The sequence below is a fragment of the Trematomus bernacchii genome, unplaced genomic scaffold (genome assembly GCF_902827165.1).
Source record: "Trematomus bernacchii unplaced genomic scaffold, fTreBer1.1, whole genome shotgun sequence".
NCBI classification, from domain to species: Eukaryota; Metazoa; Chordata; class Actinopteri; order Perciformes; family Nototheniidae; genus Trematomus; species Trematomus bernacchii.
The window spans coordinates 133,048-277,226 of record NW_022987562.1 but is presented as its reverse complement, the minus strand read 5'-3'; the positions used below and the strand labels follow the sequence as shown (position 1 = coordinate 277,226).

General features: G+C 40.0%; 6 protein-coding genes across 11 annotated transcripts in view; 3 read left to right on the top strand and 3 right to left on the bottom strand.

The window, feature by feature from the left end:
- The window catches only part of wdr13 (WD repeat domain 13), a 25,204-nt gene extending 3,418 nt beyond the window's left edge, over positions 1-21,786 (top strand). The window contains exons 4-10 of the mRNA XM_034124123.1: positions 439-548; positions 2,209-2,339; positions 3,952-4,259; positions 9,786-9,966; positions 11,212-11,353; positions 13,733-13,851; positions 20,432-21,786. Of these exons, the coding sequence (XP_033980014.1) occupies positions 439-548; positions 2,209-2,339; positions 3,952-4,259; positions 9,786-9,966; positions 11,212-11,353; positions 13,733-13,851; positions 20,432-20,616 (1,176 nt within the window). The 3' untranslated portion in view covers positions 20,617-21,786. The remainder of the gene's footprint in view (positions 1-438; positions 549-2,208; positions 2,340-3,951; positions 4,260-9,785; positions 9,967-11,211; positions 11,354-13,732; positions 13,852-20,431) is intronic.
- Positions 21,787-27,099: 5,313 nt separating this feature from the next.
- LOC117477451 (probable G-protein coupled receptor 173) lies at positions 27,100-31,179 on the bottom strand. Its single transcript, XM_034124122.1, is given in 3 exon segments — positions 27,100-28,278; positions 28,280-29,266; positions 30,407-31,179. Coding segments are annotated over 2 exon segments (1,200 nt in total). The 5' UTR covers positions 29,108-29,266; positions 30,407-31,179; the 3' UTR covers positions 27,100-27,906.
- A 4,437-nt stretch (positions 31,180-35,616) lies between these two features.
- On the bottom strand, positions 35,617-51,641 carry si:ch211-167b20.8 (protein phosphatase 1 regulatory subunit 3A). 4 transcript variants are annotated; one of them, XM_034124120.1, is made up of 5 exons: positions 50,496-51,641; positions 42,207-42,253; positions 41,471-41,556; positions 39,971-39,997; positions 37,548-37,716 (listed from the first exon to the last, which is right to left on the bottom strand). In XM_034124120.1, the coding sequence occupies exons 1-4, from the start codon at positions 51,341-51,343 to the stop codon at positions 39,971-39,973; spliced, it is 1,008 nt and encodes a 335-aa protein (XP_033980011.1). In that variant the 5' UTR covers positions 51,344-51,641; the 3' UTR covers positions 37,548-37,716. The 4 variants fall into 4 exon arrangements, with proteins under 4 accessions (XP_033980009.1, XP_033980010.1, XP_033980011.1 ...); XM_034124121.1 differs by having other exon boundaries at positions 41,471-41,553; XM_034124118.1 differs by lacking the exon at positions 39,971-39,997 and having other exon boundaries at positions 35,617-37,716.
- A 1,065-nt stretch (positions 51,642-52,706) lies between these two features.
- On the top strand, positions 52,707-68,999 carry tspy (testis specific protein Y-linked). The gene is made up of 8 exons (XM_034124141.1): positions 52,707-54,098; positions 56,817-56,894; positions 56,991-57,102; positions 62,304-62,458; positions 64,360-64,436; positions 65,691-65,902; positions 66,524-66,571; positions 67,775-68,999. The coding sequence occupies exons 1-8, from the start codon at positions 53,142-53,144 to the stop codon at positions 67,813-67,815; spliced, it is 1,680 nt and encodes a 559-aa protein (XP_033980032.1). The 5' UTR covers positions 52,707-53,141; the 3' UTR covers positions 67,816-68,999.
- A 15,046-nt stretch (positions 69,000-84,045) lies between these two features.
- On the top strand, positions 84,046-123,255 carry LOC117477462 (semaphorin-3F-like). Its single transcript, XM_034124137.1, has 18 exons — positions 84,046-84,444; positions 87,815-87,945; positions 104,456-104,616; positions 105,040-105,102; positions 105,208-105,327; positions 105,488-105,581; positions 106,316-106,435; positions 107,396-107,541; positions 108,905-109,019; positions 109,112-109,181; positions 113,677-113,821; positions 114,258-114,480; positions 116,090-116,178; positions 116,525-116,566; positions 119,081-119,238; positions 119,910-119,977; positions 120,461-120,588; positions 121,463-123,255. Exons 2-18 carry the CDS (start codon positions 87,840-87,842, stop codon positions 121,841-121,843), a joined length of 2,229 nt encoding a protein of 742 aa, XP_033980028.1. The 5' UTR covers positions 84,046-84,444; positions 87,815-87,839; the 3' UTR covers positions 121,844-123,255.
- A 197-nt stretch (positions 123,256-123,452) lies between these two features.
- On the bottom strand, positions 123,453-125,829 carry LOC117477463. 3 transcript variants are annotated; one of them, XM_034124138.1, is made up of 3 exons: positions 125,323-125,829; positions 124,890-125,219; positions 123,453-124,082 (listed from the first exon to the last, which is right to left on the bottom strand). In XM_034124138.1, the coding sequence occupies exons 1-3, from the start codon at positions 125,770-125,772 to the stop codon at positions 123,936-123,938; spliced, it is 927 nt and encodes a 308-aa protein (XP_033980029.1). In that variant the 5' UTR covers positions 125,773-125,829; the 3' UTR covers positions 123,453-123,935. The 3 variants fall into 3 exon arrangements, with proteins under 3 accessions (XP_033980029.1, XP_033980031.1, XP_033980030.1); XM_034124140.1 differs by having other exon boundaries at positions 123,453-124,067; positions 124,905-125,219; positions 125,323-125,828; XM_034124139.1 differs by having other exon boundaries at positions 124,905-125,219; positions 125,323-125,826.
- Positions 125,830-144,179: the final 18,350 nt, after the last annotated feature.

The window sequence follows — 144,179 nt, the reverse complement described above, 5'->3', positions numbered from 1 at the left end:
TTTTACTCAACCTAATCTCTAGTCTACTTGTTTTTTAAATCATGGTCTCATCTAGAGTATAATAGACAATAAGGTGCCTAAGGGAGTATAGAACATTTTGAAGCACTTTAAGTAAAGAAATATTGTGCCGCAAGTCAACATGTGAATCTGTATTTTGTTGCAAACCAAGGTGTGTTTGTTAGTGATTCGTAGGGTGTTTGTAAAACATGTTTTTGCAGGGAATAAGCTTACTTTTTAGTTTTCATAAATCAGCAGTAAGCAACACTTTTGTTGCTGTTCACATTGAAGCTGAGCAGCTTAGTTCAAATGGCTGGAATTGCCCTTTATTTAAAAAAAAGCATGATATTTAATTTAATGCACATTTTCAGAATTATTGTGTTTTCTTTGTGGTGTTTACTTTCACTGACTCCTACGAGGTTCTCCCTCCTCCTCCTGCAGGACTTTGAGGAGGACCCCCGCTCTCAAGGAGCCCGAGGCCACCGCCGGTCCGTCAGCAGAGGATCCTACCAGATACAGGCCCAGATGAACAGAGTCGTGTACGACGAGAGGTAAACGCAGAGTTCCTCCGCCTGCATTCAGCTTCTGTCTCTCATCGCCTTGTTTTGTGATCACATTTTTATTACATACACAACATGTACAACCAAAAGCACAACCTGTTTTCTTTATTTTTTAGATAAAATTACTTGAAGTACATAAGAAAAAGAAACGGCAATTACTTACAAAATGCAGAATACATATGTAAGCTAAAAATAATAACAATAATACAGACAAACAGAAATAAAATAGAAACAAACCCAACCCTCCCTCCCAGACACACACACACACACACACACACACACACACACACACACACACACACACACACACACACACACTCACACTCACACTCACACTCACACACAGGGTGTTCGCTGTTGGGTGCCAGCACTCCATCAGCGCTATCAGACAGGAGTGTATACCAATATCAATCAATCAATCAACAACTTTATTAATCCCGCAAGGGGCAATTGGTTATGAGCAGCAGCTTATGTCATGTACACAGGCAGGAACATACAAGAAGAAAACACACACAGATACACCCGGGAGCACAGATGTGGATAATTCCAATTTACACTATAAATAGTTCATAGCATCACAATAATAAATAAATAAATAATCAAGTTAAAAGCCTTTCAAGAATTAAAAAGTTTGAGTGCAGAAGGGATGAATGATTTTGAAAAGCGATTAGTCCTTTGATTTGAGAGCATATCTACGCCCTGATGGCAACAGACGAAATTCATGTGAAAGTACATGACCTGGAGAGTTCAGAATGCTCTCTGTTGGTTAGGAGTGTATACCATCACTAACAAGCTTCTGTCTCATGTCCTTTAGCATTTTACTGTCAGAATCAGAATACCTTTATTCGTCCCACAGAGGGAAAATGTACATTTGTTACAGCAGAAAAAGAGCCAAAGACTGCTTCATGTTACATGCAAATAAAAAACTATTAAAGATACAAAAATTACACAATTTACAAAATACACATCCTGTAACAGTTCTGAGAGATATAGCAGCCAGGTCTATATTGCACTATTATTATCGGCATATATATATATTGCACATAATAGCATAGTTATAGCACAGTCTGTGTTGCTGTGTGTGTGTGTGTGTGTGTGTGTGTGTGTGTGTGTGTACCAGGGGCCGTGGTGGTTATATGGTCTTTATCTTATTTGTCCTGTGAGCCGTTGTGTTTATTTGGATTTGCTGGCTGTAATTATGGTTTGGTTGCACTTAGTAATCATCAAAATCTCTTATATATATTTTTTAAGCTGAGCCATGTCTTGAGTACTAAACCTTAGTAACACAAACACTTGTGAAGTGAATTTCTAAGGAAGTGAAGTAGTCAGATTTAAGTATCTACTGTCGAGAGCCAAGTGATGCTTTTCACAATCGACTCAAATTCTCTAATCAAGCACAGAGCATTGTCAGCTAGATTTTATTCTATTCTTTTATTAAACGGTGATTATTTAAGATAAGATAAGATAAGAGGTACTTTAATGATCCCAAATTGGGAAATGTTTGCATTGCAGCATAAAAAACAACAAAACAAAACATTGCACATAATTAGAAATTAAAGAGTAGAAATAAACAATACCTGAATTTAAACATCTCAAAAAAACAATACTAGAATTTAAACATTTCAATTTAACTTCATTTTATTCCCTGCAGGCCTCCGGGCAGCTTGGTGCCGACCTCGGTGGCGGAGGCCAGCCGGGCGATGGCCGGAGACACGACTCTGAGTGAAAACTACGCCTTCGCTGGCATGCACCACATCTTCGACCAACATGTAGACTCTGCTGGTAAGTTGAACTTTATTTTTGTACATTAAAAGTGAGGTTTTATTTAACAAAAATAATGGTTTCATTCCCCCGTCAGAAACAGCTGTCAAACAGCAAGGAAAACCGGTGACAATAATCTACTAAGTAATCCTTTCTGTTACTCCAAACTGCATTTACTGTACCTCATACAACCCCAAATTATAACATCTCTTTGAAGTAGTCCTATAGTATTAATTTTCAAGTGTATACTTGTATTTTCTATATGTACAGCACTTTGGCTCGACCAAAAATCGTTTAAAAATGTGCTATATAAATAAAACTTGATTTGATTTGATTTTGATTTGTATTTTGGGTCACTTTAAGAACATGTTGATTGCTCTATGGACTGCAACGACACTTGCTATATATCTGTATAAATGTGACAAATCACTTTTACAAAAGTCTGAGGAGAATTACCTCATACACCCCTCCCAGGGGGTCCACGGGGTCTTAAAAAGTATTACAAGTTGATAAATCAATTTAGCAAAAATGAAGGCTATTAAAAAGTATTAAGCGGCATTTTCCAAGGTATTACATTTTGTAGCTTGTTTTCAATAAGTATATAAATTGTCCAAAGAGGTTGTATTCTACAGTCTGCCTGAATGTAATCATTGCGTAGGTGTGTAGTGTGATTCTGTGTAATTTATTTATGGCATCCCGTTGGATTTGACGTCATCTGAACAGGACATCGCACGCTCACTGCTTGATAGCGCGCAAAGCTCCGTTTACGCCGGTTGTTAAACAACATCGTTATGGGGAAATGCAAGTCTGCGTCCAAATGGTTGGAAGATAAGGAGGAAGGACAATCAGTACTGTATATAGTAAATGTGAGGTAAAGTGTGTCGTCAAGGTAACCGGTTAAAACTCAAAGTGGCGATGAGGTCTTAAAATGTATGGAAAGGGTCTTAAAAAAGGTCTTAAAAGGTATTATATTTGACTTCAGGATTCCTGCATATACCCTGCCTCCTTAAAACCCAAACTATGCATTTAATTTCCTCCTTCAGAGGGTTAGGGTTTCTTTTTAGATTATAATTTTCCAAAGGGGGGTTCGTTTAGCATGAAACACTTGAAGTAACTAAAGGATAAGTTAAACAAGAAAGTAGAAAGAAAGGGAGGTGATAGAAAACTATTTCTGCTAAAAAGTGAGCGATGATTGAGAGTCAGAGCTAAACATTTCAGATGTGTGTATCTCACACTGCACTGTGACTTTAATTCATGTACCTTTGTTATTCATGTTTTATTATCTTTGCTTTTAGATGAGTGTTTTTACATTTCTTAATGCTCATAATATCTCAAATGTTTGTAAAGCACTTTGAATTGCCTTGTGTTGAAAGGTGCTGTATAAATATACTTGCCTTGCCTTTATTTCCCTCTTCCTCTCTTTCAATACAATACAAAGGAGCTTCGACCACTTAAAAAGCATAGCATCGCCAAAGCGTGGCGCACAATGCGTTACAACAAAATGTCAACGATATATGTGGCACAACAGCAAACACCAAACATACAGGCCAACAACATCGTGCAAATTAGTGTGCGTGTTTGTGTGCGTGTGTGTTTGTGTATTGTCACTCACTTCTCTTTCTTCTTCCCCCAGTTCCCCGGCTGCAGTTTGCTAACGACGATAAGCACCTGCTGGCCTGCTGCTCTCTGGACGGGACGCTTTCCATCATGACGCTGTCCCCGTCCCCCCCCAGCGTGAAGGTGACCCTGAAAGGTCACGCGGGTCCCGTCACGGACTTCGCCTGGTCCCTGAGCAACGACATCATCGTGTCCACGTCTCTGGACGGGACGCTGCGGATCTGGAACACGGGAGACGGGCGCTGCATCCGAGAGGTCCGAGACCCCGAGTCCAGCGAGCTGCTCTGCTGCACCTTCCAGCCCATGAACAACAACCTGACCGTGGTGAGTTAGTTATTCATCTGTTATCAATGTGTGTATGTGAAAGAGGAACAGTGCACGTTAAGCATCATCCAATCCAATCCAACTTTATTTATAGAACACATTTAAAAAGTGTTGACCAAAGTGCTGTACATCAATACATATATAAAAAATCAGCATAAATACATTTAGACAAAACCGATAGGACAAAAAGAAACTAATGTAAAAGCACGAGACAATAAAACCATCCTTATAGCCACAGACTGAAAACCCTCATACATGATGTAAAAACTAGGGCTGTCAGTCGATTAAAATAGTTAATCGCAAATTAATCGCACATTTTGTATCTGTTCTAAATGTACTTTAGAGGAATATTTTTCAAGTTTGTAATACTCTTATCAATATATGAGTGGACAAATATGTTTGTTTATTATCATTTGAACAATGACAAATATTCTCCTGAATATTCTCAACACAACAGCCTGGAATCTCTCTCTCTCTCTCTCTCATCTCTCTCTCTCTCTCTCTCTCTCTCTCTCTCTCTCTCTCTCTCTCTCTCTCTCTCTCTCTTCTCTCTTTCTCTCTTTCTCTCTTTCTCTCTCTTTCCTCTCTTTCTCTCTTTCTCTCTCTTTCTCTCTCTTTCTCTCTCTTTCTCTCTTCACTCTCTCCCAACCCTGTGCACTTCTCTGCACTGAGCCAGTTGCTCAAACAGACAAGCCTGTTTACAGTTGTCGGCGAAATGCCGCTCCTCTGTCTTCATAACAGTCAAAGCATGAGGCTGAAGTTCCCACCTAGGGTCAAAAGAATGCGCTGTGATGTGCAGTCGACACGTTGGATGCGATCCGAATGATCTAACGCAGCCCCTCGTCCTCCACAATGTTAAGCTGTAGCCCCCCCATTTAGCTATCGCTGTTGAAAGCTTGCTGCTCGTAGACACCGTGTCCAGGCGTCTCCCCGACAAAGCGTGGTCTGCCTCAAGCGAGCGGCAGGAGCGGGGCTGAGCATCAGCTGGGTGCTTGGCTTGCTGTTTAAAACACCTTTTTTTAGTATCCATATCTCTCGTTAGAATCTCCCACCATCCAACTAACAACAACAACAACAACGTCAAGCCTTTGGGCTCTGAAACTACGGGGCGGGCCGAGGACAAATACACATGCGTTAATCGCACGTTAAAATAATTAGTGGCGTTACATTTTTTATTTATTTAACGCCGTTAACTTGACAGCCCTAGTAAAAACATTTTAAAACACAACTAAATAGATGACCCCAATTTAGAAAACACAGACTGATACGTCTTGTTAGGGAATCATTTGCCCTAGTGTCTCCGCTATCTCCCTTAAGGAGGGGCTGCCCTAGCAAGTTGTTGTTGTTACCAGTTTGTGACCGGGCAACTCTCTGTCAGAGATAGTTATTGTTGTGGGACACCTGGAACACATCCTTCTCGGGGTCTAGATGTCTTGTGAATTCTCCGGCCGAAGCTCCAAATAAACCGTCAGTGTTTGCCATCAAAGCTCCAGCTCTCCTCGTGTCTCTCTGAGTCCTGACTCCTATTGCAAAACAATATTTGCACCGGGGCCAATCACAACCTTGTTACGCCACTGCGTACGGGGGTTTTTCTCTGAAAATATAGTATGAGGGCGCTCACGTCAATTACGGCCCGTCTTAAAGCCGCTGAGTCATATTTTGCACCTCAAACCACAAATAAATCCAGAGTTACGGTTTCTTTACTTCCTCTACAGAAAAAAGGACAGTAAAAGAAACGACAAACCGACCGGACATCGACCCCATATTTATTCTGAGCTCCGTAAAAACAAAGCTGTCTCTGCTGTCTGACGCTCTGTTTATCATCATATTCTTTGAGTAATTATACTGTTTTTGACGAACAGAAATATTGTTTTCTGGCATCACTTGCTGAGACCCTGTTACTTGGTTTGAACAAAACCCTGACGTATATTCACTACACAGTAATGCATGCAGAGGTAAAGCTTTTCACGTCGCTCCCCCGACAGCTGAATGCATGCAATATGTACGCAGACATCGATTCAGATTTACAATAGAATGTCATCTTTTGTTAGCGAAAACAAAAGTGCTAAATGTCGAGGATAATGAAGTTGCTTTTCCAATGACGAACACTTAAACTGATGAGCAGGATGTGAAGTGAAAGCCGTGCACAGCAGTGTCCGTTTACGGCTCATTAAACGGAACATGAGGGAGATGGATTTGAGTTTTTAACCGACACAACAAGCAGTAATATTCTATAGGAAGAAATGTGGGTTCCTGATTTGTTCAGATTTAACAGTTTTATCTGCCTGAACAGAAGGTGCCACTTCAATCAGGAGAGACGGTTTGGATGTAAGGATACATATTTATTGCCAGGAATACACAAATGAACGTAATGGAGTTTTGGCGATTAGGCCCCGTTGTGCAGGAGTATCGTTCGGGAGGGGAGAACCGATCCGATGAAACCCCCCCCGGGGTCTAGACCCTGGTGGTGGTGAATGGATAGTTGGGGTCAGTCTGAAGGGGAGGGGCTTAGCTTGACCCTGGTGGTGGTGAATAGATAGTTGGGGTCAGTCTGAAGGGGAGGGGCTTAGCTTGACCCTGGTGGTGGTGAATAGATAGTTGGGGTCAGTCTGAAGGGGAGTGGCTTAGCTTGACCCTGGTGGTGGTGAATGGATAGTTGGGGTCAGTCTGAAGGGGAGTGGCTTAGCTTGACCCTGGTGGTGGTGAATGGATAGTTGGGGTCAGTCTGAAGGGGAGGGGCTTAGCTTGACCCTGGTGGTGGTGAATGGATAGTTGGGGTCGGTCTGAAGGGGAGGGGCTTAGCTTGACCCTGGTGGTGGTGAATGGATAGTTGGGGTCGGTCTGAAGGGGAGGGGGCTTAGCTTGACCCTGGTGGTGGTGAATGGATAGTTGGGGTCGGTCTGAAGGGGAGGGGCTTAGCTTGACCCTGGTGGTGGTGAATGGATAGTTGGGGTCGGTCTGAAGGGGAGGGGCTTAGCTTGACTCTGGTGGTGGTGAATGGATAGTTGGGGTCGGTCTGAAGGGGAGGGGCTTAGCTTGACCCTGGTGGTGGTGAATGGATAGTTGGGGTCGGTCTGAAGGGGAGGGGCTTAGCTTGACTCTGGTGGTGGTGAATGGATAGTTGGGGTCGGTCTGAAGAGGAGGGGCTTAGCTTGACCCTTGTGGTGGTGAATGGGTAGTTGGGTCGGTCTGAAGGGGAGTGGCTTAGCTTGACTCTGGTGGTGGTGAATGGATAGTTGGGGTCGGTCTGAAGGGGAGTGGCTTAGCTTGACCCTGGTGGTGGTGAATGGATAGTTGGGGTCGGTCTGAAGGGGAGGGGCTTAGCTTGACCCTGGTGGTGGTGAATGGATAGTTGGGGTCGGTCTGAAGGGGAGGGGCTTAGCTTGACCCTGGTGGTGGTGAATGGATAGTTGGGGTCGGTCTGAAGGGGAGTGGCTTAGCTTGACCCTGGTGGTGGTGAATGGATAGTTGGGGTCGGTCTGAAGGGGAGGGGCTTAGCTTGACCCTGGTGGTGGTGAATGGATAGTTGGGGTCGGTCTGAAGGGGAGTGGCTTAGCTTGACCCTGGTGGTGGTGGTGAATGGATAGTTGGGGTTGGTCTGAAGGGGAGTGGCTTAGCTTGACCCTGGTGGTGGTGAATGGATAGTTGGGTCGGTCTGAAGGGGAGTGGCTTAGCTTGACTCTGGTGGTGGTGAATGGATAGTTGGGGTCGGTCTGAAGGGGAGTGGCTTAGCTTGACCCTGGTGGTGGTGAATGGATAGTTGGGGTCGGTCTGAAGGGGAGGGGCTTAGCTTGACCCTGGTGGTGGTGAATGGATAGTTGGGGTCGGTCTGAAGGGGAGGGGCTTAGCTTGACCCTGGTGGTGGTGAATGGATAGTTGGGGTCGGTCTGAAGGGGAGTGGCTTAGCTTGACCCTGGTGGTGGTGAATGGATAGTTGGGGTCGGTCTGAAGGGGAGGGGCTTAGCTTGACCCTGGTGGTGGTGAATGGATAGTTGGGGTCGGTCTGAAGGGGAGTGGCTTAGCTTGACCCTGGTGGTGGTGAATGGATAGTTGGGGTTGGTCTGAAGGGGAGTGGCTTAGCTTGACCCTGGTGGTGGTGAATGGATAGTTGGGGTTGGTCTGAAGGGGAGTGGCTTAGCTTGACCCTGGTGGCGGTGAATGGATAGTTGGGGTCGGTCTGAAGGGGAGGGGCTTAGCTTGACCCTGGATTCAAAGGAACAGGAGGTGAAAAGGGGTGGAGGAGGGTTGCGTCGAGTCACCTGAAATGACAGCTGTCAGAGGGAAGAGCAGATTTAAAAGGGTTAGCAGAGCGCTATGATAGGCTTGTGAGAATAGAGCGAAGTGATTGGTTAAGCTGGGGAGTGACGCCCCTGATCACTTATTGAGAGGAGAGAGAGTAGTAACATGGACATACTAAATGAATGAGTGGGGACGGTCTTCCTGGTTGAACTTGCGCTGAGCTTCATTTGATGCTTTCTGTTGGATTTCACAGAGTTAGACATAGGAGTGAACAAATTGAGACAGATATCTGTATAACTGTGATTAATGCAAACTTCTAAATCATCCAGAAATTCTCCTTTTTTAAATTATTCACAGTTTAATAAAAAATCCATATAAAAAATATATTATAAATATGGTAAATTGTATACATTATAATATATTTGGTGTGTTACAAATACTTTTATCCTGTTGTAATTGATCTTACATTTGTTGTGTGACGCGTTGCAGAGCTTCATATTTTTGTATTCTATTGATGTGAAAATTGACCGCCATTTTAATTAAACACCAACATAGCTTGATGATGTCTTTTATCAATAGTTTTCCAGCTCAATAATAAACACAGATGATGATTGACAACACATTTTCTTTATTTACCTAATTTAATATTAATACAGACTATTGATACAGGCAAGGTACCAGACATTGAATTAGTTAAAAAGCTTAAAAGCTTAGTTTATAAGGAAAATAACCCTCCTATCCGTCATCCAATTTCAAGGTTTGTTCACAGACCTAAAATATTTCCGCATTGTAAATACACAATAACATTTGAGATATAATACACTAATCTCCAGATATTATGGAGAGACAGAGATTTGTTCTGAAGCCTGCAGAATACGATTTGTATAATACTAAATACACAATACTAAAAAAAATACTTCTAGTACGTCGACACGTATTTAGCATTTTACAAAGATTGCATCTCTCTCAGATTAACCATAATGCATTGTAATCAATAACTGTCTCATTAGAATAGAATAGAATCCTTTATTGTTTACAGGTACAATGAGATGAGTAGAGATACTTCTTTTTATGAAGGTGCCATCAAAAATACCGACAACAAGCTAATTATTGTTCAGCCCTAAGAGTTAGAGCTCAAATAAATATTTACCATTTACCAAAAATCCCTTGCTCTCTCGAGTCTCAGTGCATCCTCACAATCAGTGTTTCCCCGTCAGTTCATCAGTGTATATATATATATATATTCTAATGAGTGCTGAACGTCCTCCTGCTGGCTCTGTGTTGCAGGTGGGGAACAGCAAGCATCACCTGCAGGTGGTGAACATCTCCACGGGGAAGAAGGTGAAGGGGGGGTGCAGCAAGCTGACGGGCCGCGTGCTCTCGCTCTCCTTCGACGCTCCGGGGAGGATCCTGTGGGCGGGAGACGACCGCGGGAGCATCTTCTCCTTCCTCTTCGACATGGCCACAGGTACGTAAGTAACACCTGGCTGCTCCTCAATCAGGGATGCAGAAGTCATCTAAAATGGTATTGTATCAAAAAAGCCCTCAAAACTCACCTTTTCACGCCTTCAATTCCTAATCCTCTAACCCCTCCCCCCTCTTCCACCTAGCTGAGCGCTTTGAGCACCAGGAAAAGCGCTATATAAATAACATGTAGTATTATTATTATTATTATTATTATTATTATTATTATTATTATCTCCAGTAAGCGCAATAAAGTGAAAACATGTACAAACAGTATTCTACAGACTTACCAATAAAACCTACAGTTCCTCTAAAAAAATCACCCCATGATAATTGATACCTTTTTTTCAATGATAGTTTAAATAAATAAAAAAGAGAAATCCTTTAATATCGTCAATCAAATCACGATTGCAGTATTAGTAAATAGCACTTATTCATTGTTTTCCTAATTCAGGGAGATCTAGTCAGTAAGATGGGAAATATTATCTCTTACATTTGGTTGCAAGTGTTTTTAATGTCATATAACTGAGCTTATGAAACGGACAAGCAGTTGTCCGTTTTATAAGCGGACAACTGCTTGCTTCGCTTCGGGCCGAACCACGCCCCTTAGCTGTGATATAATAAGCATATACCACGGCCTGTCGTGAGCTATGCTTAATCATTCAATGGCGCAAATGTTTGTTTTACTTGGGAATTAGTACTAGACAATATAAAATGTATTACATGTATCTAATGTACAGATCATAATTAGCATTTGTTGCTAACTGCAGCATTTTGACATTTTTGATGTTATACTGATGTGCGTTAACTTGCAATGTATCTTCAAATAGACTACTTTAAAATAAATAAATAATGAAAACGAAAGGGTCTTCATGGTTGCACCAGTTATTTTCAGAATTCGTGCAGCCCTTGCCATCGAGATATTATTTAATGAGTCTTAATTTGAGTTGCAAGTGTTTTTAATGTCTTATAACGGAGTACAATTCCCTTGCGATTAGTACGAGACGATAAATAATGTCTATAATATTACGGTTGTAAAATAGCGTCTTTTGATCTGATAATGATCTTCATTAACGTGTACCAGTACCAGTTTGTATCAGACATAATAATCGCAATCAGTTATTTTTTGCCAATTCCCCCTAGCCTGAATCCCTCATTCTGATCAGTGTTTGAGTCCTACATGTCGGAGGTTGAGAGGATGGATGTGTCACTGCCGGTCTCTGCTGTTTCCCCCCCCCCCCTCCTACAGGGAAGCTGACCAAAGCCAAGCGTCTGGTGGTGAGCGAGGGCAGCTCCATCTGCAGCATCTCTGCTCGATCCTGGATCAGCCGCGAGGCCAGAGACCCCTCGCTGCTCATCAACGCCTGCGTCAACAAGCTGCTGCTCTACAGGTCAGTGGGGGGGGGGGGGGGGGGAGCTGGTCATTAACTGTTCTGTCTATGCTAGGGCTTCAAATAATAATTTTGATTTCTAAGCGCTTTTTCAGGTGCTTTACAGTGGGGAATAACAACTAAAAACAAATAACAAGTCATTTCATAGCAAATCATTTGAAGATTATATTCTAGGCTAACCGACTAATCGTTTTTGTCAGAAAATAGTCAAACAAATCCATATCTGTTCCTCAAATCAGTCCAAAACCCAGAGATATTCCCTCTAATGTGATTTAAAACAGAGAAAATAATGGGTTTTTTTTAAAGGCATTTTTGAGGCAGTCCTGCTTGGCTACATAATGGAGCTAATGCTAACAGAGGTTGAGTTACATTATGAGACGTTCAAGCTCTACTCAGTAAAAATGTGCATTGGGTGAATGTCAATTATTCCATTAAATGTAATCATGTTAAATGTAGATTTATGTGAGATACTAAAATAAATAATGTTGTTTCAAGGAGATGTTTTCACAGCAATATAAAAAAGAAACTAAAGAGGACATTTTATTGTTTTTATTTATTTGTACTTTTTTTTTTTCTAACTTCACATGTTTTTTATAAATATCCTATTTTTTTTTTTTGTACTGCACATTCCTACTTTAACTTCTTCTGTCTGTATAAATATTTTTATTATATTTTATTTTGAAACACAATGTCCAGTTTGCCCTGAATAAATACATTGTTCTGATTCTAAATTACGACATGTTTTAAGGGGTTTGTTTACTTTTCTAACAAAAAACGGTATGCAAAATGTTAATAAAGGAGTGTATGTTAAAGTACATGGTATTTATTGTATTGTAATTTTCACCCTAATATAAAAATTGTTTAAAAACGTGTACAATTTCATTGTTATTAGTGTCTACGACTAAATATCTGGTATTGTGACGTCCCTACCTGATAATATAAAGCCCTCTTCATCGGTGCATCTTCACTCCGAAGGTATATTTAATAGGGCTGGGAATCACCAGGCTCCCCACGATACGATACTATCGCGATACTTAAGCCACGATACGATAGTACTGCGATGCTACGATATGCTAAGTATTGCGATACGATATATTGTGATATTGCAAATCACATGGCTCATGTCCGTCTTCCCTTCCTGGTTAAAAAATGTATTTGCAATATGAATAGTTTCTGTAAATAACCCAATTTGTGTTCTTTGAACCTGAAAAGGAGATGGCATTGTTTTTGTTACTTTCATTGTAATTGTATACATGTCTTAACGTAACTTCCTGTTTTATATAGACACGCTTTTATTTTGAAGGCGACTTTGCGCTATTAGGAAGTTACTGTTCCCAAAGCAAAAACTTGACGGAGAAAAAGAACGGAGATAAAGTACAACATTTAAATACGGCGATATCAAAAGATAAAGTTTACATTTAAGTGTTAGCAAGAGGCACAAGGTTAGTGTTAGCTGTAAACATGTGCTTTGTGTCTCAATTTGTTTATATAATGTATTATAACTTTGCTAACTATTTGAAGTTCACTTGTCTAATGGTATTCTAAAGTAATGCTCATATGGCAACACAGTCTCACGGCATTTCGTGTTATAGTCACGAATTTAATCTATTGATTCGTCTTCACCAACACGATTTCGCCATTTCTTTTCGTGTCACACAGAACGATTTTAAAAGCAATGTATTTATATTGGTAGTATGTTTCGTGCCTGCACCAAATAATAACAAATTAGAAGGAAAAACAGATTTAAAAAAATACAGATTTCAGTATTCTGAGGCTCTGAGCCACATTTATTTTCCTCGCGGACGGCAAAAAAACTCCGACATTATACAATTTAAAATAAAAGGGTTAGGCTTAGGGTAAGATATTGAGTAAGAACATGTTTTTATGAACCACACAGCTTCTGGTCTTCCAAGACTCGACCGGACAAAAAGACGTGTTGCAGGCACGAAACATACTACCAATAGAAATACATTGCATTTAAAATCGTTCTGTGTGACACGAAAAAAATGCGAAAATCGTGTTGGTGAACACGAATCAATAGATACAATTAATTTCGTGACTAATAACACGAAATGCCGTGAGACTGGGTTGCATATGGATGTAGCTTAAATGTATTTGTTGTTTTGTGTCTTTGTGTAGCTCTTACGTTGGTTTTTGGAGTTTTCAATACATTAGAAATCATAAGTCAAGCGTACGACCGTCTTTCGGAGGGATATGCTACAGTTTATATATTCAAATATCGATACTTGGTGTCCGTGTATCGATACAATATCGCCACGCAAAGTATCGCGATACTATGCTGTATCGATTATTTCCCCCGCCCCTAATATTTAATAATTTCCTTGATTTCTGATCAGTTTTTCCTCTTCGTGTCCGCAGGGTTGTGGATAACGACGGCACTCTGCAGCTGAAGAGGAGCTTCCCGATCCAGCACGGCTCGCAGCACGTCCACAGCATCTTCTGCCCCCTCATGTCCTTCAGACAGGGGGCCTGCGTGGGTAAGAAGACCCTCTGAGCTCCAGATGTGATATAAGTATAAGACATTTAGCTTGTTATACGCTGCAGGAGGAGAAGATGGGCAAAAAACAAAACCCTTAATACCATCATTTAAGATAAGTTAAGAGATACTTTATTGATCCCAAATTAGGAAATGTTTGCGTTGCAGCAGCATGAAACACAACAAAACAAAACAAGGCATTGCAAATAGGTAGAAATTAAAGAGTAGAAATAAACAATACTAGAATTTAAACATCTTAAAATAGAATTAAACAAACATTTAAGCAATTAAGTAACCTGAGTTAAGCTTATGTGTGTTTTTAAGTGATTTTACGACCTTTTTTGGCGGTTTTAAGTGTTTATCTACATATTAGATGAGAGTAACACGTGCGTCACTTCCGGGCAAAAAGTACGGCTCCGCCCACTTTTGGGGAAAAACAAAGCTGTCATTTGAATGGCGGTCAATACAAATTCTGAAGTTTTTGCCAATCCGATCAGACATTTAAGAAAACCGTGGATTTTTGGATCTTCAAAGAGCCCAATGGCCAGACAGGCAAACAATTACATTCAATCATTGGAAATCGACGATCGGGCTCGATATATGGTTAAATATAGCAGTAGGCGATCGATGTCCATAGATGACAGTAACAGCTACGTCACTTTACGGCCCCGCCCACTTTTGGGGGAAACAACGCTGTCATTTGAATGGCGATCGAGCCTGAAGCCACAGAGCTCTTCTGTTACTGTCCTTTTTTCTTAGAGGAAGTACAGAAACACTGAACTCTGGATTTGTTTTCATGTCTGAGGTGCAATAAACAACACAGCAGCTGGTTGGCATGATAAAACTATTATTTTCCGCCTCGCTCATGAGAGTAACAGCTGGCGAAATTACTGCCTCGCCTACTGATTTTAATGTAACCAGTAGCCCGATCGTCGATTTCAAATGATTTCATGTAATTGTTTGCCTGTCTGGCCATCGTAATCGGGCTCTTTGAAGATCCAAAAATCCACGGTTTTCAAACATGTCTGATCGGATTGGCAAAGACTTCAGAATTTGTATTGACCGCCATTCAAATGAGAGCGTTGTTTTCCCCCAAAAGTGGGCGGGGCAGTAATTTTCGCCCGGAAGTGACGTAGGTGTTACTCTCATCTATAGTCTAGTTGCCAGCAGTGTAAACCCGGGAATGTTGAGTAATAATAAAAATACATACGATTTTTATAGCGCTTTTCCTAATGCTCGAAGACGCTTTACATAGAATCGGAACAGAACAACATAAAAAAAAGTCCTAATTTAAAGGTGGGGTAGGTAAGTTTGAGAAACCGGCTCGAGATACACTTGTTGTTATATTCCATGGAATGCTCTTAACATCCCGATAGCAATGAATATCTGAAGTGCTTTGATAAAAAATCCATAAAAAAATGTCATCTGTGGAAGCCGTAGTACTGTAAAAAGCACGACCAATCATTTTAGCCGGCCCAGCTAAAATAACTGGATGGCCTACCTGCCTGTCAGCCTTCCATCTGTGCACAAACTTATCTCGTGCCCTCATTGGTCATGTGCGCGTTCGTGTGTGTTGGAGGAGGGGCTCTGTATGGAAGTGGCAGATTTTTTCCGGCTGTGTATTTTCTAATTCTAGCGCACTCGAGCTGGTTTCTCCAAAATTACCTACCCCACCTTTAAGTGCGAAAGTAAAAAGTGTGGGTGGGTTGATGATAAGAAATTAAAAGCTAGAGTGAGGACCCCAAAGTTTTATGTTAGAAATATATAGTAGGGTCCCCAGCACATAGAAACTGCCGGATGCTAACTTGCATATGTTGGGCAATTAGCACAATTAGCATAAATTGCATCAGTTAGCATATATGCTGCCAATAGCTAAAAAATGGCTCGGGTGATTTGGAGAATCTTAGAGTGGTTTTTGACATACAATATATTGAGGATGTTGAATCAATATCAAAAATGCTTTAAACTTAAAATGTAAAACTCATTATAATCAGCGAAGCGGGACTACAAATATGGCCGCTTTCTGGTTAACCTGTACTGTACATTTCTAACATAAAACTTTGGGGTACTGAACATTTCATCAGCTCATCACTTTATGAGCTGGCAAATAAACTATAAAGGGATTTTGAATTTCATAGTAGTATATTTTTAATGTGATTACTCTTCTATTGAGGTCTATGAATGAAGATGCCATATTTCTTTCAGAGTCCTCATATTTTATGATGTAGTTTTCCCCAAAAATGGAGGGGACTGATTATTTGTTCTGGTTATATAAATGTGATTCATGGTGCAGTTAGAAAGCAGCTTAACGGTCTTGTTTAAACAGGTGTGTGTCTCCCTTTGTGTGCAGCAAACGGTGTTATTGACGGCACTGACAGTGAGGTTTTATAATAGCTTAACTCCAACAAATATGGTTTGAAGCAGAATATTCTGTTAGATAAAAGCATATTTTTTCCACAATAGTACTTAGCCACCACTGAAAATGAATTATCCATATAATACAACACTTGTTTTAAAAGTATAGCACAATTTAACTAATATGAAAGACCTTCACACCAAGGAAAAAGCACTCAAATGTTAACAAAGCTGGATAATTGTCTTTTGTTTGCGTGAGTCATATTCCACTCAGAGCTTCACCTGACTTGACTTTCCTCACCTTTTCATTATTTCTAACAATCAACAGTTCATTCTGCAGTCGAGTCTCTCAGTGTTGAAATGATCAGCTTTGTGGCGCCAGTCAACAGACACCCGAGAGTCTTCAGTTAGCGATGTGTCGTTATTTCATTCTTACAAAAGAAACTGAGGTCTTAGAACAAGATTTCTTACATTCATAAAAAAAAGGGCACAAAGAGACACCTGAGGAATGAATAGAAATGAAATGGTTGATTGTAAATACAACAATGCTGTCTATTGAAAAAGATGTAAGGTCTTGAGAGTCCTCAGAAATGGCCTCATTTCTTAAAATAAATTATATTCTTTTGTGTTAACTTTGAGTTAGAGGAACAAAGCAGTTTTTCTTGCTTCATTTAGCATTATTTGCCGTCTCCCTTATTTAGGCATTTAAACGTTGGGGACACTTGGAATCAAAGTGATAGAATAACACAATAAACGTTTAATAAAAATTAAGCCAGTTCATTTAGATAAATATATAGATAGATATATACTTTATTGGTCCCAATTTAACTTGAACAACCAATATATAGGTCTAACCCTAATATATATTTAGTGCTGTTATATAGTACTTTTGTCTGTTAAAGGTTTGAGGACTTCTTTTCATAAATAGGCTACGAATTGTCATTCAAATTTTCACCAGTATGACCACACAATACAAATTGATATTTAATATATATCAATATAGTCTTGGAAAGAACACTTTTAAAGGCTGAAATGTAACATGTTTTTGGGTTTTATTTTAAATAAATGTTATTATTATTATATCTTTTTTACCTTTCTTGTTATGGGAGTTTAATTTTGTATTTATTTTATAGTTTTGTTATTATTTATATGTAAAGGTTTATATTTTTTATTTAGGTTTATGTAAGTATGCATACTTAAAGGTAGGGTAGGTAAGAATGGAGAAACCAGCTCGAGTGCACTAGAATTTGAAAGTACACAACCGGAAGAAATCTGCCCCTTCCTTCAGACTTCCTTACAGAGCCCCTCCTCCAACACACACGAACGCGCACATGACCAATGAGGGCACGAGATAAGTTTGTGCACAGATGGAAGGCTGACAGGCAGGTAGGACATCCAGTTATTTTAGCCGGGCCGGCTAAAATAACTGGTCGTGCTTTTTACAGCACTACGGCTTCTATAGATGACATTTTTGTATGGATTTATTGTCAAAGCATTTAATATATTCATTGCTATCGGGATGTTAAGAGCATTCCATGGAATATAACAAAAAGTGTTTCTGAAGTGAATTGCCTACCCCACCTTTAATGTTCCTCCTTTTAAATTAAATGGTGAAAACTCAATAATAATAATAATGTTGAAAAATCTATTTATATATTAAGTTACCAGCAGGAAAACCTGTGCAGTGTAAACTATTAAGATCTCAATTTCCCATCCAAAATGATTTATTCATATCACCCAATCATCATGTTTTCATCTCTTTATTATTTTCATTTCTCCTTAACTGTCTGGGGATGCAAAATGATTGAAAGAGAAGGATGAAAGGAATATAAAAAGGTTAGAAAACTGTCAAAAGAACTATAATTTCACGGGAAGACTCGAGGAATGTGAGAATTTGGTTAGCGATATCATCAAATATCTGGAACAAACTACCAGAATCCTGCAGGTCCGCTGCAACTCTGACTACTTTTAAATCCAGGCTGAAGACTTTCTTTTTGCCGCTGCTTTTAATTGAACTATTCATATCTTAAACTGCACAGTAACTTTTATTCATGTACCTGTGTTATACTCCTGCTGATGTTCAGGTGTATATCAGTATGTAGTGTCTCTACTTTAAAGAGTCCTCTCGTGCTGATGTTCAGGTGTATATCAGTATGTAGTGTCTCTACTTTAAAGAGTTCTCTCCTGCTGATGTTCAGGTGTATATCAGTATGTAGTGTCTCTACTTTAAAGAGTCCTCTCCTGCTGATGTTCAGGTGTATATCAGTATGTAGTGTCTCTACTTTAAAGAGTCCTCTCCTGCTGATGTTCAGGTGTATATCAGTATGTAGTGTCTCTACTTTAAAGAGTTCTCTCCTGCTGATGTTCAGGTGTATATCAGTATGTAGTGTCTCTACTTTAAAGAGTCCTCTCCTGCTGATGTTCAGGTGTATATCAGTATGTAGTGTCTCTACTTTAAAGAGTCCTCTCCTGCTGATGTTCAGGTGTATATCAGTATGTAGTGTCTCTACTTTAAAGAGTCCTCTCCTGCTGATGTTCAGGTGTATATCAGTATGTAGTGTCTCTACTTTAAAGAGTCCTCTCGTGCTGATGTTCAGGTGTATATCAGTATGTAGTGTCTCTACTTTAAAGAGTTCTCTCCTGCTGATGTTCAGGTGTATATCAGTATGTAGTGTCTCTACTTTAAAGAGTCTTCTCCTGCTGATGTTCAGGTGTATATCAGTATGTAGTGTCTCTACTTTAAAGAGTCCTCTCCTGCTGATGTTCAGGTGTATATCAGTATGTAGTGTCTCTACTTTAAAGAGTTCTCTCCTGCTGATGTTCAGGTGTATATCAGTATGTAGTGTCTCTACTTTAAAGAGTCCTCTCCTGCTGATGTTCAGGTGTATATCAGTATGTAGTGTCTCTACTTTAAAGAGTCCTCTCCTGCTGATGTTCAGGTGTATATCAGTATGTAGTGTCTCTACTTTAAAGAGTCCTCTCCTGCTGATGTTCAGGTGTATATCAGTATGTAGTGTCTCTACTTTAAAGAGTCCTCTCCTGCTGATGTTCAGGTGTATATCAGTATGTAGTGTCTCTACTTTAAAGAGTCCTCTCCTGCTGATGTTCAGGTGTATATCAGTATTAGTGTGTCTACTTTAAAGAGTCCTCTCCTGCTGATGTTCAGGTGTATATCAGTATGTAGTGTCTCTACTTTAAAGAGTCCTCTCCTGCTGATGTTCAGGTGTATATCAGTATGTACTGTCTCTACTTTAAAGAGTCCTCTCCTGCTGATGTTCAGGTGTATATCAGTATGTAGTGTCTCTACTTTAAAGAGTCTTCTCGTGCTGATGTTCAGGTGTATATCAGTATTTAGTGTCTCTACTTTAAAGAGTCCTCTCCTGCTGATGTTCAGGTGTATATCAGTATGTAGTGTCTCTACTTTAAAGAGTCCTCTCCTGCTGATGTTCAGGTGTATATCAGTATGTAGTGTCTCTACTTTAAAGAGTCCTCTCCTGCTGATGTTCAAGTGTATATCAGTATGTAGTGTCTCTACTTTAAAGAGTCCTCTCCTGCTGATGTTCAGGTGTATATCAGTATGTAGTGTCTCTACTTGAAAGAGTCCTCTCCTGCTGATGTTCAGGTGTATATCAGTATGTAGTGTCTCTACTTTAAAGAGTCCTCTCCTCCTGATGTTCAGGTGTATATCAGTATGTAGTGTCTCTACTTTAAAGAGTCCTCTCCTGCTGATGTTCAGATGTATATCAGTATGTAGTGTCTCTACTTTAAAGAGTCCTCTCCTGCTGATGTTCAGGTGTATATCAGTATGTGGTGTCTCTACTTTAAAGAGTCCTCTCCTGCTGATGTTCAGGTGTATATCAGTATGTAGTGTCTCTACTTTAAAGAGTCCTATCCTGCTGATGTTCAGGTGTATATCAGTATGTAGTGTCTCTACTTTAAAGAGTCCTCTCCTGCTGATGTTCAGGTGTATATCAGTATGTAGTGTCTCTACTTTAAAGAGTCCTCTCCTGCTGATGTTCAGGTGTATATCAGTATGTAGTGTCTCTACTTTAAAGAGTCCTCTCCTGCTGATGTTCAGGTGTATATCAGTATGTAGTGTCTCTACTTTAATGTTTCTAATATGTGTTATGCTCTTAATGTCTTTGAATTGCCTTGTGTTGAAAAGTGCTATATAAATAAACTTGTCTTAACTTTCTGATATCCCCCCCCCCCCCCCCCCCTCACAGTGACCGGCAGCGAGGACGCCTGCGTTTACTTCTTCGACGTGGAGCGAAACACGAAGGCGATCGTGAACAAGCTGCAGGGTCACGGCGGCCCGGTGCTCGACGTCAGCTTCAACTGCGACGAGAGTCTCCTGGCGTCCGCCGACTCCACCGGCATGGTGATCATCTGGAGGCGCGAGCAAAAGTGACCGAACCCTCCTCCAACGAATGATACAAAAACACATAACAATTCTTCCATCCACTGCATACAGAACGACCCTGCCGCTCCTTAACCGTCCGATAACATGTGTGTCGATTTTCACTGGAATATGGAGAATAGAGTGGTGCAGGGATGAAGTTAGCATTCTTGACAAATGCAATGGCATTTTACCATTTGAATTCTTGAATTTTGCCCAAAAATAAGCTCTGTGGCAAACATGTATGATACTGACATGTTTTGTAGGAATATTATTCACATACCTAACACCCCTTTGTGATTTTTAAAGCTTAAATGCAAACGTAAAAAGCTTACGTTAAGCTATGACGGGACTACATCACGGTCACACGACTTCACGTCACCACCGCTAAGCTAAAGGTGGCTAATGTTGAGCATGATGACGTTTAGTCGTCTCATTTAGACACTTGTTAGCCATCGCCGTTTTTAAATTCACCAGTGGGGTATTTACTGGTGTATTTTATGTCGCTAAGCTTGTGTTAACCATAGACCTTATTTCGGGCTAACAACCAGAAACACGTTCAAAAAACCATTCACTTCAAGACGTGCTAACCCTGTGCTAAATGCTAACTCATTCACTGGTTTTAGGCCTCATTCCTGCACCACTCTATTAATGGATTAATGTAACGCCAAACTCAAGTGCAATCAGATAAACACCGTGCTGTGTAGGTGGTCTTATAAATTCAAGCGATTGGGTAATGTGTGTGTGTGTGTGTGTCAGTCAGTCCTCCTACTCCTGCAGCTTTTCAACGCAGAAAGAGAGACTCCCATGCATGTGTCATGGCTAACCTCTGACTTGACGGATGTGACTGAATTCATGTGCAGAGGATGCATCGCAATCTTCCGGATAAAGACAACAGCACTCTGTCTCACACTGACATAGATCTAGTTCACTATTTATGTAACTGTTACTCCAGCAGTGTAATCAAGTGTAGTGAAAAACGCCTTGTTTGCTTCCTGCTATTGCCTGTTTGCATTCGAGACCTTGTGCATGACATTGCAAATCAAATTGATCTCTTCACACAAGACCAAGTGTGTTTTTAAGTATGTGTTTGTACTTATCTTTATGTGTGTGTATATTCAGTTAATGCAGATTAATATAATTTATTTAATGCACATACAGAATAAACTACTCTAACTGTCAGCTGTGTTTGTTTCCTTTTTTTCCACTTCAAATGTGACTGGTAAAATCTCTTCAGCTTGTTAACCACAGACCTTATTTCAGGCTTACAACCAAAAACACGTTCAGAAAACCATTGACTTCAAGACAATGGAACAAGTGGTAAAATACGTACACATTTCTGGGTATCATTGCAATCTCTGCATTATTTTTCAGGTCACTAGGAAAACCATTTTCAGTTCCTTAGTTCCTGTTTTGTATCTATTCTTAAATCATTTATTTATTTTAATTTACAAGATTTGAGTTGAATTTCAATTTTCTTTTGAACCTTCTTTTTTCCTTTATAATGCATTTATTTATTTTGATAACATTTTTCTCTTTCAACCTGATTTGTGAAGCACTTTGCAATATGGAAAAGTAATTTATAATTGTTCTTTATTATTATTATTGCTATTATTCATTATTTAAGTGTTTGAGAAAGACAAACAATTTATAAAAAATGTGGAAATTGTGGAAAACAGTAATTATTATTATTATTTATCATAATTATTATTTCAAATAATTATTTTAATGCTTGAGAAAAACAAACAAGTTACCTTAAATTGTGAAAAACAGTCAGTATTTTCTCGTTTTGAACATTATGTATGATGAATGCAGCTCATCCGACTACATATTGTCTCCTCTCAAGGTTGCAGAGGGTATTGCTACTGTACTTACTCTCTGTTATAGTGACACATTTCAATGACCTTGCAATATATCTGTTTTTGCCTCATACAGGTAGTTTAAAAAGTAATCCGTTAACTTTTGAAGTAGAAATAACAGATTATTCTCTCCAGTCTCTTTTCGAAACTCTCAAAACCACGGTTGTTGTTGGAAAGTCCAACAAGGACGGTTTGATGACTTAGATCAGGGGTCGGCAACCTTTTTGATATGAAGTGCCATTCTAAAAAAAAAATTTTATCAGCGTGCCGACGATCGTGAATTATCAACGGGGGGGGGGGGGAGAGAGGGTGTTGAAGAGCTCGACGAAAACACTCGTGAAAAGTGATGTTTAAAACTCAGTTAATGGGGCTCATTCACTGGCGCTTCAACAAACAACAACCAACATAATTGTTACATTCAAATGAAGTCGCCTATATTATTCAAGTTTACATTAACTTTGGATAATAACACGGGGGAAATGAGCGGAAGCGCTCTCTTTTCCTCTCTCCCCCTCTCTCTCTCTCCTGACAGCCTGTCAGTATCTCATGCAGCTCACTGATCCAGTAATGAGTGACAGTGAAGAATAAATATATTTATAACTAGTTCCAAAGGTAGATCAAATAGCTAAGTGTGTTAGGTCTAACTCTTGTGTGTTCTGCTCCGCTCACCGGTCCGTCACAGCGGGTGGAGCTGCAGGATTTCTGCTTCACACACGTTGCATACCGCTATTTTATTGTCTTTTTCGGACACCTTAAAATACTGCCAGACTGGTGAAGCGATTTTGGCGAGCTTGTTTTGCCGCACACAGAGAAAAGTGTCATGTATGTTACGTCTCGCGATCGGCCTTTTTGAGTGGGGCTGCGTTGCGCGCATGGCTTCCTTCTGCAGGTAAGGCCCCTACACACCAGGCCGATATCGGCCGTCTTGCGTTGTTGGGCGAAAACGGGTTCCTTGTCGCCCAAAGTCAATTTGGTGTGTCCCGAACCCTCGGCCGTGACACGCCTTATTTGGCCTTTCACGATCGACACCCGGCCGATTCAACATGTTGAGTCGGCCGGGTGTTGGACACAAGCTATCGGGCCAAGAAACCACTCTGATCAGCTGTTCAGCTAGCAAATGAGAAGCGAAACGGAAGTGAGGGACGTAAACAAACGATTTAAATGTCCTCTCTTACCTCCCACACATAGCAGGGACATACTCTGATATCGGCGGGAGCGTCCCCGGCTGTCCTCTGCTGAGAGCTCCGTGATTTGTTTGGTCAAGTCCGGTTTTTCATCTCATCGTAAATTTAGCAAGAAGTGGCCATTATTACATTGCTGACTCAATAAACTACACACCCGCCAGAACACTGCGATCATCAGATGCAGGTCTATTAACTGTGATTTTATAGTATGTCTGCACTTTATGTGCTCATTTCATCATGCATGTATTTTTATATTCTAAAACATGTTTCGAACGGCACCCGCTATTTGTTTGTATATCAGTCTGTTCTTCTTCTCTGTCTTCCGGTTGTTGCCTATTTTGAATGACGAATACACACTACCGCCGCCTGCTGGTAAGGAGAGTTATTGCCACTCACGCATGCGCAGTTCGTACGTGCTCGGCTGTAGTAAAGCGGTGTATTTCAGTGCGACACACGGCCAATACGCAGGAGAACTCGTCGATGGATCTGTCGGTGTCGGATGTCGGCGAGTTCTCTGGTGACTGCCTGGTGTGTCAGGGCCTTAACGGGGAGACGCGCTCTGGCGGCGGTCTCGTTCAGGATCCGAAAATAAAATAAATATTTTGTACACTTATTCCACTTATTCCTAGTGTGCCACTGGTTACGGTGCCGCGTGCCATTGGTGGCACGCGTGCCAGGGGTTGCCGACCCCTGACTTAGATTGTTGAATTGAGTAAGTGATGCCGTGATGATGTATTCCTGAAGACCGACCCTGAAGTTAGCATCTCTCTGGTTCCCTTGACAAAAAGCCAATTGGATTTTTTGCTTGGATTTTGGATTATTGCAGAAAATAATATATGTGGCAGACACACAGCAGGATAATCTCCTATATTAACACCACTTATTGATTTTTCAAGTAAAAAGCTAATGTTGGGTTCATAAAGGAACTAGAGCACCGCTAAGCTAAAGGCGGCTAATGTTAGGCTATAAAGGAACTACAGCACGGTCACATGACCTCACGTCACCACCGCTAAGCTAAAGGCGGCTAATGTTGGGCTATAAAGGAACTACAGCACGGTCACATGACTTCACGTCACCACCGCTAAGCTAAAGGCGGCTAATGTTGGGCTATAAAGGAACTACAGCACGGTCACATGACCTCACGTCACCACCGCTAAGCTAAAGGCGGCTAATGTTGGGCTATAAAGGAACTACAGTACGGTCACATGACTTCACGTCACCACCGCTAAGCTAAAGGCGGCTAATGTTGGGCTATAAAGGAACTACAGCACGGTCACATGACTTCACGTCACCACCGCTAAGCTAAAGGCGGCTAATGTTGGGCTATAAAGGAACTACAGTACGGTCACATGACTTCACGTCACCACCGCTAAGCTAAAGGCGGCTAATGTTGGGCTATAAAGGAACTACAGCACGGTCACATGACCTCACGTCACCACCGCTAAGCTAAAGGCGGCTAATGTTGGGCTATAAAGGAACTACAGTATGGTCACATGACTTCACGTCACCACCGCTAAGCTAAAGGCGGCTAATGTTGGGTTCATAAAGGAACTAGAGCACCGCTAAGCTAAAGGCGGCTAATGTTAGGCTATAAAGGAACTACAGCACGGTCACATGACCTCACGTCACCACCGCTAAGCTAAAGGCGGCTAATGTTGGGCTATAAAGGAACTACAGCACGGTCACATGACTTCACGTCACCACCGCTAAGCTAAAGGCGGCTAATGTTGGGCTATAAAGGAACTACAGCACGGTCACATGACCTCACGTCACCACCGCTAAGCTAAAGGCGGCTAATGTTGGGCTATAAAGGAACTACAGTACGGTCACATGACTTCACGTCACCACCGCTAAGCTAAAGGCGGCTAATGTTGGGCTATAAAGGAACTACAGCACGGTCACATGACTTCACGTCACCACCGCTAAGCTAAAGGCAGCTAATGTTGGGCTATAAAGGAACTACAGCACGGTCACATGACTTCACCACCGCTAAGCTAAAGGAGGCTAATGTTGGGCTATAAAGGAACTACAGCACGGTCACATGACTTCACGTCAACACCGCTAAGCTAAAGGCACTGTTTATTTGAATTCATATGTTTTATATCCAACATAATTTTTTATTAAATTATAGTTAATCTTTTATTGGTCATTTAACTTCAACTTCTTATATTTATATAAATATCTGTATTTTTTGGGGGGACATTCTAACTTTAATTTCTTATATCTATACAAATATTGTTATTCAATTTGTTTCTTTTTTTTAAAATTTCATTTTAAAACAGAGCAACTGTCACAAAACAATTTTCCCGAGGATAAAATAACTATTCTGACCCGTGTTCAGTTCATAAGATGTCAAATGTGTTCTAATTCCTCCAATTGTCTTTGTTGATTTGAAATATGAGTGCATGAGTAAGAAATCAAAAATCATTTGAGGGAGGCCAGTACGGTGGCCGACAGGTGAAAACGTCAGCCGTTTACAGCGCTTTTAGTAATTAAAAATAAGGAAGTAATAATCCAGCCATGTCCATATATGGGCAGCTCATACGTCATAATGCATCAAAAGTAGAGTCTTTATTGATGAGTGGGCAAAAGAACCACCTCAGTTAAACTGTACAGTTACAGAATATCATCTCGCGAAGGAATGCCAGACGTAAAAAGTTTGAACCTCGGTTTTTGCTTCACTTTTTCCTCCCATTTATATCAACATCTGTACAAGTTGTAACCCCCAAGTCTTGAATCTATGAAATGCAGTGGAATGCATGCTAATACAGTATGCTGTGCAAGTGTCCACATTTAGAAAAATTGACTGCACAAACATATCTATGCCTAACATCCTGTAGGTCTGACATTTGTATTACATGAATCTTACATTTCAGACAACTTCATGTAGTCGGTTTTCCACACAACAAACTTCTCTGTGGTCGTATCCAGCCTTTTAACATTTTAAAATCCAGGACATTGTGACATTTATGTTGTCTGGGGGGCCTTATAACATTCAAGTTCCCTTTAAGGGCCGCTTCATTCCTTCATTTTTTGTCAGCATAACAGTAAAACATTCCCAAGATCATCATTTGCTAATTTTTGTACATTTACATCATCATTCAAGTAATTAAATCCTCCGGCCTGTTTGTGATGCACAAGTGTTGTTTTGTAATTATTCATAATTCCTCATACTTCACATTTGCTTGAAAAAAAATCAGAATACATTTTACGGAAATCCATTTAAAGGATACATTTCCATATGAATATTGTTAAATTTTTGCATGGTTTTGAGACACCAAGACGAGGCTGCTTTTCATATTGACTCAATATTACTGGAACCTATTCTATCATCATTATATCCCCTCCTCTCTTCTCACACACACACACACACACACACACACACACACACACACACACACACACACACACACACACACACACACACACACACACACACACACACACACACACATACACACAAATGCTATATAAAAACACACAAGCAGGAATAGACATTCCCGTACAGTCTGTACAATATGAAATCAAGTCATATTTCAAAATAGTGTCATCTGCTTAACATGTATAGTTTACAAATAAAAGGAAAAACAGGCAATTTTTTTTTTTATGATACAAAGAAAACCTGACACGCCCTAAATCAAGTCCAAAAAAATCAAGCATGTTAGGGGCTCTTCGGGTTCACGAGAGCTATTTAAATGTATCCAAGGTTATTGGGTCCATTCGATATTCTGCAGTCTCCTCTGAATTACATGAAAAGGCGTCCGGGGTGGTCTATTCATCCGTTCAGACCCCTTTGAGTTCCTTGATGTGTTTCAGAGTTAGTAACGCTCTGATCAACACTTTCTATTCAAAAGTCTGCAGCACATTTTATTGAAGGATTTTTCATCCCTGTGTGTGTCTGTTTTGAGCCTCGTGTGACACAAACTCATGAAAGCTCTGGGGCGTGTCCCACTGAAATAAGGCAACATTATTTTAAAATGGCATCTGTCACACTTAGTTGGAGCGGTGATAGTTGTGATCTTTTCCTACTGATTAATCAAACAGTAAATCATCAGAAACTGAAGAAGGGCTTTGTCATTATCGCCCCCCTAAAGTAAAACCTCTGCACCATTTATTCAAACATTCTTAATAACGTGCCTGCAATCGTTGGCAAAAATCGGGTTTCGTTGTGCAAAACAGACACTTAGCCAAGGTGCGTTACATCACTTCAAATCCTCGCTTTTTTGAAAAACCTGAAACATTCTCTTGTGTGAATCGGATCACATGATGCAGTAGGCCTCGTCCTGGGGCAGGTGTTGTTTAGTCCTCCAGTAGGTGGGCAGGTGAGCCCTCAGCACTTTCCTCAGGTCCTCGTTGAGCAGGAGGCAGAAGATGGGGTTGACTCCGGCCTGGGCGAAGCTCATCCACACCGTGATGGAGAGGTACCGCTGGGGGATGGTGCAGGACTTCACAAACACCCTCCAGAAGCAGGCCACGATGTAGGGCGCCCAGAGGACCAGGAAGAGCAGGGTGATGGTGTAGAACATCCTGCCCAGTCTCCTCTCCGACCGAACCTCCTCCATCCCCAGCAGCCGCCGGTGCTGATTGTGTAGATTCTGACGGATGCCCAGCAGAGTCGGAGGCATGGGCCCCGCGACCGAACCCTGCGATCCAGTTGGCCGCGGCTTGCCCTGTTGCCCCGGGACCGTGGAAGGTCCAGTTCTGGCTGATGGCTGGCACCAGTTGGACCGGTTTCATCTTGCGGTGCCGGTACTCAAACAGCAGCAGCTTGGCGTAGAAGCCGTGGGTCGCCAGCACCACGACGGCCAGCATGAGCATGAAGCCCAGGGTGTCGTTGGTCTTCAGGTAGCGGTGTTCGAAGATGCACTGGTCCTCGTCGCGGATGAACTTGTACGTCCCCACGTCGAACACCGGCGGGAACGCCATGGCCACGGCCAGAGTCCACACCATGCAGATGATGGCGGCGCACGTCCAGATGGTCATTCGCTTGGCGTAGAATCGGTGGTGGGCGATGGCAAGGTAGCGTGTGACGGCGACACAAAACAGCATGAAGGCAGCGTGAAAACAAAACAGCACCGCCATGAACGCCACGACCTTACAACTCAAGGCGCTGTAGGTCCAGGCCGAGCTGCTGTGCACGGACACGAGCACGAATGGGAAGCAGGCGGCCGAGCGGATGGCGTCGGCCAGGCACAGGTCCAGCAGGAAGAAGTAGGGCGCCTTGTGAAGGGTCCGGTCTCTCAGCACGAGCAGTGAGACCAGGAGGTTCCCCACCAGGCTGACACAGATGATCAGACCCAAGAAGACCAGCTTAAAGTAGGCGGACACATCTGTGGCAGAGATTCCTCCAGTGCTGCCTCCACCACTGCTGCTGCTTCCTCCCCTCGACATGCCGCTCTGAGAAGCCAGAACCGCCAGCAAACTTCCCGGTCCATCGATGGCGAAGCTCTGGTTAGCCATTGTTTCACCTTCCTTGTTCGGGGGGCCCTTTTTTGTATTTGTATAAACGCTACAAACCCCCTCTCCACACGGCTCCCTCGTCTCTACAAGGAGAGGCCGTGAGGATCTTTTCTACATGACAGACTCATCTTTTTTCCTCTTTGTCCACAACCTCGCCACCTGCGAACACAGACACACACATTTTGAGGCATGGAAAAAAAACAAGATGTGTGCTTGTTAAACGGAAACTTACATTAAGCAGCGTGCATATATTTAAGTGCTGTGTTGGGCAACACTGTGGAAATATTTGCCTTCCTGTTTCTCCGCGGCTGGGATCAGATCAGCAGCTCTACAGCATGCCAGCTCCTTGGCTCTCTCAGTAATTACCTTGCCCGTTGCTAAGATACAACAGCTCACATACTTTGTGCAAGTGTGGGTGTTTGAGTGAATGCATGGGGGTGTACGAGGGGAGGGGGGGGAGGATGGAGCAGACAACCAACACTGGGCATGTCCAACAAACAGAGATGTTGTAAATGAGCAAAGAACACTCTGTGTGTGTGTGTGTGTGTGTGTGTGTGTGTGTGTGTGTGTGTGTGTGTGTGTGTGTGTGTGTGTGTGTGTGTGTGTGTGTGTGTGTGTGTGTGTGTGTGTGTGTGTGTGTGTGTGTGTGTGTGTGTGTGTGTGTGTGTGTATGTGTATGTACGTGTGTGAGAGGCAGGAGGGTGTACCATTCACAGCACATAACAAATATGGCAGAGCAGGCAGCCATTTGTTGTTTTTCTATAACCTTATAGGCCTACTGTGTGAAATGTGAGTCAACAGGAGAAAGTTGACATCGTGATTAGCACAGACAAGGCCTCAGCAAGGAGCCAAGATTAAGAATTCATTGGAAAAAAACACAAAATGCAGCTTCATGTAATAAAAAACTAATCTACAGGCGTAGAAATTATGATAAACTGTAGTGTGCTTGTCTGGGTGGGCCTTGTCTATGTAGGCCATGAAAAACAATATGATGTTCTGTAACTGAGGGCTTATTTTTCTCCCCATACATAACAGCCCTCTGCCACCTTGACACATATAATTTCACCTGATTAGATGGCTGCCATGTCAGCTAGGCCTGACAGAGTGAAAAACAGATGAACAGGTGTCAAAATCACCTCTGATGTGTGTGTGCGTATGTGTGTGTGCGTATGTGCGAGTGTGTGTATGTGTGTGTGTGTTTGCCGTGTCTGTGTGTGTGTGTGTGTGTGTGTGTGTGTGTGTGTGTGTGTGTGTGTGTGTGTGTGTGTGTGTGTGTGTGTGATCCAGATGATAACCTACCTTTCATCCCCTCATCTTTTTTGGATCGGCTCTTCTCTCAAGGCAAAAAAACTGAAAAAGGATCCCAGTCGCTTTGTTTCACTGCTTGTTAAATCGAGAGAAAAGCACATAATAAAGCCTCATGCTCCTGCTGTGCTCTCAAACAACACCTGTTATGCATAAATCCATCGCGAATCGAGCAACATAATCTTATAATAAAGATAATACTAAAATAAAATCAACAGCTGATCAGACAATCCGGGGTGAGGACTGTGCCACAGAAAAACATCCAGCACCGCCACCCTTTCTCAGTCACAGGGATGTGTTCATTTGTGTCTGAATATCATCCGAGAAAACAGCTTTCTATGTTGCATCACGTCGAAGGTGGATTTCCAGAAGGCTTAGAAACTGACGCGATTTAGAAAAAACAACATACCTTGTTGTGTTCACATATATCCAAATGATGTCAGATTTTCAATGCTTATAATAACCCACCCACAAACGTTGGAGAGGAGGAAGAAAATATCGCGCATCCCATAAATGAATGGTCTTGGCATGTATATTGGCTGGTGGTGCAATTAGTCCACACAGAAAACAGCCTCCAAACGTCTCTATTTCCCATCTTTCAGTCAAAAAGAAAAAGGTATTTACCCCGAACTGTTCATATGCAGTCTTTGTTTTTTCAGCGACATCTTATTATAGTCCACAATAAAAAAAAATGCAGCCTCCGTGATACATGTCTGACAAATCCAGATTCACGTCGCCATAACGCTGTGGAAATCACGATTTGACAAAAGAAAAAGGGGGAAAAGAAAAACAAGGCGACTGGATTAGGCGAATTATTCCTGAATAATCCCAATTATGGCTGCTTGCAAGGAGGCAGCTCGCACGCTCTCGGAAACACTCGGTTTTATTCGGATAGGGAGAGAGAGGGAGGGAGAGAGGGCGGGAGAGAGAGAGAGCTGTGCAGTATTATCGTGAGCCACAATAACATGAAAGTGATGTTTTATTCTCACCGTCTCATCATGTATGAGGCTGTCTGCTCTCAGCTGTAAACAGTCTCCTCTCTCCTGCTGCAGACTGAACACAAAGTGACAAGCTGCTGCAAGGAATTCTGGGTCGTGGAGGAGGAAACTGGGCCACCTTTTTTCAGGTTTTGCTAAACAATAACACCTGAATTAACATTGGAACCTCATCAAATATATAGAAAACATTTCATTATGCTTTATGTGTTCTCATGTTCATTGTTTGTAGCACGCAGCAACCTCCAGATCTGAACATTTAAAGAGGACGTATTCCTCTCATGTTCAGGTGTATATCAGTATGTAGTGTCTCTACTTTAAAGAGTCCTCTCCTGCTGATGTTCAGGTGTATATCAGTATGTAGTGTCTCTACTTTAAAGAGTCCTCTCCTGCTGATGTTCAGGTGTATATCAGTATGTAGTGTCTCTACTTTAAAGAGTCCTCTCCTGCTGATGTTCAGGTGTATATCAGTATGTAGTGTCTCTACTTTAAAGAGTCCTCTCCTGCTGATGTTCAGGTGTATATCAGTATGTAGTGTCTCTACTTTAAAGAGTCCTCTCCTGCTGATGTTCAGGTGTATATCAGTATGTAGTGTCTCTACTTTAAAGAGTCCTCTCCTGCTGATGTTCAGGTGTATATCAGTATGTAGTGTCTCTACTTTAAAGAGTCCTCTCCTGCTGATGTTCAGGTGTATATCAGTATGTAGTGTCTCTACTTTAAAGAGTCCTCTCCTGCTGATGTTCAGGTGTATATCAGTATGTAGTGTCTCTACTTTAAAGAGTCCTCTCCTGCTGATGTTCAGGTGTATATCAGTATGTAGTGTCTCTACTTTAAAGAGTCCTCTCCTGCTGATGTTCAAGTGTATATCAGTAAGTGTCTCTACTGGGACATGTCTCCATGCTTTAATGTTCAAAAAGCTCTTTATTTTTCTCATACTGTCTGTGCTGCAGCACCTCTTTTCACCCTCTGTCTGAAACCAGAGCCCAGTCTGCTCTGATTGGTTAGCTGGCCGGCTCTGTTGTGGTTGATCAACTGCTTAGAGAAGTCCCACCCCTTAGCAAAACATGTGCAATGTGTTGGAGCGCTTCCCAATAGTAGCACGAGTGTTACATAGTGATGTCACCGATGTAAACAGAGTCCAATGGCGATGTTTTAGGCATGGGGGTGGGGGTGGGGGGGGGGACTCCCTCTAGAGGAAACACAGGGATTTTAGCCTTTACAGGTCATTTACGTGCACAAAAACCTATAGAAATCACTACAAGCAAGAGAAAACCCCATACGGTATAATAGGGCCTCTTTAAGCCAATGGGGAAGTGCCTTAAATGTGTCATATTTCTAATGGCCAGCAGGGGGTGACTCCTAGTTCAAAAAGAAGTCTGATTATATAGAAGTCTATGAGAAAATGACCCTACTTCTCAATTGAAATATTGCCTCTGTAAACATTTACCTGATGAGTTGATGGTCTCAATTCATAGTTTATAGTCTTCTTCAATGCAAGGGTGAAGTGTGTTGGGGGCAAAGATATCTGCCCTTTATGCTGATGTTCACTGACCAGATGGCCTGTGTGAGAGAGCAGCAGCCCTACATTAAGTATTGGTTGAAATTACATGTTTTTAAAGCCTTTTTCAGCATTTTCAAAAGATAATTTTAACTTGTTGAACTTCAACATTAGCAGATTCTCCGGTCTTGAGGAATGTACTTAACGGCACTCAACTTTGAGCTAAATGATTGCTGTCATTGTTCAGATAAAGCCAATAAACACCAATATACAATTATTATTTTTTGTTCAATTACATGTTGAAGGAGGGGTGTTATTTTCTCTTTCTGTCAAAGATGTTATTTAGGTAAAAGCTGTTGTGATGGAAACTCTCCATTGGAACAGATTAAATCGGCCCACAGTAATATCACACAATGAGAAAAGAGCAGCAAAATACCCTGTTAAACTGCTATTTGCTAGTAATGTCACAACACATACTGAACCTTTATTTCAAATAACTGATCAACACAGCTTTCAGTGGAATATCTCTTGAAAAGGCATTCATGATTTCAAAGCAAATCTCTGTTGTAGAATCGCACTGATTATCCTTCTTGGGTCAGGTTTAAGTCTGCTTACATTTGTAATACATTCCACAGTCGAGCTATGTGACCATCACACAAATTAATCACTCCCGCCCTTTTTCCCTGCACAAGTCTAAGAAGTGCAAGTGTGCTCTGATTAATAATTTGGTTTATAGGCCAAATACATAATCCACATAATCCAAAGGATACCTGACATCCAAGGACGTCTGTGGCTTTGAAGTTAACACGGATTGATTTAGCAGGAAAACACTGATGTCGTTTTTAACACCTCAAGGCTCCCATGTTTAAAAATAAAGATGATGTCTTATTAGCGTGTGACTATAATCAGAATGAGTGTGTCACGTCTCATCATGAAGCACCTGAGGAGGTTTCCTGAGAGCTTTGCAGCACTGAGCTCAGTTTACAATGGCCTGTGTGCTCTCTAGCATGACACCGTGACTCCAGTGCAATGCGTGACCTTTGGCTTCTTTTTGCAGCTCATGTTGCCGTCTGTTTATTTCCACTTCAAGCAAAGCTGAGCGCGCTCCGGAGACCGAAGGCACTAAAGGCTCTGCGTTATTTTTGTGTCAGTCTTTCACCAGTGCAGTGTCATTACTGTGCATGCAACTGTCATGCACACTTTAATTATAGAGTATATAGAGTGGATGAAAGGATAAAGGAATGACACAGAGTTGACAGGATATAGAACCACGTTTAATGGCAATACTCTGCAAAAACGTTCATCACTTCAAATGTCATTCAGTGCCTCAGACTGTGAGGTTGTCAAAGTAGTGCTGTAATATTTCAATATATTTCTGTTATAACAACAACAACAACAACAACAACAATATGGGATAGATAGCAAGTAGGGGTGGGAAGATAACATACAGCATATCGCTATGTGATTTTTAAACATGGTCGCCATGTACTAGTCTTTTGCTATATGAATAATGAATATAGAAAATAGAATAGTTTGGTAACAATTGCTTTTTTAAAGTCCACTAGAAAGTGCATAAAGTGTTTTCACGGCTTGAAATGAGTCAAAACAAAGATGGAGACTTTGGCGAGTAAGAATCTAAAATGTGCAAAAATCAATCTCAGATTATGACAAACTGCAAAATGTGCAGTTGAAAAAGGTAATACATCGCAATCTACTGATCTGATTTGTTATGTGTTATCACAATACTCATATCTTTTAGTATTGTGATAATATTGTACTTTTGGTTTTCTTGGGATTCCCACCCCTACTTGCTCGATCCAAGAGGAAGACTCATCAAACAAAATGTGCATTTGTGATCGTTTACTAATGATACAAAAATATCACTTTCACATGTGACACTAAACAATATTCCACATTTTCCCTCGGGCAGCATTCATTTCAAACAGATGTTCACTGCAGGTCAGTTTGATTTAGGCATTAAGGCAACACATAATTCACATAACCAGATTTTTTCAAATGTATTTTGTAAAACAAATGTCTTCCCACTGCAGTAAGATTTGTTGTCCTTCATTAAAGACAAAACAACACATGGAATTCACAAAAGTTATCATGGCAGTCGGGTTAGACAACAACCTAAACTACGCTAACAACAACAAAGAAGAAGAAACAAGTGCATTACAGGACAGATTAATGAATCCATATATAACGCTACACTACAGACACATTACAAAACACCTATGATAATATAATGTGCTTTAGTGTTAGGGTGCGTTCACACCTTTATATATAAAGTATATGGTTCACACCAGCCTTGGTCTAGTTCAGGGGTGTCAAACTCAAGGCCCGGGGGCCAAATCCGGCCCGCGACTTCATTTCATGTGGCCCACAAGAGCTCTGAAAGAATATAATATGTTTATTATACGGTTACAGGGCGAGTTACAGAAGCACGTTGCCCATACGTTTAGCACAATGCATCTCACATTTTTTTTCCAGAATTTGGCTTTTCTTTTAAATCATTTTGTGACATTCTCACTGAAGAGACTTGCAATTATTTGCCCTAGACTTCTGCTTTCAGACGTAGTTAATTATGAAGTTATTACCCTATCCGATAATAATCCAATGCAGTGGCAATAATGTAATATAATACATTATTTTATATACTGTATATTCAATATTTATATATGCATTTGTATATAGTCTTAAAGTAACAACCGGCCCTTTGAGTGCAACCATAATGCGAATGTGGCCCGCGATGAAATTGAGTTTGACACCCCTGGTCTAGTTTAACCGAAGCCTTTATCTTCCTGCTATTGATTTGGATTAGTGTGAACACCGGATTCTCTTACTGAAACAATAACAGGAAGCGTAGGCTACAGGTTTTTTTTCTTCTGTTATAGTGACTGGGGAAGTAGTGACCCAGTTGTGTGGGTTTACCAGCACATGAATTTACTGTTTATAAGATCACAAAAGACACAAACATTTGCTAGCTACAACCTCCCCCCTCACAGCTATGAAGTCTCCTAGCCGATGTTCCGCTTATATTCTGTAGGCTAACCAGCGTAGCATTAAAGCATGGGGGAATTAGCAGCCGAGCTAGCTAACTAGCCAGTTGCTGAATGACTAAAGTTGAACAACTTCATTATTAATTCACACCCTTTGGTTGCACATCATTTGCCTCTCATATGGCTCATTTTCTGTAACCAGACATATAAGCATGCTTGAAATAGAAAGCTAGCTAACTAACTAGCCATCCGCTAAGTAATTAAAGCGCCAACATTTAACAACTTAATATTTCACCGACAAACTTTTCACAGCGCAGCAAAGCACCATGCCATAGCCAATTGTGAAGCCACTTTGTTAGGATAATTGTTCAAGTTTCAAGTATTGCATTAGAGCAAGAATGAGCTGTTTAGCTAGCTAACTAGCCAGCCGCTACATTAGTAATATTTTACAATTTATTGCTAAATCGGCAAAAAGGAGAGAACCTCATACGCGGCGAGGAGCCAACTTTATAACCAATAATTGAACAACATTTCTATCAAGACTTGTTTACATTTTCTGGCTTTTTGAGCTTTCCTTTTGTACCAGGAGCTGGACCTTTAGGAGTGAAACAGACTGTATAAAGGTGTGAACGCGCCCTTAGTGTTGTAGAAATGGGGTTATAATTGACTACTATTGTATTACTTACCACTTGTTTCACATAAATATCACCAAAAGTATGACCGATGTCTGTGTAATTACTTCCTCCTTGTATTATACTTTGGAAACACTGAAGAAACACTCATAAATTGTACCCTTTCATTTCATGAAAACGTATACTTATCTAAAAACTCACACAGTGATACACAACAACTTCAACGACAGACTTGTGTGTGATTTATTTTTACTTGTTGGCTTTTGTGGAATCACGAAAAGGCACTTTAACGTGAGAACGAACTTTGGGGGCATAATTAAAACTGATGCAGGATCAGAAGCAGCCCGATGATGAACAGGGCGGTGGGTTCCTGCAACACTATGGAGAGGGTGACAACTCCACTCAGAAAGATGACGGACGGCATCAGATTTATGTTAGCGTCATGCTCAGTATGAAGCTTGGGAACCTCTGTGTTTGGTGGATTCTCTAATAATGCGTCAGGGGAAGTCTCGGGAGCATCTTCCATCTCTTCCCAGGCCGACTGAAAAGCCTCTGAGAGTTCAGGCGATGGTGGATCTTCACCTTCTGCTTCTCTCAGAGATTCCTCACTTTCTGCCTCAGGAGACACGATTTCGGTCGTGCTAGCTTCGTGATTTTCTGCAGATCTGGTGTAACCCCCTGCAGAAAGTTCACTAATTCCCACTGCAACCTCCTGCTGGGTCGCACTGGGAGCAGAGACACATTCTGGAGGCAGTTCAAGACAAGGACGATCAACCGTGCTGTCGGTTGACTCGTCCTCTCCTGGTGCTTCCCACAGATTCATCTCCACGGCAGGAGGATGCATGCATGAGGCCTCAGAGGGAGAGGAAGCCTGGGAGCTGTGTGATCTCGGACTTGACTCTTGTTTCGCAGAGGGATTTGAATCAGGCAGTAGTGCACAGGGACCTCCGTCTATGGGCTGCTCTGACGTTTGGTTGCCTAATTCACAGTGGAGTCTGGGTAAAGGCTGTGACTTATTTGGCTGGAGTACAAAGGATGAATTAGTTTGAAGTGTGGTTTCGGAAGACATACACGGGAATAGTTCACCTGGGGATACAGTGAGAGCGGACAGTGAGCCATCAGCAGATGGATGCTCTTGGGTGGGTGGGACACCGGGAGCAGATGGGTGAACCGCAATCTGTTAAAGTAAAAGAGCGAGACAACAGTGACAGCTATAAAGACAAAGGGGAGAGATTTGTATTCCACATTAACATTGCACACAGAGAGAGGAAAAGCATTTTACTGCATACTAATGCTTTTCTGTCAAATGGATCCCATGCTGACAACTTAATAGTGAGGCATTGCAAACAAAACAGGCGCAGTGTGATGGGATTGGATGCATCTCTCTGTTTTATATTATTAGCAAAAAAGGGTTATTGTTTTGACTTCTTGTTAAAAAGGAAGTTTACAAGGAAATCATGACCTGGCTACTCAAGACAATTCGGAGACGTTGTTATGAGTCATTTTATGGTAAAACTCATTTCCTTCCAGCAGAAGTAAGATGCATTTACTCATTGCAGAGAGGATCGAGTCAGCGGGAGCTCTAAGCAATAATGGCATTCTTCTTTCTGCCCGGTGATACATTTGGTGGATGAAGTTTGGTATAGAGAGAAAATAGTTCCTAAGTAAAACTACTCAAAACAAAGTGATTGGATTGTAGGTTGAACTGTACCTTTAAGAGACTTCTGTCCTCCCCGAAAGACCCTTTTATTTTCCATTTTCACTTGACTTTTTAAAGGAAACTGGCTCATAACATAGAGCTTTGCCTGCTGTGAGCTTGCTGTGACAAATAGTCAAATCATGATAAAACCAGGACGATTATAAAACCAAAAGACTGAAAACTAAATGAACACCAATTACAAGAAAAAGTGCAAGACTAAGACACAAACAGGACAAATAACATCAGGGCTAAGCGATGTGTAATTTTGTGTTCTGCTATTTCACCTGCGCTAAAGAGCTTGTGTTTTCGGTTTGCTTTTCTTTTGGCCAAGGTTTTATTTAAAGGCATTATTTTTTCACTAATGGAAACGGCCTTGTCTGCGTGACCTTCTAGTTCCTCCACTTCATCATTTTACACTAAATCCATTTGTTCCTATGAGAGCACTTTTCATTTATTATGAAAAGATTTGATGACAGTACCGAATTATTGAAAAGCTTAAGAGAAATCAAACTGAGTGCTTTTATCCTGGCAATTCTACTGCCTTTACTTGAGTTATTTAACAAAACTTGATGAGGTATTTTCCCTCTGAATGCACCTGTATCAAATAAGGTAAACATTAACTATTTGGAGGAAGTTGACGCAGTATTTGACGGGTTTATTTGATGTTTTATTGCTCTACCAAAGGGAAACAACATGCATGTGAATACTGATGGTTAACGTTAACAGGAACAAGATGAGCTCATGCAAACAGTGGTTTGTGCAGTATCTGAGGTAGTTAATCAGTGTTTTGCAAACCGCCCGTGACTTCCTTTCTTCTAAAATACAAAAGTCTTCCAGTCTGATGTGCTTTGTGTAGGGAGCAGAACCAAAACCAATTCTTGTTTTTCTTTAAAATGTTTATGTTATACCCCAGGAAGTTCTTCAACAAATCTCCTACCATATTGAGCATCTCTGAATTTATAGGAGCATGTTTAGGAACTGTGCTTATTTGCCAAGAGTTCAAAAAAGATTGCAACCACTCCCACGGCTTTTTTTTAAAATTAAATATGACGCTGCAGCCAGGACACGTTAGCCTAGCTTAGCATAAAGACTAACTAGTCCAGGAAGTCTCTCTTCTCAGCCAAGAAATTGTCTGACACATAATCCAGTTAATTATTCAGTACCAGTTAATGCCTACACTTTCAAACCCTGCATAAGAGTCCCTTGCTAAAACTCAATATAATAATAACAATAACAATACATTTAATATATATAAAGTGCTTTTCTAAACACCTTTAGTACGTGCATACAAGCATACTGTACATACAAAAAATGTAGACACAAGATGCAATAAGAAAATATATATTTATGCTGTAACCCTCAGTAAGAAAGCGATGAAGGGTATGTGTCTATTGTATCTAACTATTCCTTAAAGAAGATCACCAGGGTCAGAGTGATTGTGCAAAGCAGCATGTGGTCTAAAATGAGTTTCAGTGACATTTCAGTACCATCGCTTCAATACAAACACTTGACACAAACAGCACATTAATGGTAGGATTCATCCCAAATAAAGTTCTGAACACACATTACACATGGTGCAAATCTATATTAGTGTACCGTATCACTTAAAAGTGAAAGAGACATGAGTTCAAATTAAACATGGACACGATTGAAGGGTGCAACATCATGCATCACAACATCAATCCAACAACATACAGTTTTCGTGCTGCAGCGGGGAGAAGCGGGACTTTACCTAAGTTGTTGCCGAAGCTTCAATGAGCTGTGAACAATATAAAGCCAGTGATGATGAGCTTTAAAAGTCCAACAGAAATGTGTGTTATGTTTTATTAGACTGGCGTAAAGGCATGAAGCACTTGGCCTGCTTATCTGTTAAATGAAAGTGTCAACAACGGCATGCAAATCAAGATAATTGGAATATAACCCAACAAGTCGTTTGATGAATGTGTGGTGGGACTATGTCTGCAGGTCATTGACAGTTCATTGATTCACATCAGGGGTGTCCAAACTTTTTTCACCAAGGGCCACATACAGAACAATATACGAAGGGCTGGGCCGCTCACTAGAGGTATATTGCCTCATAAGTTATAAGTTAGAAAAATCAATCAAATGTAGGTAAATGATGGTTGATATTGATGAGAAAAACACACAGCTCTCCGTAGGGTTTCATTTATTGTGTTAGCAGCTCATCCCTTAAAACAGGAGGCTCAGATTGCTGATAATAAGAGGAAATATGAAGGGTAGATTTCAAGGTTGCTATGTAAATGTGTTATTGGGCTGTTTTCTTATCAACTAAGATGTGTTAGAAAATGTTTCCTACTTTAATGGACTGAATTTATTTGAAAATGTGGCTTATTAACACATGAATACTGAGTTATATATTTGAACATATATATTTAAAGGTCACCTATTATGCAAAATCCACTTCTTCATGTCTCTTCTACATCAACATGTGTCCCCTCTTCTTCATGTCTCTTCTACATCAACATGTGTCCCCTCTTTTTCATGTCTCTTCTACATCAACATGTGTCCCCTCTTCTTCATGTCTCTTCTACATCAACATGTGTCCCCTCTTCTTCATGTCTCTTCTACATCAACATGTGTCCCCTCTTCTTCATGTCTCTTCTTCATCAACATGTGTCCCCTCTGTGTAAAGAGACTCTGAAAGTTTCAGGAACAAAGATTCTCTCTCTTTTTGTCCTGATCCATTTATATAAAAACCTGTCTGAAAATGAGCTGATCAGATTTTGGCCACTTTATGATGTCATAACGATGTTTTGGCTTGTGTAACCATTAGCCAATCACCAACCACCTTATCACCTGAATCTCCTCCTAGAGCACCATTGTGTTCTTTGTAACCAAATCTCTCTCAGAGGGGCGTGGGGAGGGGCTCCTTATTTTCATCTAAAGTAACAGACAGAGAATCAGCACTTTTGAAACAGGGCTGAAACAGAGGGGATTATGGGATGCTGCAATGAACTGTTCGGTGTTTCAGCCAATCAGAGACAGGTTCTGTATATATCTGAGACCTGTAATATATTGATGAAAAACAGTATAATAGGGGACCTTTAAGAAGTACAATAGCAGATGTTTAATTTGTTGGCCATATTTCATTACACTTTTAAAATTTGCTGAGGGCTGATTCAAAATGGTCCGCGGGCCGCATTTGGCCCCCGGGCCGTAGTTTGGACACCCCATGTACTTCCTTTAACGCAGATATTTTCTTTACACGCACCTCGATGTCGATCTCAGGCTGTATGATGACCGGGCAGAGAGGTGGGGGTCTGTTCAGAGCTGACCTGGAGGACCCTGCTTCTTCTGCTGATGGAAAACAGATAATCACACACTGAGAGGCTGATTAGTCCGCAGTGTGTGAGTCATTAAAGGGGCACTCCACAGATGAAAACGTGTACGTCATGTCTTCAGTGCGTCGGATCAGGATCTTAGGTTTAAGACTTTAATCCTATTTAAAGAAAGGCTGCATCACTTCAGAGATGTTCAGATAAAACATTTTCCTGAAACTTGTGGATTGGTGGATATGAAGACCATATCTACCAGAATGATAAACACATACATATATGATGTATTTGTTAAGCAGCTACAGTACGCCCTGTATGGATGTTATTTGATCCCATCATTGATTTCGGAAACGGTTAGTAGCTGATGATGGAAGTATTGCCTATTTTAAAACATGATATATAACCAGTGCATAGTGCATATTATAGGCTGTATCGGAGGCATTTCTGAAACCAGGGTGGTATCTGGAAACCCTTCATTACATACTGGCCACTACAAGTATTAATTATGCTGTCATTACTACAATATCTTTGACCTGTCTTTTTTAAGTGCAATACTTGCGGATTCCTGCTTCAATCATATACCATGATATACGAATATCTATTATATTAATATTTATTCATTTATGTCTTGTTATTTCGACAAATCAAGACGGATATTTGGGATGACAGTACCTTCGTCTTTATCCTGCTCCTCCTCTGAATCGAATGGATCCTCCATACTGAAAGAAAAAGAGACATGCGTTAAAAACACAAGGTATTCAGACGTCTTAACAAACCCAATAGTACCCTCTCTAAAACACAAATGTAGTCCTAAAGAACCTCATATGGCCTAATGGTAGTTGTGCTTTTAAACGCAGAGTGTATATGTATTTTCTTTAGACAGTGTACGTATACAGGAACGTTGGCTGATGCTGATTTGAGTTCTTTGTAGTATAATGTAATTGTTAAAAGCCATAAACTGTTAACTGCAGCATTAACCACAATCACGATTAATTGTGTTAAGTGTGAGCAGGAATCCAATTTGATGTTAATAGAATAAAAATATGTGAGACAGACATTATTTAAAAAGGATATGTGGGTGAAAGACAACGCATCAACTCAGCTTTAGACACGGAGAAAGAAGTAAAAAATAAGCTTAATTGTCACATATGTCGTAGTTTTATTGCATTAGTTTGCCATGAATTTAGTGGTTGATTCTAAATACTTAAAAATTAAGCATTTAGGTGTTTTTTATTTACTAGGTTGCTAAGTAGGGCAAAACTGATAAAAAGCGCTGCAGTAAGCCATAGGATTTTCTCTCCTACATAATAGTTCTGCACTGATAAGTATTATAAAGACTAAATATTATTTACAAAACCTAAGAGCCAAATCGTACACTTAGTTTTGTATTTTCGACTCATCTTTGGCAACAACGGGAAGGCTGTGGCTCAGTGGGTTAGTGTGCTGATCTTCGAATCAGAGGATAGCAAGTTCGAGTCCCACTGCAGTCAGCATGTCGTTGTGTCCCTGGGCAAGACACTTCACCCCAAATTGCTCCTGTGGGGATTGTCCACAGTATTGAGTATGTAAGTCGCTTTGGATAAAAGCGTCTAACATGTGACATGTAATGTAATGTAATGTGATGTGATGTAACAAAAGCAGCGTCTGAATCATCTGATAAATGCAGAGTCCATATCTAAAACAAAGAGCAGCACCTCCACATTTGAAATGGCCGAGCAGGTGGTCACACACCGTCATCAACACCTGTTACGGATAATTAGTCTCAATATTTGCTGATGCAGTTTGGCTGTTAATGTGCTGAATGAGCCTTTTCAAATAGATAATGGTGGTGTGTTATCTCTTTGTACTGTACTGTACGTTTTGTACGCCATGTACTGTACTGCCGCTCGGTGTTTTATTGCCAGATGCCTCTGCGATGACACTTCTCATTAGAGTGTTTGTTAAAATAGACAACGAGGTGGGAAATGAGTGAGCGAGGAAATGTGCACTGAGGGTCATCGTAAAGTGCACACACAGGATCAGCCATTAAGTCATGTTTCTATATTAAAGGTAATGCATCTGATCTAATTGTGGTACATTTACCTAATGGATATCAACATGAAACTTCCCCAGATGAATTACTTTTAATTATAATGTGTGTTGTAAGACTAGTTTTCTGTATTGTTATGTTTAATAATGCAAATGTATATAATTAAAGAGGCCTTATTCCCTTTCCTATAGTGTGTTACATAGGTTTGTGTGCATGTTAATGGTCTGCAAATCGCCTCCATTGTAGTCCTTTGTTTACTTCCTGAACATAGTGACATCACTACGAAACACTCACGCTTCTATTAGCGCTCCAACACATTGTACGTGATAGGCTAAGGGGCGGGACATCTCTAAGCAGGTTGACCAATCACAACAGAGCCGGCCAGCTAACCAATCAGAGCAGACTGTGAATTGTATTGTGAAATGCACACATGTTGTACACACTACAGGTGAATAGGGTCAAACATGTAACTAACAGATATCATCATGAAACTTCCCCATGTCATTATTGACATTAAGACAATTGATTATTATATTACAAGTTTTCTGAAAATATTATGCGTGAATATGCAAATGAGGTGAAATGTAATGCTATCTTTCAATGCATTTTGGAGAAATCTGTGTGTGTGTGTGTGTGTGTGTGTGCGTGCGTGCGTGCGTGCGTGCGTGTGTGTGTGTGTGTGTGTGCGTGCGTGTGCATGTGTGTGGAAGAGAGGGTGACACAGGGTCGTTGTATTTTTTGTTGACCGCAAACTTTAGGATTGCTTTGATTATCATTACAATGCGTATGTCTACGTTAAAATAAGTTGATCATCTCATTTTTCATTAAACTACATTATTATTCACTGCAGTTTTGATCTCAGCAAGTACTTTTTTGATAGCGTGTCATACAATAGCAAACAGGCCTCAGCCTCTCAGCGACTTTCTTTGTTTCATGCTGTCGCTACACTTGTTATGGAAGCAAAATAGCCCAAAACCTGCAATAAAAACAATATGTTTGCCCGTATGTCTTGCTTTGAAATCACCTGCAGGAATATATTTCTATAAGTTGTAAGTTGTGCTGACAGGTTGGGGGTGCAACATTTCCAAGTGTCTTGCAACGGATGCCAAAAGAGCTAAAGGTCATCAGTGTGATGAGCGTGTGACAGGAGCCGACAAATGACCTGACCAGATCTTCTTACTCTTTGCATCATAGCGCCTGCTGATGCTAAGTCATTCAATGTTAAGGCGAGACACTACAGGTGAATAGGGTAATTTTTTTAACTTAAAGATATCAGCTTGACATTTCTCCAGTTAATTACTTACATTAAGACAAATGTTTTTTGTATTACACGTTTTCTGAAATAGCATGTTTAAATATGCAAATGAGCCATAATCTCATTAAATATGCGCATATTTGAACACATTTCAGGAACACAAATCTGAACATTGTATAAAGCCAGGTTCAAAATTCTTGTTTCATTTTGTAGTCATATTAGAATCTAAAGTTTTTACAGAAGAGATTTTGGATATCTCTTTTTATCACTTCATAAATCAGAAAATACTGTCAGCAGCCCTAAAATATCAATTTTCGCCATGTTTTTAGGTATAAAATGTTATATAATTCAGGCTATGAATGATATAGGAACAAACCCTTCTGTAAAAGCCTTCAGAATATTGAGAAAATCTACATATATATGGAGAAATCTACAGACGCAAATAGACAAACTATAGTCAAATAAACACCTAAATGTGTATTTTGTACGTTTTCCTTCAAAAAGCCTGAAAGAAAACATGTTATGGAATCAAAATAGCACAAAATCTGACCAGTGCATGAAAAACGATGTTTTTGCCTGCCGTGTCTCGCCTTAAGCTATTGAAGTGTTGAAGCTCTGATATGGAAAGCACAGTCTCGTCAACAATCATTACAATAATAAGAGATTATTTGTCCTTTTTGCAACAAGTTTCTCGCTGTACGACTTGGCTCAGCAGCCTGTGAGATTTATACTGATCTAAACTTAGACTGATCCATATAATCAGCTCCAAATTCTGTAAGAAGATAATTGTTAAAGGCACACCCTTTGCAAGCAACTCACAACAAAAGCATGCTCAGACCTGCAGCCACCATCTGATCTGACTCAGAGATAAACAACTTCTGCTCTCCAATGGGCAGATTAGAGTGCCTCTTATTCTTTATTTAACCCCTTACTCTACTGTACTTTAACATATTTTAATTCTTCTCTGAAAAGTCAAATGATATGTCCGTTGCTTTTCTTTTGACCAGTGCTCAGGTCGGTCAATCGGTCCAAAAAGGTGGAGGTTAAATATGTTATTAGTGGGGAGTTCATGCCTGACCTGTGAAAAGCTGTCACTTTTTTTTAAATACACTCAACTGAGTGACTTTATTTGCTGAAATGAGACTTGTTTTGTTGTTTTGGTATCACATGTGCATTGTCAATTCGATTTTGAATACACAAAAAAGTAGTTTGAAATACTTTATCCAAGGAGCGTTAGTTAACCAAACTAGATTTCTCCCTGAGGAATCTTTGCTGTAGTGTGAAGTAGTAGCTTGCTGTATCTCTGTGGCTCTACTAATGTGTACTTTTGCCTGAGTCTGATCTGGAGATGAAACCCCGGGTCACGTTGCAACACTCCACAGCGAGTTGATGCAAAACAACGTCTAACACTGAGGCCAAACTCATGGACAAACACAAGTGATACTGAAACAGAAACACAGCCTGCTCAGGTTTAACTTTGCACCATCAGATACTATGCATTGTTGTCTAAAGACTATATTCAGTATGTAGAAATGTCTTCATATTTGTGCTCCGCTTCCACCATGTTTGTATTTCAACATGTATATTGTCTACCTTTTTGATGCTATTTATATTTGAGAGGTTTATATTTTTTCGATTGTTTATTTCTTTTAATTTCTCTAATGTACAATGCGTTGTCTTTTTATGCTGCTGCCACGCAAACATTTCCCAAATTGGGATCAATAAAGTATCTTATCTTGTAAAAAAGAATATCAAGGTTCCTGTTGTGGACACTAATGGGTTTGTTATCCAGAGCCACTTTCATATGGATAGACTTGACTAAAATATACAGTGAACGTACTGTCAGTGTGATTCATATTAGTGTGCTGTTGGTAAAATATTCTAATGTCTAGACGTGTTTCATCCCACCGTCACCTTCCTCCCACCGGCTGCTTTGTTAATGTGTTCAAATCTAATTATCAGTGAACATCAAAGCAGCTAATGAATCTGTAACGCCGCCACATATCCTGCCCCCCCCTGTCTCCCTCATCTCTCACATCTCCCCCCATTCAATCACTGCCTCCCCCCCTCCATAACTATCACTCTGCAGAAGCACTTAGATTCTTAACTTCAATAAAAGTAGTGATACCACAGTCTGGAAATAGTCCATTAGCGGTGAAAGTCCTGAGTTTAAAATGCCACTAAAGTAAAAGTATGTTTCATTGCATTCAGCTGATGTTTTATCCAAAGAAACCTACAAAGTGTTTTCAACCATTATTAAACAAAGTCCAAGTTAGGGTTAGGGTTAGCTTTCACATTGTACTGAAGTATTATCAGCCATATATGTACATAACAAAAAAAGTTATACAAATAAAACGACTCATTATGTAGTAGTGCAACAAACTAAACTAATATAAATAGGTTATGATAATATACAGTAGGTTAAGCTACCCATCAGTATATCAAGTAATTAAAATAGACTCCACCATTATAAAGTGAACAGTGAAGTGGTGAGCACGTTACTGCATCATTATAATTAAATACTATAATCTATTATTCTGTAATAGGCCATTTTGTCTAATTAATTATATCTCTTTTGTTTTTTAAGTTTCTTTTCATGCTAATACTTTTGTACTTTTACTGAAGTGAGATTTTGAATGCCATGCCTTTTATGTACTAACTTTTCAATGTAGTATTTATTCTTAAAACTATACGTATTCATCCATTTGTCCTCATAAGCCTGTGGGACTTCCTGCTGTCTCTGTGCATTATGAGATGTTTAACACACTTTCATGTTGATATAACAATAAACTAAGCATATTATTGTAATGCCTGGCCTGTGAAAAGCTTGCCTTTTTTTAAATAAACTCAATTGAGTCACATTATTTGATGGCATGAGCCTTTTGCTGTTGTGTTTTGGTATCACCTGTGCATTTTCAATTAGATTTCAAAGTAGTTTGAAGTACTTCTTCTGAGGAGATGTTTACTCAACCAAACGATATGTCTCCCTGAGTTGGCTTCGCTGTAGTGTGAAGTGGTTGGTACCTTTCAAAGTACCCTTACTCTGCTAATTAAACTTTCATGTTGACGTGACAATAAACAAAGCGTTTAATTCCCCTCCTCTCAGGGTGATTTAAACGCAGTAAAGTAAAAGCAGCACCCCTCCTGAGGGGAACCAGTCATCAGTGCTCCTCCAGGACTCTGAGAGAAAGGTCAGAGGTAGAGTGAATGTCGGGGAGCGCCAGCCTGAAAACGACACCTGCCCTTCGCCTATTTTCATCTCCTCACACACCACTGGATGATTGGCATTCTGTGAGTGAACTCGCTCCAAAAGCCCCTCTCTCTGCGGACGCTCAAACACCGGCCATAAATTCACTCCGTACATTTGATACGTGGAAAATATAGCATTGATATCGTGTTAATAATAAACCCATGGTGCAATTAAACTCAGCGATAGAAGAAGTTTATAGATTTGTAATCTTCACGGTCTACTGTACATTTTCTACTTCTTAATGTGGATTTAATTCTATTTTGAGATGTTTAAATTCTACTATTGTTTATTTCTACTCTTTAATTTCTACATATGTGCAATGCCTTGTTTTGTTTTGTTGTGTTTTATGCTGCTGCAACGCAAACATTTGCCAATTTGGGATCAATAAAGTACCTTTTATATTATCTTATCTTATTATTAAGTAGATCTTTAACTTAAGTAAAAATAGAAATACTATGGTCTTAAAAAGTCCGGTGTTGAACATGTAACTTAAAGGTGGGGTATGTAATTTTGGAGAAACCGGCTCGAGATCGCTAGAATTTGAAAATACACAGCCGGAAAAAATCTGCCACTTCCTTACAGAGCCCCTCCTCCAACACACACGAACGTGCACATGACCAATGAGGGCACGAGATAAGTTTGTGCACAGATGGAAGGCTGACAGGCAGGTAGGCCATCCAGTTACTTTAGCCGGGCCGGCTCAGATGATTGGTCGTGCTTTTTTTAGTACTACGGCTTCCACAGATGACATTTGTTATGGATTTTTTGTCAAAGCACTTAAGATATTCATTGCTATCGGGATGTTAAGAGCATTCCATGGAATATAACAAAAAGTGTATCTCTAGCCGGTTTCTCAAAACGTACCTACCCCACCTTTAAGTAAAAGTAAGACCATTGTGCTTCAAGTATAACAAGTTAAAGTACTCAGTTTGCAGACTGGCTCCTTTCACAGTATTTGAGTGAAATGGAATATTATTATTGTGTTTTATATCACAAAATACATGTTGCGTCATCTATCATGTTGTAGTTTGTCAAAGTTGAGCCAATGTTAGTTACTGGGTAGGTTCATGGTACAGTACAGTATCATATACTGTAAGCATATGATGGTATGTATATGTAAGAATTAACCAGCAACAATGAGTTTTAAAAACATGTAGTGGAGTTAAAAGTACAATATTTACCTCCAAAATGTTGTATAGTAGAAGTATATGTAGCCTAAAATGGGAATATGTAAGTACAAATATGTCAAAATAGTAATGAAGTACAATACTTGAGTAAATGTACTTTCAACACTGATAAAACACATAACATGTTGTAAATAATCTTCTTAAATCTAATCATCCATTAGTATAAATGTTCTTTTTTAATGCTTTTGTAAAGTCACAGACGCCCATTGACAAGAGACTAAACACTAAATTGAAGATGACTTTGATAGATGGCAGTGTTGCTCTTTTGATGTTCTCTAGATATCTCGTTATCCTTAATTCTTTTGGATAATCATGTTGTGGACATCTGATTTCATGACAGCCTTTCTACCTTTGATTTGCACTGTGTCTTTGCCGCTAACTGCTGGGACGAATAAAGGATTTCTGATTCTGAATATGATGATGTGTAAGTGTGTTTTGTTGAGATCCCACTCGTCTTGAATGCAGTCTCCAGGCAGATCTCCTGAATAAAGCTGAATGCTCATTTCAGTTTCAAAACCCCCAGGAGTTAGTCAGCAACAGGATCCTGCAGCTGCTCTGAGGTCAGGTGCTTTGTGACGTTTCACTGCATGCTTTTAAGGCATAGATGCACTATTTCAGTGTAAATATGTAATGACAATTGTAAAAATGATTGATGCACAAAGGGTAGTTGTAATAAGATACGTTTTCATGTTTTTTGATCAGTGTAAATTAGCTTTGGATTGACAATATGTCAAATAATGACTTATTATTGTTCATTTTATATTTTTGCATTTGAGTTGTATCGGTTGAAATTGACAAACATAACCCAAACTAAACCAAATATGGAACTTATATCGAAGAGAAAAGTGTATTCTTAGTGTTCACACAAGGTTGAAAAAGGTGTTTTGATGACTAACGTTGATCAAATCAATGCCCGGCTGATAAGAAATTGATTTTTGTGTTTGAAATTGGATATTCAGGGGAATTACGAGGAGACAAAACAAGTGTGTGGCCTTTCACTCATCTAAAATGGAGCCTGTTACAAAATCAGTGCTTTTTATTAGATTTATGGGTCTAAAAGTGTTATAACTCTGAAGTTGTTGTGCGTTTGATTGCCTATTTTAGCATTTGGGCACTTTACAACGGACCAATCTGTGGAGATCAGAGGTCAAGGCCCAAATACTGCACACACATTCTGTAAAATGAGCCTTCTTTGGTCTGTGTTTGTGGGATTAAAGCACACTTGTGACAGCAGATTTACCTGTAGGCTTTTGGAGGTTTGAGGATACCTCTTGACTGCTGCATGTCGGTGTGTTTCTGAGCCAACTCATCTTCATAGGACAGGAGCAGAGTCACCACATAGTTCATCTGGGAGTTATTGGCCCAGTAGTCTCCATCAGAGGTCTCATAGCGCACAACAAACTCAATGCGAGAGCCGTGAGTGATGTAAGGAGGTGCAAAGGACAGCTTGAAGGAGAACTGGTCAGTGTTCCCATCATTAGAGCCCTGCACATACTCTGCAGGGTGATCAAAGTAGGACACCCAGCTGTCCATGGTGGATCTGATGTACACTGCTTTGTGGAAGGACACGTTCAGGACCCTGACCAGCCCACTGAAAGCAAGAGGCTCATCCTCTGCTGGGGAAATCTGCTCCACTTCCACTTTGCTGACGTGCACAGCCTGCAGCAGGGACCCCCCGCTAGGCGCACTGAACTCTGGGTGCACATGATAAGTGGGCTCCCTCTGCGGCTTCCTATACTTTGCCTCCTCTTCCTCCCACCGTGCGCTCTCCTCTTCACTGTCCGAGTCAAAGGCAACAAATTCCTTCACATCCACCAGATCCCCACCTGTTGAGTCGGCGAATTGCACCTTCTTGCGCACGGACAGCGCCAATTGAATGCGTAAATACTCTGCGGTTTCATCGTAAATTGAGTGGCCTCTCTTCCTGGGCACCGGGGAGCATCTGGGGATGAGGCGCACGTTTTCGCTGTCATCGTCTTCATCATCGTCATCGTCGTCCATGCAGTTTCTCTCTGCGTTCACGGCGGATTTGTCGATTTTAATGGTGGTGAAAAGGCCCTCCTGGCTTGGTATGGATAAAAAAGACATTTCTGCAGACACTCATGGAAGCTGTGTACATATGGCGTCTCCAAAAAAATAAAAAATCACTACCAAATGCTCATTATTTGCGCAGCAGTAGATCCAGTGCTGTTCCTGTTACGCACGGAGCCTCTCTAGTCCCAGCGTTAAATGTCACCCATGGAAACATGTGTTTGCTGCCAGCCCTTGTGATAGAGTATCCCCCGGTTTACATGACTTTATGCACCGCAGTTTGGCTGCTGTCGCGGAAGGAGAAGCTTCTAATTTTAGCGCTGACCTACAGAGCTCTCCATGCCCCAAATGTGTATGTGTTTAGAGATGGTATAATCCTGTGACTCCCCCCTCTTCTGTTTTGGTTTAGGCTGGATGAACGCCCACTACTGGAAATAGGATATAAAAGTAAAATTATATCAGCCAATCATAAGCCTTTCTCAGGTATGACACCATTTTAAAATGATATAGCATTATAATAAAACATCTGCAGACATCTTCAGGTGGAAAGGATTAATAGGTTATTTAGAATCTCAAAAAACACATTTAATTATTAATATAAAGGCAATATATAGGCTATTTGCTGGTTGCAGGGTGACAAACAAACAGGATTTATTAGCATAATTTAATCTTAATCGATTTCTAAAATATTCCTGATTTGTAGGCAAAAAAAAACATTAAATATAAATACACATTTTTACAGATTTATTATTTCTATTTCCCTTTCATTTCTATTGGAGTTTAGTATTGTAATAGCTTATATGTATGTTTTTCTATCATTATTCATTTTATATATTGTAGTACAATGTACATATTTTAATATACTTATATCTTAATTGTATTTTAAATATTTATCTTTGTATATATTTCTATTGTAAAATGGGAGCAACTGCAACGTAATTAAAATATACAAACAGTAAATATATAGCCAATATATCTAGAAAGATAAATAAAGATACTGTATCTATAGAAAATATAAGAAAAAAATATATAAAGAATAGCTAAGAATGCACTGTAATAGACCAACGTATTACTAAAGCAAAAAATATAAACAAAATATACTTTACATACATTATAAGGGTGCAAAATGCAGGGGTTTTCTCTACGTTTTGAATGCACTGAGGCACAGTTTGAGTACAAAATGTACAATTTAATTCTGGTGTCTTCAATCATATAGCTTTATGGCTTGATAGCTTCCATCATATAGTGTAATGCTATATATAGATTTATACATATGTTTTTGTACTAATTCATGTTAGGATTAGGTCTCATTCTGGCTGCTCTTGCTGTTGCGCAGTTAAACCGCTGCTACAGTTATCACCGTGTAAACACACCCTTGTCGCTGATTGGCTGAGACATTTTAGCGCGGCGTCCTACAGCCAATCAGAGGATTGTTTTTCTGTCACGTCGTTGCACGGATAGTAGGCTAACGGATATTGCAAACACAAACTAACAAAAACAACGCGGGTTTGTTTCTAAAGACGGCACGGCACGGGAAGGGTTGTTAATGTGGACCGAGTTTTTCCTGTTGGACTTATATTCGTGAAAATGTGGAGCGAACATCGATGCGAGGACACACGAATTGGGTAACGTAAGCTAGTTAGCATTAGCCTGCTAATTCACCACAAGGCCGCTGATAAAAACAACAAGCTTCCTGTTCTGAAGGATGTAGGTTACTCTACGATCCGAGTTATAACACCACAGCTGTTACCTACGGAGCACAAGTTCAGTGGTGCACACGATTTGATTAATAAGTTTGTTTTTAGTTGTGCTTGCAGGCTACCTAGCTTGGTAGCTCTTCGACTAGCTGGTAAGCATGAGTGAAGTGACTGATTCCAAACAGTCCGCTGACTCTGCGTCCAGGAAACGGCGTTTGGAGCCCGATGGAGGCAGCGAGGTGCCCAGCAAGTGCCCAAAAGTCAGGGAGACATTAGAGGAAGCGGGGGCCACTTCGGAAAGTTGCAAAAACAGTGAAGCAGATGGGGAAGAAACAGCCAGGAAGGAGGACCAGTTAAAGGAGAGCGAGGGAAAACCAGCTGAGGGTCTGCAGAGTTCAGAGGACCCCTGTGCACCACCTGTCAACAACCCCAAGACTAGCAGCCCTAAGGCAAGCAACACAGAAAAGCCACAGTCCTCAGATGCAGAAGGCTCTGCTGAATCTAAGGAAAACACACAGAAAACAGCAGGGGCAAAGCTGGGACCCTCAGCCTCTCTGGATCAGACCGACTCTGCAGCCATTGCAGCGGCTGAAGCTCTTGCCAGTCTCACAAGAGGAGACGGGGAAGACAGCCGAGAGACTCCTTGCTCCTCAGAAAAGGCTAAACAGGTGAAACAGGGGAGCAAGTTCAAACAGCGTGGGAGTCACCACCACCACCACCAGTCCTCAAAAACAGGCTCCAGAACGCAGGCAGCGGCAGCAGACAGCTCCACATCCGTCCACAGCACCGATAGGGAGGATGGAGACGAGATGCCCGGAGCAGACGAAGGAGATGAATCCATGTCTGGATCCTCGTCCACACCAAGCTCTTCTTTCCCGTCTGACAATGAGGACAATGAGGACGGGGAGTGTGCCATCGTGTCGGTGAAGATGGCCCCGGAGATGAGGCAGTCGGTGGCCCTCCTGGCGCAGGTGCAGATGAGACTGGAGGCTCTGGAGAAGAAGAACGCTCGTCTTCATCAACGGCTGGAGCTGAAGATCAGCCGTCAGCGGCGTCCACATCTGGATCAGCGCAGCTCCATCACAAAGACCATCCCTGGGTTCTGGGTCACAGCTGTATCCTTAACATGAGAACTTCCTATGTTTTCTTCCAATTAGGGCTAGCCAATCAATATTATACCGATAAAATAAGATAGGACTTTATTCATCCATAAGGAAATTGTTGTGCCAGAACTACAAAAATACAATAAACACAGCACAATAATAATAAAACTGTACACTAACAGTGCAGTAACAAGAGCAATTCAATAACTACAGGAAACATAGACGGTCACATAATGAATGTAAATATGAACAGTATTTAGTAGTGCAAAAACCGTAGTGGTAGTTACGTGGTGGTAGTAAGCACGTTATTTATCGAACATTATTAATAATAATAAAACTTCCCTTCCTATGTTTTGTTCCAAATGGAGCTAGGCAATCCATTTGATACCGCTATTAAGGAATGAGACTAGATATTGTGTTGGATTTCTGATATTTAATTAAGTATAAGTGTCTTTTCCTGGTTTAAAAGGCTGCATTACAGTAAAGTGTTGTCAATTTATAAACGCACTAGACTATTCCAGCTGTTCTGTTAGTTGCCTTCACCTAATTTGTAGTTTGACATGCATTTATTTAGTTATTTAATCGTTTATTTGAACCGGCACAGTGCACATTGATGAACACTTGTGTAAATGAGCCGGCTTTGAGCTCATTTCCATCCGTAGTCCCGTCACATACAACATATAAGAACATGACATGTATATACATGGCAAAAATAAATACATGATACAGTGTTTCCCCTAGGATGGAGTCATAGCAGCGGTGCTAAGGCACGTGGGCCCAGCATAATGTGAGCGTGGAGCGCATGGAATTTTTCAGTGTGTGCACGTGCGAAGTGCACCCCGCCAATTTGTTTCTATGTGTCTGCCAGCACAAGAAAGGCTCTTGAGGCCTAGTACCAGGGCCGGTTCTAGACAATTTGCTGCCCTAGGCGAGATTTTATATATAAAATCTCTACAAAAGACAAATACACTACAAAAACAGAAACTTATTGACATAGGTAATAGACATCAAAATGGCTTCAAATGTATTCAGTATTGAACATGTTTTAATTGGGGGATGGACGTCACATCCTCTAGGGGGGTCCGGGGGTCTGCCCCCCCGCGAAGATTTTTTTGAACATTTTAAAGTAAAATGCTTCAATCTGGTGCACTTTGAGCACACAATTACTAGAGACCTGATCTGGGGGGTACAACTCTAAAACACCCATCTGAAAAAGATCGGTTTACATTTTAATAATCAAATAAGTATATTAACATAACCAATAACCCACCATAGCCAATAACAAATAAATGTAACTTATTTTATTTTTGTTGTTCATTCATATCTTATTTTACCAGTTAACATTTATTTATTTATGCATATGTTTGTATCTCCAACTTTAAATGATATTTTTGGTTTACTGTCCTATAGTATACATTGGAATGATTTCAAACCTGTGTTTATTTATCCTAATAATTATAAAGGAGTGGAAAAAAAAAAAAAACACCTTTATTTAACATAGGGCTGTGCGATTATGGCAAAAATCATAATCACGATTATTTGGGTCAATAATTGATATCACGATTATTAAATACGATTATTCATTGACTTTGAAAAAATCCATTTATTGAACTTTAAAACAAATACAAATAATAATTTGAACAGTATCTTGTTAACTGTTGATTACCCTGAACGTATAATTCAACTGAAAAACCAATACAAAAATAAATAAAATAAATGATACATTTAAATAAATAATATCAAAATAATAAATACCAATAAACAAGATCAACAAATATTTTGGAGCGCACTTCAACAAGCTACTAAACATATATAAATACAAATAAATGAGACCAAAATTAATTAGATCAAATATGTCACAACCTAGCAAAGCTAAATAATTGTTTTTTTCGATTATGTTGTTTTCGTAATTGTGGCAGGCCAAAATCGTAATTGCGATTAAAATACGATTAATTGCACAGCCCTAATTGAACATACAGTAACACAAATACTACAAATCCACATAACAAACAATCAAAAATGAAAAAGGGTTGCCACTTATTATTATTTTAATAATTATGCCTAATTATGTTTTTTTGGGTACCTGGCTGGCGCCCCCTAGCAGCGGCGCGCATATTTCAGCAGCGGCGGTGCAGCGCCACTATTTGTATATAAGGGAAACACTGATATGCAGAAAGAGCATGAGCAGCATACATTAACCACATGGCAGTACAATGTAGCAGCTATGGTATATAAAGGGCAAGATAAGATAAAAGTGCTACATAAAGTGAAAGATAAGATACCCCTGTATAAAGTGTATTTAGCGGTGATTGCACGTCTGTTTGTTTCTCAACCATTCTTTAAGTTGACCTTTAAAACTATTGAGAGTGGGACAATCCCGTATCCCAGTTGGGAGGCTATTCCACAATGAGCTTTAATTTATAAAGTGCTTTACCTGTCTTTATGACTACCTAAAGCACTTTTAGATGTTCAAAACAGCATTCACAAATTCACACACATGCATGCACTGTTTGCCAGCAGGAGCAAGAAGTGTATATCCACTTAACTAATGAAAATCTCAACAACAAAAAATGTCATGGTGTATATATATACTTTGAAAGACAACCCTTCAATATCGTTGCAGTATCTTGTAGAAATATTGTGATTTTTCTTTTTGTACTGTCTCCAATCCCCAGCTCTAATTATAATAATTTAATATGTTTTGAGTTTTTCTTAACTTCCATACGCCAGCTGTTGAATCATCCTCACCTCTCGGCTCACATTGACGAGACCGATGAAGACGCTCTGAGCTACATGACGGATCTCGAGGTAAGAAGTGTTGCTTTGTTCTTACAGATTTGGCTCTTCCTTTTATATGCCTAGTGGTGGTCATACTCAGACATTTCCTTTTATGTGTTTTTTCAGATCGAGTCCTTTAAGAATAATAAGCTGGGCTACAGGATCCGTTTCCACTTCAGACGGAACCCGTACTTCCAGAACAACATCATCATGAAGGAGCTGCACCTCGGGATGGGAGGTAAAGATATGCATGTTGTGATTAAGTCAAAGCATATTGTAGTTACTGTGAACATTCATAAACACACCTCCGCCCCTCAAAGAATGCAACCACTACTCTTTAGAAATATTTATGGCTATTTGACTTGCATCCTTTGGTTACTATAACCCTTTGTGAACACACAGTTAGAAATACACTACATTTATACTAACATTTTTAGACTGTAACATTGACATTGAAATTTATCTCGTTGCACTCTCATCGCTACTACCTCTGCTTTTACCACTCTTATTTATTTGTGTCTACTGCAGTGAGAGTTGTGTCTACTGCAGTGAGAGTTGTGTCTACTGCGGTGAGAGTTGTGTCTACTGCAGTGAGAGTTGTGTCTACTGCAGTGAGAGTTGTGTCTACTGCAGTGAGAGTTGTGTCTACTGCAGTGAGAGTTGTGTCTACTGCGGTGAGAGTTGTGTGAGTTGTGTCTACTTCGGTGAGAGTTGTGTCTACTGCAGTGAGAGTTTTGTCTACTGCGGTGAGAGTTGTGTGAGTTGTGTCTACTGCGGTGAGAGTTGTGTCTACTGCGGTGAGAGTTGTGTCTACTGCGGTGAGAGTTGTGTCTACTGCGGTGAGAGTTGTGGTCTACTGCGGTGAGAGTTGTGTCTACTGCGGTGAGAGTTGTGTCTACTGCGGTGAGAGTTGTGTCTACTGCAGTGAGAGTTGTGTCTACTACCGTGAGAGTTGTGTCTACTGCAGTGAGAGTTGTGTCTACTGCGGTGAGAGTTGTGTCTACTGCGGTGAGAGTTGTGTCTACTGCAGTGAGAGTTGTGTCTACTGCAGTGAGAGTTGTGTCCTACTGCAGTTGAGAGTTGTGTCTACTGCAGTGAGAGTTGTGTCTACTGCAGTGAGAGTTGTGTCTACTGCAGTGAGAGTTGTGTCTACTGCAGTGAGAGTTGTGTCTACTGCAGTGAGAGTTGTGTCTACTGCAGTGAGAGTTGTGTCTACTGCAGTGAGAGTTGTGTGAGTTGTGTCTACTGCGGTGAGAGTTGTGTGAGTTGTGTCTACTGCGGTGAGAGTTGTGTCTACTGCGGTGAGAGTTGTGTCTACTGCGGTGAGAGTTGTGTCTACTGCGGTGAGAGTTGTGTCTACTGCGGTGAGAGTTGTGTCTACTGCGGTGAGAGTTGTGTCTACTGCGGTGAGAGTTGTGTATACTGCGGTGAGAGTTGTGTATATTGCAGTGAGAGTTGTGTCTACTGCAGTGAGAGTTGTGTATATTGCAGTGAGAGTTGTGTCTACTGCAGTGAGAGTTGTGTATATTGCAGTGAGAGTTGTGTCTACTGCAGTGAGAGTTGTGTCTACTGCAGTGAGAGTTGTGTATATTGCAGTGAGAGTAGATGCAGTGAGAGTAGTGAGAGTTGTGTCTACTGCAGTGAGAGTTGTGTAAGTTGTGTCTACTGCAGTGAGAGTTGTGTATATTGCAGTGAGAGTAGATGCAGTGAGAGTTGTGTACTGCAGTGAGAGTAGTGATAGTTGTGTCTACTGCAGTGAGAGTTGTGTCTACTGCGGTGAGAGTTGTGTGAGTTGTGGTGAGAGTTGTGTCTACTGCGGTGAGAGTTGTGTCTACTGCGGTGAGAGTTGTGTCTACTGCGGTGAGAGTTGTGTCTACTGCCGTGAGAGTTGTGTCTACTGCGGTGTGAGTTGTGTACTGCAGTGAGAGTAGTGATAGTTGTGTCTACTGCAGTGAGAGTTGTGTCTACTGCGGTGTGAGTTGTGTCTACTGCGGTGAGAGTTGTGTCTACTGCGGTGAGAGTTGTGTCTACTGCGGTGAGAGTTGTGTCTACTGCGGTGAGAGTTGTGTCTACTGCGGTGAGAGTTGTGTCTACTGCGGTGAGAGTTGTGTCTACTGCAGTGAGAGTTGTGTCTACTGCAGTGAGAGTTGTGTCTACTGCAGTGAGAGTTGTGTATATTGCAGTGAGAGTTGTGTCTACTGCAGTGAGAGTTGTGTCTACTGCAGTGAGAGTTGTGTATATTGCAGTGAGAGTAGATGCAGTGAGAGTTGTGTACTGCAGTGAGAGTAGTGATAGTTGTGTCTACTGCAGTGAGAGTTGTGTCTACTGCAGTGTGAGTTGTGTCTACTGCGGTGAGAGTTGTGTCTACTGCGGTGAGAGTTGTGTCTACTGCCGTGAGAGTTGTGTCTACTGCGGTGAGAGTTGTGTCTACTGCCGTGAGAGTTGTGTCTACTGCGGTGAGAGTTGTGTCTACTGCGGTGAGAGTTGTGAGAGTAGTGTCTACGGCGGTGAGAGTTGTGTCTACTGCAGTGAGAGTTGTGTCTACTGCGGTGAGAGTTGTGAGAGTTGTGTGAGTTGTGTACTGCAGTGAGAGTAGTGATAGTTGTGTCTACGGCGGTGAGAGTTGTGTCTACTGCAGTGAGAGTTGTGTGAGTTGTGTCTACTGCGGTGAGAGTTGTGTCTACTGCGGTGAGAGTTGTGTCTACTGCGGTGAGAGTTGTGTCTACTCTGCGGTGAGAGTTGTGTCTACTCTGCGGTGAGAGTTGTGTCTACTGCAGTGAGAGTTGTGCGAGTTGTGTCTACTGCAGTGAGAGTTGTGTACTGCAGTGAGAGTTGTGTACTGCAGTGAGAGTTGTGTCTACTGCAGTGAGAGTTGTGTCTACTGCAGTGAGAGTTGTGTGAGTTGTGTCTACTGCGGTGAGAGTTGTGTCTACTGCGGTGAGAGTTGTGTCTACTGCGGTGAGAGTTGTGTCTACTGCAGTGAGAGTTGTGTACTGCGGTGAGAGTTGTGTCTACTGCGGTGAGAGTTGTGTCTACTGCGGTGAGAGTTGTGTCTACTGCGGTGAGAGTTGTGTCTACTGCGGTGAGAGTTGTGTCTACTGCGGTGAGAGTTGTGTCTACTGCGGTGAGAGTTGTGTCTACTGCGGTGAGAGTTGTGTCTACTCTGCGGTGAGAGTTGTGTCTACTGCAGTGAGAGTTGTGTGAGTTGTGTCTACTGCAGTGAGAGTTGTGTACTGCAGTGAGAGTTGTGTCTACTGCGGTGAGAGTTGTGTCTACTGCAGTGAGAGTTGTGTGAGTTGTGTCTACTGCAGTGAGAGTTGTGTCTACTGCGGTGAGAGTTGTGTCTACTGCGGTGAGAGTTGTGTCTACTGCGGTGAGAGTTGTGTCTACTGCGGTGAGAGTTGTGTCTACTGCGGTGAGAGTTGTGTCTACTGCGGTGAGAGTTGTGTCTACTGCAGTGAGAGTTGTTGTATATTCTATTCTAGTTATCATGCATAATGAATACACAGAGTTGCACCATCGCACTGTATATCTCACGTATACTGTAGAGCCAGTGGAGGATATATATTTTTTTTTAAACATTATATTTATTGGGTTTATTAACATAGAAAGAACACACAGTCACACATGCATACCAGCTGAGGATATCTAAAATATATTTGTATATTCTTATTTGCCTTTAAATATCCGTTGCCTTGCCTCAATAACCCAAAGCTTTCATCTGGTTACATCTTAGAATTTATTTAATTTATTATCTTAATAGTTACTTATTTATCTATATATCATATTCCATTTACGTGTGTATAGACTCTTCTTGCACTATTTCAGTTTTATTTGTGTTTACTTGCAGATCCTACAACATTCTCTCGTACTATTTTATTTGTTTTCTGTTATTTCTTGAACTTTTGTTTTGGTTTTTATTTGTTTTGTGTCCTATATATATATTATGTTGCATTATTGGAGGAGCCTTGGACTTAAGTTTTTCCATATCTACACTGTAGCTAATGTGCACATGATGATAAAACCCTTGAATCTCATATAGCGTTTCATTGGGTACACGAATGTGGCAAACCATGGTACATTTATTCATAATTAACTTTGAATAAAGATAAAAGCAAATTCTCTGGAAACAACTGCAAACTGAGTGATGAGTACATGGCTAAAAGGAAACCAGAGCTTTTGTGTTTTTTATAACATTGTGACATTTTAACAATACTTTTGAGGTGAAGGCATCAAATAATTCCCAGTGGGTTTTTGGCCTTTTCCTGCACTGTTTATCATTTGTTAAAATATCACTGGTCACCGGCTTGAGCTTCAATCTCAGGATCCATGTCAGGGGTAGACATTAATGGCATTTTATTATCACATTGTAACCACTGGCCCGAGAGCATTCGTCCAAACAAACCGACTAATAATGAAGAAAATGAACACATGTGTTGCAATAGTAATTTATGCACAAACTACATTTCTACAGCATTTGAATCATCAGTTCTTCCTCATTTTCCTCAATTGTTTATATTTGGTTTATTAAAATAATTATATTGTGGTCATTGTTAAAAAATGTCTGCTATTATCATTATTATGAGTATTATTATTTGTATAATGCGCTTTCTGCCTTCCTGTCATTATCAGGAGTTACAAATGTAATAGATTAGATTAGAGCCTTCATTCTCCTAAACTGCTGGGACATTCCCCTATAGCCAATATACCTTTATATTTGTTCTACTCTTCACTTACTTGTCAGCATAGGTCGGCGTTGATGTCACTCTCCTTTAACTCTTCCGGTGACATTCTTTTATTTGAAGATTGTTTTTTGCTTGGCTGGTTACCGCTGGTATTAAAAACATTTTGGCGAATGGTTAGGTGGCGAGAAAGACTGTAGGGAAGGGCAAGTGGAAAGTACGTTATGCTGGCTCCGGGGGGTCTAAATAGTGCTTCCGGGCCAGCGGGCCATTTATAATGTCTAGCCCTGCATGTATTTGTGATCCTCTCCAGAATGGAAGTAGTCATCACACACAGAGCATCAACTAGTTCCTGAACAGTGTCCTTCACATGCTGATATACAAGAGAGGGAATTACACAGTCACAAGATGGAGGAATATAAAGCAGTATTCAATGTTTACTTCAGATTAGCTCCACGTCAGAAATGATCATGCTTGTCATATGTCTCTCTCCATAGAGGCTGAATCATCATGTTAATCACATAGCTATCATATGCCTAAAACAGTCCTGATGCTCTTCTAGGTAATCATACATCCTGTCATGTACACAGCTACAGTTGGGATACCTTTGTTATCATGTGTACTCTCATATTGGAAGAAGACATTCAGTATTTCCCAAACAGTTTGTGTGTTTTAACTAAACGTTATCAGCTGAGAAGTTTGCAATCAATGTATCCCTGGCTAAAATCTCCTTCTTCCCTGGCTGCTGGTGTTTCAGGCTCTCCGATGTCCTTCTCCAACCCCATCCTGTGGCACCGCGGGCAGAACCTGACGGCCCACAGCGAGGCCAGGAAGTCGTCGCGCGGCGTCTACCAAACGTTCTTCAGCTGGTTCAGCGACCACAGCACCCCTGGGCAGGACGACGTAGCACAGGTACCAACGACTGCACCTCCACACTGACACATCTTCATTAGAACAGCTCACAAAGCAGGACAGTAACACTGGAGAGATAACACAAGATACATTCACAAAGGGGAAAAGCCTTTGCAAGCTTTTAAAGGTAACCTATTATGCAAAATCCACTTGTTCATGTCTCTTATACATCAACATGTCCTGATCCATTTATATAAAAACCTGTCTGAAAATGAGCTGATCAGATTGTGGCCACTTTATGATGTCATAATGATGTTTTGGCTTGGGTAACCATTAGCCAATCACCAACCAAGGTAACCCACCCCAGTCTCCTCCAACAAGGCAACATGAAAGGGACACAAGCAGTTCAAAATAAAGACATAACAAAAGTGCAAGTAAAATGCAGGAAAAACTAAGCTATGTTATGAAATGGAAAAAGTTCAAATATAACCTGTACAGTTTAATAAAATACTACTTATTGTATTGTGAATAATTGCTTTTATGTGATTTTGTGCATGATTTATTCCATTTTATTTATTTTACTTTATAGGTAAATTACTCCACTCTCACACTGACAGATTGATTATAACACAGGGTTCTTACGGTCATTAAAAACCTGGAAAAGTCATTGAAATTCAAAATGCTAATTCCAGGCCCTGGAAAAGTTATGGAAAACAATATTTTCCCCAAAGTTTTGGAAAAGTCATGGAAATGTAACTAAAGTTGCATCAAATATAATTTATATTTGATCTAATCGCCGAAATAGTAATACTATAATGATAGTAATGAAATGTAAAATGGCATTTAACTCAGGAGGTATTTTGCTGGTGAGAGATTTTAGTTGCTTTAGCGTGTAGAAGCTAGTAAGCCTACTATTTGATTTGTTTTAGATAGGCACAACATGTTTCATATGCAGACCTTATATAGGTAAATGTCATGGAGAAGTCATTGGTGAAAAAGTGTATGAACCCTGATAACAGCACACAGAGCTGGAGGTCAACGCTGACACCAGTTCAGATTTAGCCAGATACACACACACAAAGGAAAAGGGCCTTTCGATATTTTCTAAAACGGCAAACAAAAAAAACCATTCTTTAGCCGTGTTATTGCTGCTTGCACAATAGCTTCAGCGTTGTTGTTGTTGTTGGTGATTAAAATGTTTAGTCACAGGCTCCTCCAACAGAGCAACACACAATCATCTTCAGACATCAAAAGACAGATTGTGCAAGACAATTGTTCAACTGACACAATGATGCAAGTACAGGCAGGAATAAGTAAACCATGTGGTTCAAAAGAATAAGACGAACAGAAAGGGACATTAAGTCGTGTACAGTGGAAGAAAATGCTACTTATTCTATCGTGTGGAATTGCTTTGATGTGTCATATTGTTTTGTTAGTTTTACTACACGTTTAGTTGCTGGTTTATATACATATTGTGGTATGACACTGGAGATCTTCTTACCTTTTTAAAAACAATACTTATAGAATAGGTTTTATGTCATTTTATGTGTTTCTTGTTCCATTTTGCTTTATCTTAGATATCCTGATATGAGACAGGATGATTCATTTCATTCTCTGTGCATATCAAATATGTTCAGTTTGAAATGGATAGCACTGTAACTGTGTTTTAAAGGTGAATTAGTTACATTTTAACTAGTATTATGATGCACTTCATCCAACTAGACAACTTTTCATTGCAATGATTATGTGCCAGGTATGTGCTTAAAGTCTGAATTGTGTAACAAGATATCATTGTCTTCTTTGTGTATTCAACTTTCTCTGCAGTTTCATAATACACTATGAGGATTTAGGGATATGTAGACGTTTCAATTTTGATTATAGCTAAGGCAGGGCTGTGTTTAATGTATTTAATCCTTTATTATACCCTAACAGATTGAAATGACTCCTGTTGTTGTGTTCAGATCCTGAAGGACGACCTGTACCGAGACCCTCTGAGATACTACCTCACTCCACTGTGGGAACCCAGGGAGAACGGCAGGTAGGACACTTTGGATATTTTATAGAAATACATAACTCAAATAAATGTCTTATTAAATCATTCATTTACATAAGGTTAGTTCAAGGTTAGTTTATTTGTATAGCACATTTTAAGACACAGAGGCAATTCAAAAGTGTTTCACATAGGCATTTAACACATATTATAAAACAGATAAGTCAAATCAAGCAATCTGATTGGTTCTTAGCCGTGATATAATGAGCGTATATCATAATAATTAACAACAAATAAAACACAATACAATTTGGAGGCAAATGTAATTATCTAAAAAAAATGTATGCCTATGCGCTATGATTCATTTTTGGTTCCTTTATTTGCAACAGTCATGATATGATACAAGTGTGTGGGAGAGAAACTCCCTCTGAAGGCAACACAGGAATTTAAGCCTCTGCAGACCATTTACATGCACTAAAACCAACACACCAACACACTTAGCTATTTGATCTACCTCTGGAACAAGCTAAACTAGTTATAAATATATTTATTCTTCACTGTCGGGTCACTCATTACTGGATCAGTGAGCTGCATGAGACGATACTGACGGGCTGTCAGGAGAGAGAGAGAGGGGGAGAGGAAAAGAGAGAGGGGGAGAGAGAGAGGGGGAGAGAGGAAAAGAGAGCGCTTCCGTGTTATTATCCAAAGTTAATGTAAACTTGAATAATGTACTTAATTTGAATGTAATAATGATGTTGGTTGTTGTTTGTGGAAGCACCAGTGAATGAGCATTAACAGAGTTTTAAACATCACTTTAAATGGAAGATCCCCATAGGCCCCGCCCACTCGATCGGATCGGCGATCGGCGATCGGTATCGGCCGATAATGATTCCGGCTATCGGCCCCAAAATTGGCGATCGGAGCATCCCTAATTTAAAGTCTCTTTTTGTGTTTCTGTTGATTCTCTCTCGGCCATGTCTCCCTTAAAAACTAAAACAGTTAACCCTTGGTGGGTTCTAGTTAAACAAAACAAAAATGTGTGTGTGTATTCAAACCACAGAACACGCAGTGCAATGTGTGTTCTGAGGACAAACCCATCATTAAGCCGAACATTACAGAAATATTCTCGGCCCCGGGGCTTTGAAATTACAGTCCATGAACAAACTTTAACAGTTTCCTGATTTGTTTCCCTCCTTCACTTCCTGCCCGTGGGACCAGGTGGGATGCATACCGAGACAATGAGTGTGTGTGTGTGTGTGTGTGTTGTTAACACCAATGTGTGTGTGTGTGTTTCGTCTCCAGTGGCGGCAGCAGCGGGGGCCGAGCGGCTGATAACGGTAACGGAGACGACTGTGTGGTGATCTCCGACTCGGACGATGAGCCCGGGGAGGAAGCTGGGGAGGAGGAGCCAGGCCACAGGAAGAAGAAGGAGGGAGAGGAGGATGAAGAGGAAGAGGAAGAGGAGGAAGAGGAGGAGGAGGAGGAGGAAGAAGACGACAAGGGGCGAAGCGCTGGTTAGTAAGGAAGAATAACTTAGAAATACAGCTGAAACCCTGCTGGTCCAAAAGTCTGGTTTGGGAACAGAGATTATTTATATAAATATAGCACTTTTTACATCCAGTATATTTTGAAAATGAATGTTAGCTTTTTTTAAGCATTACAGCTGTTCCAAAATGCCTAAATGCTGTATTGAGTATCAGCGAGTGTTCAGGTCTTTGCACTAATCTAATGTACCGTTATAATTCATCAGCTCATGAACAGGAATTTGCAGATTTCAAGACACAATGCACACGTCTTAATGTCAACCGAAATGAGAAAAAAAGCACAATACTTTCCTCCTCAGCTTCATGAAGAAACGACTTTTGCATCTGAAAATGATGGAAGTATCTAAACAGTTTGATATCGCACTAGTGGCACAACAACTTATTTATTCCTAGTTTTGTTTTAAGTAAGGACTGACTGTCATATTAGATAATGAAATGCATTTCTATGGCATTCACTAAGCTGTACAACAATGACAGAATTATATCACATCCATGCTGGGTTAGCATCATCTTCACTCACTTGTAAACCAGCTGTGATATAAATGATGCTAATGGGGGATGAACTGAATTAAAAAGCTGTCTCCTCCTCAGATGAGAGTCCAGAGGAAGGAGAGGAAACAGGAGAAATCGTGATTGACGGTGAGAAAACACTCACTACAAACAGTGGGGAGACTTTACCTTATTTATTCATATTTTATACTCAATAGGCGCTTTCACACCGGAGTACTTTTCCCTTTGAGTTCCGATAGTTCCTGGGATGTTGCGTTCACACCAAAAAGAGAAAGATAACTTTTACCCCCTTTTTAGTCCCTGCTAGAGAGGTGGTACTTTCCTGGGGAGAAAAAAGTTCCAATTTCTATTGGCTGGGCGAATTGCAAACCACGCCCCGTAAAACTCGGAAAAGTTTTTTGAAGCCGCCATTGTATTTGCTGGCATTAGCATTATTAGCATTAGCATTAGCCCAGCGCACCAACGGAGAGAGAATAACTTATGGCAACACAAAAAAAAACATGGGAGCGGTGGAGATGAGGAGGTGTCGGTGTTCTGGCGATTTACTCGGAAGCCAGTCCCCAACTCCGGGGACTTCCGCCCGGGAACTTCGGGAGGCAGTATACGCCGTGAAGTTGTTTGCGACCTGCCAGTAAACCCAAAGCAGAAGAAGAAGTGACGTCAGCGGCTTCATTTGCCTAATCCTCCCTCAGGTAATTTATTCCTGTGTGAACCAAGCCCCCAGGAAGTGCGCCGGACTCTGTGCCCAACATTCGTTGTGTCCAAACGGCGGTACTGCAACTTCCGTATCAGTCAGTGACGTCACCCAGCCCAAAACAACTTTTTCCCATTGACTTTAAATAAACTACCCAGTATGAACTGTTATAGCCCTTATTAGAATCATTCGGTCCTTAAAGTTGTAAAATGCACTAAAAGCCAAATCTAGATTTATTTTCTCTCTCCATTCATTCTAGTGAGCCGAGAGTGGGAGCTCAGGGGGCGGGGCTTAAGGGGCGCATGCTCTGTGAGCGCACATACGGGTTCTCTGCTCTGACAGCCAGGCATGATGGGTAATCTGTGACGTTTCGCTCTCTCAAAAGTTGGGCCATTTTGTCCTCATGAGCCAATGAGCAGCTCTCATAGGAAAGAACGAGACCCCGCCTCCCACGCTGTATCCAGTTCTTATTATACATCCATGGTGTGAACGCGATCGGCTCTTAGTTCCATGGGGGTACTAAGTGCTGGGAACTAAGTACGGCAAAGAACTTGGTGTGAAAGCGGATATTGTATACTCATTTATCATCCTTCCTTTCAGGGTCTTTTTAAATGCTAAGCGTCTTTTTTCTCCTGCAGGCTCTGACGACAGCGAGCAGGGAGAGGATGAGCAGGCCTGAAGATGAAGAGTGAAAAGCCGGCACTTACGACGAACAGTAACAGAGCAATGTCGTTTTTATGCACAGAATATCCATTTTTGTTGTTGTTTTTATACCTAAAAGAATATTTCAAATCAGGGTTAATAATAAATAATAAAGCCAAGGCAGCATGGTGTCCCCTCTGTTTTATACACTCGGTACTGTGTAGTCGTATTTTATTGTTTTCTAATCTTCTATTTAAAGAGGAGCATCGTGCAGCAGCCTGTTGGAGAGATCCGGATTAACGGCATTACAATTTGTGACATAAAAACCCTTCAGTGGCATTATTCACAGTCATTTCAAAGCAACGTTTTTAGGAATTTAACACACACGTGAAAATAAATTGATAATAATGACAGTACATTTGAGATGCACTGAACCAAAATTAGTTCTCAGGGATCATGGTGGTAGTTTTATTGAAATTAACAGACATGAACACTCTGGTTTTTGTCGGCTGTGTATAGGAAAGCGTGTACTCTACTGTAGTTAATAGGAAGACATTTTGTTTTAATATGCTACCTTCTTCATCGATGCGTTTGTTCCTTCCCTCGTTAAATAATCATCTCCGGTGTTTGTAATATCATTGCTTAGTTTGTCGGTTTCCGCTCCTACAATAAATAGAATTGTATTATTTTTCCCTTTTCTTAGAATTTAACTTAAGAGGAATTCGCTTTCTTTAACAGTTAAGATGAGTTTTCATGTCATGTGTTTTATTTTTGTGTTATCTACTTTTTAAAAAGTTGGTATTTATTACATTGTTTTTTCTACATGACGGCATGCCTGTGAGCATGTGAGGCGATGATCACATGACCTTTTCTCCGTGCACAGTGTCCGTTTAAATCCACAGCAATGTTAATGAGTGCACTGTAACAAAACTAGTATTTGTATTTGCTTACTTTTCTTAGCAATGAACTGTAAATAATATTCCAGCACTGTCTTTTAGATGAAAGGCAAGTACATGTGTTTTAATTCATGGATAAATTCTATCAAAAAAAAATCGGGAGGTTTTTTCATAAACATGATCAGAAAGTTATATTTTGTGTGCTGTGTTTTATAGACACTGTAGTTTGGAGATACCTGTTTGTTGCTTTGGTTAAATTTGTTTTTGCTTTGAAGATAAATGTCCACCCTTTTGACTCAGACCTAATAAATAGGAGTTTGTTTCACCCTGCTGTCACTGTCTCTTTGTATTTACCGCAGGATTTATCCACAAGATGGCAGCATAGTTCAGATTATATTCATATCATTTCCTCCTGAAGGTCTTTATCTGAGCGATGAGTGAATACAGTATATCATTTAACACTTTGATGCCAGTATTGGAGCTTTTATTTGTGCATAAAATCAGGAATCAATACAATTTTCCTTTGCAAAACTGTCTGGAATTCTCAGAGCGTCTAAAAACAGAGCATCCTTAGTGTGAAATAGATTTTTTTAAAGTTCCCATGTCATGCTTTTCCGGTTATTACCCGTCCCCTTGTGTGTTATTTAGCTTTTTCTGCATGTAAACGGTCTGCAGAGTCACAAACCCTCAAAGTGCACCCTGTAGCGAGTAAAACTCTAACACAGAAAAGACCTGTCTATGCTGTCCCAGAACGCCTCGTTGGACATTTTTATTTTTCCATTGTTTTCTTCTTATAGTGTAGTAAGTACAGTGACGTATTGGGTATAGTGTGACTTCCTCACACACACACACTCAATCTTTTCTCAGCTGCAGCTCCGCGGATTTCTCAGCCTGAACTCAGCCTGAGGCGGCGAGACGCGGCGGGGCTCGGCCTGGGCTCGTTCTGAGCACACACGCAGACTCACAGCCAGGCTGCAGGGGTGTGTGTGGGCTCGGGCTCGGTTCAGGCTGGGTTTCGCTGTGTCTCGCTGTCTCGCAGATCCCCCGTAGCAACCAGGAAACAACACCAGCAGCAAGCCAGCTCACACTGTCCGCTCCAGCAGCGAGCCCCGCAACGTCCCGCCAACATGGCACCCAGACCCCACTCAGCATTCTCATCTGTTTGTCATTACTGGTGTCATTTTCTGGTTGCTAACAAACGCCATTGTAACACATAATCACTGATGTTCCGCTGTAACGGTGGTGGACTCAACAGAACAGAGTGGGCGAGCTGACCAATCAGAGCACAGTGGGCTCATAGGGAGCGGGGGGGGGCAGGAGCTCCAACAAGGCGTGTAGGACAGAGAGTGAATACACATACTATACAGAGATGCTGTATGAGAAACCAATGTGAGTTTGGAACATTGAACAATATAAATCTATTTTAGTAGACCTCAACAATGGAATTATGATCAGTAGAAATGACCATGACATGGGACCTTTAAGTAATTTACTTAAAGTGGACCTATCATGCTATATTTGAATAATATAGTATAGGACCATATCTATATAAGGCATATTTATACTTTTTTTTTTTCAAAATACCAAACAGATCATGCATTTTAGCCATGCCTCATTTCGCTCAATTTGAAAAATGTTAGCTCTGTTTTAGCAAGGGCAGATTCTGTGAGAACAGCACCATCTACAGGCCTGGCATATGTACTACAGCGTCTCCAGCGCTTTCGAACGGCAATGGCCGTGGCTGTCTCCTCCTGATTGGTGGAGTTGGCCCAATAGCCGTAGCGCCACTGTCCTGACGTCAGGACAGTGTTCAAATCTGGATCAGTTTTTATCAGATCCGTTGCAGCCCCTTTTTTAGAGATTTGGGTATGGAGGAAAATAGAGAGGGTTGTGTTTTCTGACACTTGGTGAGTTCCCTGGAACACCGGGGACACATATTCATGTATAAAAGACGTACAAAAGTGCATTTTGCATGATAGGTCCCCTTTAAGCAATACTTTAGAGTAATTGTACTTTACTTGAGTTTTTCAAATTTTTTGCCAATATGCTGAATTCAGAGGGAAATGTGTAGGTTTTACTGCACTAATAAGTGTATCTGACAGCTTTGCTTTACTAGATATTACATTTTAAAGACTAAATGTAATCAACATATACATCTGTATGTATTATCATTATTATTATAAGATAATGGAGTAATTCAGTAGCTAGCAGTAAAGGAAATTATAAAAATATTATTCCCAAATGTTGAAAAACCAATGCAGTCATAACTATATTTAAATACTGTAATGTGTTTTTCTGTTATAAGCCATTCTGCATAATACCAGAGGTGTAAAGTAACTAAGTACATTTACTCAAGTTCTGTAATTAAGTACCATTTTAAAATACTTGTACTTCACTTGAATATTTCTATGTTATGCTACTTTGTACTTCTACTCCTTTTCAAATCAGAGGTAAATGGTGTACTTGTACTCCACTACATGTATTTAATCCCTTTAGTTACTTCACAGATGTGGATGAATGATGTGAAATATAATCAAGTGTTAAATCAGACTTTAGTTCCACCTGGAGTAAATTCACAAGCTACCCTGCAGTATACAAAGTCATTCAAACTAGCTGCACCTTTACCAGCTTTGAGAACACTTTCATGATCAATCATTATAAAACATATCATATATATTATTCTGAAATGGACCAATCTGCACAATGACTACTTTTACTGTCGCTACTTTCACTATATTTTGATGATAATACTTTTCTACTTTTACTTGAGGAACATTTTGAATGCAGGACTTCTACTGTAACAGAGTATTCCTACTCTCTGGTACTTCTACTTTTACTCAAGTACAAGACCTGAGTACTTCTACTTTTACTCAAGTACAAGATCTGAGTACTTCTACTTTTACTCAAGTACAAGATCTAAGTACTTCTACTTTTACTCTAGTACAAGATCTGAGTACTTCTACTTTTACTCAAGTACAAGATCTGAGTGCTTCCCCCACCTCTGCCTAATACGTACTTGGAAATGTAAGTATCATTTGATGCAAATACATGTTTTACTTTGACTTGTTATAAAGTATTTCTGGTACAATTTTGACTTTACTTGAAAATGTTGACAATTAAATACTTTACACCTTTTTACCTGCGGGCAAATTAACTTTGTTTTCCACTTTACATAACATTTTGAATGCAGGACTTTCACGTGTTACAGAGTATCTTTATACACTATTACTACCTCTACTTAGGTAAACTATTATACTATATTATTGCCTTCACCTCTTTATAGTTGTGGAAAGTATGTGCACTTGAGTACTTTGAATGCAGGACTTATACTTGTAACAGAGTATTTCTACACTGAAGTATATCTACTTTTACTGAGTTTAACAGATGTGAGTACTTCTTCCAACACTACAAAGACCCTCTACTGTACATGTGAAAGCCATCTAAATGAACGCCAGCTCTTTGATGCAGCGCGTGCTGCTGAAGAGGAGAATCAAACAGCTGTTCTTTAATGTATTCCAGCTTTGATATGACAGCAGTGTGTGATATCTGACATTTCACACTGCATATAGCCTGGAGCGGGACATTTTTGGACAGGCCTAGACAAAGGGGAACAGCAGCCGTGTTGCAACGGTACACTTAAACCCCTTGATTCCACTTTTAATGCACAGCTATAAATATTCCACGAGCAAAAAGCTGTCCCGCTGCAGGGCCAGCAGCAGTGACGTCTCTGGAGCCGCATATACTATTAATACTGATGATGGAAACACGTTATCTATGTGTAATGATCCCATGTGAAACAGCGTGTTTGTATCCTCTTTGAAGTGGCGCTGTGCTGTTTTTATGAGTATGAATTAATAATGGGGTTGGTTCCTACAATATTGATCGTGACAAACTAAGTACAGATTGCCGAGACAACAGAGCTGCGGTGCGGTGTGTGTGAAGCTTTGTTATGTGCGGCCTAAATGGATTCCCCCGTGTAAACTACACTCCCCTGGGCTGAGCTGCTGTTGCTACTGTACACAAATCATCTTGTCATGCCGCTTCATGCTCTCTCATGTTTCACAGAGGAGAATACGCCGCTCAGAGGGATTCACGAGGACTGAGGAATGAAAAGATAATAGGGCAGCTTATTCTTCACCTGTGTGATTGATGTTAGGGAGGAAGGAAGGGGTATTTTCTTCTGTAACAGGTACAAGAAAGGGGCTTGTCCTGCCCTCTGAAGCGGCTAGAGAGGGTAATGTGATAGGCGGAGGAAGAGGCCCTGAATACTAACTACCTGTGCAACGGAAATCTCCCCTCAAAAAGTGGGAAAGGGGGGAGAAATAGATTAAAAACTGAGAAGAAACAAATACTTTGAACATGCAATACATAATACTCAGATATTTTTATTTAAAGAGGCCCTATTGTACTATTTTTTTGGGGTACTCCCTTTCCGGTAGTGTGTTATATAGATTTGTGTGCATGTAAATGGTCTGCAAAGTCTATTGCACTAGCGCTCCAACATATTGTGCGATAGGCCAAGGGGCGGGACATCTCTAAGCAGTTGACCAATCACAACAGAGCTGTCCAGCTAACCAATCAGAGTAGACTGGGCTCTGGTTTCAGACAAAGGGTGAAAAGAGGTGTGTGTGTGTGAGTGTGTGTGTGCGTGTGTGTGTGTGTGTGTGTGTGTGTGTGTGTGTGTGTGTGTGTGTGTGTGTGTGTGTGTGTTTCTGCACATTGCTCCATGCTTGTAGCCCTTTACAGCACCTCTCTGCATGCATGCATATTTGCAGCATTTCATCACCTCGCTGCACCTCCGTGTGATTGTCTCCTCGTCTCCTAATCAAGATTGAGCGCAGCATCTGAACTGTGCAGAGGGACGAGGAGAGGGGAGTGTGTGTGTGTGTGTGTGTGTGTGTGTGTGTGTGTGTGTGTGTGTGTGAGAGGGATTGAGGGAAATGGATGAGTGCAGCGATAAGCGGCGCTGCCTGACAGACACACACAGCAGATGGATGACTCTTATCTGCAGATCACAGAGAGCACACTCACGCCTCGGCCCGTTACAGAGCCACCATCACACCAGACAGATGAATAGGCCTGCCCCCCCCCACACACACCAGTCACACAGCACATACAGTACACACACCTACACCTACACGCACACAGCCACTTGACAGAGCGAACAGATTGCAGCGTTACCTCCGTGTCTTTGACATTGAAATTCACCTGGAGTCTGGCCGCTGTCTCCAGGATGTGAAGAGTGGAGGGAGATAAGAGAAATCGTTTTTATTTTTAATTAAATTAGAAGAGCATGTTTGTGTGTGTGTGTGTGTGTGTGTGTGTGTGTGTGTGTGTGTGTGTGTGTGTGTGTGTGTGTGTGTGTGTGTGTGTGTGTGTGTGTGTGTGTGTGTGTGTGTGTGAATGTGTGTGTGAATGTGTGTGTGTGTTATCACCAGATGCCTGCATGCACACACTGTATACATGCATGTTGGCTAGAAACATGCACTCTGTTCTCACTTTTTTTCTCAGCGTCACAGATTTTTCAGAGGGAAAACAAAATCTGTCTTCGAGGTTAAGAGGAGCTGAAGTCACACAAAATAAAAATAAAACATGGTTCATATCAGTATGTAGTGTCTCTACTTTAAAGAGTCCTCTCCTGCTGATGTTCAGGTGTATATCAGTATGTAGTGTCTCTACTTTAAAGAGTCCTCTCCTGCTGATGTTCAGGTGTATATCAGTATGTAGTGTCTCTACTTTAAAGAGTCCTCTCCTACTGATGTTCAGGTGTATATCAGTATGTAGTGTCTCTACTTTAAAGAGTCCTCTCCTGCTGATGTTCAGGTGTATATCAGTATGTAGTGTCTCTACTTTAAAGAGTCCTCTCCTGCTGATGTTCAGGTGTATATCAGTATGTAGTGTCTCTACTTTAAAGAGTCCTCTCCTGCTGATGTTCAGGTGTATATCAGTATGTAGTGTCTCTACTTTAAAGAGTCCTCTCCTGCTGATGTTCAGGTGTATATCAGTATGTAGTGTCTCTACTTTAAAGAGTCCTCTCCTGCTGATGTTCAGGTGTATATCAGTATGTAGTGTCTCTACTTTAAAGAGTCCTCTCCTGCTGATGTTCAGGTGTATATCAGTATGTAGTGTCTCTACTTTAAAGAGTCCTCTCCTGCTGATGTTCAGGTGTATATCAGTATGTAGTGTCTCTACTTTAAAGAGTCCTCTCCTGCTGATGTTCAGGTGTATATCAGTATGTAGTGTCTCTACTTTAAAGAGTCCTCTCCTGCTGATGTTCAGGTGTATATCAGTATGTAGTGTCTCTACTTTAAAGAGTCCTCTCCTGCTGATGTTCAGGTGTATATCAGTATGTAGTGTCTCTACTTTAAAGAGTCCTCTCCTGCTGATGTTCAGGTGTATATCAGTATGTAGTGTCTCTACTTTAAAGAGTCCTCTCCTGCTGATGTTCAGGTGTATATCAGTATGTAGTGTCTCTACTTTAAAGAGTCCTCTCCTGCTGATGTTCAGGTGTATATCAGTATGTAGTGTCTCTACTTTAAAGAGTCCTCTCCTGCTGATGTTGAGGTGTATATCAGTATGTAGTGTCTCTACTTTAAAGAGTCCTCTCCTGCTGATGTTCAGGTGTATATCAGTATGTAGTGTCTCTACTTTAAAGAGTCCTCTCCTGCTGATGTTCAGGTGTATATCAGTATGTAGTGTCTCTACTTTAAAGAGTCCTCTCCTGCTGATGTTCAGGTGTATATCAGTATGTAGTGTCTCTACTTTAAAGAGTCCTCTCCTGCTGATGTTCAGGTGTATATCAGTATGTAGTGTCTCTACTTTAAAGAGTCCTCTCCTGCTGATGTTCAGGTGTATATCAGTATGTAGTGTCTCTACTTTAAAGAGTCCTCTCCTGCTGATGTTCAGGTGTATATCAGTATGTAGTGTCTCTACTGGGACATGTCTCCATGCTTTAATGTTCAAAAAGCTCTTTATTTTTCTCATACTGCCTGTGCTGCAGCACCTCTTTTCACCCTCTGTCTGAAACCAGAGCCCAGTCTGCTCTGATTGGTTAGCTGGCCGGCTCTGTTGTGATTGGTCAACCGCTTAGAGATGTCCCGCCCCTTAGCCTATCACGTACAATGTGTTGGAGCGCTAGCCAATAGGAGCAAGAGTGTTACATAGTGATGTCACTCATGTTACAGAAGTAAAACAAAGGAGTCAATTGGAGGTGTTTCAAGCAGGGGGGGGGAGTGTGTGGGAGAGAAACTCCCTCTGGAGGGAACTCAGGGATTTTAGCCTTTGCAGACCATTTACATGCACTAAAACCTATAACACACTACAGGGAAGGGAAAAACCCAAAAGCATAATAGGGCCCCTTTAATCGGCTTTTTCTAAAAGGACATATTTACCTTTTCAGACACTATGCTTGTCCTCCTTTTCATGTACAGTATCCCTCCCTCCCTCTCTCTCCCTCCCTCCCTCTCTCTCTCCCTCCCTCCCTCCCTCTCTCTCCCTCTCTCTCCCTCCCTCTCTCTCCCTCCCTCTCTCTGCCTCCCTCTCTCTCCCTCCCTCTCTCTCCCTCCCTCCCTCTCTCACACACACCCCTTGTTATTTGGAAAGAGCTCTTCTTCAGCAGCTGTTGATTCTCCCAGCTGCATTTTATAGCGAGTGTGAGTGCCAGTCTTGTCTCGGAGGCAGATGGTGGCTGGCTGGCCCGGTGGACACGTGGCACGATGCTCACGGTTCTCCATCTCTACAGAATGATACTCCTGTACTGCGCTCTGTGAATAAAAACCTGCTATCACCTCTCTGAGCGTCTGGGAGCAGGCTGCCACTGGAATGTGCGCCACGTAAGCAGCCTTCATGTCGAAGAAGCTGCTCTCCTTTTGATAATCGTTGATGTGTGAAGTTCATGCAGCACCTGTTCCCTTTATGCTGCATGCCCGTGTTTACATTTTTGTCTGACGTGTAGGATAATAATTAGATGGCGAGTAAAGCCGTGGGAGAATCGAGTCACATATTTGATGAGTTTAGACAAAAAAACTAAACAAAAGACTTGGACTTAAGCACCAATGACTTTTGACTTCACGTGTACTTGTGCCTTTTGACTTGATACAAAGACTGTATGATATTGCAAAGACTGACATGATGCAATTCTCTTTTATGCAGTATACAGTATATTGCGATATGAAAATATAAAGAAATGTTCGCCAGATGACAAAAAAATGCATATTTTTCAAAAGATATCATCCTTTCTGTACTCTAAATATTTTCATATTACTGACTTTGCAGGTTTCTTGCAACCAAATCCTACTTTTCTATATTTTTCTCCGGTTCCTCTTATATTTCATGGTAAATAACTAGCAACGCCTGCTTTGGTTCTTTGATCAATTGATGGAGAATGATTGTGATTGGTTGTTCACTGTGCATGCACTTACTATCAACAAACTCTTCTTGTAACTCGTAGAAATAGTTTTATTTTCATATCCAGCAGCAAAAAGAACTTGTAGCATGACATGTTTGATTCTGTCGATTCTGAAACTCTATATTGTGCAGCCCTGTTTCCCCGGGCCAAAAGCATGTTATTCAACGCATGCCACGATTAATTTGCTTTCATTTCCTTCAATCAACTAATGTCAACTCTTTTCATTCTCAGCAAGTCATAACGTAATTCCCCGGATCCACCTTGTTTGAACCAAGAGCATCAAATCAAATTGCAGAAAAGGATCCAACATTACGTAACTGAGCACCATTTGGAAAAAATGATGGCCTTTTGTTTGTGTCCAAAAACTACTCAGTAGTCATCGAAAAAGTAATTGCAGTATGCAAAACATGCAGGTCTAATAGGATTAAGAGCGCTTACTTGTTTAGGACTCAACACTCCTAGGTTTAAGACTCTGGACTCCTGTCTTGGCTTGAGGATTGAATCCAAAGCACTTGTGTGTTTCCAAACAATAACATGTTCCCACCTTTCTTGAGAAGTGTTATTCTTGGAAATAAAGCGACAACCTTGGTGAACATTTATTCCCTCCACCCTATAATTTCCTCAGGGTCACGGTAGTCTCTCCCAGCATGCATCGGCAACGCCTCCTTGTAGCAGCATGTTCAAACACTCCTTAATTCATCTATATAGTTGCAGGAAGGCCCATCGGCAGGTCAAATAATGGGTTGTTTTTCCTCCAGGGGACAATGCTCCGCCTCTTGGATCGTCATGATTGATGTGTCTGAGGGACGGGATTTATCCGGAGCCTCTGGTTGGCCTACAGGGATAAATCACGTCTACCTTCACATCACCTATCCATTACATCAGAAGATCTTCCTGTCTGAGCTTATTCTGGATCAGATAAACAGAGTGTTTGTTTTCTAACCCCTGCCGCCAGTCTCCACGATACTTCATCCATCATGTTATGGTCAACAGGCCTGTTCGGACACTACTTCCTGTTCCTTTTCCTCGTGTACACAGGGCAAAAATACCCTTTCCTCCGGTGAGTGAGGAGCTGTTGCTATCTCTGCAGCAAGTTGAGGCAGTGGATAGCGCACGCTGGTCAGATAAGAGATATGAATCAGGTTAACGAAATACTTTAACCCACAAAATGATTATTGGTATATCATTACTCAGCCTGTGTTGACTTGACTTCTACGGCAAAGTTTGTATTTCTTCAAAGCTTATCAAATGAAGAATGAAGAAACAGAGACAAATCCTGAAGAAAGACCGTGTTTGACACTCAAAAGAATATATACAAAGATCCTTAAACAAACTCTCACACTTGTACAAGACTTGTGCTGTTTAATCCAAGTGTAATTCATCAAGTCGTATGCTCACTACTTCCCAACCAAAATAGGTTTCAGATTGTTTATGTTGAATTGTTTTGAATGGTAAGGTTTTTAGCAAAAATGCATGGTGGGACTACCCAAGTTCTCACTTCCAACAAATAATGAAGCTTAGTTAGTGCCTTTCTGCATCTGATATCGCCAAACAGAGGCACCCTTTAGCATCTGCATGTAGAAAAAACTATTGCCTTGAGCTACTGGCGCAATATACATCTCTTGAAAGCCAGCGCTTGATCGGTGGGTCTGGTGTAAAACTAAAAGTTCATATTTTGTCACTTAAAGGTAGGGTAGGTAAGTTTGAGAAACCAGCTCGAGTGCGCTGGAATTTGAAAATACACAACCGGAAAAAATCTGCCACTTCCTTACAGAGCCCCTCCTCCAACACACACGAACGCGCACATGACCAATGAGGGCACGAGATAAGTTTGTGCGCAGATGGAAGGCTGACAGGCAGGTAGGCCATCCAGTTATTTTAGCCTGGCCGGCTTTTGGTCGTGCTTTTTACAGCTTCCACAGATGAAATCTTTCAGTATCTTTTTATGGATTTTTTGTCAAAGCACTTAAGATATTCATTGCTATCGGGATGTTAAGAGCATTCCATGGAATATAACAAAAAGTGTATCTCGAGCCGGTTTCTCAAACTTACCTACCCCACCTTTAATTCACTCGTCAGTCATAGGATTTTTCCGTCACTGTAGTTAACAGTACTGACCATTTATTTTAGTGTCAGAAGTCTGTGTTTGTAAGGTTGTGAGCATACGGCTGAATACATGAGACTTGGATCATTTTGCTTGAGTTGTATGAGAATTTGTCAATAAAAGTTTTGACCCAACTAATGCTAACCCCGTCATTCTGCTCACTAGCTAACAAGTTAACTAGTTAGCAGAACAAGGCTAAAGTGCCTTCTTCCAGTAAAGACCCACCAGCACGTACAGTAAACTTGTATTCACAGTGTACAACATGCGCTGTGAAAAAGGGAAGTATGCAAATTGAGACACAGCATAGGATTTACTGGAATGACTTCATGGTGAACGTAGATTTAAAAACCAGAGAAAAGTCTTGGTGAAGCCATGGTAGCCGCCATGTTCTACTAGCTAGCTAACAGCCTTGTTCTGATAGATAGCTTACATTGTTAGCTTTAATGTCCACAGTAGGGAATCCTAACAGTGTCTTTTTTAACACCAGTATTGTGGTACGTTTATTAAATAGTTAAAAAAAAAAAATATTTGTATAATGCTGTGTTCACTGACCACAATCACTGCTGGTTGCATCGTCACTGCTACATAGCTAAGAAGGGACGATTGTTGTGTGTCCAGCGTAACACACTTTACTTTTGTACCCTTAAGAGTGCACCCATCCGGTACTCATACAGCATTTTGCCAAACTTCACATTGGCTGTACTTAAAATAGCAAATGTAAGTACCAAAGTACGCCAATTGAGCCACATAGCATTAGATTTCTTCAAGAGTTAAATGTACCATTGGGTGGGCCATTGGAAAACAAAGGGTATTTTTCTGGGTGAAGTTCTCCTTTAAGTGGTGCTTATTAAGCGCTGAGAGCTGGTCTGAGTACCGGTGTCCGTGGCCAGAGTTGAGAGCACACGGAAACCTGAACTCTGCACAGAATCGTGACTCATTTCCTCAGCTGGAAGCGGAGGGATGGCTCCGGTGTGCCAGGAAACAAAGACTCCCTCCTGCACACATCTTGTCACACCGCTGCCCGCCTGTGGATCTCATCTGGCTCATTCCCAATGTTAGTGTCTGTTTATACAATGCCCCATGTTCCTCTGCTGCTTAGTCTGCAAGGTAGCTTAGTCTGAGTCGTGCTAAATATTGTTTCCAAACCCTTCGTGAAGACCCATTGTTCTCACCGGAGGCAGATTAAACTTTCTATAACAAGGGTTTGTTTAGAATAAATCACACGCCCTGAAGGTGATCCAACATCTCGCCCAGTCTACTACCGACTTGATGTTTCAATAGTATATGCTTTAACACTGACTAAAATAACTTGAAGACGATTTCCCAGTCAAAAACATATTGCAATACTTACAGATTTACAGCATCTTACTAGCATACCGTATAGTCAAATAAATAATGCTGGCTACTGAAAGCTAGGTCATTGCACTACCACCTGTTTTTACAGAGGCCTTATTGTGCTTTTGGGGGTGTTCCCTTTCCTGTAGTGTGTTATATAGGTTTTTGTGCATGTAAATGGTCTGCAAAGTTCTCTCCATTAGACTCCTTTGTTTACGTCCTTAACATAGTGACATCACTATGGAACACTCACACTCCTATTGGCTAGCGCTCGTACAATGTACGTATGTAATGTGCGTACGTGATAGGCTAAGGGGGGGGGACATCTCTAAGCGGTTGACCAATCACAACAGAGCCGGCCAGCTAACCAATCAGAGCAGACTGGGCTCTGGTTTCAGACAGAGGGTGAAAAGAGGTGCTGCAGCACAGGCAGTATGAGAAAAATAAAGAGCTTTTTGAACATTAAAGCATGGAGACATGTCCCAGTAGAGACACTACATACTGATATACACCTGAACATCAGCAGGAGAGGACTCTTTAAAGTAGAGACACTACATACTGATATACACCTGAACATCAGCAGGAGAGGACTCTTTAAAGTAGAGACACTACATACTGATATACACCTGAACATCAGCAGGAGAGGACTCTTTAAAGTAGAGACACTACATACTGATATACACCTGAACATCAGCAGGAGAGGACTCTTTAAAGTAGAGACACTACATACTGATATACACCTGAACATCAGCAGGAGAGGACTTTTTAAAGTAGAGACACTACATACTGATATACACCTGAACATCAGCAGGAGAGGACTTTTTAAAGTAGAGACACTACATGCTGATATACACCTGAACATCAGCAGGAGAGGACTCTTTAAAGTAGAGACACTACATACTGATATACACCTGAACATCAGCAGGAGAGGACTCTTTAAAGTAGAGACACTACATACTGATATACACCTGAACATCAGCAGGAGAGGACTCTTTAAAGTAGAGACACTACATACTGATATACACCTGAACATCAGCAGGAGAGGACTCTTTAAAGTAGAGACACTACATACTGATATACACCTGAACATCAGCAGGAGAGGACTCTTTAAAGTAGAGACACTACATACTGATATACACCTGAACATCAGCAGGAGAGGACTCTTTAAAGTAGAGACACTACATACTGATATACACCTGAACATCAGCAGGAGAGGACTCTTTAAAGTAGAGACACTACATACTGATATACACCTGAACATCAGCAGGAGAGGACTCTTTAAAGTAGAGACACTACATACTGATATACACCTGAACATCAGCAGGAGAGGACTCTTTAAAGTAGAGACACTACATACTGATATACACCTGAACATCAGCAGGAGATGTCCTCTTTAAGTGATATTCAACAACTACGTCGTAACTACGTGGCTCTTACACTATCTCCAGATAAGGTCACTGCTTACATCATCGATGAATCCAACTTGAGAAATGTTGCTATAAAGATTCATTCAAAAGAGTTATAACTAAAACTCTCCTTCCTGCCAGGAACTGCCCTCCTCTGTGACCTTTTTCCACACTGACACACTACATTGCCTCGTGTGTTTATTCTACTTTACCATCTATCAGGACCAGCAGTGAATCCTCCCTCTATAGCTTTGTGTCTCCGGAGCCCCACACTGCGTCAGAGCTCGCCACAAAGCCAGAGCAGCGATGAGAGGCGCTCTGAAAGCTGTTTTAATTTCAAGCTCAAGGCTCAGTTAACAGGGTGGGTGTCCTTTACGTCCAGTCCCACCCCCCCTCTCTTGATGCTTTGTCACTGTTGTCATGAGCTTGAGATCCAGCCAGAGAGGAATCCGAGGAATCTTTTTTCCAACGGACCTGGCTCTCGTGTAGAGCTGAGGAGTAACGGTGACATAGTCTAAGCTCCTCTTAAATAGTGGACTTCAGCCCCTGATAAAGAAGCGATTCATGTAGGAACTGACATGAATCTTCTTACACTTTTGTTCCCTTTTACTTCCTTGTTTTGTCTTAAGTATATTGAATGTTGTGTTGGAAGAGCATGGGATTCTCAGTGCCAGAAACAAGGCTGTAGCTGTTGTGCATGTGACAAAAAAGCCTTTGAGTCTTGAGGCTTTGAATCTTTAAAGCGATTCACAACATTGTTTTATACAGAAGCAGCTAGATAGATACTGATGAAGGTAATCCCACACACCACGTCAAAGTTGTGTCTAGGAATAGTGGTCACATTTGGTTAAAAAAACAGAAACAAATACAAACAAATACTGTATGAACCAAACGTAAAATAATTATTATTATTATAATAACGTTATTTTGTGTGCAATTTTTGTATGAAATGTACGAGGAATAAAAAGGCAGCTGGTCTAATTTAACAAAAAGTACATACTGTTTTAACACTTTGTCAACAAGTAATTAAAAAAGATTAGAGACAAATTAAAAGTGTTTATTGTTGTGAAAATGTACCATGAATTCATGCAACCTTTTGTCTTAGGTTTGCCATAGTTTGTTAACAATATTGCCACCAGTTGATATCACGTTTTAAAACATATATATTATACTTAATTGAATCGGCTTTCTTGCCATAATTTGTTATGTATGTATTGAATCGAGAATTTAAATCAAGAACCTGTAAAATGTTCACTAGTCTGTGCATGAACAAGAACATATTTAGTATGTTTATACAGAAATATGATGACATTTTCAACCAGAAAAACTAAAATATCATACAAAATGTAATCTGGTTTCGTGACATAATTTACCGTATTGAATTGAGAATCAATTTAATTTTAAGATACTGAAAGATTTCCTCCTCTAATAAGAACCGACTATGGCCCACAACACGCACAAGTATAGTAAGAGGACTTTTGTATTTTTAATATCAGATGGTGGTTTTGTCTAAAAGCATTTTATGTGTTCTTTCCACCTGCTAATGGGGATCCTACTAAAATCCTAAAAGTCCTAACTCCATCTGGTGCATTAAAAAAACATTAATCTAAAACATGGCCATCACCATGTAATCTAAATTATTAATTTAAAATAAACTTTGCTCAGGGAGAAGCTGAATCTGGTCTAAAACCACCAGAATAAGAGACAGTTTCATCCCACAGGCCATACGACTGTTAAACACCTGAACTTTTGAAAGAACATCCATAACATTCATCTGTTTACAACTCATATATATATCAATATTCCAATTACTGCTTATCGACTATTCTGCACTATTTCTATTATATTATATTTCATTTTATTTACTTGCACTATTATCTGTTTTATTGTCTTGCACTGTTGGAGGAGCCTGTGACCTCAGATTTTCATTGTCATAACTGTAGCTATGTACAAATGACAATAAAAGCCTTGAAACCTTGAAACATGGATGAATACCATTTTGGAGTAGAGTGTGTTCCCCTCAGCAGCAGTGACAGGGTTAATCATACCCATATGGTGTACCAAGAGCTTTGGTCCAATGCTGCTGTGGGCCAACAGGAGAGGGGAGGCAGGGGGGGAGGCAGAGCAGAAGGGAGAGGACAGCGGGGTCTCACACACTCCCCCAACACCTGCACCTGGTCACTAGATTCAGGCAGGATCCGAGAATTCACATCACCGTGGCCATCCGTGCGTAAAGTTAGTGCGTAAATGTTGCCTGGGAGAAATACCGTCGACTGATTATAGGCAGCTTTTCTCTTTCTCTTCCCCCTTTCTCTCTCTCTCTCCCCCCCCCTCTCTCTTTCTCTTTGCAAACCTATCGGATTGTTTTATGCCTGCGCAGCGCCGTCGAGGGACATTTTCCAATCCGGCTCCGAGGCACGAAACGCGGGGAATGCAGCTCTAACATCTCGCAAGTTTTCCCTTTCTTCCCGTTTTTGGATCTACGTGTATCGAGAAGAGTCAGAAAAACAAAAACAAGGTAGGTAATTTAACTTCTCTGTGGTTTTAACTTTTACCTCTGGTGTGGTTACTCTCTCTAAGCGTCACATTTGTTCGGTTCCTATTTCTGGATGTTGAGTTCACAGGTAAGTGCGCACTCCTCCGCGGGGAAGGGAACTAGTTCATTGGAATCCTGTAATTATTTTTATTTTTAAAGAGAAAAACACATGTTATTACAGCTGAACTTTAATCTGCCTTGCCGTTACCACCCTGCTCTGAGAAGCAGGAGAAATATCGTCATTCATAAAAATACCTCGAAATCAGATCATAAAGAACATGGAGCCCCACGGGCACATGATTATGTTTTAGATACTGATTTGAGATATTTTTAAGGTGTTTAAATTAGGTATCTTGCACCTGGATTATTTGTATATCCTTACTTCAATAACAGTAAGTAACATGTTTTGGGGTTTGTGATGTTTTTTGATAATAACGAAGCCATTTTGTCTTATTTTTGTATACAAAATATAAAAATAAGGACTTAAAAATGTGTCTCTGGTGTATATATGGCCATATGCCCATTTAAAAAAAGCGTTATTTTGATTAGTTTCAATGAATAAAATCATTTTTGGCACTGTTTAAAATCCAAAATGCTTCACAAAGATAGAAAACTACAAAACAGAGTCATAAATCATCATCTGTATGTCTCATGTAAGTATTTATTTTATTCTTAAAGTCAAAGCAATGTTTTAAATGCGATGTGTGACTTATAACTGTGACATTTCATGACATACGATCTGTCTGAACATCATTTGGATCCCCTATCTGATGGTGCATGTGCATTATAATTACTAACAGTGCATACATATATCAGAGAGTGTGTGATAGCAGGAATACAGATCAAGCTTCCCTGCTGAGCAGATATATGTGATTATGCCTTCAAGCCAAGGCGTTCCCACTGGCTTCTGTTTTTAATTTTAAACCTCCAGCATGCCAGTTTCATCAGTTTTAATGGGAACATATTTGAGCAAAATGTGTCAAACGTGGATGTATGCCTTATTGTGAAATGTAAGATGAATCTCTAGCTTTTCTGCATGGATACCCCCTCCCTAAAAGCCCTTTTTTTTAGGCTTGTGCCACTGGGAGGGGGTTTGGCTGCATGTATGGCATGAGAAAAAATAAAAGCCCGTGGGATGGCTTATAGCTGGAGCAAAGCACACCTTCAGGGAGACAATTTAATGGATGTTGTGGACTCAGCTTTTAGTATTCATAATTTATACGGGATCCTCTCCAGCAAAGTGCAGATGCATAATGAATGCTTGAGTTAAGGTCTAACAGTTAGGCTACGTTTCAACACCCCTAAACTGTCAGGAACTGTTTCAAAGAGAGCTACCTGTTTCTTTGAACTGTCATGTTTTTCACCCGTCAACTTCTGGGGAAAAGTCTGGTGTGCTTTGTTCAAAGACGGAGGCAGAGGCGCAGGGAATCACTGATGGGTTCAGAGGCTTTTTAAGTTCGGTTTTCTAGGAAAATATTGATTCAAGAGAAAGTACAAGATGAAATAAGGCTGGGTAATATGGGGAAAATCAAATATTTTTGACAATATACCTCATTATCGTGTAGCCTATAGTGAGGCGCTTATCAAATATTTAAAAAGTGAACGTTATGATGAATAATAATCAGTAATGTGAATATATAGAGAGCTGCAGGGATGACATTGTTTTGTAGTGCGACACAGTAAAGCATCCTGGTTCCCTCCACAAAAAGCCATGGGATTTTTCCATTAGATTTCGATATACTGTATTGCAGTAAATAATCTATCAACACACATTTGTGATACTTACACGTTTTGTTCAGTAGGATAATCTTCACATATAAACACTTCGAATTTTGAAGTAAAAAGCTAACGTTAGGCTATAAAGGAACACGGTCACATGTCTTCACGTCACCACCGCTAAGCTAAAGGCAGCTAATGTTGGGCTATAAAGGAACTACAGCACGGTCACATGTCTTCACGTCACCACCGCTAAGCTAAAGGCAGCTAATGTTGGGCTATAAAGGAACTACAGCACGGTCACATGTCTTCACGTCACCACCGCTAAGCTAAAGGCAGCTAATGTTGAGCTATAAAGGAACTACAGCACGGTCACATGACTTCGCGTCACCACTGCTAAGCTAAAGGCGGCTAATGTTGGGCATGATGACGTTTGTCATCTCATTTAGACACTTGTTAGCAAGCGCGTTTTTTTAATTCACCAGTGGGGTATTTACTGACAGATTTATGATATAGAATACAAATCTCTTCAGCTTGTGTTAACCACAGACCTTATTTCCAGACCAGTGGACAGGAAGTGCTAAAAGGCTGACCCTTACGGCCCGTCCACACAGCAGCGTTAAAAAAATCTTGGAGGTGGGCGTATCTGAAACAACCAATCACATGAATCTCCCGCCCCCGACATACGAAGCAAAAAAGCCCGAAGTAAACTGGATATAAACTCCCCAAACAGGCGAAAACATACCACTGTCTCTGCCACCTCCCTCCATGCCTGGCTCCTCCGGTTTGTATCCCGGTAGGTAAATAGGGACTGGTCATAAAGCACCGGGTGATTCCCTACCGCTAATTTCTCCTCCATGTTTTGGAATATGAGGAAATGACCTGCGGTATGTCTCTCCCAGCATACACGCGGGTTGATTGGCTAGCGCTTGAACTGTCAGATTTGCATACACGGGATTTGATTGGCTGACGCTTCCACCTCAGCTTCAAAAGTTGAACATTGCTCAACTTTGAATCCTGAAAATCCTGAAAATCTCCGCTCTGCTGCCCACAATGCAGTTCGGCGAAAAGTGAGGCAAAGTGATGTCACCCCATTCAAAGTGAATGGGCAGAAGCGTTCCAAGATTTTTTTAACGCTGCTGTGTGGACGGGCCGTTAGAGCAGCATTGGTAAAGTCTGGTAAATTCATTAAATGACTTCACTTTACTTGAATGCATCATTTAAAACTAGAAAAAGGCCCTTATAATATTAGGATATCCAAACTTGAAAGAGATCTAACCTCATACAACAATAAAATATCAAAAATATTGCCCAGCCTGAAGATAAAAGCAGAAGACAATCCTTTGTTCTTCTTTGGGACCTTTTCCACGTGTGCTGCATTATACAGTCTCAACACATACCTCACTACATTTACACTTTAAATAAATAATAGGGCTGTCATATTTTCCAGAGCAGGTGTGAAGATGTGTTCTCTGCTGCCAAACTATATCTCTTGAAGGCTGCAGGCCAAACTTCTGATCAGAGACTTCACAGAGAAAGCTCTCTCTCTCCTGTCCTTTCCTTCTTTTTCTGTCTCATATTTCTCACGGGGCTCTCTATAATAATAGTTCATTCCTCTTTTCTTTTTTCGGTCCAGATTTAGATCTCTGTGGGCTACCTGCATGACTGTTACCATGACAGCCTGTGGAGCCGCCCTCCTCCTGTTGGCCCTCAGTGTTTGCAGAGGCCTGCAGCAGTCGGCCCCGCGGATACGCCTCTCCTTCAAAGGTGAGCTCACACACATTAACCAAAACTCCTTGACTTCACCTTAAGGTCCAGCTGCACGATGTGGAACAAATAAGTAATTGTCATTAGCCTTTAAAGGGGCCCTATTGTGCTGATGTGCAGGTGTATATCAGTATGTAGTGTCTCTACTTTAAAGAGTCCTCTCCTGCTGATGTTCAGGTGTATATCAGTATTTAGTGTCTCTACTTTAAAGAGTCCTCTCCTGCTGATGTTCAGGTGTATATCAGTATGTAGTGTCTCTACTTTAAAGAGTTCTCTCCTGCTGATGTTCAGGTGTATATCAGTATGTAGTGTCTCTACTTTAAAGAGTCCTCTCTTGCTGATGTTCAGGTGTATATCAGTATGTAGTGTCTCTACTTTAAAGAGTCCTCTCTTGCTGATGTTCAGGTGTATATCAGTATTTAGTGTCTCTACTTTAAAGAGTCCTCTCCTGCTGATGTTCAGGTGTATATCAGTATTTAGTGTCTCTACTTTAAAGAGTCCTCTCCTGCTGATGTTCAGGTGTATATCAGTATGTAGTGTCTCTACTTTAAAGAGTCCTCTCCTGCTGATGTTCAGGTGTATATCAGTATGTAGTGTCTCTAATTTAAAGAGTCCTCTCCTGCTGATGTTCAGGTGTATATCAGTATGTAGTGTCTCTACTTTAAAGAGTCCTCTCTTGCTGATGTTCAGGTGTATATCAGTATGTAGTGTCTCTACTTTAAAGAGTCCTCTCCTGCTGATGTTCAGGTGTATATCAGTATGTAGTGTCTCTACTTTAAAGAGTCCTCTCCTGCTGATGTTCAGGTGTATATCAGTATGTAGTGTCTCTACTTTAAAGAGTCCTCTCCTGCTGATGTTCAGGTGTATATCAGTATGTAGTGTCTCTACTTTAAAGAGTCCTCTCCTGCTGATGTTCAGGTGTATATCAGTATGTAGTGTCTCTACTGTGACATGTCTCCATGCTTTAATGTTCAAAAAGCTCTTTATTTTTCTCATAGTGCCTGTGCTGCAGCACCTCTTTTCACCCTCTGTCTGAAACCAGAGCCCAGTCTGCTCTGATTGGTTAGCTGGCCGGCTCTGTTGTGATTGGTCAACCGCTTAGAGATGTCGCGCCCCTTAGCCTATCACGTACAATGTGTTGGAGAAGCGTTACACAGTGATGTCACTATGTTCCTGAAGTAAACAAAGGAGTGTTTGGGAGAGAAACAACACAGGGATGTTATCCTCTGCAGACCATTGACATGCACAAAAACCTGTATAACACATTACAGGAAGGTCGAAACCCGGAAAAGCAGTATAGGGCCTCTTTAAACCAGGAAATGACCAAACTTACAATATCCAAGATGATATACTTTCACAATAACGATAAAATATCAATATAATTTTTATATTTTTTACCAAATATCTCAATAGTGTGACGATAATGTAGGTGCTTTGTTTTACCTAAGACCGTGTGTGTAGGTCTTCCCAGTGTCCCCATCCTGTTAGAATTCAAACAAGTGTAAGTCTTAAATCAGAAACCAACATATTTCAGTAAGTTTTCTTCTCAAAATTGAATGAAATTGGCCCTGACAGATATAAGCGAACTTTATATTTGTATAAAACGTCATCTCCTGACCCTTGTGCAGCTTTGGCGACCTCCACGTTGGGAACCCGTGCCCTGAGTCCCTGTGCTCTCACACCCCTGGTAGTTTCCTCTCAATACATATGTAAAGAACGTACTTCCTGCCACATGTCAAAAAGTGCAGCAGTGAAAACAAAAGGTGGATATTACGTGTGGTTGGTTACTGGTTGTGCCCTTCGACAAAAGTTTCTCCCCACACCCTAACACACACACACACACACACACACACACACACACACACACACACACACACACACACACACACACACACACACACACACACACACACACACACACACACACACACACACACACACACACACACACACACACACACACACACACACACACTGAAGCGTGACCCGTCATCTCTCCTGGGGTTTGATGTCTGACATGACGACACGAGAAGGAAACACCTGAAATGTGATCACTGGAGCCCAAATGATATTTAAGAGCTTTTGGCTGAATGCTGGTTTTATCGGGGTTTTTTTTATAGGTGTTTGGGATTTTCCCATGTAGTCCTCTCTGACGTTCAAGTTACAAATGTGTGGAAGACAGCCTTTGATCCAAACAATGCTGCATGATTACTGTTATCTTTGCAGCACAGTGCACCTGCAGACATGCACACACCTTAGAGTACCTGTAGGTGAGAATTAAAGGTGTGAGTGTTACTTTATAGCATTTTTCTAAAGTGCTTTCATGTGGAGGCGAGTCAAAATCCCCGGTCAGGTCTCGGCAGCGCCATATCTTGTTCTGTGCCGCGGTGATTCAGCGAGAAACATTTATGCTTTTCAGCGATGTCGACATCTGACGCAGATTAGAAGTGGGCTAATCATGAGATCTGTGGTTGGAGAGCCTGTTTTGAATTCTTGTCATCTTTGGAGGACAGAAAACAGCTGTCTACATGCTGCTCCTGGCGTCCATTTGTGAGAGAGTGATTGCAGGGTGTTTTTATATGACCTTTAACACTAATCGCCTCGCAGTAAACAGCTTATACACGGCACAGCGTGTGTGTGTTTTTGTGCAACAGGGATCACAAAGTAGCAGTCTGACCAATTACACAAGTCGGGTCTTGAACTTGATCACGTCCGTGCTTTCGTGTAAGATGCAGGAATTCACATCTGTAGAAATGTCTCCGTGACGAATTCATGTTTAGAGCAGCTGAGAGGTGTTACATTATCAGAGAGAAGTTCTCAGATCGTGTACTTGAGTAAAAGTAGAAGTACTCAGGTCTTGTACTTGAGTAAAAGTAGAAGTACTCAGATCTTGTACTTGAGTAAAAGTAGAAGTACTCAGGTCATGTACTTGAGTAAAAGTAGAAGTACTCAGGTCTTGTACTTGAGTAAAAGTAGAAGTACTCAGGTCTTGTACTTGAGTAAAAGTAGAAGTACTCAGATCTTGTACTTGAGTAAAAGTAGAAGTACTCAGATCTTGTACTTGAGTAAAAGTAGAAGTACTCAGGTCTTGTACTTGAGTAAAGTAGAAGTACTCAGGTCTTGTACTTGAGTAAAAGTAGAAGTACTCAGGTCTTGTACTTGAGTAAAAGTAGAAGTACTCAGATCTTGTACTTGAGTAAAAGTAGAAGTACTCAGATCTTGTACTTGAGTAAAAGTAGAAGTACTCAGGTCTTGTACTTGAGTAAAAGTAGAAGTACTCAGGTCTTGTACTTGAGTAAAAGTAGAAGTACTCAGATCTTGTACTTGAGTAAAAGTAGAAGTACCAGAGTGTAGGAATACTCTGTTACAGTAAAAGTCCTGCATTCAAAATGTTCCTCAAGTAAAAGTAGAAAAGTATTATCATCAAAATATAGTGAAAGTAGCGACAGTAAAAGTAGTCATTGTGCAGATTGGTCCATTTCAGAATAATATATATGATATGTTTTATAATGATTGATCATTAAAGTGTTCTCAAAGCTGGTAAAGGTGCAGCTAGTTTGAATGACTTTGTATACTGCAGGGTAGCTTGTGAATTTACTCCAGGTGGAACTAAAGTCTGATTTAACACTTGATTATATTTCACATCATTCATCCAGATCTGTGAAGTAACTAAAGGTATTAAATACATTTAGTGGAGTAGAAGTACACAATTTACCCCTGAACTGTAGTGGAGTAGAAGTACAAAGTAGCATCAAATGGAAATACTCAAGTAAAGTGTACTTAGTTACTTCCCTCCTCTGTAAATTACTACATTTCTTTGAGGTTTTTAAACATTCATCAGCCTCCCCTCCCCCAAACAGGAGGTAAGTTGGATTTACTCCCCGACTGTTTTCTGCCACTCGGAGGATTTATTGTTCATTGTTTGTGACACGGAGTCTCTTTGTTCCCCGAGGCGCCTGGAGGAGGACATGTGACTCTTCTCAGAGACTCTGCAGAGGAGACGTTGTGTTTCCTCCGCTGCTGGGAAGTTGTGTCACTTACTCAAACTGTACAGGGGACGGAGGGGCTTTGATAGAGTTAGTCAGCATTGCTAGAGAGCAGCAGTGAGGCTGAAACCAGAGACACGCTCGCACACACACTCTGAAGATATGAAGCCATGGGCGGCAACATTTGGAAAATATATCTTAGTGACATTATTTTGACTGATGTTGCAATTGCGATATGATTCTAGATATTGGATGGGTGGATCATTTTTCAACCATGAGTCTCATTATCATTGAAATATTGTCTATGTGGGTGTGTTTAAGATGTTCTGAACAAAATACATATGTTTTATAAAATCTATGGCTAAAATCCCCCCTTTTCTGAAATGCCCCCATTAGACTCCTTTCTTTACTCTCAGGACATAGTGACATCACTACGTAACACTTGCACTCCTATTGGCTAGCGCTCCAACACATTGTACGTATTAGACTTAGGGGCGGGACATCTCTAAGCAGGTTGACCAATCACAACAGAGCCGGCCAGTTAACCAATCAGAGCAGACTGGGCTCTGGTTTTATTCTTTTTAAATCTATTTTTAAGGAGAAATTCTGGCAAACTTGAAATGTAAAATGTTGCTTTTCCGTGATTCTTTGTTGATCAGATCCACAAATTGATAAGTCGTCAAAATTGTGTTATTGTTAGACGACGTAGAAGAAGTTTACTCCCGGTTTTTTTAAGTACATTTTTCATTTTAAATGACTTCAAAGAAACTTATCAGCACATCTCTGGTAAAAATAATATATAAGTTGGTGGTGAAGTGGTGGATTCTTGGTGGTAAAAGAGAGTTTTACAGATCTTCTTGATAATGTAACTCATTGATTAGGTCACAAAGACGAGACCCTCTTCAGTCCAGGGAAGACCATGAAGAAGAATGTCATTCATTCCCCTCGGTGCTGTCGTCAGACCGCTCATACTTGAGATCGTCCTGCGACTAAACGGCCTCGGTGACGGTATGCAGAGAAGCTGTAACCCGAGAGCTTGTAGTAGCTCCATTCTTTGATCGTGTGTCCGTCCCCGTGTTTCCCCGCCGCTGTCAGAATGCTGTCAGGGGATAAGTGTTTCAGAAGCTTTACCAGATGACGGCAGTACATTGTTTGCTATTTCTGGGGATTGGAGACATGTATAGGGGTGTGGTGTTTCCACTTTTAGCCGTGCAGTGGATCCACTCCGGCCCAGTGGAGCTTGTTATCCTGTGTTTACCTCAGAACCGGACCTCATCCCCCCCAACAACAACAAAAAGAATCACAGGCTCCATCCTCGTGTCGTCCAGAGATCCGATTGCGTGGTTTATTTTAGTTCGGCACCTTGACTGCATCCTGTTAACATTGACCTCAAAAAGGAAAAGATGGCAGGCGCTTTGATGTAAATAAAGATTGGGCTTCCTCCTGAATCCCTGTAAGCTTCTGACGCTCTCTGGGAACATTTGTCAGTGCGTAAGCCGGCTGTCTCTAACATGCCTGACTGTGAGAGCACATCAGAACCACAATGCCCTCCTGTACTGGGTTTAAACAGGGGTTAAGATATACAGAGGGGGGAACTAGTCGAGTACAAATACTTCGTTACTGTACTTAAGTAAATGTTTCTGGTATCAGTACTTTGCTCCACTACTTATTTTTCGACTTTTTACTTTGACTTCTTACATTTTGAACACAAATACCTGTACTTTCTACTTCTTACATTTTGAACACAAATACCTGTACTTTCTACTTCTTACATGTTGAACACAAATACCTGTACTTTCTACTTCTTACATTTTGAACACAAATACCTGTACTTTCTACTTCTTACATGTTGAACACAAATACCTGTACTTTCTACTTCTTACATGTTGAACCCAAATACCTGTACTTTCTACTTCTTACATGTTGAACACAAATACCTGTACTTTCTACTTCTTACATTTTGAACTCAAATACCTGTACTTTCTACTTCTTACATTTTGAACACAAATACCTGTACTTTCTACTTCTTACATGTTGAACACAAATACCTGTACTTTCTACTTCTTACATGTTGAACCCAAATACCTGTACTTTCTACTTCTCACATTTTGAACACACATACCTGTACTTTCTACTTCTTACATTTTGAACACAAATACCTGTACTTTCTACTTCTTACATGTTGAACCCAAATACCTGTACTTTCTACTTCTTACATTTTGAACACAAATACCTGTACTTTCTACTTCTTACATTTTGAACTCAAATACCTGTACTTTCTACTTCTTACATGTTGAACCCAAATACCTGTACTTTCTACTTCTTACATTTTGAACTCAAATACCTGTACTTTCTACTTCTTACATGTTGAACACAAATACCTGTACTTTCTACTTCTCACATTTTCCAAACAGGCTGGTTCCTTTAGTTTGAATGTGTGTTTGGTGGCGTGATCATTATTATTTAGAGTCATTGCGTGCCTATTGATTTGAACACGATCCGTGTATCCATCATTTCCTGGTCTTCTCTAAAGAAGAGGGACCAATGAAAACGTTGTCATGTTGCCGTTGTTCAGCATGGAAACATTCATTAGCTAACAATGACATTATTGTTCTATTAATATAAAGGGAGGTCAGGTACTCTTTAAAGCAGCTGCTAGTTATGGGTACTTTTTACTGAAGTACATTTCAAAGCCCTCTTTACTTTTACTTGAGTAAAGAAGTTTAGTCAGTACTTCTACTTTCACCAGAGTATTTTTAAACACGAGTATCTGTACTTCTACTTGAGTAAAGGATGTGTGTACTTTTGCCATCTCTGAAGATATACTGTATGCTTGTTTTTTTTCTCTACCTGCTTGTAAAGCGCTTTGAGCACCAGGAGAAGCGCTATATAAATAACATGTATTATTATTATCATTATATGCATCATTTAGAAATAAGTTAATATAAAAGATTAATTCAAAAAGAATGACTAATTGTCTATAAATATCATTTTTATTTATTTATTCAACAAGGACAGTTAGTCTGTAGTCCCTGGACAGATATTGTAAGTCACCCTAAAACCTAATTTAACTTAAAATAACAAGTAAATACGATCAGTTAAAAACATGCAACATAGAAGTTAAAGTAAGAGTGAGCAATACAAAAATAAAATTATATTTATATTTATTTAAGCATACTGAGGGAGGATAAAGTGAAATGTCCAATAAATTATCAAATAAAATAGAATATAAAAATATCAGAATATGTTTATTGTCATCACACATTGGTATGTGTGACAGCTGAGTCTTCAGATTTGTATATATTTAACTGTCAACATGTGTATATTTTATGTTTTGATTCCGTTTATTTTCTATTTCGAGATGTTTCTATTTTGTGTTTGTTTATTTTCTACTCTGTTGACGAGAAAAAAGTATAATTTATAATTTTGTATATATAAATATAATACATTTATTTGGCATCTCTCACTGCAGTAATATAAATAGTCACTCATAAATAAAAGCAGTGATAAAGCAGAGTTAGCATTGACATAATTTATTTTAATTATTGTAAATGTACACACTAACAGACTTTAACATTTAAATATACAAAACTACAGACGTTTAAATATAACTGTGTGTTCATAAATAGATGTTAAAAATATAGCCATAAATATGTATAATTAACTGTGGTTACAGTCTGTGAGAGGTGGAAGTGTGTGTGTGTGTGTGTGTGTGTGTGTGTGTGTGTGTGTGTGTGTGTGTGTGTGTGTGTGTGTGTGTGTGTGTGTGTGTGTGTGTGTGTGTGTGTGTGTGGGTGTGTGTATGTGTGTGTGTGTGTATGAGTGTGTGTGTATGAGTGTGTGTGTGTGCATGTGTGTGTGTGTGTGTGTATGTGTGTGTGTGTGTATGTGTGTGTGTTTGTGTATATGTGTGTGTGTGTGTGTGTGTGTGTGTGTGTGTGTGTGTGTGTGTGTGTGTGTGTGTTCATCATGTTGTTGTAGTGGGTTCTGTGGTTGTGAGTAATAGGAGTAATGGAGCCATTAGAATAAAAGTGTTTCTCAGTCTGTTAGTATGTGGTTTTATTGACCCGTAATATAAATATCAAATCTACAGAATAAGTTAGAATATACTTTAATAGACCAACATAACAAATATGCAAACATAGAATCAGAATTCCTTTATTAATCCCACAAAGGGGAACTGTACACAGTTACAGCAAAGAGACAGTACTGATGGAGACAAAATAAAACAATATCCAAACAGTATTTTCAAATGTAGTGAAGTAAGGTAAGGTTAGTTTATTTATATGGAACATTTTCAGACACAAAAAAAACAAAAAACAACATTGTAAATACAGTAGGTGCAAGAAGTGCAAGGATAAAACAAGTTAAAGTAAACAGTATTTAGTAAGTGAGCACACATGTTAAATAACAACCTGGTCTCACCAGAATGCGTGACTCCACCACGACTCCTTAACACCGCATTGCGTGGTGGAGTCACGAACTTTGCTACATTTACGTGTCTGCACCACGCAAACAACCCCAATGTAAAGTGAATGAGGCTCCTTTGTCGTGGTGCACACACGCATTTCTACAACGTCCAGCAGTGAGCTTTTATTCTATAAAACGTTTTTAAAATCTACTTTATAGCTTGTAGTAACTCACAGGAGGCTTCTTTTATTTTATTTGTATACATAATAATTTTTATTTTTCGTCAGAATGTATTATGGTGCATTATTCACCAATGTTTGTTCTCAAAAAACAATGCATTGTGTGTAATACAACTGTGATTTTTATTAAATTAGTTCGTTTTCAAGGAAGGCCAGAGCTTCAGCTGTGTCAAAGAGATTGTTCCCTTTAGTTAACGTTATTTAAAAGATAATTATATTCCTATTTGATTAAGTCCCCTTTATTGTATTACGGACCCAAAGAGCTGAGCGTCCATTCCCATTGGATAACAGAGCATTTGACACCCGGAAGTAAGTATTCTCCTTACTGTCCATTGATTTTATTTACAGTGATATCTGCACTACTCATCAACTCAAAAACACCAGATTATCCTTGTTAATTACACAACATTGACTGGTTTAAATTGTGTACAATGCTTTTGTATTTTCCCCTTTCGATTCGGAGAAACAAATATTTGTTCGTAGTGTGTGGATGGCAGAAGGCACTACACTACCCAGAATCCTCAGCTATGGGACTACACCATGTGCTTAGAACGTGTCCTACCCCCCCTTAGGTCACAGGCTCCTCCAACAGTGCAACACAATAAAACAGATAGGCTACACAGAACAAATAGTGCAAGTAAATACAAAAAGAAAAATAGTAAAATAGTAAAAAGTGAAATAGTGCAATAAGAGTCTATATACAAGTGATTGGAATATGATATATTAGATAAATAATTTCTAAGTAGCAGCCAGATGAATGTTATGGATGTTGTTTCTAAGTTCAGGTGTTTAATAGTCTTATGGCCTGTGGGATGAAACTGTCCCTGAGTCTGGTGGTTTTAGTCCGGATGCTGCGGTACCGCCTGCCAGACAGCAGCAGACAGAACAGTTTGTGGGGTGATGGGGGTCTTTTATAATCCTGAGGGCTTTCTTTAAGGTTAACCTGGTATTTTTACTCCACTACATTTATTTTAGTTACTTTACAGATTTGGATTAATGATGTGAAATATAAACAACCCTTAAATCAGACTTTAGTTACACCTGAGTAAAATTCAGTGAATTCAGCCAACAATCAGGCGAGATATTTGGTAGTGGGTGCTTGAGAAGACTAAATATTTATCTGCAGATCCCTAAAGCATATTCATTACTCGTTATTCTCTACTAATAGTTAATTAAGAACTGTATATAATGGCTATTTTGCACATCCCTTTCAAGATTTTCTAAGGTTTATTGACATATCATATACACAACTACGGTGTAGTTATGCAATGAATGAAACACTTGGGTCACAGGTTCATCAACAGTGCATCACAAGACATCTATCGATATCTGTGTACCTCCACCATTAAACATATTCTGCACATTTCTTATACTATCTACATACATCTTATAAGAGTATAATTAATATGTATAATATCAGTTAAAATAAGTGCTTCAACATAGTTAACATTGAAGGAAAGTTGATTGTCAAGTTCCAAAACAAACCATGCAATATATTAGACGTTAAGTACTTTGTCAGGCTTAATATCTGTAGATACCCCCAAAGCTTTTTTCTTATTTAAAAGAAGACCTTAACCTAAAGTATTCTTTCATGTTTAAATAAAGCCTTATTAGTTTGTCTGTTTTGCACATCCTCCTATCAGGCACTAAACTGTTTTATTGTAGAGATCACTTACAGTATCTTCTTGATATTTTCTATTCTATATTATTTATATCATTGACCTTCCACTTTCCCACTATATTAAGAGTATGTACTCTTAATATTTAAATGTTTTCATCAAATATAACACATTCAAAAGTGCTTTACAAAAATGAAAGACATTAAGAAAAAGGCATTTTAAAACAGTCATTAAAAAGTAACCCAATCTACCTGCATTGCATTACTCTAAACGTGTAATAACGTGCTTTAACCAGTAGGAGGTGCGGGTTAAAAAGCTGTCAAGTTTACAGTGTTAACAAAATAAAATATACTGCTGTTTCTGGTTTAGTTTACGACGGATATATTCTGTTATTGTTTTGATATTTGTAACACAAAAGCGATGTAAAAAACCCACAGCAACACAGAAAAGATGGTCTTAACATGACCCAGCGGTCTAGTAGTTAATAAAAAACAATAATATCAAAACAAATTATTACTACTAACTTTATTGTGAAATTAAAATAGAACGGTAAAATAATAGTTTCCGGTCCATTCTCAGGCCCGATCTCTGTAGATAAATAAAGAACTACGACAGATGTGTAATGTTTAATGCAGCCAAACCATTCATTACAATGCATTCATGTGATGACTTTCAAAGAGTAAAGCAAGCACTGCTGAATAAAGTATGATTTGATCTTTGACGAAACGTTTTTTTCATTGGAATGCAGTTGGAGGTCAACCAATCACAGAGCTTGAGGCAAAGCGGAACAATAGCTGAGGATTCTGGGTAGTGTAGTGTCTTCTACCATCCACACACTCCGAAAACATATTTGTTTCTCCGAATCGAAAGGGGAAAATACAAAAGCATTGCACACAATTTAAACCAATCAATGTTGTGTAATTAACAAGGATAATCTGGTGTTTTTGAGTTGATGAGTAGTGCAGATATCACTGTAAATAAAATCAATGGACAGTAAGGAGAATACTTACTTCCGGGTGTAAAATCCTCCGTTATCCAATGGGAATGGACGCTCAGCTCTTTGGGTCCGTAATACAATAAAGGGGACTTAAAGGGCCCATGTCATGGCCATTTCCACTGATCATAATTACATTGTTGAGGTATACTAAAATAGATTTATACTGTGCAATTTTCCAAACTCACATTGGTTTCGCATACAGCATCTCTGTCAAGCATGTGTATTCAGCAGTATTCACTTTCTCCACTAAACGACTCGTTGGAGCTCTTGCCCCCCCCTCCCTGTGAGCCTAGTGTGCTCCGATTGGTCAGCTCGGCCACTCGTTCTGATTAGTCAACCACCAGAGAGGCTGCGCCCATGTCAGTGCTTTTCCCGGCTGCTCTCAGCGTAACATCAGTCTTATCATGGCGTCGGTACAGTGGTATATTTTATATACATATATATTTTTAACTGTTGTTATAGAAGAGTGTGACGGCCTCAGGGCCTTTGTCTTACGGTGGGGTGGAGCTGAAGAGGGTAATCAGCGCGATCACGGACACCTCCGTAGCCGGTGCTATTAATCCCAGCGGCCCGGAGTCTCTCTCCAAAGCGGCTGCAGAAGGACGAACTGAGCGACCCTCTCCCCTCGACCACCTGTCTCTGCATTTACTACAATAAATGTGCCGTGGTTTTGTAAACTCGTGTATGTCTCCTTGCCTTTCCGTTGTGGCCTACGAGCTACTCTCATAACAAAGAGTAAGTTATTTTTACCCGTTATAAACTACTACTGTTTGATGAGAAATCAAATCATGGTTTGCTATATATGAATTCAGGGAAGAAAGGATAGGCCTACTAAGTATTTCCATTAAACTTTATTTTTAGAAATGTACAAAATGAACATAAATATACATATATACACGGTATATCATCCATTCCTCCTCCTCGCATCTTGCCTGCGCACAGTCGGTGCGGTGCCTTTTAGCACCCTCAGTAGTAGTAGAATCCCTTCCCCGTCATGGATTGTCCGCCAGGATCTGGCTGGACGAAATCAAATGCAAATCACAAAATATTAGAGAAACTTAGTTGTTTTAGATTCGTTAGTAGTAGTTGTGTAATGAACAGCTTGCCTGCTAATATGCTAACCTAGCTTTGTTTACCTTGGTAGCTAACACGATATGAACGTTAGCTTGGAGGAAAGGCAACTATAATGCAGTGTAATAAAACTACTATGAACAAAAGCTAGTGGTTCATATTAGGCTAGCAATAACGTGTTTATAATTGCAATCGTATACGGGTATTCTGCTACGTTCGGTCATACAATGTAACTTGCATGAATACATTGTTTTGCGCTAGCATACAGCTAGCCTCGTTAGCTACATGCAGTATATGTACGGTCACAATGTACGGTAAATCACAGTACAGTATACTGTATGAGTATTCCGTGTGTGTGACTGCAGACATTCTCCTGCCATGACAAACATGTAAGGCCATCTGCTGACATTGTAGTTGATATATTTAAACGCTAGCAACGTAGCATCACAAAAATGTTTTTCTGACCGAAACTAGCTCTAGCTCCGTGTGTTAGATCGCTACGCCAGCTATAATGTAATTACGTTTCGCGACTGACCGGCAAATCACCCGGAGTATACTGTCAATAGGTATTTTGTGTGTGAATGCAGACATTCTCCTGCTATGAGATACATGTATGCAAGGCCATCTGCTGATATTAGAGTTGATATATGGAAACTCTAGCAACTTAGTTAGCACTGTGTCAATGGCTTAGCAGTCCAACACAGTTTACACATTTAAACAGTCTTGTTTGATAAATACACAAATAACAATGCAAACTTACAGGTTGTATACCCAGATCTTCCCCTGCTCCAAACGGTCCAAACAAGCTGTGCATATCCGGCCTCAAACTGGGCAATGTTTTGGAAGCTTTCGTCTGTGAAATGCCGGTTCTTCGAACCTCTGGAGGAGGAACACGACGCTGCTGGTGTGGCCATAGCTCTTCGGGATTGGTCCATTTCGTTCCGGGTACCGCATGACATCAGGCGGTACCCGGAACTAAATGGAAGACTCAAATGGGCAGTGACGTATCTCCAACGAGGCGTTTTGGGGAGGTATTTTCTGTGTTAGAGTTTTACTCGCTACAGGGTGTACTTTGAGGGTTTTGACTCTGCACACCGTTTACATGCATAAAAACCTTCATAACACACAAGGGGACGGGTAATAACCGGAAAAGCATGACATGGGAGCTTTAATCAAATAGGAATATAATTATCTTTTAAATAACGTTAACTAAAGGGAACAATCTCTTTGACACAGCTGAAGCTCTGGCCTTCCTTAAAAACTAACTAATTTAATAAAAATCACAGTTGTATTACTTACAATGCATTGTTTTTTGAGAACAAACATTGGTGAATAATGCACCATAATACATTCTGACGAAAAATAAAAATTATTATGAATACAAATAAAATAAAAGAAGCCTCCCGTGAGTTACTACAAGCTATAAAGTAGATTTTAAAAACGTTTTATAGAATAAAAGCTCACTGCTGGACGTTGTAGAAATGCGTGTGTGCACCACGACAAAGGAGCCTCATTCACTTTACATTGGCGTTGTTTGCGTGGTGCAGACACGTAAATGTAGCAAAGTTCGTGACTCCACCACGCAATGCAGTGTTAAGGAGTCGTGGTGGAGTCACGCATTCTGGTGAGATCAGGTTGTTAAATAATTACACATTTCAAGATTATAAAAACGTAAGTATCAGCATTATAGAGAATTGAGTGAAACAAGTAATGAAGCTGCAGCAGAATGACAGTAGTAAATACTATATTACCCAATATAAAGTATATATTGCACAGTTTTGTGTGACAGCATTGTTGTTACAGGTGTTGAGTTGTGCAAAGCCATGTAGTAAAATGTAAATATAGTACATGTAGTGAACAACAGTGTTGGTATAGTCCGAGTTGTGTGTGTGTGAGGGTCTATGAGGGGGAGAATACTATATACCAGAGGTGGGAGTAAGTCCTACATGTGCAAGTCATGAGCAAGTCTCAAGTCTTGACCTACAAGTATCAAGCAAGTCCCAAGTCACTGTGGTGAGAGTCAAGCAAGTCAAGTCAAGTCATTGCTCAGGTCAAGCAAGTCAAGTCATACGAAATGTTGATGAATAAGCCCAGTTTCCGCATTTAAATCAGTTAAAAGACAGTGGCTATGAAAATGGATTTAACCCACACTATGATCTTCATTACATACACAGTTAATCATTTGAAATCTAATTTAGATGAGGGGAAACTGGGGTGGTGGTGGGGTGGAAGCTGGGATGGAAGCTGGGGTGGAAGCTGGGATGGAGCTGGGGTGGAAGCTGGGATGGAGCTGGGGTGGAAGCTGGGGTGGAAGATGGGGTGGAAGCTGGGATGGAGCTGGGGTGGAAGCTGGGATGGAGCTGGGATGGAAGCTGGGGGTGGAAGCTGGGGTGGAAGCTGGGGTGGAAGCTGGGGTGGAAGCTGGGGTGGTGGTGGGTCAGGCGAGCAGCAGCAACATGAAACACAGCAGCAGGAACATGAACATGAATGCAGCAATAGCAAGTGAACACAGCAGTGGCAGCAGCAGCATGAGCGAGGAGGCAGAGGTAGGAAGAACTGGCAGCTTCAATAGAGCGGCATGTTTAGGAGAATGTGTTTGGTTGGTTGTAAGAGGGACGAGGTGTGTCACGTGTTAATGTATCATTGGTGCTCGAGTTGACTGCCTGAACTAGCTCGCAGGCTTCGCCCCATTAAATGTAAATGCAACGAGGTAGAGTTCAATCTGTATAAACTGGTCAGGGTAATTGAAGGAAAGTGTAGTCAAAGAAAGGAAACTAAGGTAGTAATAATAATAATAATAATACGTTTATTTAGTATAGCACCTTTCACAGAAATAGAATTCACAAAGTGCTTCACAAGAAAGAACACAAGATAAAATGAAGACCACAGAAACATGAATACAATAACAACACGAGGCAGAACTGAAAGGTCGACATAAAAACAAAACACAGACCACGTGGAGTCCTGAGAGGAACAAACATGAGAACAGAACACCTCACACACACCTCTGAAACACCCCCTCCCATTATCCCCTCTCTGCCTTTAACATGTTTCATCGCTGACTCGGATGAACTCACGGTCCCCTGAGCAACACTTCCTCTGCAGAATGTGTGCCACTTATTAAGTATAACTCAACTTACAGCTTTTTAAGAAACATATTTGCTTTTAAGGTCTCAATATTTCATGCGTCCTGACCGGCTGATTGGGTTTAAGGCGTCGCATGCCGGGTGGAGTTAGCGGGGGGGGGGAAAGCAGCCGCGGCGTCCCTTCGGAAAACACGGTCAGTGCAACTCGAGTTAATTCAGGAGTCAGGATTGTGTTCAGCCGAGCGCGGCCTGTTAGGACACGCCGCCGGAGGAAAACCTCGCTCCCTTTTCTCTCTCTCTCTCTGTGTTCTCCTGAAAGCTATGATTGAACCATTTTCATCTGCTGCGACACAAATGGACTGCAGGTCACCTCGTGTCTTTCAATTATTCCAAATAACATTTTAAAGCACATGAAAAAAGACAATCCTCTGTGACCACCTTGTGGCACATCATTAGTCAAACCCTTATTCACTGAGCAATTCAGAATTAATAACCTATTAATACTTATATAAGTGTATATATTGGGTTATACTTGGTATATATGATAGTACAATGTGCATTTCTACTTTTCTACAATTGCATTAAATCATTTAATGGATACAAATATTTTTTATTTGATAATGTCTTTGCCATTTTACCCCTCTTCTTATCTTCTTATGTTGATTAGACATTTTTATTGTATTTAATTGTATTATTTATTGCACATTCTTACTTTACATTTCTGTTTATATACATATTTTATTTTTATTTTATGATTTATGGGACATTTTATTGTAACTCTTTATGTTAATTTAAATTGTATTTGACTCTTTAGATATATATGTATTTCTACTGTTTATGTCTATCAGAATCAGAATACTTGATTCATCCCATTGAAATGTGGTTTTGCGGAAAAAATAGAATAGCACAAATATAATAACTACAATATCAAACATGAATATAATGACTGTTTATTTTCTTTGTATTTCAAGTCATGTTCAGTGCTTTGTAACATGCTGCCATGCCAGAACTATTTCCCCTTTTAGGATCATTACAGTAAACCTAATCTCCCTCTGTCGTTGGTTTTCCAAATGTCTAAGATGTCCCTCCCCTCTCCTCACAGAGCTGATGGACACCAGGGCGGCGCGGCCCTTCAGTTTCTCCTTCAACACCAGCGACTACCGCATCCTGCTGATGGACCAGGACCAGGGCCGGCTGTACCTGGGCAGCCGGGAGTACCTGGTGGCTCTGGACATGCACAACGTCAACAAGGAGCCGCTCATCGTGCGTACACAACTCACACCTGCTTTGATTCTCCTTTAATCCAGAGAGCTATGTGGCCGTCAAGAGTTACTTCCACTTTTACTGGACTGGCATTGACGCTGCAGAATTATACTGTAAGATTATATTGCTGCCCACTTATCTAAAGATTGTAAAATAGGGTCCAGGTTGTCACCTCTCAAAGTACCAATCCTTGCTCCGATTCTGGACTTGAACCCCCGACCTTCTAGTTTCCAAAGCTAATCCCTACAGACTGAGCTAATGTCCTAAAATCTAATGCTTACTTTCGTTGAATATAGAAGAAATCTACAAAGACAAAGTTAAATAAGCTCCTAAATGTGGATACTTTCTTGTCTATGTCTCGGTTCGTCTATGTCTCGCCATAACTCTGTAAATGCAATGATCCTGTTTTTCCCAAAAACTCAGATCCACTGGCCAGCGTCTGCGAAGAGAAAGGGAGAATGTCAGATGACGGGAAAGGGAAGACAGGTGGGATCACGTCTGTAACATCCTGTTCTTTCACACATCTCAGACTTCTGCTTTCAGGACGATACAATGTCTGGTATTCACCTCCGCTTTGTCCTCCTTGTGCAGGGTGAATGTGCCAACTTTGTGCGTATGATCGAGCCGTGGAACCGCACCCACCTGTACACCTGCGGCACGGGGGCGTACCAGCCCATCTGCACCTTCATCAACAGAGGCTGGAAGGCGGAGGTGAACATTAAAGCTTCCCCTGAGTGGCTTTACAGCAGGCGGAGAAGCGGTGTCCTGCTAAATATTTCAGAGCTACAAACTGGGACACTGATTAGTTTGTGATTTCCCCCGGGCTCCAATGTGACGTGTTTTCTATTTCCATGCATGCTCTCCTCTGCAGGACTACCTGTTCAGGCTGGTGCCCGGGTACGTGGATTCAGGGAAGGGGAAATGCTCCTATGATCCGAAACAGGAGAACATCGCAGTTCTGATCAGTAAGACTTCATTGTATTTATTTAAAAAGAAGAAGCCTCTTGTTTCTGTATGAAGCACTTCCAAAGGTTTGACTTAGTACATGTTCACAAGCAAGGATCAAACCACAACAATATGTCGGGTTAAGATTGAATTACAGGAGGTATTGGATGTTAAGCACCAATGAATTTAAGGGGAAAGGGTGAAGAAGGATGAGAGATGAAAGGATGAAGGGAAGTAGGGAGGGATGTTGGGAACGATGATGGGAGGGATGGATGAAAGGATGAAGGTAGGGAAGGATGAATGGATGAAGGTAGGGAAGGATGAATGGATGGATGAAGGGATGAAGGAGGGAAGGGAGGGATGAAGGGATGTATGAATATTGGGAGTTAGGGAGGTAAGGATGAAGGGATGTAGAGAGGGAGGAATGAATGAAGGATCATAGGGATTGAGGGATGACGGGATATAGGGAGGGAATGTTGAAGGGATGTAGGGAGAAAGGGATGAATGTATGGTGGGTCAAGGGATGTAGGGATGGGGGGGGGATAAAGGGTCAAAGAGAAGTAGAGATTTGGGTGAAGTTGAGGTAGGTAGGGGAATGGATGAACAAAAAGGGAAAGGAATGGAGGGGTCGTACAATCGGAGATAACGAGGCCGGAGTGGCTTTGTTTTCACTCATTGTACAAAAGTGTCAACCAAATTAAATATCATTTTTCGAAAAATGCTCAAAATCTCACCAATCTTCTCCCCTGTGCAGACGGTAACCTGTACGCTGGTGTCCACATCGACTTCATGAGCACGGACGCTGCTCTGTTCAGGACGATGGGCGGCCGGACGGCCATCCGGACGGAGCAGTACGACTCCAGGTGGCTGAACGGTGAGTCAGGGAGTCAGGGAGTCAGTGAGTCAGTGAGTCAGTGAGTCAGTGAGTCAGTGAGTCAGTGAGTCAGTGAGTCAGTGAGGGTGAGGAGGTAAACCGGGGGTGTCCAAACTTTCACAATTACTCTAGGAGTACATTGCTGGCCATTTATCTAAAAGGTTTTGTACCAACAAGACACAGAAAGGTGGGGAAATACTGAAAGGGAGACAAGTGAATAGCATTGTTTTACTGAAAGATAACACCATAAAACAGTTGATAATTACACAATTATTTTGCATATTACAAGTTTTCTGAAGGATTATGCTTAGATATGCAAATGATATCTTGTTAAAATGGAGGATTTAAATGAAATCATCCCACATATGTACAGGACCGAGGGACAAAATATACGAAGGGCTGGGCCACTCCCTAGAGGTATACTGCCTCATAAGTTCAGTTATGAGTTATAAAAGTCAATCCGATGTAGGTAAATTACTCTTGATACTTGAAAATGCTGTAAGAAAAAAACCGCTCACAGCTCTCCAGAGGGTTTCATCTATTGTGTTAGCAGCTCATTCCTTAAAACAGAAGCTTCAGATTGATTATAATAAGAGGAAATAGGAAGGCTGTATTTCAAGCTTGTTATGTAAATAAGTTATTGGGCTTTTTTATTATCAACTTAGATTTGTTAGAACATGTTTCCAACTTTAATGGACTGAATTTATTTGAAAAGTGGTCTTATTACCACATGAATACTACTGTGTAATATATTTGAAAATATATATTTAAGAAGTACAATATAAGACAAGCAGAAGTTTATTATACTTTAGTCATTATACCTTTTGAATTTGCTGAGGGCCGATTCTAAAAGTGTAGTTTGGACACCCCTGATCTAAACGGTTCTGATTACAGGTTACCGTTCCTCTCACACCCACTTGTCTCAATCCCTTCTGAGCCCGCCTTGTGTTTGCTCCTCAGAGCCCGTGTTTGTTCAGATCCAGAAGATCCCTGACAGCGCAGAAAAAAACGACGACAAGCTTTACTTCTTCTTCCGTGAGAAGAGTCTAGACTCCAGCGGGGGGGCGAGCCCCAGCGTCTTGGCCCGGGTGGGGAGAGTGTGTCTGGTGAGCAAGACGATATATGATGTGAAAATATATGAAGCTTTTAATACCTAAATCTGTCTGTGTTTTTGGTTTTATGATAACCCCACTTAGTATGACATGAATTTTATTAGATTTTCAGTTTATTTGTATAATATATATATTTTTTAATATATTTATTTAAATATTTTACTTTTTTATTTGTTATCAAATCCTCCTATATTATTTATATGAATTTTAATTTATTTTCAAATCTTTGTTATAATATTATTTTGGGCTGTTTTTTTATTTATATATTTTTTAATGAAAGAAAATCACATATAAATTAAAGAAAATACATTAAAGTAATTTATTTTTAAATCTTTCACAGTTTTTATTTTTTTATCATACTCCCCTTAAAATTATTCATAATTATATAAATATTTATTTATTTTGAATGTATTGGTATATTTATATTTAAGGTTGTGTCTTATTTAATTTGTATTGATTTATTTATTTTCTTCATGCAAAAAAACTATATAAATAAATAAAAAAACATTAAAAAATCATATTTTATTTTACTATAATCTCCCTTATTATCATTATTATGACACAGAATTTTTATTTATTTTTACTTTGTTAGTTCAATCACCTTTTTCTTTATCCATCACTCTTTATCTTTTCTCCTCCGATTCAAGGCATCCATTTTGGTTTATGTATGCTGTACGTAAAACATTTTTTTATATATAACAAAGGACATTTATGGACAACAAGTCAATAGATAGATAGACGGACGGACGGACGGACGGACGGACGGACAGACAGACAGACAGATAGATCGATCGATAGATAGATAGACAGACAGACAGATAGACAGAAAGATAGATAGATAGATAGATAGATAGATAGATAGATAGATAGATAGATAGATAGATAGATAGATAGATAGATAGATAGATGGATGGATGGATGGATGGATGGATGGATGGACGGACGGACGGACGGACGGACGGACGGACGGACGGACGGACGGACGGACGGACGGACGGACAGACCGATAGACAGACAGACAGACAGACAGACAGACAGACAGACAGATAGATAGATAGATAGATAGATAGATAGATAGATAGATAGATAGATAGATAGATAGATAGATAGATAGATAGATAGATAGATAGATAGATAGATAGCTAGATGGATACTTTATTGATCCCAATTTAAGAAATGTTTGCGGCAACATAAAAAAGCAAGGCAATGTACATAAGAGAAATTAAGACATAAGAACTAAACAGTCCAAAATATTTCTGAAATTGAAATAAAATAGCATTAAAAAGTAAAAAAGTAAATATGCAGCTTTGTGATGAATGGTTTTTATTGATCCGTGATCTAACCCCTTCCCCCCCAGAACGATGAGGGGGGGCAGAAGTCTCTGGTGAACCGCTGGACCACCTTCTTGAAGGCTCGCCTCATCTGCTCCGTGATCGGAGATGACGGAGTGGAGACCAGATTCGACGAACTACGTGAGGCCCAGATAAAATAAACTTTAAACTGAATGCATTTTTTAAATCCCAGCTGCTTTTAGACCGGTTATTGTTCTCGCATCCTCCTCCAGGCGACGTGTTTATTCAGCCCTCACAGGACGAGAGGAACCCCACGGTGTACGCTCTCTTCACCACAGCGGGGTGAGGCTTTCTGATGTTTAATACGTTCTTTTTGTGGGGGATTTTCATACTGGGATATCACTTCATATATAAATAATATTTAGGGTTAGAAGCTGTACTTTCTTTCTGCCAGGATTGAACATTTAACAAGTTATACGGACATGATGTTCCGTTACAAATATATATATATGTTAATAATTTAGTTTTTGGGAGAAGGGGTGGGATTAAATAAGTGTAAACTTCTTCCCACCGCTTCTCGGATGTGTAATTAAGTAGATCATTTGTTTATATATAATTTATAAGTCAGTCATATTTTTGTTTATGGAGTATAATAATTCTCATGTTTCATTTAATTATTATTATAATTTTTTTGTATTATTGTTATAAATCAAATCAAATCAAAACTCAAATCAAAAAACTAAAATTCCACAAAACAAACAGATAAATATCAATAATGCGTTAATTATAAATGAAGAAAGTGCTATCATTCAAAGCCAACTTTATTGTCAATCTTTTGTGTGTACAGACAGAGAGATCGAAATACCGTTTCCCACAATCCAGAATACAAAATATAAATATATATAAAATATGTATATCCTATTTCAATCAGGAGAGACTTCATTTTGTTTAAAGAACATTTATTGACACATGCCATGTGATAAATGTTAAGTCTTTGGCGATTAGACCCCGATCCTGAAATCGTATATCTAAAGGGGGAAATGCAGCCGTGAGCATATAGGCAACCCCCCCCCCAGGGTCTAGACCAGGGGTCTCCAACCTTTCTTCATCTGAGAGCTACTTTCAAAAAATGAAAGTGGCCAAGAGCTACTTGCATCACATCGCTTACATTTATTCACATAGCCCTCATCAGTTGAATTAAGCTATACTTTTGTACACGTGTGAAATTGCAATACCTAAAGCTTATCAAAAATAAGGTCCAAGAAAACGAAGATTTCTCACATATTATTATGGCCCACATAATAAGTACATCACTGAACATTCACATAAGTGTCCTTAATCACCACCTTACAAGCATTTCACTCTTTTGTTAGTGAGATGAATGGCACTGCATGCAGTCCACCATAGAGGTGTATGCTGGAGTCATAGAATAGAGTCATTTAAATGTTCATCAGTTGGTCTTGTTCTGTATTTAGATTTCATTCATGTCAGAAAAAGCTGCTTCACAAAGGTATGTAGAACAGAACCAAATAAAGCAGACATTTTCAGTGCTGCTTGGTGAATGTTCTATAGTTTTCGGGGTCTACAAGGCTCCAGAAATGTTGTGAGTTTTGCTGAGACTTAAGCTGAACATTATTTTGGAGATCTCCACAGGATTGACACTGAACAGTTGTTCAGCCATCTTTTTCTTCTTCTTCTTCGTCTTGACATTAAATTATAAACCATAATAAATTAATTGTATAGGTCTAGCCTCCCTATATCTGTGTGTGAAAATGGTTCCATCCTCAAAAACAAAAAACTAATACTTCTGCAGTCTAGCTGCAGCTTCTAGCTACAGTCTTCTGTTAAAAAAAAGACACTGAATGTCTTGAATGCATCACACACAGGACTTGAGTCTGAAAACAGCAGGAGTATTTACAATAGCATTATAAAAACAAAAATAGTGCATGTGGGTGCACACTTACATTCTCTGTCTTACTGTTACATAAATCCCATGAATGTATGAGATTAAGTTAGCTTCATCATATCTCAATCAGTGATTAAGTGAATAATAAAGTTTCTATCGGGTCACTATCAGCCTGTCACTCATTATTTTCAGGGAGGGGGCGGGGTTTGGAGGAACGGAGAGGAGACGGTGATCGTGGAAGCTTTCCTCCTGCCTTCACAAACTTTACACAAGTATTTATCAACTGAAAATAGCAAGAGGACATTCATACTCTGCAATCCAAGACTTGATTAAATCCACCAAAAACCTGACATGACGATAACGAGTGTTTTTCAAAAAACACAAATCCCTCCCTGTGTGTCTCTGACGCGCAGCGACAGGGCCTGATTCAGAGCGGGTCATTCTGCTGTTGGTTCTGGACTGGTGCTGGTGGAGAAAGCAGACTGCTCCGTGTGTGTTGTCGCTGTGCTGCTGTCACGTCTGTTCCTTGATCTCTGCGTCACCGACCATTTGATATTCGTGTGACAGAAAAAATTCTAAAATAAAAAAACGTTATTGTCCAGCCGCGGCCGAAAAATCAATAAGCAACCTTACTACGCTATAATCAATAATCGAGCGGCGAGCTACTGAAAAGCTGCCCGCGAGCTACCGGTAGCTCGCGATCGACGTGTTGGAGAGCCCTGGTCTAGACACTAGTGAGGATGCTGAAGATCTGGATTTGATGAGGAGATGGGATGAAGAGGGGGATGTGATGAGGTCTTTGGATTAGCTCTCCTGGCACTGGATGTGATGAAAGGAGGTGGATGGGGAGGAGGCGGGCGGCAGCATGAACGCCTGAAATCACAGCTGACTGCAGGAGAGAGGAGAACCATTTTAAAGTTTGGCTGCAGCACGCTGATTGGCTGCTGGAGAAATGTAATAGGTTAAAAAAGAAAGCCCGTGATGAGCTGATTATAAGCAGCTGCGGAGTGAATGTATACCCAGTCTTCCTGAAAGAACTTGCGCTGAGCTTCATACACACAATCAACAGACACATTTATATGCTCACATTAAGACATACATAAAAGCACAACAATCAATATGCAAAATAACAGTGCACTTCAATGCTATCTTTCCGTCGCTACTTCGTTTTAAAGCTAAAATGACCGCTCTTGCGTCAAATGAAACTACACAACTTCAGGAATGTGTTTGGGAGGGAGGTTTATTATCGCTCCTAAGAAAGCCTTGATTTAGTTGAGGGAGAAACGTGGTCACAGGGGTCCCTCGACCTCTCACCTCAATATATCTGAATGAAAATGGGTTCTATAGATACCCCTGACTCCCCTTCACAGACCTGCCCACTTTATGCTAATCACAAGCAGTTTGGGGTAAAAAAACACGCAGTTCTTTGAATGTTATTTTCACCTAGTCTAAGGATGGTGTGTGTGAATATTTCTGCACACAGAGGTCCCTAAACAGTGTTGGAGTTGCTTGAATTGGGCATCATTGAAATGCTGAGACTCTTGTGGATTTAATGAGCTCCGTAGTTTCCCTCTGTGATGATGCTAGTTCTCATAGCAGCCCTTTTATTGTCGTGAGACCATGTTTTGAAAGTGGATTTTCGTGTACAAAATGAGCTTTAGGAGAATCACAGCCTCATGAAACGTTACAAACAGAGACGAGAGATTTACAGCATTCAGAAGATGTTTGGCTTTCATAGATATGTTGATGTTAAAGAGGTTTCTGAGCAGTTTCCAGACACAAGTACTCGCCATTTACTTGCTGACAAATCTAAATCTCGCAGACATCTCCAAATGTCAAAACAAATTGAAAACAAATGACAGAATTACTTTTTTTTATTGGGTTTTCAGACAAATACCAGACAACAGTCGTGTACAGAGAATCACATTGGGCTTTAGGTAATACAGGTAAGAAATACAAGATTACAGATACAAAAACAAAAAAGGCCACGAGAAAACAAAACAACACGATAGGTCACCTCTGACAGTTAAGAAATGATCTTGATACATGGCAGTTGTAAATGAGTGCTCACATATACTCGTACATTGAGTGCCAAGCAGTAATACACCAATTAAGTCATTCCAGCAAATTAGGCATGTCTATCATTTTATCAGTATATGCAAAAACTGGTCCCCATGTCTTCTTAAAACTGGCAGACGACCCTCTCAGCGTGCATCTAATTTTTTCCATATTAACAAAGACAAATATATCTCTCATCCAGTCCTGATGGGCAGGTGAAGCTGGTAGAGTTACTTTTCTTATGGGGTTGGTGAAGATCGCGGTGTCTTAAAATTTGGAGTGATTTTTTTACCACTTTTAACAATTCTCAAGATGTTTTCATTTTGTAATATTGCACAAAATCCGCTAAACAAATCAGATCAACTCTTTCAGTAAAAGAGGAAAAAACAAAAACAGAATTCCAAACATTTAAAGGTGGGGTATGTAAGTTTGAGATACCGGCTCGAGATACACTTTTTGTTATATTCCATGGAATGCTCTTAACATTCCGATAGCAATGAATATCTGAAGTGCTTTGACAAAAAATCCATAAAAAATGTCATCTGTGGAAGCCGTAGTACTGTAAAAAGCACGACCAATCATCTGAGCCGGCCCGGCTAAAATAACTGGATGGCCTACCTGCCTGTCAGCCTTCCATCTGTGCACAAACTTATCTCGTGCCCTCATTGGTCATGTGCGTGTTCGTGTGTGTTGGAGGAGGGGCTCTGTGAGGAAGTGGCAGATTTTCTCCGGTTGTGTATTTTCAAATTCCAGCGCACTCGAGCTGGTTTCTCCAAAATGACCTACCCCACCTTTAATACTTGAATATTTGAAAACACAATTTACATTTTTAAGTGAACCACCTTCTTACGTGTTGTTGTGTTTGTGCTGCAGCTCTGTGTTTAAGGGCTCGGCGGTCTGCGTTTACTCGATGGCCGACATCCGCAACGTCTTCAACGGACCGTTCGCCCACAAACACGGACACAACTACCAGTGGACGGAGTACACCGGGAAGATCCCCTACCCACGGCCTGGATCTGTACGTTACCTTTATTTTATTTTTTATTTCCAAATATAATATAATATAATATTATAATTCATGTTAATATTATTATTATTGATAGGAATTTTTATTTATTTAAAATTTTTTCATTTCATGTTTCTTTGAGCTGTTTTTTTTCATTTTTTTAAATGTCTTTTTATTATTATTTATTATGAAGCCCGTTAATGTTATTATTAAAAACAACTTTTTAATTTGTTTAAAATGTATTAGTTTAATACTTTGTTGGGTTGTTTATTATTATTTATTTTTCTTCTTACCATTAAAAAAACGGCTCTGAGATTAAAAGAGTTAGCAAATTATTCATTTAAAAAAACAAAAACCTGCATCAAAGTAAAACCAAATGATGTCTCCCCTTCCTCCTCCTCCCCTTCCCCCTCCTCCCCTCCTCCCCTCCTCCCCTCCTCCCCTCCAGTGTCCAGGAGGAACCTTCACTCCCGGGATCAGCTCCTCCAAGAACTTTTCCGACGAGACAGTGAACTTCATCCGAGCGCACCCCCTGATGATCAACCCGGTGTACCCGATGCACCGCCGCCCCCTGGTGGTGAGGACCGGCGTGGACTACCGCTTCACGGCGCTGGTGGTGGACCAGGTGGACGCTGTGGACGCCCGCTACGAGGTGCTGTTCCTGGGGACAGGTGAGGAGGTCGCACTGCATTACTCTGGTAGAAATATCAGGATTTTATATCGGCCTTTAAAATGTAATTTCAATTTTCAATTCTATTCAAAAAGCTTTATTATTCAAAGATTCAAAGATTCAAAGATTCAAAGATTCAAAAGATTCCAAGGTTTTGTAGAAATAGCAATGAAACTCTTCTGACCTGAGCTCCTCCAACAATGCAACATATATAATAAAATACAAAAATACGAATAAAACCTAGAGCAAGAAGTCTATAAACATGTAAATAGAATATGATATGTACAAGAACAGAATATGAAATTAAATATTGTACATTAAGACTAAATTAAATACGGTTTATTGCGGTGATAACTATTTAGATAAATAAGTGGATTGCAAAATGACAAACAGATGACACACATTATTGCCAAAGCTTTGTATAATCTTGACATCTATACATAAATATACATTTTGAATTTAATGTTAAGTTCATAAATGTTTTTTAACAAATGCAACAAAAACAGAGAGCAATAGAAAAAGTTAAGGTGCGTTATTGATTGACAATTTATCTCACTTTGTGAAAACCTACTTTTATTTTCTCTCTCTCTCTCTCTCTCTCACACACACACACACACACACACACACACACACACACACACACACACACACACACACACACACACACACACACACACACACACACACACACACACACACACACACCTACATTAAATGTTACTTATCTTGCTAATACACTCAATCAAACACTTAAAAGTAGAAAAAGTAAAAAGTAAATACATACATAAATAATACACCTAAAGCAGTGCTTCTCAAAGTGTGGTCCGTGAGCGCCCCCTAGTGGTCTGTGAGCGCCCCCTAGTGGTCTGTGAGCGCCCCCTAGTGGTCTGTGAGCGCCCCCTAGTGGTCTGTGAGCGCCCCCTAGTGGTCTGTGAGCGCCCCCTAGTGGTCCGTGAGCGCCCCCTAGTGGTCTGTGAGCGCCCCGTAGTGGTCTGTGAGTGCCCCCTAGTGGTCTGTGAGCGCCCCCTAGTGGTCTGTGAGCGCCCCCTAGAAAAAAAGTTTGAGAAACACTGACCTAAAGCAGTGCTTCTTAAACTTTTTTCAGTAATGTAGCCCCTTTGAAACATTTTCTCAGCCAAGTACCCCCTGACCGACCCCGGACATTTTTAATAGAAAAAGCCTATATAAATAATTATAATATAGTGATGTTCCATCAGTGTGTGATTTATTAACTCCTTCATGCATGAATTACAACAAACTAAAAAGGATATTTTCATCTTTATGCAGGAAAAAAAAGATTTTTCCAAGGGGTTTTTCAATTGAAGTAATATATGTTTAACAAACCAATGAACAAAATGATATATATACAATACACACATTTGACATGTTTATATGAGGACCCCCTTGGTGGTTCTAGGAATATATATATATTTTTTAGCTCACGTACCCATGCAGTACCCCAACGTACCCCTAGGGGTCAGCGTACCCCCATTTGAGAATCACTGACCTAAAGGACCTCCTTGGGAGAGTGGGAATATATACTTTTTTTAATAGGTCATACATTTATTTTTTTAGATGTTGTTAATAAACATTTTAAATGTAATTTCCAGATCGAGGCACCGTCCAAAAAGTGATCGTGTTGCCGAAGGACCCGACCAGCATGGAGGAGCTGACGCTGGAGGAAGTGGAGGTTTTCCGGGTACGTCTCAATATGTCCTCGTACAATAACATTATTATTAATCTCATATGATTAGATTAAAGCAATTGTTTTTCTATCCCTTGTTAGAGGATTAAATAATTATATTTAGTTGTTATAAAATAAGAGGTACTTTATTGATCACAATTTCAGAAATGTTTGCGTTGCAGCAGCAGAAAAAACTACAAAACAAAACAATGCATTGCACATAAGTAGAAATTAAAGAGTGGAAATAAATAATACTGAATTTACACACCTCAAAATAGAATTAAAGCAGCATTTAAAAAGTATAAAATATACAGTAGGCCGTGAAGATAACACATCTATAAACTCTTTTATCAATTTCCAGTCCAGAGCTCCAGTGAAAACCATGAAGATATCGTCTAAGAGAGTAAGTTACTTCTTCTAATTTAATTGATATATTATAATGTGTTTCTTAATGCTCTTAATGTCTTTCATTTTTGTAAAGCACTTTGAATTGCCTTGTGTTGAAAGGTGCTATATAAATAAACTTGACTTCTAAAAGACACATTTCAGTGCATGAATCAGAATTCCTTTATTCGTCCCACAGAGGGGAAATGTACACACATGAACCAAACCCCTCTGAGTTTAAAGGTCACCTATTGTGCAAAATCCACTTGTTCATGTCTCTTCTACATCAACATGTGTCCCCTCTTCTTCATGTCTCTTCTACATCAACATGTGTCCCCTCTTCTTCATGTCTCTTCTCAGTGGCGTTTTTATATGTACAAAAGTGGTGGGGCACAAAAAACTTAGATGTCTATATATAAGCTTCTGCAGTGACGTGCAGTGAGGTTCATGGCTGGTGAGGCACTGGCACTGACTCTTCAGGTTTACAAATATTATATTTTGACCTAAACCAAAATATAATATTATTTTCAAAAGCTTTTTTTGTCTGATGCTTCGATTAATTTTAAACAGACAGTTCAACAAAAGGATACCCAAAAAATGTCATTTTATCATTTAAATATTGAATTGTTCTCTCTTAGTAAGATCCCATTTTCAATAAAATGGCGGTCTTACCTTGACTTGAAGATGAAGTCCATTTTCCTATCCTTCTGGACAAACATTTCTATTACTTTTTTGTAAAAGTCCTCCTTATGTTCTTGTAGTTTCAAAAGTCTATCATAAATCTAATCCATAGATTTATGATAAAAAAATTATAAAAGTAGGGTAGACATGTGGATGTTATCCGGCTAATCAAAACGTGCATTTATCTAACAGGTACGTTTCCCACAGATCTTATTTCGAGCTATTTTCTAAAATCCTCTGGAGAAATCTCATTGCTTTTTTGTGCTTACTTCCTGGTTTTAGGACGCGCCACTGCAGCTCTCTCGTCTCCTCTTCACACAGCACACTTTTCGCGGCACACGTACTTACAGCCAATCAGCTCTGAATGATTTGAGATGACGTATGGTGGGGATGGTAGCTCCATGCCCCTCTGGTCATTATTTTTTTGCCACACACATTTCATTACAAAATACTCTGAGCATGCGCAGTGAAGTTTTTACAGTCACCGTTGACTTCACAGCGAGAGGAAGGGGCATGATCAGGTTTTGTCCCACATGGCTCTAAACAGCTCAATAGGCACACACTGTGACTGTAGACACACTAATTAGAAGAACACAGACTAAAACAGCAATGTACAGACGAATCAGATGATTAAACATGATCTTAAAATATATTTTATATATTTTTTTATTTATTTTTTTGCATTTTTGTAATCATTATTTGTAATACTTTCTGCTGACACTAGGTGGGGCTGTGCCCCACCTGCCCCTAATGACCAGTCGCCACTGTCTCTTCTACATAAACATGTGTCCCCTCTTCTTCATGTCTCTTCTACATCAACATGTGTCCCCTCTTCTTCATGTCTCTTCTACATCACCATGTGTCCCCTCTTCTCCATGTCTCTTCTACATCAACATGTGTCCCCTCTTCTTCATGTCTCTTCTACATCAACATGTGTCCCCTCTTCTTCATGTCTCTTCTACATCAACACGTGTCCCCTCTTCTTCATGTCTCTTCTACATCAACATGTGTCCCCTCTTCTTCATGTCTCTTCTACATCAACATGTGTCCCCTCTTCTTCATGTCTCTTCTACATCAACATGTGTCCCCTCTTCTTCATGTCTTTTCTACATCAACATGTGTCCCCTCTTCTTCATGTCTCTTCTACATCAACATGTGTCCCCTCTTCTTCATGTCTCTTCTACATCAACATGTGTCCCCTCTTCTCCATGTCTCTTCTACATCAACATGTGTCCCCTCTTCTTCATGTCTCTTCTACATCAACATGTGTCCCCTCTTCTTCATGTCTCTTCTTCATCAACATGTGTCCCCTCTTCTTCATGTCTCTTCTACATCAACATGTGTCCCCTCTTCTTCATGTCTTTTCTACATCAACATGTGTCCCCTCTTCTTCATGTCTCTTCTACATCAACATGTGTCCCCTCTGTGTAAAGAGACTCTGAAAGTTTCAGGAAAAAAGATTCTCTCTCTTTTTGTCCTGATCCATTTTTATAAAAACCTGTCTGAAAATGAGCTGATCAGATTTTGGCCACTTTCTGATGTCATAACGATGTTTTGGCTTGAGTAACCATTAGCCAATCACCAACCAAGGTAACCCCCCCCCGCTCTTTTTAACCAAATCTCTCTCAGAGGGGCGTGGGGAGGGGCTCCTTATTTTCATCTAAAGTAACAGACAGAGAATCAGCACTTTTGAAGCAGGGCTGAAACAGAGGGGATTATGGGATGCTGCAATGAACTGTTTGGTGTTTCAGCCAATCAGAGACAGGTTCTGTATATATCTGAGACCTGTGATATATTGATGAAAAACAGTATAATAGGGGACCTTTAAAGTGTGTTTCTTGCCTCCCAACAGCAACAGCTGTACGTGTCGTCGGACGCGGGGCTGACCCAGGTGTCTCTGCACCGCTGTGGGGTTTACGGCCGGGCGTGCTCCGACTGCTGCCTCGCCCGAGACCCTTACTGCGCCTGGGACGGGGAGAGCTGCTCCGCCTTCACCCCCTCCACCAAGAGGTAAGGGGTCACACTGAAGCACACTTCACTGCACCAGTCAATACTCAAATTAAATAATAATACATAATAATACATGATACTTATATGCGCTTTTCTAGAAACTCAAAGACGCTTGTTACAGTTCAATCCCAGATAAAATGTTCCTTATAGGGTCTTGAAAATATTTTCTTGAGGGATTGAAATTAAATTTTAAGTGTCTGTTGTTTCTTGACTTAATATCTTGTCCTTGTTGATGTTGCGAAAATGTAAAATGTTATCTTACAAAAAAAGTAGTATAGAATGTTACCGTATCAATTCCATATCATATCATATAGTACGGTATAATATCGTATTGTATCATATCATATCGTATCATAATGTGTCATATCGTATCGCAACTTATGATACGAATTATTTCGTATCATAATGTCATTGTGTATCGTATTGTATTGTACCGATTTATAATATCAGATACTATTTTTAGTCTTATATTCTGTCGTATCGTATTCTATCAAATCGCGTCGTGATTTAATTTTGAATTGACCAGGCCGTTGCATTATCTCCCACCAACAATCAACACTACAATATGGTTGTAATCCATATCAAGATATATAGTTAAAAATATTATGATGTTTGATATTTAATCGTCCAGACCTATAGTGTCAACTTAACTCTTCATTTCTTGTTTTCAGGAGGAGCAGAAGACAGGACGTTAAACATGGAGACCCTCTGAGGCAGTGCAGGGGCTTCAATGCCAAAGGTGGGGCAATTCTTCTGTTTTCTTTAACTTTTAGAGTGTGTTCGTTCGTAGCAGTTTGGCAAGTTTACTTATATAGCACAGTTTAACGACAAGGCAATTAAATGTTTCTTCAAGGCTTCAAGGCTTTTATTGTCATGTGTACATAGCTACAGTGTAGTTATGACAACACTGTAACACAATAAAACAGATAATAGTGCAAGTAAATACAATAAAATATAATATAATAGAAAGTGCAGAATAGTCTATACACAAGTAATTGGAATATTGATAAGTTGCAAACAGATGAATGTTATGGATGTTCTTTCAAAAGTTCAGGTGTTTAACAGTGTATGTGTGTGTGTGTGTGTGTGTGTGTGTGTGTGTGTGTGTGTGTGTGTGTGTGTGTGTGTGTGTGTGTGTGTGTGTGTGTGTGTGTGTGTGTGTGTGTGTGTGTGTGTGTGTGTGTGTGTGTGTGTGTGTGTGTGTGTGTGTGTGTGTGTGCAGTGGAGAAGCGTCTGAGGGAGACGGTGCAGTTCGGGGTGGAGGGCAGCAGCACCTTCCTGGAGTGCCAGCCTCGCTCTCCTCAGGCCTCGGTCAAGTGGCTGTTCCAGAGGGAGGGGAGGAGGAAAGTGGTGAGGAAATTAAACCTGTTTCATTTCTACTGTTTACTACTACATTACACTCATAGCCAGAGGTGGGAAGTAGTGGAGTACAAATACTTTGTTACTGTACTTAAGTACATTTTTCTAGTATCAGTACTTTACTCCACTACTTATTTTTCTGACGACTTTTTACTTTTACTTCTTACATTTTGAACAGAAATACCTGTACTTTCTACTTCTTACATGTTGAACACAAATACCTGTACTTTCTACTTCTTACATTTTGAACACAAATACCTGTACTTTCTACTTCTTACATGTTGAACACAAATACCTGTACTTTCTACTTCTTACATGTTGAACCCAAATACCTGTACTTTCTACTTCTCACATTTCCCAAACAGGCTGGTTCCTTTAGTTTGAATGTGTGTTTGGTGGCGTGATCATTATTATTTAGAGTCATTGCGTGCCTATTGATTTGAACACGATCCGTGTATCCATCATTTCCTGGTCTTCTCTAAAGAAGAGGGACCAATGAAAACGTTGTCATGTTGCCGTTGTTCAGCATGGAAACATTCATTAGCTAACAATGACATTATTGTTCTATTGATATAAAGGGAGGTCAGGTACTCTTTAAAACAGCTGCTAGTTATGGGTACTTTTTACTTAAGTACATTTCAAAGCCCATACTTCTTTACTTTTACTTGAGTAAAGAAGTTTAGTCAGTACTTCTACTTTCACCAGAGTATTTTTAAACACGAGTATCTGTACTTCTACTTGAGTAAAGGATGTGTGTACTTTAACCATCTCTGGATTGCACCATCGGGAATGCTTGGAATTTCGCTGTACTCTCTGTAGTGACAATAAAGGAATCTAATCTAACTTTGATTTCCCTTTTCTGCAGCTCAACCGTGTGGGAGGAGTCCTGAAGACGAACCACGGCATCCTCCTGAAGTTTCTGAACCAATCAGACGCGGGGCTGTACCACTGCCTGGCCACGGAGAACAACTTCAAACACACGGTGGCCCGCGTGGCGCTGCGCATCCTGGACCGGGACATCGTGCTGGCGCTCACCGCTCAGGACGAGGACGAGCAGCCCAAAACTCGCCAGGCGGGGGCGGGGGGGGCGTCTCAGTCGTCCCTCGCCTCCACGCCGTTCCCTCCAGAGATCAGACTGATAAACCAGTACTGCCAGTCGTACTGGGAGCAGCTGAGCCCCCGGCAGCAGCAGCGCAAACGCACCAGCCGCCGGCACACAGAGGGCCAGGACCAGGGCCTGGGCTAGAGCACGGACCCCCCCCCCCTAACACCCAATACTGTGGACTTTATGGTGGACTTTTTCATTTTTTTACATGCACGTTTGTGTGTCACTTCCATGCATTAGGCGGGTGATGCCTTCATGCTGTCGTTAAAGTGCTATATTTGTGGTTTTGCAGAAGTTTCAGCCTCGAAAATTCATGTTGTGTATGTTTTATGTTACCTGAGATCACTTCAGAAACAGAAACAGTATCGGGTTTAACACCAAGTAGGTTTCCACATACGAGGAATTTGACTTGGTGTCGTGGTGCATACATAAACACAGTAAGAGGTATACATTGCGGAAAACAAGCAAAAATAGTCCTATTATTAAAACTTTTATAAAACAAATTAAAACAAATCCAAAATAAGATATACATGGATTTGTTTATTTCTGTCAGGGATCAGCTTGTGTTAAGTTTGATATCAAATAATCCTTATACATATTTAAGATTCCTCACATATCATAGGGATTGTTATTGTCTCAATGGTGTGTTCAGGTTCTTTGGGAAACGCCAGTATCCTTGAATGTGGAAGAACAACATTTTAAGTGTAAGAAACTTTACAAAAGTTATTTTCACAACAACAATATCTGCTTATCTGCTTCTTCTAGGTTTTATTCTCTAACCAAATGACCTTTGTGAGCAGAGATTGTCATGAGCTGATTCTCAAATGTCGCATTGTCCTTGAATGCACCAACAAACAAATCATTCCTAAACAAATTGTGATGGATCAGAACTTAGGTTTGTTTCATGTAAAGTATATGCAGCATGTAAACAGGCTTCATCCTGCAAAACCACAGGTATGGTACTGTCAATTATCCAGAAACAGAAATGTAATATATTGATTGTGAATATAATATATATGGTCATTGGATTACTCTTGTATTGTATGAAGATAATATGATGATATAAATGCATATGTTGCATGCATATCTGTTTGTTGCAAGTTGTACATTTTACTCAGTGTGTGATGATGTTTGTAAGGTGTCATGTGTTACGTTAAGCTAATTCCATTGGATGTTGTCATATAATGACTCCTTCTGTCCTGTGCTTTAGTAAAACCTCCAGTATGTGAGTGTTGAAGATATGCATAGCATACAGTGTTCTTCCAGTTATGCACTTTGTCGGTGGTGGTGTTCGAGGGAATTTGGGGATCTTTGCACAGATGTATGAGAAAATAAACGTTTGTATTTTATGTACAGTATGTTATTATACAACTGGGATTGGAACTGGCTCAGATTTAGTATTGATTGTTGGTGTTTTGTCATATTCTGTATTTTTAAAAAGGCTCTTTTTAGTCAGAGCCGTTCACCGTCATTGTGAGTGACACCGTGCTGTGTGCCGTCATGGATCACTCTGGAAATGTTCCAACAAATATATAAAACATTTCAGAATCATCCTAAACTTGTTTTCTTTCGCTTTCACCTCATAAATATTGACTCACCTCAAGTCATGTTTCAGTATTATCAGAAATGATTTATCCTAAAGCATGCATGAAAATATCCTGCTCGATCTATTTAACATGTTTTGATTTATTTTGATTTGATAACATTTTAATTACATGTAAAAAAAGAAAATTCACAAAGGACACAAAAACAAAATGTTCAAATAGAAAGTTTACTGAACTCAATCAAAATATATATTTATTATTTAATTAAAACCAGATTTGCATCAGATCATTATCAAGCAAGTTTTTGTATAACATTCTTAAATCCTTACTATTCAGTACCTCTAAGTAAAAGCAAAATAAATGATGTCATATTGACAAAAAATGTCTTTAATTGCAATAATTTTAAGCCATATTTATGCATGAAGGTGTAGTAAACCGGCGCCCCTCCAGACTGAGCTACTGCAGCCTAGATCCACTATACAGTTTATACAGAAATCAAATCGGGGGGGGGCAAAGACCAATAAACCTAAATAAAGCTGAACTACGTGATGAAGAGATGTACCACCTAAAGTCCTAAACCTCACATAACACATTTTATAGTTGACATTTTAAACAAGGTACACTTCAGCTCTGCCGTCAGCATCAGATCAGGATCCATGGAGAGACAGATCTCTTCAGGGTGTGCCTCCTCAATTATAAGCCCGTGTAGATAAAGAGAGCAAGGGCATACTCTCGCCTGCATCATCCTGGACTGCAACACCCTGGACTGCATCATCCTGGACTGCATCATCCTGGACTGCAACACCCTGGACTTCACCACCCTGAACTTCACCACCCTGGACAGAGAAAATAGAGCAGGAGGTGAAAAAAACAAACACACTAGCAGACTGTCTGGCACCAACGCCTGTCACATTGAGCACAGAGCATTTACATTTATTTAAATAAAAGTGATGATGATTTTTAACATAAAAAGGACATTCTAATCAAATCAAATCAAATCAAGTTTTATTTATAGAGCACATTTAAAAATGTTGGTCGAGCCAAAGTGCTGTACATGTAATAAAAACACTTTACTACAATTACAAGAAAAGAAAATAATTTACAACAGAAATATAAAAACAAAACACAGGGAAATGTCAGGTGTCGTGCTCCGCTCTGACTAGAAGGCCAGGGAGAAGAAGTGTGTCTTCAGTGAGGATTTAAAAACCCCTAGAGTCTGGGCCGACCTCACATGTACAGTAGGGGCAGACTGTTCCACAGCCTAGGGCCAGCTGCTGCAAAGGCTCGGGTTTTGAGCCTAATATCAAAATAGGTTTAAAAATCCAGTCTACCATAAACACTAAGATAAAGCGACTTGCTAACAACCAGACGTTTTGCAGTTGCTGATTTAATAGCAAAATGTTAATCATGTGGCCTGTTGCAAGTTATTAAAAAAAAAATGTTTTCATTCTTCATAATCAGTAAACCTGCAGATTTTAACTTTAGAGGTTTTAATCTGATTTATCCCTAAACCCTTACCCTAACACAAGTTTTGAAAAATCACGACTGTTACCATACGACTAAGATTCCTACTAACAATATTTTGCTGCAGGCCTTGAGGCCGTCTGAATGAAAACATCCCTTGTTATTTTTTTATTCTTTACCTTTTTTCCCATTACCTGTTCTCGTTGGTCAGTGCTTCCTCCTGGTACTTCAGGGGGGTCATCTACAATCAGCCCTCTGGCAACTTTGAAACACTCTTCCCATTGTTGTGCATGGATGTTGCTCTGGATTCCTTCAGTCAACTTCTCTTTTGTTGATTCCCTCAGAACCTCTTTCAGCACATTGCCCTCCTCTATTATAATCAGTTTGTTATACAGAAATCTTTTGTTGAAAAAGAATTCTGTTTTTTTTCCCCAGCATGTCCATCTGACACACAATGGCAAGACGAAAGCCACTAAAACAATTCCAAATAGAATACCGCCACCGATAGCCTAAAGAAAGAAAGAAAGAAAGAAAGAAAGAAAGATGGTTATAATCCAACAGCATTACTTCAAACTGATGCTGATAAAGTAGATCCAGAGTGGAAGCACTCACCCGGGATTTGTTCTTCAGTTCAGATTTGAGAACTTTGTCGTTGACCGTGATATTCCTCTTATCTACGCAGGCTAACTTTGCCTGTTGTTCAGAGCCGTCATTCAAACAGCAAACATACCAGTCTCCATCGAGGAACAAAAAAGCAACCCACAGCAAGCCGACTAAAAATGCCCTTAAAATGTGTTGGACATAAAACCAGCAAAGACCGCAGAGGCATTTACAATGTGAGGAATGGTATTTACAGACGCTTTGGAAAGAACTGTCCGCCAACAGTATTAAGAAAAGTATTATAAAGGGTGGCAGAGACATGTACAGGTTGCAGGTCAGTACTTGTGGTTTGCAGGTGCAGGCAAAATCCCTGTCGAGCAAAATATTGTAGGTAAAGATAAATATGATCACAGCGTAGGCGCTCATCTTCCCAGTGGCGATTTTTTCCATGAGGCTCTCCATCTCTGATGTGCAGCTTGCTTCAACTGACAATGATCAAAGTTCTGCATCTGCATATTTATATATACCCGCAAAAAATAACATTTCCTGTTTTTTTTACCAAGCAGCGACGCTGGTATCGTGTCAGGACGAGACTCTGGCATGGCAAACACGTTTTTTTCACAGAGATAGCATCGCAACCACCATTGCCTCCAATGTCTGTCTCCTCGGGTCTTGTTTTACATAGTTGTTTTTATCAGTCTTTGATTCAACACTATCAGATATATGATCGTAGATTCTTCTTTCGAAGGGGGGCCACAGGGGGGGTTCAAGTAAAGGCCAATGTATTTTTCACTGAGATTTGTTCCAGTTCTGTCCTGGGGATATTTCAGTTTGTAGTGTTGGTTCACACTAAGAACAGAATTTGTTCTCGACAGACCAGAACCTGAAAGAAGCCACATTATGACGTCCATGTTAACGCCAGCGCACACAATGATAACAAATGGGCACATGTTAGCAAATGTGTTTTAAGTATAGGGAATATTAGAGAATAAATTAGACGTGTGACTGGTTTATGTCGTGCCATGTTTATATTCATGTTGGTGGCAGCCTGTCCTCCTACAAAAAACGACCATATAGGTCGATTGTTCAGCCGCATATTAAGACCCAGAGTTACGTTTTAAAGTGTAGCACCTCTAGTGGTCGTGTAAGAAACAACATGCTCCCGTTGATTTCAAACGCTTCGGAGATTCTTTTATTCACAAATAACCCTCTCTGGAAAATCCTAAATTGTGCAATAGTTTGGCCATTAAAATGCTTTTTGATTAGATTTCTAGCGAGAAGTGTATATTGTACTTTTATAATCTACGTCCAGTGGATGTGTAGGATCTATAGTTTGATAGATATTACGAAGATGATTTGAGGTCTCGCCAGGAGAACGTGTATGCAGCTTCCATGTAAAGTTAGCGTGGGTGAAAACAGTTTTTCCGGTCTCGAAGTTTTCATAATAAAACCGGAAGTATTCCCCTCACTGTCAAATGATTACACAGTGATATCTGCATTACTCATCCACTAAACAACATCAGTTTATCCTTGTTAATTACACAATATTGATTAGTTTAAATTGTGTACAATGCTTTTGTGTTTTTAACCTTCTATTCGGAGAAACAAATAGTTTTTTCGGAGTTTAGAAACTACAGAGTTTCCGAAGACACTACACTATCCAGAATCCTCAGCTATCATTTGGGACTACAACATCCGCCTTGCTTTACAAACCCCGTGATTAGTCCTCAAGCTCTGTGATCGGATGTTGGAGTGGTAGTGCGACAAGGTTATGCCGAGCGTCAAACAGCTCTTTGAAATGGAATGGAACCACGGCAGACTATCCAAAACTGGACTCGAACGGGTCCAGCCCACCCCCCCCCCCCCCAGAACTACACATGCTGGCTATTGTGTGTTTCGCAACATGTTCTATGGCACGTCTCTACTGGGAATTGTAGTTTTAAAAGACGTTTTCGTATTTCCCACAATTAGATGTTGCCAGTATTAAACTGTGTCCACCCCTGGAGGTTTAGGGGATACGAAACACAGTGGTGTTATCAAATTTAAAACATATAATTAATAAATGGGTGAAAATTGCTTGTGTCCATAATGGGCAGCATTAATATACCCACATGACAGCTAAGGTCAGAAGAGCTTTATTTAACAGCTGGTCTTATGTCTGTGAGCCCTCCTGTTGTTAATTGATAAGCCTGAAACATGCACTTGTCAAGGTTCAGAGGCACATTTTGCAAATATGGCAGTAGCCATCGATCATCTTAAGATAAGATACTTTATTGATCCCAAGTTGGGAAATGTTTTTGTTACAGCAGCATGTACTACTTTGTTCTACTTTGTTCTATTCACTACAATTCAGAGGTTAACCTGGTATTTTTACTCCACTACATTTATTTTTGTGAAATATAAACAACCCTTAAATCAGACTTTAGTTACACCTGAGTCAAATTCAGGGAAGGTGATTGTCAAGTGCCAAAATAAACTATGCAATATATTAGACATTAAGTACTTTGTCAGACTTAAAGGTCCCATGTCATGCTTTTCCGGTTATTACCCGTCCCCTTGAGTTTGGAAAAATGCACAATATAAATCTATTCTAGTATACCTCAACAATGGAATTATGATCAGTGGAAATGGCCATGACATGGGTCCTTTAATATTTATCTGTTGATACCCCCAACTTTTTTTTCTTATTCAAAAGAAGACCTTAACTTAAAGTATTCTTTAATGTTTAAATAAAGCCTTATTAGTTTGTCTGTTTTGCACATCCTCCTATTAATATCTGTGGACGTCCTGCACTAAACTGTTTTATTGTAGAGATCACTACAGTATCTTCTTGATATTTTCTATTCTATATTTCTATCATTGACCTTCTACTTTCCCCCTATTTTGTATGTAGGCTGGTGGGGTAGGTAATTTTGGAGAAACCAGCTCGAGATCGCTAGAATTTGGAAATACACAGCCGGAAAAAATCTGCCACTTCCTTATAGAGCCCCTCCTTCAACACACACGAACGCGCACATGACCAATGAGGGCACGAGATAAGTTTGTGCACAGATGGAAGTCTGACAGGCAGGTAGGCCATCCAGTTACTTTAGCCGGCCCGGCTAAAATGATTGGTCGTGCTTTTTACAGTACTACGGCTTCCACAGATTAAATATTTTTGTATGTATTTATTGTCAAAGCATTTCATATATTCATTGCTATCGGGATGTTAAGAGCATTCCATGGAATATAACAAAAAGTGTATCTCGAGCCGGTTTCTCAAACTTACCTACCCCACCTTTAATATTTAAATGTTTTCATCAAATATAACATTCAACAACAAAATTCAATAACGTGCTTTAACCACTAGGCGGTGCGGGTTAAAAAACCAGTGGTCTAGTTAATAAAACATAATAATATCAGCTATTGAAATTGTGATTCCATAGATGTGTCTCCCATCACCCAAAACCCCTGACTATTCTCTCAACTCAGTATATTACATTCTTTAATTCAAAGAAAATCAGTAATATCTTTAAAAACTACAAGTCCCTTTCTATCAGCTGTGCACCGTCATGGTGTAAATATAACCTATCTACCAATTGGATCAAATATAAAAGTCAGCCGAATTAGCCGAATTAGTGTTGATACTGCAAGGATTGTGTGAAAAGAAATGTAAGATGTTGTTTAATTGCTGATATATTTATGATCCACGTCACGTATTCAGTTTTGGCGGCATTTCTTCCAGTTTGTCTAGAGGTCTTCTAATCAAGGCTCTATAAATAAAGAACTGCGGCAAATGTCTAATATCTAATGCAGCCGAACCGTGTATTACAATGCCGTTATGTGACAAAGAGAAAAGCAAGAACACTCGGAATAAAGTATTATTATTATTTTTTTGTTATGTTTTCCGATTTCATATCGCATAAACACCATATCCCGACGTGCATTGCGGCTAAAACATCCAGGATTATGGGTAGGTAGATGTTTTAGCCTATCAAAACCTTTGAAAAAAGAAATGTGTCTCTCAGAATCGAAAGGGAAAAACCTATGGGAAAAACACAAAAACATTGTACACAATTTAAACCAATTAATGTCGTGTAATTAACAAGGATAAACTGATGTGTTTTAGTGGATGAGTACTGCAGATATCACTGTTAAATCATTTGATCATTGGTTTTATTATGAAGACTTCGAGACCGGAAATACTGTTTTCACCCCGTGAGGGTTGACGCTAACTTTACATGGAAGCTGCCGCAAATACACGTTATCCTGGCGAAACCTCAAATCATCTTCGTAATATCTATTAAACTATAGATCCTACACATCCACTGGACGTGGATTATAAAAGTACAATATACACTTCTCGCTAGAAATCTAATCAAAAAGCATTTGAAAAGGCCAAACTATCCTACAATTTAGGATTTTACAGAGAGGGTTATTTGTGAATAAACTACCCTCTGTAACGTTTGCAATCAACGGGAGCACTAGAGATCGAAAACTTTAAAACGTGATTATAGGTCGTATTAAGCGCTTGAACAAATGACCTATTTGGTCATAATAAGGGCTTGAACAATCGACCTATTTGGTCGTATGATTTGGAAGACTTGTTGAAAATGTCATCTACTTATCTTCCTACAAACAATATTTTGCTGCAGGCCTTGAGGCAGACTGAATGAAATGTTGTTGTTGTTATTTTTGTATTCTTTACCTAGGTCTCTGCTTCTTACGGAGCCCCTAAAGGGACACGGAAAAAAAAGAGAGAGAGAAAAGAAAAAAGAGTCGGGATAACGGTTTAAGAGAGATAAAAAAATATGAGAAAAAAAATAAAGTCAGGAAAACGGGTTGACACTGATTAATAAGTCAAATGTGCCTGTAGAAAACCGCTTGTGCCACAATAGGATAGCAACAAGCTAGTCAGATTAGTTTCGGTTGCTATGCTAACATCACCCATTTTATACCAGAGACACTTTCATAACACCGTTGTGATGCCAAACAGCTTCAATTCTTACTGAAACACATTCACTTATGGGTATGGGGGATATTTATCAGCTGCTTGTGTGACAGTCGGACAGTGAAGACTTTCCAGCGGCCGCTGCCGTGAGTTAACGGTAGACTAAACTCTGCCGTGAGTTAACGGGAAACTAAACTCTGCCGTGAGTTAACGGGAGACTAAACTCTGCCATTGTTGTTGTTGTGAGCAGCGTTTGGGAGAAAATCAGCTGAGTAAATGGTGATGTCATGACGCAGCAGTGGCAGCACCAGTCGGATTCTGAGCGGTGGAAACAAGTGGTGCTACAGAGAAGAACCAGTTAAGCACCAGAAAAGCACAAGAACGGTTCTTGAACCGGAACCAGTTTGGTGGAAAAGGGGCATTGGACATCTTCCACGCAAACACGGTGCTCAATCAGTGTCAAAGTATTTAAAAGGTCGCCATCCGTGTCTATAGTATATCTCAAAGAGCACTTATCCGCCCGAGTACTTCAAAAAAGTCTTCAATATGGGCCAAAATAGTATCCCTTGGTAAACCGTGTTGATCAATTTGATCTGCCAAGGATAGCACGGCATCTTGGAGTCCACCGACGTCTTCCATATTGTCTGCCCCGCCTTATTTTAATTTAGTAGTTTGCCTTATTTTTATTCAGTAGTCCTTCTCCTTCTTTTTCTTCCTCTTCTTGAGTAGCCAGTGTTGTGGTGCTGTTGCTTTGGTCTGGATCTGTGAGCTAACCACGCCCGTTAATTTAAATATAAGAAATGGAAATGTGGCATTGTGAAATAAAAGTCCCATGAAATAAATAAATGTGTATTTAAATTTACATTTATATCTATTTATTGCCTCATTTATTTATTTCAGAATTTATTTCATAGGCATATTTATTTATATATGTATTATTTAATTATTTATTTAATTTTGGCTTAAACGGCATTCCATAGAGCCGACTAATAATGCCCTAAAAAAGTGACGGAGATAAAAACAGCAAAGACAGCAGAGGCATTTACAATGTGAGGAATAGTATCTACAGACGCTTTGGAAATAACTGTCCGTCAACAGTATTAAGAAAAGTATGATAAAGGGTGGCAGATACATGTACAGGAAGCAGGTCCGTACTTGTGGTTTGCAGGTGCAGGAAAAATCCCTGTGGATGAGGGGACTAAATACACAAACATGTGACTTTAGGGATTAAATACTGCGCAAGTGTTAATACATTCATGAAAATACAGCAGTGTGTTTTGAACCTTTTCTGTACCGCATCTGGTCTGTTTCGCTTGTAATGAACTTCTGTCTGTTTGATCACTGAGTTTCCACGCTAGAAAGAAAGCAGCGACTCTTTGATTTGGATACACAGATACACATTTATTATGTCTTAGATCATATATAAAATCCTATTTTGACCACATGTTAATCTAAGGAACAGGAAACACACGTCGCTATAGAAATGTTCATGATGTTATTTTCCTTCTAACAGTGTAAAAGTGTTTCCGGGTGATTTCTACTTCCTGTGTGAGTGCAGCCAGTCTGCTGTCTATAGAGATTTCTTTTATTTTAACCCCAAATGATCATAGTATTTGCTCTGCGGTGCTATTTGCTGTCTAACAACTATCTAGGGGAAAAAAACGTTCTGGACCAGCTGAGAAACTTCAGATAAGAGTCCTGGTTCTGAAATGGACTCACACACACACCACACACACACACCACACACACACACACACACACACACACACACACACACACACACACACACACACACACACACACACACACACACACACACACACACACACACACACACACACACACACACACACACACACACACACACACACAGACTGAAGGACAAACTCCTGAGCACTTTGATTGGAGGATGGAGGGATGAATGGACCAATAAAGGGTTCACGGTGTGAAGCGACGACACACGATGTACAGCCAGTTAATCCTGACCTAACACACCTGTACAGTCACCACTGACCTGGATACAGTGATTGGTTTTAGTTTGTGAATAAAGTGTCGAATGCCAAAATGTACCTATTTACTGCTCAAAGTGTGTTTTTTATTGTTGGTTTTTTGTCCTTTTCCAAATGATTGTTTTGGCTTTAAATGTTTAAAGTTGAATACATCATGAAAGACAAAGAAATCCAGAAAATATTCACTTTTGAGATGCTGGAACTCAGTGGTGAGTCGTGACTTTTATACAAAATGTATAAAATGTCAAAAAATATATATTTTTAATGTTTTTAAATATTATTATGTAGAATATCTTAGGGCCCTGCCGGCTCGCCACTGTTACTAGATACTAAGAGTAACCTGAGTTTGCATTCAAGTCTTGCACTAAGAACCAGTAATACTTTATGGTTTAATATGTTGATTTCATTGTCTTGAGTTACAGGATGCTGTGTTAACTACAATATTTCATTTGACTGAGTTACATACAGTAGGAGGTTATTCCTTCAAGAAAAGGGGAAATGTTGTGTCCTGTTACTGTAGCCAGAGGGCGCTGTAGGACAGAGAGTTGATATAGGATGCCTGAAGGTGGAAGTTGGATAAAGAAGAATAAAGATTGAGTAAAGGGTAGCACACGACAACAAGAGGACATACCCTCCATTACAAAGTGCACCATGATGGATGTGGCTGAGGTGGAACTGTTCTTAGGAAGGTTCATGTATAAAGAGAACTGAGCAGTGTCAGAAGCAGGACTCTGTTCATTCCTATATTCCACAATGTGTTTTGACCAGTGGCGAGCCGTGAGCTTTATACCTAGGCCCTCTGACCCCCACCCCTTCCCTCGAAAAAAAGAAAAAAAAAGAGTTATTACGGCACAGCGTATACTTCAGCGGAATATCAAAACAACGGCCCAGGGTGCAAAACGCATCAATGACAGCGACCCTCTACCACACAAAACAACACCTGTGAACCCAATTTGTGTTCTTTGACATTGAAAATGATATTGCATTGTGTTTGTTACTTTCGTTGCAGTTGTATGTCTTAAGTGTAATTTGGCATGGTTTTATTTTGAAGGCGAGTTCACGCTGTTGACAGGAAGTTGTTGTTGCTATGGAAACAAGAAAAGTTTCACAGCGGGCGGAACTCGTCATAAAGTCCGCGATAATAAAACCCACCCATTTAGAGGGAAGATATGATTGGTCAATTGTACTGTCATTTGACATTACTCTCTCGTTCAGTTACTATAGCGGGCCCTCTGTGAATCGCAGAGAGGCCCGCTATAGTAACTGACATTCAAACAGAGACTGAACAGGCAGATTCGAAGGATTTATTTCTTTGGAAATGTTATTTTATTAAATCAAGTTTTTTTTCGGTAAAACTAATGAAAAATATAACAAAAATAATATTAAAAAAATATATATTTAAAAAAAATATATTTTTTTTAATGTTTTTAAATATTATTTTTTGGAATATCTTAGGCCCTCACAGAGGGCCTAGAGGGCCCTGACGGCTCGCCACTGGTTTTGACAGAAATACGACTGAACTGACTCGACTTCCAGCATCAGCCTCCATGGCGTTAGAACGGGACTTATTATTGGAACTGAAACACTCAGGTAATCTGAACAACACAGTAACTGAACTCTTCAGAAAGAAAGGAGGATGGTTTTTGGGAACAAATAATCAAACGTATTGGTGAGTAATGGCTATAATGACTTTTATTTAACATTGTTGATATTTTCTTGTCATTTTATTAAGTAAATATTGTTGCTTCTGCTAGAGATGATGTGCGGTGCAGCAGTGAAAGGAGGCTTGTTGAATTGTGTTGGTTGGTGTTCTTGCTTTAGTAATGGCATTCATTCTCTCTACATTAGAAACCTGTCTGTGATGCAGCGCCCTGTTATACTGCGTTAATGTATCATATTAATGGTTTCTATAGCCGTGACGTCATAATAATGCTATTAGGAGGTGGGTTCATTCAGGTATACACTACTGAAGGCCTAGGTGTGAAATGCACGGCCTGTTTCTGTTTTCAACATAACTCATTTGAAGATATTGTGAGACAAAAAAACTATAATTAGGATGCAAATAAAGAAACAGATTTTTGTATGAAATGTCATTAAAGGTAATTTTTTTATTGATAATTTAATCTTGATCAGAATTCAACAAAAGCCAAACATTTTATTATTATCTCCCACCGGCCAAGCAAACACATTCAATAGTAAAAACCCTAAACATATTAAATTCATAACCATATATAACAAGGAAAAGCATTAGATTCTCTATCTTCTATCAAAATGATCGTAACTAATTGATTATTCAGATCATTGTTGCAGCTGTATTCTGTAACACGAGGACTTTGAGGAAAGAAATACACTTTTCTCTGATAAAAGCCGACACAGCAATTCAGCTTTAGAGCTCATCCCTCTTCTTCTCCTCCTCCTTGTGGAAGACTTGTCCATCCGGCTGCTTCCTCCAGGCCAGTTGGACGTTGTCGTCCAATCCCTGGGCCCTTAGCTTCTTTTTCGCCTGAGACACAAAACTCATTTTCATTATCGTTCCTATAAAAACAGATGATTTATCTTTAGTTCACTCATCTGAAATGGTAGTTGTTCCCCTTATTTCTTCCAGTGTAAAGGCTTACCTCAGGTTATGGAATAGTATTTGTACATTTTCCTAATGCATTTGGTGGCATGTGGCTAAGTTTCTGCTATTTACTTCTGCACATATTTACACGTCTTCTTACTAAATGCTTGGGTCCTGTTATTTGTGGCCAAAGTATTGAATGTATAATGGATATAGAATTTCATTCATGTTCATCTTGGTCCATTTCATTCATATTTAAATTCATTTACTACATTTTCTTTCGTTGAATTCATTATTCTTTAATAGTTATTTATTTGTTTCCTACCTCTTTCGTCTCTTGTTCTCATGTCATGTGAATGTCCTTTCTGGTGATTGATGTTTTTGCATAAAAGTAGAAAACATGATTTACCTCCACCAACATCGCATCCAGAAAAGCGGGGTCGTTCAGATCCACACCGTTTGGTTTCTCCACACTCACCTTTATCACTTTCATTGAAACAGGCACAGCTAAAAACACAAACAAACTTCATCAGTCACAACGTTTATGGTGTCTTCTTTTTCATCAGACTCAATATCATCACTTGCTTTGACGTAGCTGTGAATTTTACTCACTGTAGCAAATGAATGGTTTCTTCACTCCACAGTCCAAGTCCTCCCATTTTCCAGAGTCGTCGAAAGCTGCAGCCACGCAAACCTTTGAAGCTATGTAGTCAGGTTTATTTACTTTCCAGTACTTGAAGGAGGAGTTGCTTCCATCGGACCACTTCCAGGAGTCTCTGTAAAGGCCGATCCAGGCCCTATGTCCAGGTGACAGCTCAACAAGCTGCTGGTTCTCCGCCCGGTTTCTCACACTGGCCAGGTCTGTGTGGTGTTCTCTGCAGTAGCTCTGGGCCTCAGTCCATGTCATTCTGCTGTCAATAGGGACAAATGTTGCATTCGGCCCTGAAAATGGACCCCAGAGAAGCTGAGTAGAGGCACCACGACATACAGCCTGACATCAATGCCACATCTCTGGTGGTATTGATGCCTTTATAATATAAAATATTACATTTAAATCCCACAAATGTGTACTTTGTAATTTGTAGTTCTGGGGTTTTTCAACACATGAATGTTGGCAAGAAACTTTAGTAGAATCAGTGGTGGAATATTCAGATATTTAGTAAAAGCAGGAGTACAACAATGTGAATATACTGTGTTACAGGTTAAAGCTTCATTCAAATTATATTGATTCTATATTGTTCTTATTCTGTTTAGCACAGATGTATAAGATGTAAAACGTACCTACAATTCTAAAGCAAGTTTGCAGAAACTTGTATATACATAATTTCCTTTTATGTTATCATTTAAATGGAACCATGTGAGAATTTTAGTGAACAGGGAAATGTCTTTAGTGGAACTGCTAACAAAAGAAAAAAAAGTCACAAAGAAAAACGGTTGTGAACCGCTAGTTAGATAAAGACCAATGCATTGTATTTCAGAAGCTTAAAATATGATTTTAAATGTGTAATATTAATTTTAAGTTTATATTCTTACCTGTGACATCAAAGCAGATCACCTTGAGGGGGGCATTACAAGGATGACCATCCCATGTTCCTGTTCCATAACGAAAAGTTGTGCATTGTTCATCGTGGTTGTTGCCTGGTTGTCCAGTCCCCCATGGTCTGAACTCCGTCTCCCCCGGTCCGTAGAAGCTTGGGTCTGACATCGACCACCTCCAGGTGTCCCGAACATCGTACAGCCCTATCCAGGTTAACTGAAAGCAACAAATTATTATAATTATTACATCCTGTTGAAGCTTTTAAAGCTGCTGCTCAATAAAATGTGTATGTTTAATAAAGAGAAGGTTTGCCTTTATGAGACCAGCCTTGGTACATGGTGATCTGATGGGAATCCCCTCAAGTCAACATTCATTTACAGCCTTGTTACTCTGAACCTCTTCCACTTTATTACAGGGTTTTATGCTATAGCTTTGGCTTAAAACATTTTCAACTCTGTTTTAATACTCAGGTTCTCATAGGACTTTAAAACAGGTTTATCTTTCTGTAATAATCTCTCCTTTTTAAATTTGACTCTAAAAGAAATGTAATTCATTTGAATTGAAAGACAGAGAAAAGTGACCTCACTTGTTTGTATTGGCCTGCCATGTCGTTCAGGAGCTCCACAACCTCCATGCTGTCTACAGTGGCCAGGTCTGTGTGTTTCTCTCTGCAGTATCTCTGTGCTTCAGACATGGTCTTTGCTTCAGAAACAAAATGGTACTGACGTTCAGCATGTGAGGAGACAGCGCTCAGCCCTGTAGAGACACACACATTCATTTAGGCTATGACTTGACTTTTTGAATCACACTTTACTGTAATATGGCGCATCATTATACATTTTGACTTCTACTTCAAACAATTCACAGTGAAATATGTAGCTTTCAGCTGAACTTCATTTAGTTGTTTTTAAGCAAGTACCTTTCAAACAATATAAAAGGTGTTAAGAATGCAAAACTAGTAATTGTCAAATAGGATCAGAAATGTCTTCTCTAGTTATTTATCTCCCCACCCCTCAGGTTTACATGAAATAAATAATAAAGACATAAAAAGATATCCAAATATATAAAACACTTGCCTGCAGCTGCCATGATCAGCAGCAGAACTACATCCATCGTTGTTTGCTCTCTGACTGCAACTGTTGTTACAGCTCATAGTGTTTCTCATGAATGTCTTTGAGTAAGCTATTGTCATCTGACTTCATGCAAGGTCAGACGCAACAGATGTTTGCATAGGCAAATTGTTCGGGTTATGTTAAATACAGGACCCAGTCGCAGAAAATGACTTGAGAATCAGAATCAGAATTCGGAAGTAGGTTTACACATATGAGGAATTTGCTTTGGTTTATGTGGTGCATACATAGACGAAAAAAGAACAATATGTACATAAACAAAATAAAAATAGAAATGTTATAACAGCTATTTAAAAAAACCTTTTTAGAAAATATGATTCTCTAAGAAACTGGGTACAGTCAAATAAAACATGAAAAATACTATGTACTATATCCAAAGTGGAGAGCTGTGCTGATATAAAAGAGGTAGTGTGGAGAAGAAATGTGCACCACATTTGTAGATTCGCACGATGTGACTTAATGTAATACATAATGTTTTTCTGGGGTTGGTAGAAGTCAGTGTCTGTGGGGGCCCCGGCCCTTGTTGATGAGACCGGTAGCAGAGGGGAGGAAACTGTTCAGGTGGCGAGAGGTTTTGGTCCTGATGGAGCGCAGCCTCCTCCAGAGGGGAGAGGGGTAAACAGTTTGTGTCTGCAGAGCGGATGATACGCTGCAACCTTCCTTTGTCCTTAGCTGTAGCTGCAGCGTACCAGATGGTGATGGAGGAGGTGAGGATGGACTCGATGATGGTGGTGTAGAAACCATCATCGACTTTGGCAGGTAGAATTTCTTCAGCTGCTGCAGGAAAAACATCCGGTGCAGCTGGGAGAGATTGTCCCGCAGAGGGAGTACAGTTTAACATATTTATTGTTGTATACTCAGGCAGATGATGAAGAAAGGGTAGCGGAAACCGGTGGCGGTTGTCGATGTGTCACGACCGATGGGAGCCTGGTGTGAAGACTTGCTACAGGCGCAGACAGAGCAGGCAAGCACAACAACTAGAGTCCGCCTCCATGGAAGTCCACTAGAAGTGACGTTTCAGGAGGGATAGGGTCCGATTGATACCCGGGTGGAAGGTAAAGCGGGTACAACGGATATCCGGACTGTTACCTGGATCTGGCTGGTCTTTCTGTTCGTTCCTCACTGAGCTCTCAATCTCCCACGTCACAGCGCCCACCACCCTGGTAGCGGGAATTATGGTGTCAGGAACTGTGGAGTCATGATCCCCTGCAAACTGCCGGGACAGAGCGTCAGGTTTGTAGGTTTCTAGAATCTGAACGATAGGTACAGGTAAAGTTCAATCTGCCAAAAATGAAAGCCCAGCAGGTTTGACAAGAGTTGAATCATTTGGCAGTTTTTATGTAGGCCAGGTTCCTACCTATGGTGTGTAGGCCTGTCGCGATAATCGATAAATTGACTTATCGTACTGTTGTGGAGATATCCAGCATAACACAACAGGAAAGAATGAAACAGAGAGGAATCAATAAAACACAAACACAGATATAGCTGATAAGTAATTATTATTTAGTTGTTGCAACAAACAAACAATAATGGGAAGTACATCACCTGCTGCCACAGCAGCCAATCGTGGAAATGCTCCCCAGAACAGAAGAAACACAGGCCTAGATATACTTTTCTAAATGACACACGAACATGTTCCCCAAACATGTTTAACGCACGCACATTTTATCATGCAGCCAACCACACAAATGTCACATGTTTTTCTCTCTGAAAGCTATACCTGTATATGTTTAAACGTCATCATCTCATGACATCCTTAGGATTAGTTAACTAACAAAGGTTAACTGTTTTTATAACCCGAGGCCTTCTCTGAACTTCCTATACCCTTGGTGTCAGCTCACTTAAAATGAATACATCTATTGATAATTCAGAACGACCATTGTCTCTCTAACTGTGTGTGACCCAACTCAGTAACACACATCATATGGAATACCATGTGATCATTAATGAATATCATAAATACGCTGTATTAAACATTCTGCCATAACACTCCCTCCTTTTATTAATTAAGATCACTTAATCAAAAAAGATTATTATTACAAGTAACCTACTGAGTTCCGCCCTCGAAAGCCCAAAATGACTTTCTGAAAAATATTTATCGATGGGTAATCATTTTACTCAAGGCAGAAATCACAGGTCACCTGTACTGTACCTACTCACAATAGCCAAAAAACCACCTTTTTGATTATAACACAAAAAGTGGAAGAAAAGACAATTGCGCTAATCCTACTCTACTTAAATGGAAAATCATTTAAAAACCTCAGTATGTTTAAGAGGAAAAAATCAATTTGTCCCATTCAAGTTTAACAAACTTACATACATAGCCTAATAACAAAGCAACATACAATTAATACTTGATTATACATAATGAAAAATCTTCCAAAACACTTATAGCAAGATGTAACTGTCGTCCACTCTTTCTACTTCTGTTATATTGTCCAGTAAACACTTCTTCAGGATGTGCACGTTCCGATCTCCATGCGTAGCCTTTAGATGGAATATCTATCTTAGCCTTCATGCTGTAATGTCCCATCTCATAGCAAAATCCCTTGATGACATCTGAAGCAACATCATTATCATTTGAATTGGACTGAACTGTAGTCAGAAAACTGAGACTTCAGTAAAAGAACAGTTAACGGTGGATCTTCTATATGTTCTCTGGAGTGTTGAGATTACTAATATACTTGGCTGTAAATCATCTCAGAAGTTTTGGGTTTTGTACTTCGTGTTGACCCAAACCCATAAGACAATAGCAGTGGAAGAATAACTGGAAGTCATCCAGCTGCCTTCATTGACACTCCAGTCTGCCTCAGAATGATCCATCTTCCCTCCTCAAGATTGCAAGGGGAAAAACAGCTTTGGCCTGGGTAGAAAATAGCACTTGCATTCTGGGTTAACAGCCTACAGTCGACCACTAGGTCTTAGAGTCTTATCTATCATTTTTAAACTTCTTGAAACCATGAAATGTTGTTTGCGTTGTGTTTTTACTTACCCACAATTTCCTAAACACACAACAAACATCTCCTGCAACATTGTTCAGCCATGGTGCTGAAACCAATCAGATCTCAACTTCGAACAATACATTTAATCATACGTCTTAGCAGAACCCAATCGAGACCTTAACCATGTAGGAAAAAGTTTTTTTAGGCGACAAGTTTCATTTGCCCTCTGGATCATGTGAGGGTTAAAAGATTCACGTGACAAGAATTCAAAGAAATCTGAAACCAATGTGTCACAGAAGAAATAATGAAAGATTTCAACTGGGATGGAAACAAAATATTATCAAATACATCTTGAAATTAAATTACTAAATTAAACAATAAACCCATTATACCCCTCCTGGAAACATTGTCCTCCAACCCATAGAGACCATGTTTCCCCAAGTAAGACACTTCAGAGTACCCATCTTCACATACAATGTTATTTCAAAGTCCTATGACTCATCATCAGGAACACCTAAAACAAAGGAAAAAAACGTTCTCCTGTCAAAAAGCTTGAAATTAAATTAAAAATCAAGCTACATAGTCATCAAGCCATGCAGGGATCATGCAGAGTCAGACAAAGTTCATGCGTCATGTCTCACAATGGTTCAACAATGGCATAGTCAGAAAACCATTGCCAAAAGCATTGTGTGCATCCCAAAATAAAATCACTTTGTCGGTGGGTCAGTTTTACTGTAACAGTCAGGAATTGACAAATCAATTCACATTCATTCAGTCTTTGCAAAGTCTAAGTCAGTCTCGAGATCTCATGTCCTATAATAGTGCACTTTGATATTCTACCAGCTGGAGTTTTTACTAGTGACATCATTGTGTTGATGTCAAACAATGCAACACAGTTTTTCCCCGTGTTCGCAGCACAATTTTCTTCAGATGTTTAAACAAACAAATTATCAATAAACTTCATTAATGTACTGCCCCTAGGAAACACAAAGCCTGACAAATGTTCATGCAAGGCATTCCTAAGTGAACCTGCAGATAACGGCCTTTTTAATTAATATTCCAAATTAATCAATAATAATAACAATAATCCATTTTAATCAATTTGTTTACCCTTAGAAGTGAACATATCTCATAATGTTTCACCAGGATGTTAAACTAAGCTTTAGCCAATCAATCATTATTACTGTATGAGATTTAACTGGTGATTGAACAAACAAAGCCTCTTTGTTTACGACATGCAAACACATGTTTTCCAAGTTCAGCATCAGCCTTTGTTACTCTAAAATTACGTTTGAAATAGGAATATTAGAAATGGAACAAATATTAAATCTTCAGAAATGTTCGTAACAATTGGAGAGTAATGCCATCTCTCCATCTAGGAAATAGCCAACATGTTTCAAAAATGTCAGATATATAAAAATAAGCCTAAATACTCCTTTACTATCAAAGTCTAAAGCTAGACCTAAGGTGAACAGTTTTGGTAATGGACAATTTAATCTAAAAACAAAACAAAATTGGACTCGTGTTTTTGTTATTTGTTCTTCAAAATACATTAGTAAACACTTTGTGAAGTATTCACAATATAACTAACCCTCTCTAGGATATCAAATCCGTTCATCTTTAACCAGACTATTTCCCTATTTATTTTTAGTTCATGATAACAATGGTATAACGACCACACGTTTTACCCATAGCTAGTTTATATGTCAAGATTATTATGTGTGACATAATAATCAGATGTCTTGTATGCTAAACAAGGATATTAAACTTTAATCTTTTCAGTATTCCAGACCATCGTTAAACAAGCAGCCTCTTTTCTTAAACACTAAACATAATGTTCTGCACCACCCTTTGGAAAACTCTTGCACAGTTATGCTGTAAAATCATTGCATAATTTCTTCAGGGTCTGAACAGTCTGAGACAAGCCTGTCTCAAGATCTTGTCATAATGAGAACAGTCAGTGATTCGTTGTCCTCTGCAGCTGTAGTCAGTGGCAGGGTCCCCAAAAAGCTAGAAACGGCCCTGGTCAGTGGGCTCAAGGAAACTCTCTCTGGCATCTGGAGGGAAGGAAACTCTTGGATCAATGTGGTACAATCAGCAGACACACGTTGTCCTCTGCACAGTAGAAATCCCCCAAAACTGCAGTTCCTCTTCACACCACTGTTGCCTTGACAACGAGGCACAAGCAAAATGTCAAAACCTCCTCAGAGATGCGTTCTTTGCACACTTCTTCTGTTTCTGTAGTGAGCAACATTTCACCAACACACTGATTCAGAGTACAACCCAAAGGTGGCGCATAACTATCCAGTGCTGCTGTAATCACAGCCAATCAGCTACTAGAGAAAAACTCAATTTAAATCTCTCCCCCAACGGGTTACAAAATGGCTGAGTGTCCATATGGTCAGGAATGCTGAAACATGTGAATGTTAAAACAAACTAACGGTGGTAGTTTACCCAGATTCTTTACTTCGTTAAAAGTAGTAAAACTAAACTGTAAAATCTCTTTTGTCTAGTTGACGTCCTGCTTTTAAATTCTAGTCAGGAAAATAACATAAACATCATCTTTAAAATCTTCTTAAATTCGAAACTAAAAAGGTATTAATTCTCCACCATGATCCATTTTAACATCAAAGTCTATAAAAACTGATGATTTATCTTTAAAAACCATGAGGAATGACAGTTCTCATAAAACACTATTCTTCTTTACTTCAGTTCTAAGTCAATGAGCAAAACAAGGAAACCCTCCTTAACCACTATAGACTCATCTTTTATCTATTTGCTTATTCTATTCATTTTCTAATTGTTTATCCAAGTTGTGTTACAAGCATGGTTAGGTTGTAATAATACAAAACTAACTGTATTCAGCGCTATATTTGAAAAACAAGTAATCTAATTACAGTTAATGAATATATTTTTGGAACACTTAAAGGAATTCTTGGTGGAAAAGTTTCCTCACAAAATGTAATCTTCATTACTAAAGCTGAAACCTACAGAAATCATCACGGAACAGTTTTCTTTATCACTGTTTCAATAACAACAAAGAAGGCATTGTGAAAACTCCCACTTTGAGAACATCTCAACACTTTATTCCATCTAAGCATGAATGTTTATGACAGACACGCCCTATTAATCCAAAACGGTCTTTAATGATATCAATTGTGAACTTTCCTAACATTAATTGTAAATTCAACGTATGTTCTCTTTAGAACAAAGATAGGATAGTTGCAGCTGAAACTGGTTAATAGCAACTTTCTGTTAACCTAGATAAGCATGTTGTTCTTATATCTAGTAAATACATATATTTTTATTTTATGTTACTCATAAAACAGTAAACCATAGGAACTTTTCCAGAATAGTAGTTAACTTTATATAACTTTTACTCTCTCTAGACTTTTCAAAACATCTTAATTCTAGGTGAAAATAAAACTAAATCTTTTTATTTCAATATAGCTACTTCATATACTCAGTAAATCTCTTTTTACTTTCCCTTAATGTTACTGTATGAAATATAATTAAGTACAATTCTTAGTTAATGACAAATACCATGAAATTCACAATGCAATGCAATGGTAACAATCAGTTCTCAATACTTCTCATAAAATCCACAATGTGACGTAACTGTATCCTACAAAAACTATGCTAAAAACAACAAATCATTGTTTCTTATTTATTTCAATATATGTACTACATCAAATCACACATTGATCTATTAATTTTCAATGTATTCACTCCAACTTCAGATCACTCATTGATCTTTCACT

Coding starts and splice junctions, on each gene's coding strand:
- si:ch211-167b20.8 (XM_034124118.1), bottom strand. CDS start 51,343: ATGTCTTTTTTATCCATACCAAGCCAGGAGGGCCTTTTCACCACCATT. Junction 41,557..42,206: donor GGAGCAGGATAAAGACGAAG/GTACTGTCATCC, acceptor GTTTTCCATCAG/CAGAAGAAGCAGGGTCCTCC. Junction 37,717..41,470: donor AGCCTGAGATCGACATCGAG/GTGCGTGTAAAG, acceptor TTACTTTAACAG/ATTGCGGTTCACCCATCTGC.
- tspy (XM_034124141.1), top strand. CDS start 53,142: ATGAGTGAAGTGACTGATTCCAAACAGTCCGCTGACTCTGCGTCCAGG. Junction 54,099..56,816: donor CTGGGTTCTGGGTCACAGCT/GTATCCTTAACA, acceptor TCCATACGCCAG/CTGTTGAATCATCCTCACCT. Junction 56,895..56,990: donor GCTACATGACGGATCTCGAG/GTAAGAAGTGTT, acceptor GTGTTTTTTCAG/ATCGAGTCCTTTAAGAATAA.
- LOC117477462 (XM_034124137.1), top strand. CDS start 87,840: ATGACTGTTACCATGACAGCCTGTGGAGCCGCCCTCCTCCTGTTGGCC. Junction 105,328..105,487: donor ACAGAGGCTGGAAGGCGGAG/GTGAACATTAAA, acceptor TCTCCTCTGCAG/GACTACCTGTTCAGGCTGGT. Junction 116,179..116,524: donor AGGAAGTGGAGGTTTTCCGG/GTACGTCTCAAT, acceptor ATCAATTTCCAG/TCCAGAGCTCCAGTGAAAAC.
- LOC117477463 (XM_034124138.1), bottom strand. CDS start 125,772: ATGGAGAGCCTCATGGAAAAAATCGCCACTGGGAAGATGAGCGCCTAC. Junction 125,220..125,322: donor AACTGAAGAACAAATCCCGG/GTGAGTGCTTCC, acceptor TTCTTTCTTTAG/GCTATCGGTGGCGGTATTCT. Junction 124,083..124,889: donor AACAGGTAATGGGAAAAAAG/GTAAAGAATAAA, acceptor TTCTCTGTCCAG/GGTGGTGAAGTTCAGGGTGG.